The sequence below is a fragment of the Schistocerca piceifrons genome, chromosome 2, assembly GCF_021461385.2.
Source record: "Schistocerca piceifrons isolate TAMUIC-IGC-003096 chromosome 2, iqSchPice1.1, whole genome shotgun sequence".
Classification (NCBI taxonomy): Eukaryota; Metazoa; Arthropoda; class Insecta; order Orthoptera; family Acrididae; genus Schistocerca; species Schistocerca piceifrons.
Window position 1 is genome coordinate 36,485,874 of NC_060139.1, and position 144,179 is coordinate 36,630,052.

At 40.6% G+C, this 144,179-nt stretch overlaps 1 protein-coding gene across 1 annotated transcript; it reads right to left on the minus strand.

The window, feature by feature from the left end:
• Nucleotides 1–53,039: 53,039 nt before the first annotated feature.
• LOC124776964 (L-xylulose reductase-like) lies at nt 53,040–112,800 on the minus strand. The gene is made up of 5 exons (XM_047252203.1): nt 112,584–112,800; nt 63,973–64,222; nt 53,867–53,981; nt 53,553–53,763; nt 53,040–53,374 (listed from the first exon to the last, which is right to left on the minus strand). Exons 1-5 carry the CDS (start codon nt 112,633–112,635, stop codon nt 53,271–53,273), a joined length of 732 nt encoding a protein of 243 aa, XP_047108159.1. The 5' UTR covers nt 112,636–112,800; the 3' UTR covers nt 53,040–53,270.
• Between the last annotated feature and the right edge of the window lie 31,379 nt (nt 112,801–144,179).

Here is a 144,179-nt window from a genome sequence, read left to right on the forward strand (position 1 = left end):
GTGGGGAAATGGCATGGGAGATCTGTTAGTGGACTAGTTCTGGTGGATTGCAAAAGTCAGTGAAGGCCTTGGTGAAATCTTCAGCACACTGGGTAAAAGAGTTTTTGTCACTGCAGATACCCTGTTCCCTGGTGGCCAGTCAGTATGGGAGTAATTTTTATGGTGTAGAAGGGGTGGCAGCTGTTGAAATACAAGAACTGTTAGTGGCTGGTGGGTTTAATGTGGACAGAGGTGTGAATGGAGCCATCAGAGGGGAGGAGATCACTGTCCACTTAAGTGGCACACTGGATTGAATAGGTCCAGGTGAAGCAGGGAGGAGAGAATATGTTGAGGTTATGAAGGAATGAGGATAGGGTGCCTTGGCCCCGAGTCCAGATCATGAAGTTATCATCAATGAATCTGAACTATACCAGGGTTTGAGGTTTCAGGAGGTTATGAAAGTTTCCTTCAGATGGCCCATAAGCAGGTTGTAGCGAAATGCAGGAAGATCTGCAGCGGATAGGCACTTGGTGCAGGGAGTGGCAACTGACCCTTAACATAGACAAATGTAATGTATTGCGAATACATAGAAAGAAGGATCCTTTATTGTACGATTATATGATAGCGGAACAAACACTGGTAGCAGTTACTTCTGTAAAATATCTGGGAGTATACGTGCAGAACGATTTGAAGTGGAATGATCATATAAAATTAATTGTTGGTAAGGTGGGTACCAGGTTGAGATTCACTGGGAGAGTGCTTAGAAAATGTAAACCATCAACAAAGGAGGTGGCTTACAAAACACTCGTTCGACCTATACTTGAGTATTGCTCATCAGTGTGGGATCCGTACCAGATCGGTTTGATAGAGGAGATAGAGAAGATCCAAAGAAGAGCGGCACGTTTCGTCACAGGGTTATTTGGTAACCATGATAGCGTTACGGAGATGTTTAATAAACTCAAGTGGCAGACTCTGCAAGAGAGGCGCTCTGCATCGCGGTGTAGCTTGCTCGCCAGGTTTCGAGAGGGTGCGTTTCTGGATGAGGTATCGATTATATTGCTTCCCCCTACTTATACCTCCCCAGGAGATCACGAATGTAAAATTAGAGAGATTAGAGCGCGCACGGAGGCTTTCAGACAGTCGTTCTTCCCGCGAACCATACGCGACTGGAACAGGAAAGGGAGATAATGACAGTGGCACGTAAAGTGCCCTCCGCCACACACCGTTGGGTGGCTTGCGGAGTATAAATGTAGATGTAGATAGGAGTGTGCCATGCAGATGCATGTGGCTCTGGTGTGAATTTGTTTTTATACTGTCCCTTCAAAGGAGAAGTAGTTGTCTGTTAGGATAAAGTTAGTAATGTATATGAGGAATGAGGTAGTGGGTTCGAGTCTGCAGAATGTTGGGAAAGGTAGTGTTCAATAGCGGCATCACCATGGACATGAGGGGTGTTGGTGTATGGTGGCATCAACAGTGATGGTGAGGGATCCACAAGGTAAAGGGGTGGGGATGGTGGAGAGTCTGTCAAGGAAGTAGTTGGCATTTTTGATTGGGAGATAGATTTTGGGCAATTGCTTGAAGGTGTTGGTCAATGAGGGCGAAATTCTTTCAGTGGGGCCACAATAGCGAGCTACAGGAGCACTGAGTTTGTGGATTTTGGGGAGCATGTAGAAGGTGTGCGTGTGTGAAGTGTCATAGGGGTCAGGAGGGAAATGGATTCAAGGGAGAGGTTCTGAGAAGTGCCTCAGGCTTTCAGCAGGGATTGGAAGTTCTGTTGAACTTCTGAAATGGGATCACTCTGGCAGAGTTTATAGGTGGAGCAGTCAGTTAATTAGCATAGGCCTCCTGCCAGGTACTCATTGCAATTCATAATGACAGTGGTGGAACCTTTGTTTGCAGGCAGAATGATTAGAGTGTGTGTGTGTGTGTGTGAGATTTGTTTGCTTGTGTGAATGTTTTTATTTTTCTTTTCTGAAGAAGGCTTTGGCCATAAGCTAAATGTGTAGCTGTATTTTCAGTATGGCTTCCTGCAACACAGCAAGTAAGCCTTATTGTGAGAAAAAATCGATCCTTTTCCTAATATTGTCAATGTATATTGACATAGCTTTAATCACCCACACAGGAATGATGGGAAATATGCAACCTTGGGAGCTAACTATTAAGCACTGCCCAACACTGCAACAACACAGAATCAGTTTGACAGATTTAAATATGAGCAGATGAGTATAATCTACTACACTTTAGTGTATCCATACCTCACATATGGAATTGAAGTATGGGGATGTGCTGCTGCCAGGCATGTAAATAGGGTATTCATCCTACAAAAAAAGGCAGTTAGGATCATGTGTAAGCTTAGATATAATGAGTCTGCAAAGCAGTTTTCAAAATTAAGAAACTACTAACACTCCCATCACTATATATTTATAAAACTGTTCAGCTGATGCCAAAATACAAGCAGTAAAATGATCTAAATAGAGAAGTTCGCATGTACAATACTAGGAGGGATGATGATTATCACCTGGAAAGAAATAATACAAAAAGTGCAGACAAGAGCCCCTATTACATGAGGATCAAATTGTATAAAAAACTTCCAAAAAAATTAAAATGCTTAAGTGGAAGCTGATTTGAAATTGCCTTGAAGGAGTTCCTCAGCAATAAGTGTTTTTATAGTATTACGGAATTCCTCTCAGAGGAGTAGAATACTTTCATTTGTATAAATAGTATTTACATGTACCAAAAAAAAGGGCCATAATTTTTTATCTGTAGGCCTATTGTATATAATTGTTTCCCCACAATGTTATAAGGGGAAATGATTAATATGTAAACTATCCAAAACAATCCTTGTATTTGACCATGGAGTATAAATAAATAAATAAATAAATTGAACTTAAATAAAGAAAACAAGCAAGTTTGAGTGAGAATGCCATCGCATGTCATCTATGTGGCCAACATAGCATGTGCATGGGTCACTGATGAGGAAACGTGTGGCAGATACCAGGTGTGGAAGAGAGCATCTTGTGGGTTAGCACAAAGGCAACCACTCCCTCACCACACATGCTTGTTTGTTTATGACCATGCACAGTCTACAAAGCATGTTAATTTTAAAATACTATCATCATTTACTACTGTGTCTAAAAAAACAACAACTTAGGTGGGCTGTAGTGGGCAACATTCTTTGTGGCCTGTGAGCCATATGTTGGACAGCCCTGTATTAGCATTACACTACGTCCTGTCATGGAGCAGCATTTGTGATGTAATGATTTGTGCATAACAACATTTCTGAAATAGACTGGGCTGCCCAGAGCATTAACTGAATGCAATTGAACACCTTTGGTATGAGTTAGAACATCAACTTTGCTCCAGACCCAGCATCCAAAATAACTATTTTCTCCAGTTTTGGATCTTAAGGAAGAATGGGCTGCCATCCCTTCATAAACATTCAGACACTTCATTCAGTATCCTCAGCAGAGGTCAAGCAATCATAAAAATGAAGGGTGGACAGAAATATAAAATCGTGCATATTACAATATGAAAAAAATGTAGTGTTCTATGACTAGATTTTCAATGAAGCACAACTAGAATCAGTCAATTCAAAGATCTGGGAGTAGCAATTTACAAGGATGTGAAATGACATGATTACGTAGACAAAGTCATAAGTAAGGAAGATTCATTAGCAGCATGCTCAGAAAATATGGTCAGGTGTTTGATTGCGTTGATCACAAAATATTGCTCCAGAAGCTGGACCATTATGGAATACAGGGAGTAGCTCACAGTTGGTTCACCTCTTACTTTAGCAACAGACAGCAAAGGTCATTATTCACAATGTTGAGAATGGCTAAGATGTGGCGTCTGAGTGGGGTACAGTCAAGCGAGGGGTGCCCCAGGGATCAGTGTTGGGGCCACTCCTATTCCTTATTTATATAATGATATGCCCTCAAGTATTATGGGTAACTCTAAAGTATTTCTGTTTGCTGATGACATTAGCATGATAGCAAGAGGTGTCATGTGCAACATCAGCTCAGTTTCAAATAGTGCAGTTCATGACCTAAGTTCATGGCTTGTAGAAAATAAACTAATGCTAAATCACAGTAAGACTCAGTTTTTACAGTTTCTAACATACAATTCAACAAAACCTGATGTTTTAATTTCACAGAATTGGCATATGATTAGTGAAACTGAACAGTTTGAATTTCTAGGTGTTAAGATAAATAGTAAACTGTCATGGAAAGCCCACATACAGGATCTTGTTCAAAGACTTAATGCTGTCATTTTTACTATTTGAACGGTATCTGAGGTGAGACAAAAATTAGTCTACTTTGCTTATTTTCATTCGCTTATGTTGTATGGTATTATATTTTGGGGATAACTCTTCCCATTCTAAAAGGATATTATTGGCTCAGAAACAGGTGGTCCAGGCAATAAGTGGTGTAAGTTCACGAACCTCTTGTCGACCCCTATTCACTAGTCTGGGTATTTTGACATTGGCCTCTCAATATATATATTCCTTAGTGTCATTTCTTGTTACCAATATTAGCTTATTCCCAAGAATAAGCAGTTTTCACTCAGTTAATACTTGGCAGAAATGAAACCTGCATTTGGATTGGACTTTCTCAACTCTTGTGCAGAAAGGTGTGCAGTATACTGCTGCATCCATTTTCAGTAAGCTACCACTCGAATTCAAAAATCTTATCACTAATCCACATGCTATCAAATCGAAACTGAAGAGTTTCCTCATGGGTCACTCCTTCTATTCTGTCAACGAGTTCCTTGAAAAATTAAGCTGATTCTTGTTGTATTGTTGATTGTGTTTACTTAAACTTATGGACTGACTTTTTTGGGGTTCATAAACATTTTATTTTTATCTGTTACTACTTTTATGTTGTAATTTCATCTACTGACATGTTCCATGGCCTTGGAGGTTTGTTCCTCAATTTGGTCCTACGGAACTTGGTGTGTAAATAAATAAATAAAAATATGTAGGAGTCAAATTATTTGTGCATCCCATCTTAGAAAATTGCCCAAGTATGTGGGACCCATACCAAACTATGTTGTAACTACCCACACAAACATGAAAACTGACAAAGACTAAACATTTTAATGTGAACACAGTTCCAATATTCCATACAAGCCCAAAGTATGAAACCAGTCCAGGTCCCTAACATAAAACAATATGTCCCAAGAGTGGATTCAAGTCACTGCAAAGAAATACAATAGCAAAGTGAGAGAGACACTGGTCCACTCTGGGGTTGTACAAAGTTAGTTTGTAGATTTGTGTGTCGATGCGGTCTGGCCATCGGTGGCATACGCAGATCATGAGGCAGTGCTGTCTTCTGATGTTTGATTAAGCTACCATCTGGTGGCTGGCCTCATGCAGCCTAATGTTGGTAAGGGGAAGTTGACCAGCAACAGCTTATGTTGACATCTTGTGAGATGTTGTGGCGGCCACAGAGATGGCACTGGTACAAAATGAGTGGTAACGCTGTGGGTTACCACACTCCTCTCCATGTCGGGGGGGTGCGGGGTGGGGGGTGGGGGGGTGGCAAGCACACTCCTCCCTCACTCTGGGAGTTCCCATGTGGTATGCAAGACAGTGATGTCAATGCCTGCAGCACAGACAGAAGCTCCGTGTTTCTGGCAACCAGAGTGTATGGGTGGAAGTGGCCCCGGCAATGATGATGCCATTGTGGGCGGATGCCCTGCAGTGCAACACCAGCCATTGGGGGTGCCACCACCAGGACTGGTGCCATGTGAAAGTCCGGTTCCTCAGGAACAGGAGTGGGGTTGGGCTGGGGTGGATCCTGTGGTCCCCCAGGAGCTCTGCTCACTGAAGGACTTCATCCACCAACAGACTCTGTGGGGTACAGGAAAAGAAAGCATATAAGCAGCTGCATGTAATAAGGAGCATAGTACAGAAGGCCACACCAAGAAAAGAACAGGTGCTCCAAGAGGTTGTGCAGAGGAGAGAAAACCCAGTTCTGATAGGTGAGTTGGCTTGGAATGAGCATGCAGGGTGGTGGAATTTGGTTCTGCGGGCATAATATATTGTGACTGTGTGTTACCAGCCTGTCATTTGCTTGAAGCATGGAGATTTGCCGACCCTGCTGATCATAGATGACCACCAAAATCCAACACTTATGGTGACCAAAGGCACATGCTCCAGATGGGGGCCATGATGCATAGCATGGCCACTGAGGTGCACAAGAAAGGTGATATGCAGCACCATGCATGACTGCTGCTCATTAGCGACTCTGTCAAGCTCTTCTCACCAATAGGAGTGTGTAACAGGACGTCCTCCTCTAACATTAGTTTTCCTCAACAGTAGTTGTCAATACCAGTATTATTTTTCGAACTCTGGACAGGTCAATATTATCTCAGTTGCTTTTCTGAAAACTTTCAAATAATTTTATACACAGTATGTTATAGTTCAAGATAAAATTTATGAAAAGGAATTACATTTTAAAATATTTTCGTTTCGATGTTATAATCAATAAGTACTAATTCTGAAGGTACAGATAATTTTTTTTTTTAACGAACATTTAAATTACGAATTATTGGCACACTTAAAATTTCTATATTAATTACACAGTTCTGTACTGTTTATTTCTAGATTCATTTATGAAACAATAATCAAAATTAATTATGTAATGGAAACTAGTAGAAATTCATTTGTTAAGAAAAATTGTAAACCCTCTGGAATATTGTTATATCTACAGAGTATGAGAATCGTAAGCATGCCTCTGATGTGATCAGACGTATTTTTGTATTTTTATGTGTCAATGTGAAAAATCTAAATACTGTATAATATACTAACAATGTGCGAAAATATATTTATGTAAAAAAATACAGTGCAACAAAAATCTTCAAATTTATTTGGTTCAAACCAACCATGAGGAACTGATGTGAGACTTTCAGCTTCAAGAAACAGGCCCCTAGACAAGAAGAACTGGAGCCATCTCAACAAAACAAGTAAGTAAACTTCAAGTTTATTGTAATCTTCACTCCTCTCAAATTTTCATAAAAGACTTTGCTTATTACTTACTAGACATTGTTTAATGTGGACAATAGATGGAAGAACAAAGAAATGGGTAGATTACAAGTGTGGGCATCATCCGTAACTAATTAACTTATAATGTGGTTTTTTCTGTTGCAGAAACTGTTTTATTTCATAGATTTTTGAAATTTATATACGAATAAATTTTTTATAACATGGAGCAAAACTGAAGACTGCCCAGCAAATGATTTATACCAACAGTGATGATGTACTACCAATAATGATGGACCAAATCTAAAGAAAGTGAGGAGGACTTTACACCTACAACCAGGGACAGCAAAAAGGAAAGATAAGTATGTGGTGTTGATAGGTCATATCGACCATGATTAACACCATCTTTTGACTCTTATTGCTCTGCCAAGGCTCCATGTTACTTTTTAGTTCTGTTCTGTATCTCAAGCTGTGTACACATTTATGACTAACTACAACATATATCTCTGTGAATGTATGCTTTCCCGGCGTATACAGCTGGCGAAGAGTTCTCGGGCTTCCAGCCGGGTGGCGGTGTCTTCAAACTGCGACGTTTCGACGAGTGACATACTCATCATCTTCTGGCGAAGTCAGAAGACGATGAGTATGTCACTCGTCGGAACGTCGCAGTTTGAAGACACCGCCACCCGGCTGGAAGCCCGAGAACTCTTCGCCAACATATATCTCTATGTGGAATTTAATGGGGGTAGTTATTGCATTCAACCAATAATCATATCCCGTTCCCATACTGGTGGCCCCAAAGTTTCTATGTCCTCTGCAACTTCCACGCCAGGCTATGCGCATGACACCATGGCTACCTCACCAAATGATTTGTTCGAAGATTTGGAGGCCCAACTGCAACAACCAGGTCACTCCAATCCTTAGCCAACAGCCAGCTCTCCACTAATCAACAGTGGTTTGCGATCTCCAATCAAGTTAACCTCAAACTTTGTTGTTCTACAACGGTCGACTGCCACACTGTTAAATCAAACAATGGATTCAGGTTTCGTGTCACCGGACTGTGCACGCCAATATGTGAAATGTGAAGTGGATAATTTTCAGAATTGTGTAACTACTGATCAATCACGTAATGTTCAAAGTTTAGTTTCTTGTGTTTCTGCGTGTAAATTTAATATCTAATATCCACAGTTGTCGCGTTTTCATTTACATCGGAAAGTAAACCGATTTTGTGATGTATTAAAAGTTCCTAATCAGGGGCAAATTATTTAGTTTCACCTGAGTGCTTCGGTAGATAGGTTTTTGAATACCTGCTTATCACTAGACACAGTGCGTTTTTGTCGGGGTCTACAGTAGAGTTGCGCAGCACGTGCCAATAGTCCATTTATCTGCATAGTTTAGTTTTCCACAGCCTTTAGTATGGATTGTTGTGTGTGGATGCGAGCCGAGCTGGTGACACTTTGCTCTCAGCTTCAGGCTGCAGTGGCTTCGGTTACACAGCTTGAGGCTGCAGTGGATGGGCAACACTGTTGTGGGCTGGCCATAGGGATCCAACGGACGTCCAGCATGTCAGAGTCTTCCGATCAGTCCTCATCGGTGGCCAACCCAGTTACTGCTAGCACTGAGGCTGCCTCCTCACTTGTGGTCGAGTGGGAGGTCACCTCAGGGCGAATCAGGCAGCAAAAGACTTCCCAGACAGCTGCACATAAGACCTCCCTGGTTTGTCTGACAAACAGGTTCCAGGTGCTGTCTGTGGCTGACACTGTCGCTGAGCCAAATGCTGTCACCTGTCCTGTTTCAGAGGAAACCTCTCAGCCTGCAAGATCTGGGCAGTTGCAGAGGGTGGGATTATTAGTAGTTGGGAGCTCCAACGTTAGAGCGTTATGGGGCCCCTTAGGGACCTGACTGACAAAGAGGGTAAGAAATCCAATGTGCACTCCGTGTGCATACCGGGTGGAGTCATTCCAGATGTGGAAAGGGTCCTCCCAGATGCCATGAAGAGCACAGGGTGCAGCCAACTGCAGGTAGTGGCTCATGTCGGTACAAAGATGTGTGTCACTATGGATCAGAAGAGATTCTATCTGGTTTCGAGTGGCTAACAGAAGTGGTAGAGGCTGCCAGTCTTGCTTGCAAGATGAAAGCAGAGCTGACCATTTGCAGTATAGTTGACAGGACCAATTGCGGACCTCTTGTACAGAGCCGAGTGGAGGGTCTGAATCAGAGGCTCAAATGGTTCTGCAACCGTGTAGGCTGCAGATTCCTTGACTTGCGCCAAAGGGTGGTTGGGTTTCAGGTTCTGCTGAATAGGTCAAGTGTCTACTATACGCAGGAGGTGGCTACATGGGTAGCAGTGGCTGTGTTGCATGGACTGGGTGGTTTCTTAGGTTAGAGGATCTCAGGAAAACAAAACAAGGGATTCAGTCACAAAGGGTGCAGGCTGAACACAGGAAAAACGTAGATACAGGAACCATTGGTATAATAGTTGTAAATTGTTGTAGCTGTGTTGGGAAAGTACCAGAGCTCCAACTGCTAATAGAAAGTACTGATGCTCAAATCGTTATAGGCACTGAATGCTGGCTGGCTAAAGCTGGATATAAGCTCAGCCAAAATTTTTGCGAAGAACCTAACAGTGTTCCAAAAGGATAGGATAAACACGGTTGGCGGTGGCGTGTTTGTTGCTGTCAGAAGTAGTTTAACTTGTCGCAAAATTGAAGTAGATACTTTCTGTGAGTTAGTATGGGCATAGGTCATTGTTGGCAACTGGAATAAAATAATAATTGGATCCTTTTACTGACCTCACAATTCTGATGACACAGTTGCTGAAAAGTTCAAAGAAAACTTGAGTCTGATTTCAAACACGTATCCGACTCATGCGATAATAGTTGGTGGCGACTTTAATTTACCCTCAATATTTTGGCAAAAATACATATATAATTCCAGAGGTACACATAAAATATCATCCAAAATTGTGCTAAACGCTTTCTCTGATGATTATATCGAGCAGTTAGTTCATGAGCCCACGCGAATAGCAAACGGTTGTGAAAACACACTTGACCTCTTACCAACAAATAATCCTGAGTTAATAACCAATTCAGGGATTACTGAACACGAGGTTGTCCCAGCGAGATTGAATACTGTAATCCTCAAATCCTCGTAAAATAAGCGAAATATATACTTATTCAAAAAAGCAGATAAAAATTCACTTGACGCCTTCCTGAGAGACAATCTCCACACATTCAAAATTAATAATAAAAGTGTAGACCAGATGTGGCTTGAATTCAAAGAAATATTATTGGCAGCAGTTGAGTGATTTATACCAAATAAATTAACAAACGACGGAGCTGATCGTCCTTGGTACACAAAAAAGGTTAGAACACTGCTGCAGAAACAACGAAACAAACATGCCAAATTTAAACAGACGCAAAATCCCCAAGATTGGCGAGCTTTTACAGAAGCTTGAAATTTAGTGCGGACTTCAAAGCGAGATGCCTATAACAGTTTCCACAACAAAACTTTTTGTCTCGAAACCTGGCAGAAAATCCAAAGAGATTCTGGTCGTATGTGAAGTATGTTAGCGGCAAGAAACAATCAATGCCTTCTCTGCAAGATAGCAATGGAGATACTATCAAAGACAGTGCTGCCAAAGCACTGGATTTGTGATTTCCTGTCAAAGAGGTCACAGTTCATAGTAATTAATGGAAAGTCATTGAGTACAACAGAAGTGATTTATGGCGTTCCCGAAGGTAGTGTTATAGGCTCTTATCTGTTCCTTATCTATATAAACAATTTTGGAGACAATCTGAGCAGCCGTCTTCAGTTGTTTCCAGATGACACTGTCGTTTATTGACTAATAAAGTCATCAGAAGACCGAAACAAACTGCAAAATGATTTAGAAAAGGTATCTGAAAGGTGCAAAAAGTGGCAGTTGACCCTAAATAATGGAAAGTGTGAGGTCATCTGCATGAGTGCTAAAAGGAACTTGTTAATCTTTGGTTACACAATAAATCAGTCTAATCTAAAAGCCATAAATTCAACTAAATACCTAGGTATTACAATAACGAACAACTTAAATTGGAAGGAACACATAGAAAATGTTGTGGGGAAGGCTAACCAAAGACTGCATTTTATTGGCAGGACACTTAGAAAATGTAACAGACCTACTAAGGAGACTGCGTACACTATGCTTGTCCGTCCTGTATTAGAATACTGCTGCATGGTGTGGGATCCTTACCAGATAGGACTGATGGAGTACATCGAAAAAGTTCAAAGAAAGGCAGCACGTTTTGTATTATTGCGAAATATGGGAGAGAGTGTCACAGAAATGATACAGGATTTGGGCTGGACATCATTAAAAGAAAGGTGTTTTTCGTAGCGACAGAATCTTCTCACGAAATTCCAGTCACCAGCTTTCTCCTACAAATGCAAAAATATTTTGTTGACACTGACGTACATAGGGAGGAACAATCACCATGATAAAATAAGGGAAATTAGAGCTCGTACAGAAAGATACAGGTGTTCATTCTTTCCGTGCGCTGCACAAGATTGGAATAATAGAGAATTGTGAAGATGGTTCGATGAACCATGTACCAGGCACTTAAATGTGATTTGCAGAGTATCCATGTAGATGTAGATGTAGATCTACATTCTCACACGTACTTTGACTCTCAATGGACCACAACATCGGTTACAGTCATGCCATGTGCAACGCCACCATTTGTGCAAAACGCACACGCTATCAACCTATTCCAGTTTTGGCTCACTCACAAACTAACGATGGACATTTCGTGCACCAAATTCCCCTTGCTCACCCACCAGATCCATTGCTCAGTTTTTTGACCACATGGGCTCGAACACATCTTACGGCGCTTCGCCTCCAGGAACGTTTTACCGCAACAATGCGATTTTCAGCAAGTTTCACTGGTAATTTATTGTCCGACCACACGGTGTGTGTTCCTGATGTGCACAGAAAACTCACACTATTGTCCATGAAGTACCAATCCCCTCCCCACCCCCACCCCTCCACCAGCCATGCACGGGGGGCCCCAATTCCAACTGTTCAACTGTTCAGCTGCTTGCCTCTCCCACAGTTCCTTCTGTGTCTGCCACGCCGGCCTTCTGCATCATTCCCGAGGTGGAAAATTTCAAATCTGTACCTATAACCTCCAGTTCAGTTTACGGGACCACAACACATATTGCACAACTGCTCGTTCCCACGGTACCGACTGTGCCGGCGTCATGTTTTCGCGACACGTCAAGGACAATGCAACCCGCTGTTGCTCTGGACATGCTTACCAGTAACACACCTACGCCTATGGTGCCGGGCTGCTGTATGCCACCCCCCCTGCAACAGACCAGCAGGCCTTCCAAGAACACCGAAGCCACCTTTGTGTGTCCCCCACCCCCCCACACCCGGCCATCTGCCAAAGCTGCCCCCTTTGTACGAGGACAACCCCGTATCATGGTTTGTGCTTGTGGAGCATCCTCCATGATCACTTGGACTTAATTTGTGATCTACTCCTCTTGCCACCACCTAGAAGACAATATAGGACTGACTCGCCTGCTCACTACAAGAATTAATCATCAAGATCTTGTAAGAGGAGCACCTTGGGGACCAAACTCCATCACAAGTCTGGTGCCACCTTCGATTACTTGTGAGTGAACATACAATGCTGGACATTACTCTGTGGGCGGTATGGTCCACCAAGTTACCTAATGACCTACAGATTCACTTGTTCCCCCCAGGGGCTCAGCATTCATTTGCTGAGTACGGGCTTGGCGACCCCGGGGTCCTGAGCTGGGGACTGGTCAGCGCCACCAGTCTCCTGTCACCGTAAACCCCGGACATGCTTCAGCGACCACCGCATGGCGCAGCGGTGGAATGTTGTATGCTGCGGGGAATGGTAATCTTGGCTTGACCGCCTGGATTGCGAGGAAGGTAAACCTCTATAAAAACCCCTCAATCTTATGGTGTGCTGCGCGCCTATAAGATGCATGGCTGTTGGGGTGGAACAGTCGCAAGCGGGCAACCTCTGGGGCACCTGCCGCACCCCAGTTGTATAAGGCTTACTCAGGCACGCGGGGCTCTGTCTGAGCGGACCTTTAGTTCCCTAGCTGCTCGTGGGACCACAATGGACCCTTCGACCTCTACGTTTCCCCCTACCAGTGGATTGGGTGGGCCACTGATAGGAAAACACACCCAATCGAAAAAGCGACTTCGTGCTGCGAGTCCTCCAGCGCCTGATGTTACTAGAGATTTATCAGACTGTCGTAACAGAGCACATGCTGATATCCAGAATGTGTTTTTGATTGTCAAACGGAAGGAAGGTAGCTTTGAGAGAGTTTCTCCCTTTTACATCCACAAGGGTCTTGAGGGAATTGCAGGAACACTGAAATCTGTGAAGCGTCTGCGCAATGGGACTCTGTTAGTTGAAACTTCTAGTTCCCGTCAAGTCACTTCTCTTAGGAAAGCAACCTGTCTCGGAGAGTACGCTATCGAGACCGAGCTCCACTCCACTTTGAACTATAGTAAGGGTGTTGTGACATGTAGGGACTTGGTGGATATCCCCAAGGACGAGTTGAAATCTGAGTGGGCTGACGAAGGTATTGTCGACGTGCAGCATATTATGAAACGAGTCGATGGGGACCTAGTCAAATCCGACTCGTTTATTCTCACTTTCAATCGCCCGAGACTCCCAGAGCATGTTAAAGTGGGTTTCTTACGTTTGCCAGTACGGCCATATTTCCCCAACCCAATGCGCTGTTTTAAATGTCAGCGCTTTGGGCATACTACGTTGGGGTGCAATGGGATAGCCACTTGCGGTAAATATGGTCAGCCTGCCCATGAAGGAGCCGATTGTTCATCGCCTGTGAAGTGCGTGAATTGCTCTGGGAGTCACCCTGTCTGGAGCCGGGTCTGCCCCATCTATCTCGAGGAACGGAAGATACAGGAGATCAAAACATCTAAGCGCATCCCCTATGGTGAGGCCAAGAAGCTCTTTAAGGCCATGCAGCCTCCTGTGTTTACAACATCTTTCGCTTCCACTCTGCAGAAACCGGTACAGTTGGCCACTGTTGCTACACAAACGGAGGTTGCTAGTGTCACCACTAATACCTGCATTTGCCAGTGCACTTGTGCTGCTGCGGTTGTTTTGCAACCTGCAGCTCTCCCCACAACATCGGACAAGGCCGTGGTTGCTGACATTGGGGTACTTCCTGCACCTCCCCATATGGCACCTTCTGCCCAGGCGAGTAAAGCTCCAACTGTTGACAAGGTTCTGCATTCTAAGCCCCCCAAGACGAAGACGCCAAAGGTGAAGGTTTTGCCACCTGAGGAGACTAGTCACGGTCAGTCCGATGATGATGCCATCGTACTATCTGACATCTCCCTTGGGTCGCCATCGGAGCTGATGGACATTGATGTCGACCGGGGGCGATCTTCTCGCTCCAGCCCCAGGAATAAATCTCCGGCCAGTACGGGCTCTCCTCCAAAGCACAGGGGCAGGGTGAAAATTCAGCCACCCTGATCACTGGCTCCCATATTACAGTGGAACCTGAATGGGTTCAGGACGCATGTGGCCGAATTACAACTCCTTGTACGAGAGCGCCCCTTGTGCTTATGTCTCCAAGAGACACATTTCCGGGCCACTGATGCTCCTTCTTTACGGGGCTATACCGTGTATCGAAAAGATGATCTGATGGGGGAAAGGGCAAAGGGTGGTGTTGCGGTTTTTGTCCATGACATGCACCACTCATCTGAGCTCCCTCTCGTTACGGACTTGCAAGCAGTTGCAGTTGACCTTCTTGTGGGGCAGAGGCTCACAATCTGTTCCGTTTACTTACCGCCTCAGGACGCCATAGACTCTGAGGCTCTCACAGACCTTATTACCCAACTCCCCCGCCCATTTCTCCTTCTGGGGGACTTCAATGCTCATAATGTCTTATGGGGCTCTACGACTACTTGCCCCAGGGGTCGCATTCTGGAAAGCCTCATGGCATCCGAAGAACTGTGCATCCTCAACTCTGGTGCTCCCACTCATTTCTGTACTGCTTCTGGGTCGTCGTCAGCTATTGACCTTTCCTTTTGCTCTCCAGCACTCGCGGATTCTGCTCTGTGGGAGGTTGCCGCTGACCTCCATTCTAGTGACCACTTCCCCCTTTGGATTCGCCTCCTGGATGAGACTGTAGCATTACCAGTGCCACCCAGGTGGAACCTCTGCAGAGCTGACTGGACACTTTTCAGCGATTTAGCTGTTTTGGAACACCGTGCCAGCGTCCACGAATGGGTCGACCATGTTACAGCCGTGATCTCCCATGCTGCTGAATTGTCGATCCCACGGTCCTCAAGTCATCCCAAGAGGCGCCTTGTCCCTTGGTGGACCACTGAGTGCCGCTCAGCCATCCGAGACCGCCGTGCAGCTCTGCGCCGCTTCAAGTGCCGTCCCTCAGCTGACAATCTTGCGGCCTTTCGGGTGGCAAGGGCCAAGGCGCGGCGAGTGATTAAAGAGAGCAAACGACGGTCATGGCAATCGTTCTTGAACTCCATCTCCCGCTCCACTAGTTCAACAAAAGTGTGGGAAGCCATCAGGAGGATCTCCGGGAAACGCAGCCAACTACCTGTCACAGCATTGCTGCATCAGGGTAGTCTACTCACGGCGCCGAGAGACATTGCCCAGACACTGGCCACGTATTTTGCCGAATCTACTGCCACTATGAACTGTGATCCAGATTTCTGCCGCTACCGCACTGCTATCGAGAGGGATCACTTGGACTTCCGGTCTCCAAATTCTGAACCCTACAACTGCCCCTTCACAATGTGGGAACTGGATTCGGCGCTGTCTGTGGCTCATGATACTGCGCCAGGTGCTGATCAAATCCTGTACAGCATGCTGCAGCACTTGTTGCTGCCATCCAAGGAAGTACTCCTGAATTGTTTTAATATGATATGGTCATCCGGCACGTTCCCTGACTCGTGGAGGGAGGCGATTTTGGTTCCCCTCCTCAAACCGGGAAAGGACCGAATGCATCCCAGTAGTTATCGGAGTATTGCTTTGACGAGCTGTGTCGGGAAGACATTGGAACGCATGGTCAACCGTCGCCTGGTTTGGCTGCTCGAGACCAGGCCGCTCCTTAGCCACTCTCAGTGTGGCTTTCGGAGATGTCGTTCAACTATAGACAACTTGACCCTGCTTGAGGCGGTCATCCAGCAGGCCTTCTTACGTAACCAGCATTGTCTAGGTGTATTCTTTGACATTAATAAGGCGTATGACACTACTTGGCGCCGCCTTATCCTCAATCAACTCCATCAGTGGGGCTTTCGTGGCCATCTCCCCATCTTCATTCGGTCCTTTCTTTCCCGCCGCCTCTTTCGATATCGGGTTGGTAATGTGCTATCTGATTTGTACGTGCAGGAGAATGGTGTTCCTCAGGGAAGCGTGTTAAGTGTCACCCTCTTTGCCGTCGCCATTAACAGTATCACGTCCACAATCCGGAGTCCTGCCCAGTGCTCCTTGTTTGTGGACGATTTTGCTGTTTTCTGTTCTTCCTCCAGTCTTGTCACTGCTAGTCGGCAGCTGCAGCTTACGATAAAGCGATTAGAGGCATGGACTGCGAAGACGGGTTTTACCTTTTCTGCAGACAAATGTGTGTGTGTTCATTTTAATCGTTCTCGACGTGCTTTTACCTCCCCTGAATTGCGTCTGAGGGGCACCATTCTTCCTTTTAGAGACACTGTGAGGTTCCTGGGCCTCACTTTTGATTCCAAGTTGTCGTGGTTGCCGCACCTTAAAGACCTCAAGGTGCGGGCCCTGAAGGCGCTGAATATTTTGAAGTGTTTGAGCCATCGGTCCTGGGGAGCAGATCGGGCGCGTCTACTGCAGTTTTATAGGGCTTTCGTCCGGTCGCGTCTTGACTATGGATGCACTGTGTATGGGTCAGCGAGGCCTTCGTATCTGAAGATTCTTGACGCAGTACACCATGAGGGTATCAGGCTGGCCACTGGTGCCTTCCGTACCAGTCTCATCCCCAGCCTGTGTGCTGAGGCAGGGGAACCGCCGCTCGCCATCCGGCGGAAACTCCTCATGGTGCGACGGGTGTGTCAATTCCTTGCCTGTCCTCCCTCCCCTGCATACCCTACTGTTGCCCGACCCCCTATGGAACGTCTCTTTTCCAGTCGTCCAAGGGCAACGAGACCATTTGGGATTCGTGCCAAGCATTTGCTTGAGTCCCTTGGTGTGGAGCGTGTGGCACCCCAACTCCAGGGTTTTACCCGCCTGCCTCCCTGGTTGCTCCAGAGGCCCAGCGTCCTTTTAGACTTGTCAGAGTACCGGAGGAGCTGCACTCCTGCGTTTGTTTTTACCTCCTTATTTTACGATATTTTAAACCAGCATCCTGACCATGTACCAGTATTTACGGATGGCTCTAAACAGGGGGACTCTGTAGGTTGTGCTGTGGTTTTCCCTGATCGAGTCATCAAATTACGGCTTCCTGCAGCGTTTACCATCTTTGATGCCGAATTGTTTGCGATCTTGCGGGCATTGGAGCAGATGAGATGTGTTCCCAGTCTTAAGTTTCTCATCTGTTCTGACTCTCTGAGTGCCCTTCAGACCATGCAACACTTGTACCCAGCGGATACGGTAGTCCAGAACATCCATGATGCCCTACTCCACCTGCAACGGCAGGGGAAGGAGGTTTCTTTCTGCTGGGTGCCGGGGCACGTGGGTATTAGGGGAAACGAACTGGCGGATGTGGCTGCCAAAGATGCATGTTCCCTCCCTCACGTTGTTGAATGTGCCGTCCCCCTCCATGCTGTTACCTCCCTTTTGCGTTCTCGTGTTATGCGTCAATGGGAAGAGGAGTGGCTGGCAGTCGGTGAAAATAAGCTGCGTTTGGTCAAGGCCACCACGCGGCCATGGCGTACGTCCAACCAGTCATGCAGGCGGGATGAGGTTCTCCTCACCCGCCTCCGCATCGGGCACAGTCCCTTAACGCACGGTTTTTTACTCCGGCGGGAGGACCCACCAATCTGTAGTGCTTGTGGCGTCCAGATAACTGTCCGCCACATTTTACTTGACTGTCCTTTATTCTCTGACCAGAGGGCGGTGGTTTCCTTGCCACCGGATTTGCCCTCTATTTTGCAAGACGACGCAACGACTGTGGTTAAGGTCTTACGGTTTTGTGTCCTGTCAAATTTGTTGCCTCGGATTTTAGGGAGAGGATTTTAATGTGCTGCTGGGTGACTGGTTCACCCAGGTTTTAGGTAAGAGGTCCGCCAGTCACGATTACCTACTTGTTTCCCTTCAATTTCTGTTCTCTTTTCCTTGTGTTTCCTTTCCTTTTTAGTGCGTTTCTTCTCCTCTTGTTTTGCCTCTGTATGTGAGGATTTGTAACTGCGTCAGGTCTGTGTCTTTTAGCCGTTCTCCTTGTTCGCTGTCCGTCTTCGTCTCTTCTCCGCATGTGTTCCTGTTTCTATGCGTTTGGGCGCTGATGACCACGCTGTTTAGCGCCCGAAAACCTCAACCCACACACACACACACACGATTCACTTGTTACTGCACTCCTTTGAGTCAATCGGCTCTTGTCTTCACATCACAGACCATCTGTATGCACTGTTACAACAGCACCAACCAGCACACCACTCACCACTGGTTGGCACAACTGCTCTTGTTAACTGGCCGTCTGTGGGCAGAGGCAGACCTCACTCCACCTCCACACTGTCTACACCACCTGGCAGTATCCACTCACTCTCTTCTCCATCCAAGCACTCAAGAAAAACCCATGCACCCGTGCCAGTATACGTCCCGGAAAAAATCATTGAGGACAAGCCTCCTCCGCTGCCGCAGTCACCGCCGCCACCACCACATCTAGCTCATCCATATTGTTGGTACCACAAGATTTTCGGTGATGATGCCAAGAAGTGTCGATCAACTTGCCAGCACCCAAATGCCGACTGCAGGATCTAGAAGATGCCGAGTTCTGTGGGGAAGCTCAAGGGTGTCCTCATACATTGCACTCCGTCCACTCATCCACCCGGCAGAGTGGTCGTTTATAGGTGACCGACATTTTGTGTGGCTCTTCTTCCTAGTCAACACAGGCGCTGACGTGTCTATCAGACCCACGTTGTTGGTTCCTCCTGCCTTTTCACCATCGAGGTCACTTCTACGAGCTGTCAACGTATCAATGTTACAAACCTCAGGCTCTGTCAAAGTTATGGTGCACCTATCTCCTTCTCTGTGTTTTTCGTGGACTTTCTACATTGCCGACATCGATGAACCAATTCTCGGTATGGATTTTTTGTCACATTACAAACTCTCTCAGAACATGGTTCAGAGCTCAGTGCTACATCATGCCACTAACACTCAGATACTGTGCTCCCACACTTATGTTCCACGTTCTGTTTCTCTTGTGACATGTGAGTTAGTATGCAAGTGCTCTGCTCTCGCGGGCAACATTGTGACCTGCGTTACTAACCTGCTGTCAGAATACAACTCGACGGCACAACACTGCCGGGAAAATGACGAGCTGAAACAACGAATAGCACACACTTATAACGAGCTCATCGCCACTCATACCTTGCTGCTGAAACTGCAGTCCACCTAATCATGTTTCTTCAGCAGACACCAGCTCGGACACTCAGCAGGTTAGTCCAAAAACATTAATGGTGTGTGACATTTTGAGTCTGGTAGACATCGCACCCCCAACACACTCGCCACATTCAGTGTCATGTGTATCAAACAGTGCTTCTAATGACAGTCAAGTGCATGATACAAACATGCCCACCATGCAGGCAGCCACCCCACGTGTTGCTAAACATTCCCCCTCTCTTGTGTGTCAGCCACATGACTCGGAGGCCATCGCTGTTCCCCGCACGATGCCAATGCCTCTCTCGCCTGCGCCTGTTACCCAAGGCAAGGCTGACAACAGACAGTCGCTGTGTGTCCCAACCCACTCCATGCTGCACACACAGCCAACCTCTCCAAACAAGCACACGACGTGCCCACATAATAGGCACGTGACTTTTGTGCTGACTTTTCCCACTCACGCTAGCGGTTACGCCTTGTCGCACCCCACTCATCCAAAAACTTCACATCAGGACATTGCTCAGTCTCGTGTGCAGTTCTCAGTTTCCTCCGTCACTCACGGAACAACACACAAGATAGTTACCACTGCCGGACCTCCTATTAGGAACAAGGTTAGATGCCTCAACCTCACTAAGTTGTGCACGACCCAGCAGCAAATTAACAAACTTTTGGAGGCAGGTATCCTGCAACCGTCAGACAGCAACTGGTCTTCACTGATTCACTTCATCACCAAACATGACGGTTCTTTCTGAATGTGTGGTGACTACAGATGCTTAAATGCTCGTACCATCATGGACAATGACCCTGTGCCGAACATAAATGATTTTACTCGTATGTTATCAGGTGCCACAATCTTAAGTGTTATTGACTGTAAACATGCCTACCACCAGATTCCCGTAGCACCGAAAGACATTTCAAAGACAGCTATTATCATGCCGCTCGGTTTGTTCCAATACAACTTCATGCTGTTTGGCCTAAAAAACGCAGCACAAACATGGTAACATTCCATCGACTCAATCTTACAACATTTCAAGTTTTGCTTTACATATCTGGATGACATACTCATTTTCAGCAACTCGGCTGAAGAACATGAAAATCATTTATCCAAGGTCCTCCAGACCTTGAACTCCAACGGCATCGAGGTTAACTAGGACAAATTCCAATTGCGCCAGTCTTCTGTCGCATCGAGGGCCGTTCTTTCTTCATCTTTACTGATCACAAACCACTAGTGGACACTTTCTGCAACCATCCTGAGGTCCCACCCCCTCTTTGTTTCTGCCACTTTGATTTAGTCTCTCAATTCACAACAGATGTTCACTACAGCAAAGGCGCAGAAAACATTCCCGCAGATTTTTCTCGTGGATCAATACTGTCTCACACATCATTGACTTATCCAACCTGGCAAATCTCCAGGCCTCTGACGAGGAATCTCAAGCTCTCCTTGCTGATCCTCAAACATCTCTTGTGTTTACCAAAGCCAAGTTCCCCAGAATTTTGGACGAGGTGTGGTGTGATTCTTCTACCGGCACCCGGCAGCGGTTGCTCCCACCCACATCACACTGGCAAGCCTTTGACGCCTTGCATAACCTCACTCACCCTCGTGTCCATGCCACCACATGGCTCATATCCAAGCGTTTTGTTTGGAAAAATGTTAAACAGGACTGTCAGACCTGGGCACGCAGCTGCATCTCCTGTCAACGCAACAAAATCGGCTGCCAGACCTCTCCTCCACTAGGCAAGTTTCACATTCCGCAAGGAAGATATCGTCATATACATATCAACCTTATCAAACCACTACCACCGTCGGAGGATCACAGATACATCCTCTCCACAATCGACCACATGTCTCACTGGGTGGAAGCTATTCCTTTACCCAACAACCCCACTGAAACCATGGCCAACGGTTTCGTCTCCTCATGGATTCAACCAAGATCGGTAGTTTGAGTCTGTCCTGTTCACCATTTTATGTAACATCCACAGCATTTAAAAAATTCATACAACAGCCTACCACCCGCAAAGCAATGGGTTAGTTGAACAGTGGCACCGCACCCTCAAAACTGACCTCTAATACCAAGACTGCCTCTGGTCTGAGGCTCTTCCATGGGCGTTACTCAGTCTCCATTCGACCTTTAAACCAGACTTACAGGAAACCATCTCTGAATTCGTTTTCAAGGAGAACTCAGTCTTACCAGGGGAACTTATCCTGCCTCAAACAGGCGTCAATAGGCTGTATTTCATTAACACCATCTTTGGACTGTTATTGTTCTGCCGAGCCTCCATGTTAGTTTTTAGTTCTGTTCTGTATCTCAAGCTGTGTACATGTTTATGACTAACTATGAAATATATCTCTATGTGGAATTTAATGGGGATAGTTATTGCATTCGACCAATAATCGTATCCCATTCCCATAAGTACAAACTAACTGTGAAGTTAATTTATTTATCAACTCGTGAGCTTGTTAAAAAAATGAATATGGACAAAAGCAAAAGTGGGGTAGAAATTGTTGAAGCTGCAGGATCCAGTCAGGACATGTTAGAGCTGAGTGAAATCATAGACAGTGGAGAAACAGTAAAGACTGATGTTTTGCAGTTAATTTCGGCAAAAATAGAGAAAATGAAGACAGATACCAATAGCAAATTTAGCGCAGCTAATGATCAGTTAACTGAATTAAGAATAGATAATGATAGCAAAATTACTTCACTCTAAGGACAATTAAATGACTGGAAAACTGATAAACAATAGTAAAATCATCAGGGTTGATCAGATAGGTCAACTTAGTAACCAAATTTCAGAGTTAAAAAATGGGTTGTCAGAGGGGTTACAAAATGTGAATGATAATGTTGATGTTTTAGGAAATAAATTTATTGTTTGAGAAAATGAGATTGTAGCCGAGTCAGAAATACAATCAAAGAATGTTGATGACATCAGAGTTGAACAGAAGGCCATATTGGAAAAACTGTGTGAGCTGGGAGCTACCACCCAACAAAATGTTTCCAAAACCAAAAAAATTTAAATGTAGAAAACGATATACAAACAAATGTAACTCCTTTACATCACAAAATTTCAGCACTTCAGGAAAGTTGTATTAACAAAAATCTGTGTGCAAACAATAGTATTGCATGGTCCAACATTCCTATCGAAAGCTTTCCATGAGATAATTTACATACAGTGGATTTTCTGCACCACTGCAGAGATAGCTTTGTGTCAGGCATGAATGACTATCAAAAAATTAAATTTGTTAAAATATTTCTTGAAGGTGAAACTCTGTCATGGGTAAACTTAAACTTAAGTCAGTGGGAAACATATCAGAGTTTCGAGACAAGTTTTTTAAATAAATTTTTGTCAGAAGCAGAACAGGGGAGACTCAAAAGTGAATTTTTGAATGGTCATAATTATAGGAAAAGGGGTGGCACTTTGAAAGAGTTTTATGAGAACCAACTTAAAAAATTAGCACATCTTGACAAACCACTCAACAAAATGTCCTTGATTGATGCACTTAAAAGGAGATTGCTGGAAAGATTGCAATGGGATTTGGTACATGGACCTGACGATTGTATTGAACAGTTTTTGCAATATGTTGACAGGCTGGATGGGGAAGCAGAAAGAAGTATGTACCATAATAATAGGAATGATGGAAATCACAATGGGAGTAATCACAGAAACAGAAATAACAGTAACTTCCATCAGGGTCAAAGTGACAATAAGGAGAGAAATTTTGTGCAGTAGCAGGATAGTAACAATGGGAATAATTATGGGCATTTTAAAAGAAGAAACAATCACAGAAATAACTGCTCAGGAAACAGCGGTTTGCCTCAATGAAGGTCCACAGTTTTGGGGCAAGGAAACTTAACAAGCACACTTGCAATTAGACGGTAATAGCAGTGTTAATGATATGGGACATGTCTCTGAAATTGAACAGAAGTAATATCAGATTCCTGATTTATGTTTTGATCAAAAGTTTTGGAATACTATTTTTAATTGAGGTAATGTAAGTGCTAATCACAAACCAGAATGTGAGAGTAGTAAGAATTTTGGTGTAGTATGTACTAATGATTTCTTCTCTAGGATGGAAAACAGTGTTGTTGATGTATGTAAATCAGGTGATGACTGTATTGGATCTGAACTAGGTGGTATTTTTGATGTAGATGTGAATGAGAGCTTGAAGTAACCGAGGTTGGTAAGTCTGAGACTGGTGACTTATTGCAAATGAATGTAGGTGAGGTAAGTGATTTTTATGGAGAGAAGACTTGTATTGTCAGTGATGTTGTTGATGAAGTAATTTTGGAGGAATATGATGATGATGAGTATCGGGTATTTGTGGAGTTTAAGAATAATAGAGTTTCAGAGTAATTTGTAAATGATATATGTGATGTTGTAAGGACAAAAAGTCTGTTCCTAAAGACTGGAAAGTAACACAGGTCACACCAATATTCAAGGAAGGAAATAGGAGTAACCCATTGAATTACAGACCCAAATCACTGACCTCAATTTGCAGTAGGATTTTGGAGCATATACGGTACTCGAACATTATGAATCACCTTGAAGAAAATGACTTATTGATACATAACCAACACAGATTCAAAAAATATCATTCTTGTGTAATACAGCTAGCTCTTTATTCCCATGAAGTAATGAATGCTGTCAACAAGGGATCTCAGATCGATTCCATATGCCTAGATTTCCAGAAGTCTTTTGATACCGTTTCTCACAAGCGACTATTAATCAAATTGTATTCGTATGGAGTATCATCTCAGTTGTGTGACTGGATCTATGATTTCCTCTCAGAGAGGTCACAATTCGTAGTGATAGATGGTAAATCATCAAGTAGAACAGAAGTGATATCTGGTGTTCTGCGAGGTAGTGTCATAGACCCTCTGCTGTTCCTGATTTATATAAATGATCTAGGTGATAATCTGAGCAGCCCCTTAGATTGTTTGCAGATGATGCTGTAATTTACCATCTACTAAAATCATCAGATGATCAATTCCAATTACAAAATGATCTAGAGAGAATTTCTGTATGGTGCGAAAAGTGGCAATTATCACTAAACAAAGAAAAGTGCGAGGTCATCTACATGGGTACTAAAAGAAATCTGATAAATTTTGGGTATACGATAAATCAAAAAAATTTAAAGGCTGACAATTCAACTAAATACCTAAAAATTAAATTATGAGCAACTTAAATTGGAAAGTCCACACAGATAATATTGTGGGGAAGACGAAATAAAGACTCCACTTCGTTTCACTTGTCCGACCTCTGCTGGAATATTGCTGCATGGTGTGGGATCCTTACCAGGTAGTATTGATAGAGGACATCAAAAAAGTGGAAAGAAGGGCAGCTCGTTTTGTGTTGTTGCACAATACGGGAGAGGGTGTCACTGAAATGATACACGAGTTGGGGTGGCAGTCACTGAAACAAAGGTGGTTTTCTTTGCGGCGAGATTTAATTACAAAATTTCAATCACCAACTTTCTCTTCTGAATGCGAAAATATTTTTTTGACACTCACCTTCATAGGGAGAAATGATCATTATAATAAAATAAGAGAAATCAGAGCTCAAACGGAAAGAGTTAGGTGTTCCTTTTTCCCACACGCCATTCGAGAGTGGAATGGTAGAGAGGTGGTATGAAAATGGTTCGATGAACCCTCTGCCAGTCACTTAAGTGTGAAATGCAGAGTAACAATGTAAAAATAAAGGATCATGATATACCAGTCCAGTCAAAACAATTGATGATGAAATAGATAAAGGTGCTTTCTGAAATAAGTTAGCTGTGTTTAGTCAAAATTTGTATACCAATTGGTGGATTGAAGTGAAAGAGGATCTAAACAGGAAGTGTAATTTTGACAGTAATGTGTTTTGTGTTCCTTCTATAACAAGTGATGTTAGTTGTGCCATTGAATCTATTCATTGTGTTCAATCTTTACCTGAAAACATGAGTAATCAAAGTAATATTATGATACCTGTAAAGTTGATAAAACCTTGTGAAGAGCATATGGATGTAGCATTTGATGAAACTGAAAGTGATCTTGTGCATGAGATGTCTGACAACAGAGAGGATGATTCAGATTTTGGGTGTCCTTACATTAAAATTAAGACTGATCAGAGGGAAGTCAACTGTTTGATTGCTACAGGTAGTGTATTTTGTGGTGCACCTGAACAATTTAGGAACAAGATCAAGTATAGTAAGAATTTTGTAGAAATGCCTACAGTAGGTGTAAACATAAGAGGAGCTACAGGTAAGCAAAGCAAATTGGTAAAATCTCTGGTACTTTTAACTTTTAGTATAGAAGACAAGAGCTTTGAACATGAATGTTTAGAGATCCCTAGTCTGGAAGAAAATATAATTCTTGGTATGGATTCGATAATGAAAGTGGAGGCTTGTTTTGGATGGTGTGTTAAAGAACTGTTTATTTTGGAACCTAAGAATAATACTAATTTCTACATTTCAAACTGCGGGAAAAGTTGTTACTATCTGCAAAACATTGTGAACCAAGCTGAGTACCAGTTGTTTGATGATGATATAGATTTTGATGAGACTGAGGATCAGGATTTTTTAAGTGTAGTGGATTCCAGTGAGTGAAACTGCAACTCTTAATGACCAATAAAAGGAACAACTTAGGAATTTGTTACTGGAATTAAGAAATGTGTTGAGTGAAAGACCAGGGAAAATCCTTTGAGGAAGGTTACTTCCCTGATCTCTTGAAATATGCAGAAGTAAAAGCAATGTTTATAAAAGGTTCAAAAGATGATATGGGAAATTATCGCCCCATTTCTATACTCCCAGTCATATCAAAAATATTTGCAAAAAATGTTGCTTTACAGATACAAAGCTTCATCACACAGAATGATATCATTTCACATAACCAATTTTGCTTCCAACAGGGCAAAAACACAGTAGATGTGATAAATGAGTTTATTGAAAAAATTACTTCATCACTAGATAGGAAACCTAAGGTTCCAGGAATATTCTGTGATCTAACAAAAGCTTTAAACTCTGTAAACTATGCCCTGATGCTTTTCAAACTCAACAGGTCTGGAATAAGGGATATTGCTTTGAAATGGTTTGAATCATATCTCTTGGGGAGGAAACAAAGGGTAATCACATCAAATGCACCAGATTACTTCTCAGAGTGGAAAACTGTCACACAAGGTGTTCTTCAAGGCTCAATCCTTGGGCCCATTTTATTCCTGTTCTATGTAAATGACTTGCCTCTCAATATAAATACTCACTTAGCTTTGTTTGCAGATGATACTTCTGCCCTAATTGAAAATTCTGACAATATACCACAGAGTGTCATGAATATGTTAAGTAAATGTCTAAGTGGCTTAAGGCAAAACATTTCAAAAACCCACATGATGAGTTTTAAAACTAAACAGTCAAAAACTGAATAAATCTGTTCCACTCACAACAATTTAAAAATGGAAGAACTTGACTCAGGTTCCTGGGAATAAACCTAGACAGACCTTTGAGTTGGAATTCTCATACAGAATATCTAGTATATAAATTAAACAGTCTTGCATTTGAAATGCAAATTTTAGCCTGTGCCACTGATATGGCCACCAGGAAAATAGCATACTACAGCTATTTTTAATATGTTATTCGATATGGCATAATTTTTGGGGGAAACTCGGGAATTTCTACACAAATTTTAAAGATGCAAAAAAGCATCATTCGCAACATGTGCTCTGCACAGCCAGGGGCAGCATCTTGACCATTATTTAAAGACCTAAAAATATTAACTGTCTCCTCTTTATACATCTTTGAGAGAGTTCTTTTCCTATGCAGCAGAGCTGATCTATTTAAAAAAATCATTTTGAACACTCATACGATGCAAGACATAAAGAAAACTTTATGCTCACCTCTCATAGCTTAAAACTGCATGCTCAGACTCCTCAGTATATAGCCATGACAATTCACAACACAATAAAAGGGTGTGACATAATGAATATGAAGATAAATATTTTAAAAAGCAAGTTACATGATTTTCTAATTGAATGATGCTACTACTCTGTGGAAGATTTCATGAAGGACAAAGTGATACTTTGAGCTGGATCCCTAAAATGGAATAAAAATTTATGATAGTTATAGTAGATGTAAATACTGTAAGTTTGACAAATTTTAAGTAAGTAAATTCTCCACAAAGTATTATTGTAAATGTGGGAAAATTTCAAATAAGCAAATTGTAACCTTGACATGTCTCCTGTACATCAGACGTATGTTCTGAAACTGTGTGCATTATGAGATGAATAAAACACATTTCACAAGGGAAAAGCTATCAGTGCATGCTTTATCTTACAGATCCTCAACCTTTCTTTCTCAAGCCATATAGTATACTATTTCCAAAAAGGAAAGATGTTGAGAAAGAAATTCAGGAAATGGAAATGTGGGGAGTAATTGAGAGAACTAGAAGTGCTTACAATAATCCTTTTGTTGTGATAAGTAAGAGAAATGGTGGAGTGAGAAATGTTTTGGACTCTAGACATCTCAGTAAGTTTCTTTTCAGAGAGAATGACCATTCTGAGAACAAGGATGAGCTTTACACAATTTTATTATGTAAAATTCATGAATAGTTTGGACCTGAGATCTCTATTTCACCAGATTCCACTTGAAATTAATTCTAGAAAGTGTATTGCATTTTTGTACGGAGGTAAGCATTTTCAATACTGTGTTGTGCCATTTGGGATAAATGTATCTGTAGCTGAATTCATAAGAGCTCTGGATTCTATCTTCAGAAGTGAAGTGAATTCAGAATTAACCCTCAAGCAGGTGTGCTGATTTTTGTAACACTAGCGGGCAAGCAGCGCATATTGTACACATGTAGTCAACAGCTGTCATTATGCTACCAAAGGAAACATGTATGAGCTAAATCACAGTTTAATTTTAGTTTATTTAAACAACAATACAAGAAACTTCTATTACATCATTAATTTACAATTTGATTAAACAAATAAGAAACTTTCATATCATTATGTTGCTGCAGCTGACATATAAATCTATCCCAACACTTTTTTAAGCACATACTGAACAAAGACACTCTTTCATTGCTCTATATAAATACAAAGACTTTATATATTGAAGAAGTATCAGTTATCACAAAGTTCCTTCAATCTGCACAGTTAAATGTCTTGCCCATTTTCAGGAAATGCTTTACACCTCTCACATGTATGCACTGCTTTTACATGTACTTTGCAAACAAAGCTATAGAATGAGTTACACCTTATGATAGTATATGTGTGTCTCGCATGTCCACATGTCACATACTGACCTCTTTTCTTGGTGGTAGGCTTCTCAGTTCTTTCAAAAACATTGATCTTTGTATTTCATGAGGAAAGTTGCAATGTTGGCAGGAAGTGAAGGTGTTGTGACTCGCCGATCTTTGAACATGCCGCCACGCAGTTACACGCGTCCTGTACATGCGGCGCTGTCTGCCAGCCACGCAGCAGCAGCGCCACCTAAGCGGCCAGCCAGCCAGCGGCCGCTAGACTTGGACTCAGTTATGATTTGACTGTTAAAGTGTACACAGGTCTTACTCTGTTTACTTGATCTGTGACTTTCATGTATTGCATCTCCCTTGAAATATATTTGTTCACCTTGAAGTTATTAAATTGGCGACAAGGTAGTGATTTTTCTTTTCCATCGTTGGCCCACATGTTTCCATGGCTACATTAGAGCAACTATTGCAAGGTCACATAGAACAGCAAATGCTTCTCACAAATGCGATTCGTGATTTCATCGCGGCATCAAATGCAGGGCGTCTCTCATCATTGTCTCTACCTACTTTTCCTCCTTATGACGAGACGGCGGAAGACTGGTCTGATTATGAAAAACGTCTTCGACAGCACTTCTTGGCATTTCATGTCGCGGATGAACGAACATGTAAGTCTCTGTTCCTTTCATGGATTTCACCTCAAATGTATCGGTTGTTGTCGCAATTGGCTCCTTTGAAGGAACCTGCGTCTTTGTCCTTTGCTGAAATGTGCTCACATCTGTCTGTATATTTTCAAAAGCAAACGCATGTGGTAGCCTCTCGTGTTGCCTTTTATCATTGTCAAAAACAACCGAATCAATCCTATCACGCTTGGGCTGCTGAACTTCACGGCCTCTGTAGAAAGTGCCAATTCGTTACTGAAGTTCACAAAGAAGCCTACGCCGATTCCACGGTACGCGATGCTATTATCCGATCGGCGCCCGACAAAGAAGTTAGGCAATGTGCCCTTTAGTTGGCAAATCTGACTCTAGATGAAGTCCTATCCATCGCTCAGTCTTTTGAAATTTCCCACGGCACTGGAGCGCAAATAGAGGCATGGGGCAACGTCGGGGAAATACCACCTCTGTGCGATATTGACAAAGCGTGGGGCGTGTCCCCGCCAGCCGACGTGGCCACAGTACAGTCCCAAGCGCAGCCTCGGCCTAACCATAGACAAACCTCTAAGAAACTGCAGCAAAACCCACGGCAACTTCCTTCATGTCCGCGGTGTTTTACAAAACATTCACGAGAAGATTGTCCACAACATTGAGCCGTGTGTCACAAATGCAAAGAAAAGGCTCATGTGTCATCCGTCTGCAAATCCGACCGCATACTTGATGTTCCTGAACATGATGCTGATTCTGATTCTGTGTTGTCTGTCAATTGTACTTCTTCCCTTTCAGGGAAGATATTCCTCACTGTCCAAATACTTGGTCGAGATGTTCGCATGCAGGTGGATACTGGTTCTGCTGCCACTATCATCAATTCTCAGACGTATCTTCAGTTGGGTTCTCCAATCCTGTCAGCTGTCACTAGGCAATTACGGACTTACAATAAACAGAAGATTTCTCTCTTGGGACAATTTCATGCTGAGGTATCTGACAAATCTGTCGTTTGCACTGATCCCATCTTTGTGGTCGACCACAGTAACGCGGAGAATCTTTTTGGTTTTGATGCCTTTCGCATTTTTTGGTTCTCCATAGATGACTCTGTCAATATCATCTCTGATACTATTCCTTATGCTCCATTGGATTCCTCGTCGACGACATTTTCGTCCCTTTTTTCTCCTGGGTTAGGCCATGCAAACGACTTTGAAGCTCATATCATGCTCAAATCCACTGCTCAGCCTAAGTTTTCTCGGGCTCGGCCCATTCCTGTGGCCCTTCGTGATCAGGTCAAATGGAAGCTGGATCGCCTCACTGCTTCAGTGGTCTTGCTTCCTGTCACTTCCAGTGAGTGGTCCTCTCCTGTCATTGTTGTCGCTAAGCCGAATGGTGATATTCGTCTCTGTGGCGATTTCAAACCCACCGTAAATGCTCAATGCCTTATCGACACTTACCCTATGCCTCGACCTGACGAATTGTTCACTAAACTTGCTGGAGGCAAGCTGTCAGAAGCTTATCATCAACTTCCTCTCGACGCTGCTTCCCAGCAGTTTCTGGTCCTTAACATGCCTTTCGGCTTCTATCAATACCAATGATTGCCATTCAGGGTTGCCAGCACCCCTGCTCTCTTTCAGAAATTCTTGGAACATTTATTGCTCACTGTCCCTGGGTGTATAAATTACCAGGATGACATTGTTGTCACTGGCTCCACCACTGACGAACATCTTCAAAATCTCCGCACACTTTTTCATGTCTTACAGACTGCCGGTCTTAAGTGTAATCTTCAGAAATCAAAACTTTTTCAGGCATCTATCACGTACTTGGGGTTTCAACTCTCTCGGGATGGTATTCGACTGCTTCAGCAAACTGTCGCTGCGATCAATGCCCTTCCTTGCCCTAAATCTTTTAATGAACTGCAGGCCTTCTTGGGGAAAATAGCATACTATCATAAGTTATTATCGTCTGCTCCTTCGGGGGCTCAGCCATTGCATCCCCTGTTGCATAAAAACGTGCCTTTTCAGTGGTCTGCGTCATGCGATGTGGCTTTCCAGAAATTGAAGACTATGCTGAAACAGGCCCCGTGCCTGGCTACTTATCGACCTGGCCAACATCTTATTCTTGTCACGGACGCCTCTCAATACGAGGTCGGTGCAGTCCTCGCGCACCGTTTTTCTGATGGTTCTGAACAACCCATTGCTTATGCCTCCAAAACGCTCACGGATGCCCAACAAAAATATTCTCAAATTGAAAAAGAAGCTTTGGCCATTATTTATGCTCTTCATAAGTTTGGTGTTTTTCTCTATGGATCCAAATTTTATCTTGTTATGGATCACAAACCACTTGTTTCCTTGTTTCATCCATCAACGTCACTTCCCGACAAGGCTGCACACCGCCTCCAGCATTGGGCTCTTTCCTTGTCTCGTTTCAATTATGAGATTCATTTCTGGCCGACGGCTCAACATGCGAATGCTGATGCACTGTCTTGCCTTCCCATGGGTCCTGATCTGGCATTCGATAAGGACGAACTTTTGTGTTTCCACCTTGATGTTGCTGAGCAGCAGGTTGTGGACGGGCTCCCCATCATCGGGGACTGGCTGGCGGCTGCTATGGGTTCTCCCGGATTTTACGCTGTATTCAGAAGGGTTGGCCAGATCACCCGTCCACTAAGGCTTCTGATCCATTGTGGAACTATTGCGCTTTGCATTACCGCCTCACGGCTAGGGATGGTGATATCCTCCTTTCCACTGAAAATGCTTCGCCGCATGTTGTGGTACCTGCATCTATGCATGCTTCGGTCTTGTGCCTCCTTCACCCAGGACACGGGGGTGTCTCTCACACAAAATCTCTGGCACGCCGTCATGTGTACTGGCCCAGCATCGACTCTGAAATCACACACATGGTCACTGCCTGCAGCCCTTGTGCATCACAGGCCGCTGCCCCGAAGTCATCTTTGTCACTGTGGCCTTCGCCTGAGAAGCCCTGGGAGCGCATTCATGCTGACTTTGCGGGACCTTTTTTAGGTACTTATTGTCTTCTCGTTATTGATGCCTACTCTAACTTTCCTTTCATTGTCCGTTACATGTCGCCTACCACCGCAGCAACCTTCAATGCTCTAGCTTGCATTTTCTCTTTGGAAGGCCTTCCTTCTACTCTTGTTACTGATAATGGTCCGCAATTTGCCTCTTCCGATTATGCGGATTTTTGTGACCGTCACGGTGTCATGCATGTCATGGCCCTCCATTCCATCCACAGTCAAATGGTGAGGCTGAACGACTGGTCCACACATTTAAGGCTCAGATGAGGAAACTCCTGACTTCTTCTGCTGATGATGCACTTCTCCAATTTCTGGCTTCTTACCGTTTCACCTCCATGAGCGACCACAGCCTGACTGAGCTCTTACATGACCGACAGCCCCGCAAGCTACTTCATCGCTTGCGACCTTCCACCTCATGGCCGCAGGTGCCTTCACTTGGCCGGTTCACTGCTGACGACCTTGTATGGGTACGGGGATATGGCAGGCAGCTAAAATGGAGTCCTGGCCGCATCTTACGATACCATGGCCAACACCTGTATGAAATCCAGACAGACACGGGTGTTGCAGTGCATCATTCAGACCAGCTTCGGCCTCGTCTGCCGGCAATGCCTGTTCCGGATGCCGCTACGCCACCTTCGGCTCTACCTGACGCTTGGGATACTGGAATTTCTCATTACTCACAATGCAGTCCTCTCACCATCATATTGGTGCTAGCATAAGAACTGACGCCACCAGGAGGCGTGCCCATGCAGGAACCAGATGACCATCATCTGTCGGAGCAACTCTACTCGCCTCCTTCTCCTACGGACGCGGGCAAATCGCCCATGTCTCCTGTTATAACAACCGGACTTGCCACAATGGGCAGATTTGTGCACGGGGCCCCAGTAGATTCGACCCTTACATCTCCTGTCATCTCGATGCGTTATCATCGGGACACTTCCGTCCGTACAGGAAGTCTCCTCCTCGAGACTTTACCGCCAGTCAAACAACACCTATGGACGTTAGCAATCTACAGGCCACCTCCATCAAGACCTGTGCAAAAAATTCAAAGGGGGGGAAAAGTGTTGTGACTCGCTGATCTTCCAAAGTGCCGCCGCGCAATTACGCGCGTCCTCTACATGTGGCGCTGTCTGCCAGCCATGCACCAGCTGCGCCACACAAGTGACCAGCCAGCCAGCGGCTGCTAGACTTGGACTCAGTGCTGATTTGACTGTTACAGTGTACACACGTCTTACTCTGGTTACTTGATCTGTGACTTACAATGTACTGCATCTTCCTTGAAATATATTTGTTCAACTTGAAGTTATTACAGAAGGAATATTAGCTCTTTTCATTAGTTGAGGCTTCATAAGAGACAGTGCTAAATCTTTCAAGAAAATTCTTCTCTTATTTTTTTGTATTTGCCTCATTTGCATGAAAAATTATTTGAGCATTGATTCCTGCTATACCCAATAGAGCATAGAATACAACCAATGGCCATCTTGTCATCTGTGTGTTGGAATCCGCACCTCCCAGTTGATCGACTGTGTCAACTCCTCCTTTTGTTATATTGTAATCCAATACTATCTCTGGTTTGTATGTAACTTCATAAATGGTTCATAAATAATGGATAGTTGAAATTAATATAACTGCCTTCTTTTTGTTTCAGCATATGCGAAACTATAATCATATCATTCTGAAAACCAAATAAAGAGGAGTGGATAGCCCTACATTTCCCAGGTAAAAATTCTTGTGGGATCTTGCATTTGTTTTTCTCAATGTGCCTATGCATTTTAGTCACTTTTTCAATAGGGAGCTGGCTATGGAATAGCTAGTGTGCCAATTATCCATTGTAACATTTATTCCCAAGCCCTCAGTGTGAGTAATTAGCCTTCCTACAATATCTCAGGGACAATTAGAAACACCATATAGTCCTTTTCGATTGTTTTCCACAATATACTTTAGTATTAGACGTGAAGAATGTTTTAGCATCTGCTAAAACAAAAATCTTTATCCCATGCTTCACTGGTTTGTTCAGAATATTCTAAACAAAAGAACAGTGACCCCGGAAAGCTTGCAACTTTTTGACTACAGTCACAAATTGTCCTACACTATAAGCATTCTTGCAGTTCTCCAGAAAGGTATCCAATATTTGCCTTATTGCAGCAAGTTTATTAGTTACTCTTCTTTCTTGCCTTATACTCTTTGTCACCAAAAGGGATACATCATAAAAGGAACAGAAATCTTCTGTAGCTCATCACAGCTCTCGTAATCTCCATACCAGTACCATCTACTGTCCACAGGTCAATGACATTTATGTAGTTTACTTTCTTAGTCCTGATGAGATACAGCAATCTCAACAATGCCAAAATTTCACACCTTGTAGTTTCCTTAGCATCCATTTCTCTGGAATATTGTACACATTCTTTCTTAGATTGAATGTATATATCCATTACAATTATCAATCACTTCCAGGCTAAGTATTGCCCATAAAGCCTCTGTTTCACTTGTAACCCCTCTGGCAATGCAATATTTTCGCAATATTCTTTCTTTTTGTTTTTGAAGTCATAGCAGGACATATTTTATTCCATTTAAACGTTTTGTCCCTTTCAAGAAAAAGACCACCAGTGGAGAGTGGCTCTTCACAGTCATCATCTCAATCATGGACTTGATCAGAATCTGAATCGTGGTCACTTTATGTGATAAATTCCTCTTCTTCTACAGTGTCATCATCATTTTTGTTGTCTGGTACAGAGTTGAACTCTAGATCGTCACTGAGTAACCAATCAAGCTTGTTGTCTGTCAGCTTTGATCTTGCACTGCACAGTGATGTACCAGCTCATTACATGTTACCTTTGATTCGATTAAAAAGAAATGAAATGAAAGTGAAGGAAAAATTACTGACATGACTGGGCACATGGCATACTTTGTACACTAAGATGACACTTTCGCAGTTCATTTTAAATTACTGTAGCTCATGTGAACCTATGACAACACAACTTCTCACTGTGCTAGTTCAAAAAATAATGCAGGAACAGTTAAGGGCTTGCTATTGTAAAACAACAATGGAACTGTGCACGACAATGACATTTGTGGTTGGTGCACTTGATACACAGGTGCGCCCACTCAAGAGTTAGTTGTGTACGTTGATGACATTTTGGTCACTGAAAGGACTTGTGAACAACATTTGGATCTGTTAAGAGAAGTGTTTTCATAATTGGAATCTGGAGGTATGACTTTGAAAATAGGTAAGTCTAAACTGGGTGTGGAAGAAGTAAAATTTTTAGGACATGCTATATCTGAGAAAGGAATTGCAACTGATAAAGAGAAACTTGGCGCTATTGCTAATTTTCCTGCTACTCACAACAAAAAACAGTTTAAATCATTTTTTGGGTTAACTGGATTTGACAGAAAATTTTGTAGCAGCCAAGCTTTCAATGCTTCTTTCCTGTGTGAACTTTTGAAGAAGAGTACTGTTTGGGATTGGAATCAGGATACTTTTGATAAGATCAAAGGACATTTGTTTCATTGTCAGATATTGTTCAGACTGGATTTGTTTCTTCCTTTTTGTATTATGACATACAGTAGTGATGTTGTTTTGGGTGCTCATTTATTTGATGAGGTTGAAGTTGAAGGTGTTATTGAACACAGATCTCTTGCATTTACTAGCAGAGTATTGCAGGAACATGAGAAGACATACACTGTAACTGAGAAAGAACTTTTGGCTGTACATTGGGCATTCAACGAGTTTAAAAATTATTTGCTAGGTCACAAAGTCATCATCTATACTGATCACAAAGCATTATGTTATCTCCAGTTGTGTAAGCTGTACCATAACAGAATTATTGTTGGGCCATGTTTTTACAGCAGTTCAATTATAAATATAAATATATTAAGGATACAGACAATGTAGTTGGTGATGCTTTGTTTAGGCTACCTTTAGGGAGTGAATTATATAACAACTTTTGAGAAGGAGATAACAAGTTTAAAATTATGTACTTGAGAAGTGTGAAAGAGGAAAAAAAGATGTTGAAATTTTGCAAAGACATCCGCAGGTATAAAACTCATGATAAAAATTTGATATTGGCTAGGATCACGTTGGGTAAGGAAGGATGAGAAAAGATGGAACAATATTATAAGGCACACATGGATATTTTATTCAGGACACATAAGACTGACTCAGATGATTGGAGACTATGTTGGCCAGAACTGTGTATTGATACTTTAATTACTAATACATATGAGAATTTTGGGCATTGTGGAAAAACCAAATGTACACAAAAGATTCAGGAAAACATCTACTTTCATAACATAGGAAGGAGAGTCAAGAAGAAGAGTGCCAGCTGTGACAGAAGTCAAGGAGTCGAGGTAAGTAACCAAACAAATAGAGGCCAAATGCAAAACATCCTGCCTAATAGTATCCTAGATCTTGTGTCTGTGGATGTTTATCGACCTTCGCCTAAGTCTAAGAATGGATTTTGTTATATTTTCGTGGTGGTTGATGTATCTTCGAAGGTCATAAGGCTATTTCCTCTTAAGAAAGCTACCAGTAAGCAAACCATTTCTAAGTTTGAAAACACATATTTTCATGAGGTGGGTATTCCTAAAACAATTTTATGTAACAATAGTTCTCAGTTTACATCACACGCTTGGAAAGATTTTGTTGATCATGCAAAAATAAGGCATATTCCAACCTCTGTGTACCATCCATCGAGTAATCCTGCAGAAAGGTATATGAGATAAATTAGAAGACTGTTTAGAACATATTGTAGTAAGAATCATACCAGTTGGATAGATTATGTCAGTGATTTTGAGGATATTATGAACAGCTTACAACATTCTTAAACAGGTTTTTCAACATTTGAAATCATGTTTAATGGCAGAGCAACTAACTTTATTCCTGAGAATGTTGAGTTTCCATCATGTAAAATTCTGTCACTGCAAGAGAGAAGATTATGTCATGGAGATGATGAAAAAGCAGGGGGGAAGGAGAAAGCAGAGACATGATGGTAAAGGCAGATTTTCTAAGTTTGAGGTAGGAGATCTTGTGTTGGTGAATGCCAAAGAGAAACCTAAAGTGTTGAAATCTGAGATAAAGGAATTCTTCAGTATTTATATAGGACCATTCGAAATTCTTCAAAATCTGCATCCTAATGCAAAGACTTGTGTATCCTAAAGCTAAGAAGTTTTTTAGATCATGCAGTATTGCTGAACTGAAAGCTTACAGACATGATCCATAAGTATCATTTTTTTTTTAATTATGTAAAATGATGTGATTTCTAATGTAATGTCTTGTCTATTGACTGAGTTTAAGTCTATGCCACACTGTGTTTGCAGGTTCATACAACTATATAATTCTGTTATGTAATAGCTTTGTGCTTTGGATTTTGCATGTGACTAAGTGGGTAGATCATTTTACAATTTTGGAATCTGACAATGCCATTAAATATCTAATGATGTATTTTTAATTTTAGAATACTATTAGTGGTAAATATTATTATTGTTCCTGTGTACTCTGCAGAAAGTGATTTAATATAATTGTCATGAACTCTTTTGGGTAAAGTCCTGGGTGTTGTGGTAAACTGAGAAGAAGACTCGTTTCATTCATGTGTACTGTAAATATTAGGAATAGTATCCTAAAGTTTCATACATGCAAACCAAACAATTGTGTATGTTAAACACAGAATTCTTACATCAGTACATCATACCTCATTTTGTAGGCACTTGCCGGATGCTGTGTCAGTGCACTCCAACATGTCTTGTTTAAGTACATAATTTCTTCTAATCTACTGATTTCTAACAAGGGAACCTCTCCATCGCACCCCCCTGAGATTTAGTTATAAGTTGGCACAGTGAATAGGCCTTGAAAATCTGAACACAGATCAATCGAGAAAACAGGAAGAAGTTGTGTGGAACTATGGAAAAAAAAAAAAGCAAAATATACAAACTGATTAGTCCATGTGCAAGATAGGAAACATCAAGGGTGCTGTGAGCTCATGAGCGCCGTGGTCCTGTGGTTAGTGTGAACAGCTGCAGAACGAGAGGTCCTTGGTTCAAGTCTTCCCTCGAGTGAAAATTTTACTTTCCTTATTTTCGCAAAGTTATGATCTGTCCGTTCGCTCATTGACGTCTCTGTTCACTGTAATAAGTTTAGTGTCTTTGTTTTGTGGCCGCACCGCAAAACCGTGCGATTAGTAGACGAAAGGACGTGCCTCTCCAATGGGAACCGAAAACATTTGATCGCAAGGTCATAGGTTAACAGATTCCGCCACAGGAAAACACGTCCGATATATTCTATACGACACTGGTGACGGCATGTGCGTCACATGACAGGAATATGTTGTCGACCCACCTAACTTGCACACTTGGCGAATGGGTAAAAAGATTCTTCTACCTTGCACGGTTTAGGTTTTCTTGTGAATGTGATAATCACTCCGAAAAAAGTGATGAAAACGTAAGAGTTTGTCACATAAACTGCAACAAATGAATGCAACAGTTTCACAGTCACACAATTTTCCCTGTGCTCTGTTAAAACATATGTTTTTAATGTTTTCAAATTTTTCCGTGTGTAGAACGTCAAATCCTGCATATGTCCAAGCAAAACTGAACATGTCCTGGAATTTTGGAGAGCGAAGTTGATCGTGTGTGAATGCCTAAACTTTGATAATCATCTGAAAATAGAAAATTAAACTTTTCAATCGAGGGAAGACTTGAACCAAGGACCTCTCATTCCGCAGCTGCTCACGCTAATCACGGGACCACGGCGCTCATGAGCTCAGACTCTCCTTGCTGTTGCCTATCTTGCGCATGAACTACTCAGTTTGTATATTTTGCTTATTTTTTTCATAGTTCCACCCAACTTCTTCCTGTTTTCTCGATTGATCTGTGTTCAGTTTTTCAAGGCCTATCCACTGTGCCAACTTATAACCAAATCTGAGGGGGGTGTGATGGGGAGGTTCCCCTGTAAGTAAATGTTGCTTTGAGACATCCTTAATATACCTGTGTATATTACCTTACTAGTTCATGTTTCCTTTGCTGTTTATTAATGTACCATATATGTGAACACTTTTTAATCCATTCTGACGTTAACCCTGATTACTTATTTTTTCAAAATAGATACACAAAACATATGCCGTGTGATGTGAGGGAGGTATTAAACAGCATACAGCATACTTATTACACAAAACAATGTTTCAGGATTTGATGTGAAAGCTAAACAAGTATTTACCTATCCATTGGAGCATATGAAGAGAAATCTAGGGAAGAAAGTGAAAGATGTGGATGGATCCACTCCCACACTTTTGTATGGCTGGACTCTTGTTGAGCCAGTCAACTTACAAGAGATCTTAGGTGCTGGGTAATGTAGCCAAGCATCTGTCAACTTCATCAGTCTTGTGACTGAAATTAGTAAAATGTTAGCCAAGAAATCATCCTATATGAAAAATTCATGGAACTATTCGTTTAGAAAAGTAGTCACTGCTATGGAGAGTATTATTCCACATAAATATTTTTTTTTCAAGTAGGGTGATTAACTTCCCAAAACATTATGTAAATTTAAATAATGCTGTGGAAGGTTGATGTTCTATGACTAATGATTTGTTATGTTCAACACAGAAATGTGAAAACTTAAAAATTTCAATAGTACATTCTATGAACCATGTTGTAACTAATTACCAAAATCAGATAAAATTAGGCACTGTTTGGTTTGTAGTCATACATTTCAATGAACTTTCTTATCTCAACACTCAGTATGTATGTTTTATCAATGGTAAATGAATCTTCTAGGCTTCTATGCACTTAGGTTAGTGGAAGAAAGTGAAAGATGTGGATGGATCCACTCCCACACTTTTGTATGGCTGGACTCTTGTTGAGCCAGAGTATATAAGAACATGTTGACTCATGAAAAGAGAAAATAATGAAAAAAATATTACGACCTATGACTGAGATCATAAATCGAGTATAGACTGTATAATAAGATGTATACATTTCTGATTTCACACAGTGATTTTGGTCCTCAAACTACTCAATTATGCCATCATTCAAAGCTGTTTATAACTCTGATTACCTGTATTTATCCTGAGTAGCACATTATTGTACCTCACTGGAACTTGAGTTGTGCGTAAACTCATGCTTAACTCTGTTTTGGGTACCCCTGGTCATTGCGACTCTGTGTGTGTGTGTGTGTGTGTGTGTGTGTGTGTGTGTGTGTGTGTGTGTGTGTGTGTGTCCTGAAAAAGTGTGCAGCTATTGATTGAGGCTAGATGCTTCCTCTAATTATTATTTGCATACAATTGAACTTATTGATGCATGAATATGAACTGTACTCATTTTGTTGTGTCAAAACATTTCTGCTCGTGTGTACCTGGTGTGGTTTGGATTCATGGGTCTGTCCCCACATCGTAAGCATAGGTCCTAATATTTTTTTCATTATTTTCTCTTTGCATGAGTCAGCATGTTCTTATATACTCTGGTTTATGTGACTGACTGATTTCATGCTATATGCCTACTTGCGACCAAGTATATTCTTCTGGTCTGTACCCGTTGTTGAGAGTTTTTCGAGTCGGCTCATTTGTCATACACTTAGGCTCTGAATATTTTTTCTTCTCCTTTGATGATTTCGAAGGTGTGACATTAGAGATGTAAACTTGCAATTTGTAATTCTAGTAATTTACATTGCCTCTGCACTTATCTCTATAGTTTAGTGTTATCATGTTGTAGTTTTGACTTTGTATCATCTGTCTTGAGACAGAATGTTCCACAGACCTGAAAATATGAATGCCATGTCCTCATATATGTATAGATTATGACTTGTATAATAGGTATTTTTCTTATGTTTTCTGTCATATGTATCAGATACTTCCATATGCCTGTATTCTATCTTTTGGCATCCTTTTGTACACTGGCAAACCTTATAGTAGGTCACAAAATATTGTAAACACATTGTTTCCATATTATGTGAGGGGGATGTTGTAATGGGACATTCTCCTATAGCATTATTTTTCTTCAACAGTAGTTATCGATACCAGGACTATGTTTTGAGTTTTGGACAGGTCAGTATCATCTCAGCTGCTTTTCTGAAAACTTGCATATAATTTTATGCACAATATGTCATATATCAAGCTAAAATTTATGAAAAGGAATTACTTTATTTTTTGTGTTACAGTCGATAAGTACTAGCTCTGAATGTACAGTTAAAATTATGGTTTTTGGAATCATTCGAAATTATTTGACACACTTAACATTTCTGTAAGTAACTACGCAATCTAGAACTGTTTAATATGTTTATTTCTGGATTAATTTATGAAATAATAATTGAAATTAATAGAAATTCATTTCTCAAGAAAAATTGTGAACCCTTTGGAATACTGCAGAATGAAAGAGTAGTAAGCATGCCTCGGATGTGATTGGACGTATTTTTGTATTTTGGGTGAACAACGTAATTTCAGCTTTGGTAATATGAAAATTCAAAAGACTGTTTGATTTACTAAAATGTGACAAAATATATTAACATAACAACAAAAATTCTGCAACAACAATCTTCAAATTTATTTAGATCAATTCAACAATGAGGTCCTAAAATGTGAGAATTTCAGCTTCAAGAATCAGACCTCTAGACAAGAAGAACTGGAGCCAACTCTACATGAAAAGCTAATTAAACTAGAAAGTTTATTGTAATCTTTGCTCCTCTCAAATTTTTCATAAGAGGCTTTGCTTACTGTGGACAATAACTAGAATTAGGAATGAGGGGGAGATTACAAGGGTAATATGAGCTCAGGCAAAAAAATGTACCAAAAACACTTGCAAAGTTCATCAAGTTCCTGATAAGGCAATTAGTCAGAAAAGAGATCAATCGAATTGGTCACTGCGAAACCAAATGCCACGAAAGCATGCAAGCGAAACACGTTATCCATGAAGGACCTATCCATCACAAGAAAAGATAATGGGCTGATCACTGCCTTATACCCCCATCCATTGTAAATTGTCCAAGAATGGGGATATGTTATCTGTTGAAGTTTCGAAAATGATGTGTTGCTGGAGACAACATTGGTTCACTGAGGAGCATATATGTTTGGTAATTAATAAGAGATGCCTGTATCTATTTGCAGCTGAAGCAGCTTCCCATTGTTACCCACATTAATAAACAACTTATTAGAGCCTATTGCAAAGTTGTCACCTGCAGGGCTGACAAAACTTATGTCCTTCAGTTAGGGGCCGAGGGGCTGGCCCGACCAGACAGTGGTTGACATACTGCCACAATGTGTCCTTTCTTCTGACAGCGATGGCAGGAAGACCAATGCTTGGGACAGTCTGCCCAATCATGTTAAGAAAAACAAGCAGGCCATGATGGAAGGGGCTTGCGGGAAAAAGCCTGCAATGGAAGTATTTGTGCAGCACATTTTTTAAGGGTGTTTGAGGACATGCTTGTGCCTGCCATTGTCAAAATTGACAGTGGCCACATGTGCCCAGGAATCCAACTGGTGGTCTGTTGCACGAGAAACCTGAAACAATTGACCAATAGGGAGAACTGCTTCCAGGGAGGGATCTTCAAACTGAAATACCCACTGGCAGACTTCATCAGGAGCCATCCTAATGATAGCATCCTGAATCACAGTATCAGCACAAGACTCCTTATGTTGAGAGGAAACGAAGCAGCACATCTGTCAGAGACCCTACAAAACAACAGCTAAAGCACAATTCAATTGATGAGGTTATTTTCAGCACTGATAAAACTCCACCCTTGATGAAAGAAAATGAACATGCCAGTGATAATAAGATGACAGCAAGCAACACATCTTACCAAACGAGAGAAAAGGGAGCTCCTGAAGCAGGACAAACTTCCCTAATAGGTGATGCAAAGAGGGCAAATCCATGAGAGGAAAAGAGTGCTAACAGTATTGGTGCCCATTACCTTCAAGAGGATGAAATGGTGCCTTAAGTGCTTCTCTTATGCCTCTCAGTCCTCTGCAGACTCATGAAAGGTGGGGAAGGGCAATGGATGGGTTGGCAGTAGCTGTGGTTTTGCTACTCAGCACTCTGTCCAACATCACTGTGTGTTCATCATCCTGTTGCAATTCCAAATGCCGTTGGCTTTCCAGCTGCTGCTGCAGCAAGCTCTGAAGCACCAACTCTATGGATATGCTGGTTATCATTGACAAATTGGCAAGAAACATATGTGAAATGTGCAACTCTATCCTCATCACCACTTGTGTTGTAACTTCCCACACAAATATATTCCATAGAAGTTCACAGTACAAAGCCAGATTAAATCCACGATACAAAACATAATACATCGTATGAGCAAAGTCAAGTTACTACGACAAAATACAATAATGAAATGAGAGACTGCTCCATTGTGAGGTTGTATGAAATTAGTTTGTTGATTGGTGTGTTGATGTGGCACTGGCCAGCAGCTGCATGCAGTGGTCCCAAGGCCCTGCTATCTTCTGATGTTTGATCGTACAGTGACATCGCAAGTTATTACTGGATAACATTTATTGCAGTGAGATACCAAGATGTGGAGCCCGGTGAACATACAGGAGTCTGCAAACTTGTGTCTTAGCCATGACTCATAGCACAACTCTCATTACTAGCCAGCGTGAGAACGGGCTTCTGTGTCACTTAGAACTTCCGTATATTCACAGCCCCTACGAATTTAAATAAAACATACTAAACATTAACCGATTATGTTCAAACTTGGTATACTACTTTTTGTTATTCAGAAGAAGATCTCCTCCAAATTTCAAAGCTGTACATATAACAGTTTCAGAGATTCAGAAAATTACCTAAAACCCACTAAACTGCCACTCAGCGTGAAAAATTCAGTTAGGAATGATTACAGTTTGTCTTTTGTTACCATTTGAAATCATTCATAGAGTTCCCAATATATCAAATCAATTAGTTTGGATTTTTATTTTCAAAACTTTAATTATTCTTCAATTTTGTAGTATAAAAATTCAGAAAAAATTAGTATCGGTTTATGATGTTGTTATGTGAATAAATGAGAATGACTGAGAGTGTGTATGTGGGACATACGAAAAAATTCAATATTGTATTACGTACAACATTATGTAACTGGAACGTGGGAAAGATGTATTTTACCCACATTGCTGATGACATATGTCTAGGTGTGACTTTTGTAAGAAGGCAGCCATAATATCAGTTTAAAGTGCAATCGTTTTCTGAATTATTTTCAAGATTAATTTTATTTTCGTTTTGCTATATTAAACATTGTGTCAGTATTTGCATTTTGGAAGATGCAAATGTGTTTCTGAATAGTGACTGGCTTAGGCGAGTTTTGCCGCGAGAATGATCTTGAAGGATCATTCTGATTTGTAGGTCAGACTGACCAGCCAATCAGAATTCAGTAGTTCCCACGCACAACTAGTTAGATATGCTGTGAGTGACAGAGTTTCAAGAGAGTCACTTGCCAGATTTGGATGCACAAAGGTCATGTTACATGTCTCAGTGTTCATTACGTGTAAGGTGAAGAATTATTGAGTGCTGTGCACTTAAAATGAGTCGTAATGAAAGACTTGCAATTACAGACAGTTTGTTGAAATTTTGGAGTTTTTGGAGTGTTTTGTTGGAACGTTACGAGCATGTGAACTTTCAGCCGTTGTGAACATTCTGCGTGGCGTATTCTGTAATCATTTCTGGAGTATTTGGCAAGCAGTTTCTTTTGAAGAAACCCATTGAAAAGGACTGAATGTGAACCTCATTTATAGTAGCAGATATGTGAATGTGAGATCATGTCTTCAATCGGGTCCGACTTGTGTAAAATTCTGGCTGCTTTGCGTGTGAAGTTTGTTGTTTGACTGAGCATTAAGAATGATAGAACTGTTTTTCACTAAATGCAGACTTGGTAGAGCATATAACTCTTCTTATTCAGCAATAAACTTCACTAGTCTGAAAATTGTAGGAAGTTCATTTCAGTCAAATGCATCATATTACTGTACGAAATCCTGATAAATGAGAGATTGCAGGACCTGAAATACTGCTAGAGTCTACGCGGACTTTGCAGGATAGATATTAGGTGACGTCTTTTTTCAACACTGCTTTTTCATCGTCTAGTAAGTATCTATGCTTGCAGAGAAAAGGGACAGCGAGCGGACACCATGCTGAGGTAGGTGGACATTCAATGTTGAGCAGTACGACGAACGAAAAGTAATCATGGACAAGTTGAACAGTGACAGCTTGCAAAATACTGATATAACCTTGGTGGCAGCACCAGTACAAAATGACTTATAACACGGTGGGTTACCACAAGATTAGCAAAGGATATTGAACATATACCATATACAAAGAAAGGCAGCATAAACTATCACAGGTTTGTTTGAGTCATAACAGAGTATTCCAAAACTGCTGAAAAACTGTAATTGGTGGACTCTTGTTGAAGATAGAAACAGATTATCCTACAAAAGCCTACTTACAAAATTTCAAGAACCTGTATTAAGTGAAAAATCTGGAGCTATTCCTCAGTCCCCAAACTCTGACTAATTACAGCATGCACTGAGGCATTTAAGGAGTCATTCTTCCTGCCCTCCATATGGAATGGGTAGAAATACTAGCATGTGGTACCATGCTAAGTACCCTCTACCTGATAGTTCACAGAGGTCTGCAGAATATCTGATAGATATGGTAAGAAATTCTTCCTTGGAGATGATGTCACCAAAGCTTTCCCTGAGACGCATGGGATATTTAGCAAGATGATGTACCTTATCACTTGGCTGGAATAGCACAATAAATGCTTCAAAGTATTTTCCTTGCCTCTAAATGTCCTTTATGCTAACTTAATTGAACATATATGAAACAGCTTTGACTTTAATGTTTGCTATATGAATACTCCACTGTGTGTGCAACAGTAGCTGTGGGAAGTACTATAGACAGCATGGCTACTATTCTTTGGGCTGATCTATTAAGTGCATGAATGAGTCACTACCTGTACACTTTAATGCTGTAGGCCTATGCTATATACCCAGGAGGTAGCCATAATAAAATGACTCAATGAAATATATAAAAGTTGACAGCATGGGCAACTCTGAAGGGTTTTGAGTTTGATAACAACTACAGTTAGTCTCAAAATGTTTTATGAAACTAGTAATTTTTACTGCAGATTTTTGTCTTACATTAATAGAAATCTCATTTTGTATATTTGCTTTAGTTCTTATTGGGAATTAGCAACTTTTTAGCTCAACAGATTAAAATATAATCAGTGAGCTTAATTTAAAGTTACTTTTACTGCCCTGTAATATGTCACACCAGCCAAAATGCAGCCTGACTATGAAAGTTGTTCTTGAACACAGGATGAACAGGTTGATGTTCATAAGCAATGGAAATTGTCCTGACTACTGGCTAATGATGGGCAGCTGCTGCAGATTGATGTGCTGGAGAAGCTCCAAAGAGTCTTTTACCTATGATACTGGTACCAGAGGTACCCTCAAGTACTATCATCTCCTGTGAATCCTCTCTCCTATGCAGAAAGTACAGTACATCTCATTACTCATTCATTTGACTGTGAGAGGCTTGTCAATAGTAGACCTAGGTGTCCTGTACAGGAAGGACAGGACCAGGGAAGGCTCTAGGTGTTGTACTGATCCCCCTAACCAACAAGTCTGAGCTTCTCCCTTTCACTGAAACTGAGCCAATGGGACTTACGTCACCTGTTTTGAGGAAACCTGTTTTGTCCAGTGTCAGAAGGAGGCAGTTCAAATATATGGCAAATAATTGTACCACTTAGGGAAATGGCAGCAAGGGACAGGAAGGACACCATGTGCACTGTGGGCCTCATTCAACATGTTGGAGACGCTATTGCAACAGCCACTGGCGGAACAGGGTTCAACCAGCTGCAGACTGTGACGTGTGTTCTAACAAATGATGCCTATTGTTTGGGCTCTGAGACCATAGCAGTGACTGGTGCAGAGGATTGTGAGGACCAGCCTTGTGCATGGAGTTTCAGCGAATCTCACAATTTGCAGCATTGTACCCAGAACTGATCATTGCACTTTGGTTGTGGGTTAAGCGAAAGGAGTGAACCACAGACTTCTAAAGATCTGTGACAAGCTAGGCTATGACTTCCTGGACTTGTGCCATAGTGGTGAGAGCCGTAGGGTCCCCCTAAATATACCCGGTGGGCACTATACATCAGAGGCTGCTACTCAGGTAGCTGACTGTGTGTGGGGTTCACACAATTTTTTTTTTATTTTTTTTTATTAAGCAACTCTCCATTCAGTCCAGATAATGATAGCTGTAGGAAACCCAGAAGTTAATTGCCAAAGTATTTGCAACAAAGTGCTAGAGCTTGAAGGGCTCCTGAAAAGCAGCGATGCTCACATAATACTAGGTACAGAAGCTGATTGAAACATGAAATTAACAACAATCAAAATTTTGGGGGAATATTTAAGTGTATATTGAAAGGATAGGCAAATGGGAAATGGTGATGGTGTATTTTTCACAGCAGACAAGAAAGTCAACTCCACCAAGACAGAAATTGAACCTGTATGTGAGATTGTTTGGACAAGATGCAGTATTAAGTACGGGCATAATTGATAAGTGGATCCTTCTATCATCCACCGGACTCATCTCCTGATGTAACCAAAAACTTTAGAGAAACCTTCAGTTAATTTGTATGTTCCCCATCACACTGTAATCAATGGTGGAGACTTTAATCCTCCAACAATTAATTGGGAAAATTATGGTTTTGCTATTTGTCAGTGCGATAAGACATCCTGGGAAACATTACTAAATGCCTTCTCTGAAAACTACTAGAACAGACAGTTAAGAACCCCAATCGTGATGAAAATGTATTGGACCTAATGGCAACAAATAGACCTGACCTCTTTGAGGACGTCAACATTGAAACTGGTAACAGTGACCATGATGCGGTTGTGGCAGCAGTGGTTACCAAAGTCCAAAGAGCAATTAAAACAAACAGAAAGATATATATGTTCATTAAACTAGATAAAAAGTCAGTCATGTTGTATGTCAATGAGGAACTTGAAACAGGGCAGGAGCATGTAGAGGAACTATGGCTCAAATTTGAAAGAATAGTTGTGCATGCACTGGATCGATATGAACACAGTTCATACTGGGAGGGAACTTTGACAGTATACAGTCACTGTAAAGAAATGGAGATTACTGCATACTGGGTGTAAAACAAAGTGTAGAGCTATAGATAGAGAGAAGAGAGCAATGCCTGATCCCTTCAATGACTACTGCAGCATGATACTGTCAAATGATATTTTACAAAACCCACAGAAATTCTGGTCGTATGTAAAAGCTGTTAGTGGTGCCAAAGTTAGTATCCAGTCCCTAGCAAATGAGACAGGAACTAAAGTTGAGGGTAGCAAAGGAAAAGTTGAAATACTCAACTCCATTTCCAAATATTCCTCTACAAAGGAAAACCCAGGAGAATTGCCCCAATTTAATCCTCAAATCTCTGAACAGATGAATGAAATAAGCATTAGTCTCAATGGTGTTGAGTAACAGCTGAAATTGTACAAACTGAACAAAGCATCAATGGAATCCCTGTCAGATTCTGTAATGAATCTGCAGCTGAGTTATCCCCTCTTTTAACAACAATCTATCATAGATCCCCTGAACAAAAAACTGTGCTCAGTTCTTGGAAAGAAGCACAGGTCATATCTTTCTACAAGAAGGATGGTAGAAATGATCCACAAAACTATTGTCCAATATCCTTGTCACTGATTTGTTGCAAAATCTTAGAACATATTCTGAGCTCAAACATAATGAGGTATCTTGAACAGAATTACTTCTCCAGTTTCAACCAGCACAGATTTCGAAAACATTGATCATGTGAAACCCAAATCTCCCTTTTCTCACATGACATACTGAAAGCTTTGGATCAAGGCAGTCAGGCAGATACAGTATTTTTGATTTACAAAAAGCATTTGACTCAATACCATGTCTAGCCTGCCTGGCTGGCCGCATGGTTTAACGCGCTGCTTCCTGAGCGGGAAGGCAAGCCGGTCCCTGGCACAAATCCGCCTGGCAGATAAGCGTCGAGGTCTCGTGTGCCAGCCAGCCTGGAGATGGTTTTTAGGACATTTTTCATCCACCTCGGCGAATGCGGGCTGGTTCCCCATATTCCACCTCAGCTACACTGTGTCAGCAATTGCTACACAAACAACGTTTACATGTACACGTACAAAATAATTACTCTATCATGCAAACATTTGGGGTTACACTCATGTGGTATAAGACATTCCCAGGGGTGTCCACAGGTGGCCAAACCACACAATAACCCAGGGTTAAGTGTGAGGTGGTGGTGGGGTGAGTGGACTGCTGTGGCCTGCTGTTGGGTTGTGAGCCACTGAGTGCTAGGGCGGGAGAAAGCCTCTCCATCGTTTCTAGGTCCGTCTAATACAATACAATACAATACCACGCCTACACTTATTGTCAAAAGTACCACCATATGGGTTATTAAAAGAAATTTGTGACTGGATTGAGGATTTTGGTAGTGAGCATGCAGCATGTCATCCTGGATAGAGTGTCATTGTCAGATGTAGAAGTAACTTCAGGTGCACCCCAGGGAACTGCATTGGGACTCTTGCTGTTCATGTTGTATATTAATAACTTTGCAGACAATATTAATAGAAACCTCAGACTTCTTGTAGATGATGTAGTTATCTATAATGAAGCACTGTCTGAAAGAAGCTGCATAAATATTTAGTCAGATCTTGATAAGATTTCCCCAGAATATGATTCTGCACAGAAGGATGTGGAACTGGGCAAAGTAGGCAGTTCGAGCAGTGTGAAAACTTGTTTTAAGATAGAGTAAATATAAAGTATAAAATATTGTATTGACTATCTGACGCATAACTTTCTTTCCAATGAAGATGTAATTTTGTTGGAGTTTACTGTTATACAAGTAATGCACACATCACCTTTTCAACAGAAATTTAGGCATGCTGTTTTTTGTGTTTGTCAGTAGCTTATTCCCTCAAACCATACATTTAGTTGTGCTTTAGTTTTATTTACAGCTGCCTGTAATTGACTATGTGTGTTTCCTCCGGGAATTTTTGTCTAAAATTTTATTAATCTATTACACATTGCTTTTTCTAGCTTTTGCTAAAGAGTGATGATAAGGCAATTGGCCTATAGTTTTCTATATTTGATTTGTCTCCTTTCTTATGAGCAGACCACTTTAGAAATTTTGAGATAGCTTGTAAATGTGCCTGGAAGAACAGATGAATTGACTATACTTGCAACAGGCAGTGAGACGTTTGTAATACCAGTACATTGATTTATACTGTAATCTGAATACCATCATTCCTGATGACATTTTCTTAAAATTTGATGCAAGACAGATGATTTCATCCAGAATTGTTTTGCAAATGTTGACTTAAGAGAACCAAGAGTGCATTTTGTTTTACTCTTTGCTTCTACTATCTCTTTTGTCACTGATTATTAAATTATTTGCGACATCTACATAGTAACAATGGAAGAGATCTGCAGTACGTTGGGGATGAGTGGCGCTCTTGTTTTCATGGTTCAGAGTGATATTTTCCATTTTAGCAACATTTTATTTGCCTCCTTCTTTATTATTTTCCAAACTGATTGGCTTTTATTTGCTGATTCTGTTATGAATTTATCAATGGCCTTTCTTTTTCTCCTGGCACATCACTCTTCTATACAGTTGAATGTATTTCTGAATGTAACTGTCCAACAAAGTGGTATTTTTTCTGTATTTGAGCAATTCTCTTTTCCTTGCACTTGAGATTCTGATACCTGTCACTATCGATATTTTTTCTCTTTTTTTGGAACCTATTGAGAATTGAGGTTTTTTTCTGAATTACATAGTTCACTCACGTGAATGTGACCACCTGTTAAAAGCCAAAATAACCACCTTTTGCAGCGTGGACATGCAGTAAGAGAATCAGTGAGGTTCTGGAAGGTATGGACAGGGATGTGGAACCATGCAGACTCCAATGTTGTAGCCAGCTTCACTAGGTTTTTTGGTTGGTGCAAACAGTCCAATCAAGGTGGTCCCACAGATTCTCAATTGGGTTTAAATCTGGGGAGTTTGGTGGCCAGGGGACTGCAGGAAACTCATCCTGGTGCTCTTCGAGCAATACACGTACACTGCAACTGTATGACATGTTGCACTGTCCTGCTGTTAGAGGCCATCATGCCAAGGAAAAACGAAATGTGTGTAGGGGTGGACATGGTCTCCAAGGATAAATGCATACTTGTGCTGATCCACTGTGCCTTTTAGAATGATGAGATCACCCAATAAATGCCACAAAAATATTTCCCAGACCGTAGCAGTCCCTTCTTTGGCTTGGACCCTTTCCACACTTGTTGCAGGGTCATACATGCCAATAGCTATCTGTCTAATGGAGTTTAAAAGATGATTCATCTGCAAAGGCCACCTATCACTACTCAGTGGGCATCCAGTTGTGGCATGGCATGCAAATTCCAGCGTTTGTCAGTGGTGAACAGCAACCAGCATGAGTGCATGAACCAGGAGCCTGGTGCGGAGACCCACATGCAACCACGTTCACTGAATGGTAGTTAAGGAGACACTGTTGGTAGATCCTTGATTCACCTGGGCGGTCAGTTGTTCAGCAGGTGCACATCTATTCACCCCTACACATCTCCACAGCCGTCATTCACCCCTTTTGTCTATTGCCTGGCACAGAATAGTTTAACCACTGCTGCAAGTAAACAGTTTATGAATTTTTAGATTAGATTAGATTTACTTTCATTCCAATTGATCCGTAGTGAGGAGGTTCTCCAGGATGTGGAACATGTCAGAAAAACAACAATACATGACAAATATTTACAACTAAAACAAATATGCTAATGTACCATTCCACAGGTCCCAAGTGGAATGATCGTCATTTTTTAATGAACACTAAGAGTCATTTTACAAATACTATTGCACTGAATTTAAAATAAAAAAGTTTTTTATTTATTTATAAGGTAAGAAACATGTAATACAACTACTGTAATACTTATTTACAATGATGTCGTTTTGGAAATGCTTCCACCCTTGGCCCAAAAGCCAATGATCATGCTCTTTTGGACATCAGATAAATTGCTTTGTCTCTGCATTATGACAACAACAGCACTGTTTTCCGTGTCCACCTGCCATGATTTATATACTGTCCACTGCTAGTGATGTCACCTGCCATCTGTGAGTGGTTGTAGCATGTTGACATTAAACAAAGATAATGGTCGTATTAATGTGACTGGACCGTATATTTCCACTTTGTAATGATTCTTACTCTGATCCTTTATCATGTACCTATTTTGTTTCTCAAAAACTCTGTATTTAAACATAGAAAAATGACTTTGGTCATGAAGAAGATGGGATAAAAAGCTAATGCATCATATGTCATTATTCCTGTAATTCCATACTAAAATTTTATGATTTACACATTTAAAGACAGAGTAACAGGAATACTAATAAATTTCTAATTTTCTAAGTAAATATTTGATTCTGTGCTTTGCCTTTCACATTGTCTTAAATTATAATTTTACTGGTTATAATCTGCCAACAATCAACAGTGTCTTAAAGAGTCAGTATCAGAACCGCTTATAGTGATTTTCATGGTATTATGTTGGACTCATATGCTATAAGGTATAAAATTGTCATAAGAGTTTGAGGCATTAACATTGTTTTGTTCCAGGAGTGACTCCAAATTTTATTTGTCAGTACTGACAGCAACTGGAAAAACAAATATTTATCTGTTCCATGTATAACTGCAAATTTTCTCTTGTATTACTGATTTATATGCTAAATTAATATTATATATGAAATTCCAAATATCATTTTTCCTTTAGATAAAGTGTGAAGTTTTGGTTCTTCTGACACAGCTGTCATTTATAAGATAAATATAAACAGTGTTAGCATGCAAGGAATCCTCCATCAATAGGTACACATATTCCATTTATCATATCAGATTTACTGCTGAGCAGGAAGATTACAGCATTAACTACATCTTCAGGTTCTGAAACAAAAACAACACCACTAAGCAGCATTGTATTTTTTAGAGTACATGAGTTGCAACATGTTCTGTAATTTATTATTACATTCTGGAAAACTGTACATTTCTGTGGCTCTGCAAGTCATTTTAAAATTCTATTTTTATGTCATGGAATATGCTATTCAAGTAATAAAAGTCTTACCAGCAAACCTTCCCATAGGAATTTTGGATAGCATTGTTGCTGCCTTCTCGGGCTTTGACCAACCTATCTTCCCCATTTCAGTCATTACAACAGTTGGATTGACACAGTTGACTCTAATATTATGAGGTCCAAGCTCAAGAGCCATCACTTTAGAAAGCTGGTCTACAGCAGCCTTTGAAGCGCAATATATTGCATGGTCTGCTAGTGCAGCCTAAAATTAAAGATTCAGTAGTAAATTAAAAAGACAGTTACTTTTTCATTTTAGTTCTTGATCTACATTAAAAGAAAGGTAAACAATGTAATAGATTCACAACCTGTGAAGCTTGAGAGGATAAATTTACAATAGTTCCTCCTTTTCCTCTTTGAATCATACTTTCTGCAACAACCTGACTGACATTAAGCACTGCTTTAACATTAATAGCAAAGCTCCTGAAAATAAAATAAAAATTAAAAAAATACAAAAAATTTGAATTAATATGTAGTTGGATACAACTATGTTCCAATGGAAATAAAGTAACAAACAAGACAGGTCAAACACCTGAGAATAAGCAGCCCACAATGGCCCATATCATATGTAAGGGCAGTAGGATTGAACAAAAGAAAAGAGAAAAAAATTTGCTGATTTGTTTGTAGCATAAGATGAAAAACAGAAAGTAACTTCAAGTAAAATAAAGAAAATTTCTAAATAATTAGTCAAAGCTGAAGCTGTAAATGAAAGTATAGACAATACATTCAAAACACTATGCAAAATACTCAGTTTTGTTAGCTTCCCACTAACAATTTTTTTTTGTAATTTATGTTAATACATAAACTGTCGTGGTTGCAGAAATTATCTTATTACTTAAATTACTTAAAGTGCTTCAACACACTGCTTTCAGCTGCAAAATGAGCATCACATCAGAAATAAAAACTGAAATAAAGTCAGTCTAATAGAAGAGTGTATGTAATGGGAGAGCTGGAGAGAGAAAGAGAGAGAGCACGTTACAAATTTCTACAGTCTGCTGTTTTCCTCACTTTTGTAACAAACGAATTTAACATGTATGTGCCAGAGCTAAGTGTTTCTGGATTATTTGTGTACTAAAATTGCTCACTAACTTAATACAAATATCCAATTTGAAATGATGCAGCATCACTTCACAGCCAATCTTTTTGATTTTTGCTCCTAACTATGACAGGGACACAGTTCACATGTTAAACAGTGACCATCACTTCAACAGTTTGAATCCCAGTGATGGCTGAAGATTATAGTGGAACACATTCTATGGTTATTCATCAAATAACAAATACTTTCACATTTAATTTAACATACAATTCTGAGTAACAGAGGCAGAGGTTACACAATTTTCAACCCCAGCATTATTATGGACATAATTTTGGTAAAATTAAAGACATCATCACAAAAAACTTCCACTGAACAACAACAGAGTTATGTGGCTGGTGCAGGGTAGAGTGAAAATCCAAAAGATCCCTATAAAATTCATCAGAATGACTATTTCCTTTAACAGTGTTACTTTAAAGAGAGGGGTAATATAGCAATAGTTTTAAATAATTTCAAATGATGTTGCACAGAGTGTCATTTTCATATCACTGACAGATCAAACAACAACTTACACTGAATATGATACTTATGAAGCAGACACACATCTATGCACCTGGTTAATGAACATTAGAGTTAGTTTCTTCCCTAAAATCAGCTCAGTCTAGTAGTATTAATAATGCATATACTGGTGACACTGAAAAGCTAAAACAACAAAGGAGGGCTGATGTGCAAATTATGATTTTCATGGCACCGTAATGCAGTAAAACTTCTCACATTCCTCACTGCATTGTGTATCCTTCCATCTTCTGACACAGTTGACACATGCGCATACTGTGAATTTATGCTATAAAATACTAGAGAAGATTTCACTGCAAAATAGAAAAATGTTGCTGCCTTTCCAGTCTAGTTAGACATAATAAAAAAGCTTCACTACAACTACTACTTCATTTACAATGAATAAACATATGTCCTGAAGGACTGTCATCAAGATAGAGCACTATTTGTGTTAGAAATACTTAAAATGACCACAATCAATACCTTCACCATCAACAAGAGCCAATCTGTACCAAAAATAAGCTACACTGATGATACCCAAGAACACAAACTGTCTTTTGCTGTAAATTTTCTCTACAATAAAAAGGAGGAAGGGTGATTAATATTTTCATGTTAGAAATACTGAGGAGGCTGACGTGTTTTAAATTGCAATTCATATCTAACTGATAGAGCAGAAAAGTATGTACAAAACTAATCATATTACCAGGCACTGCAATCTTTCTGCCCTTAATCAGCTCTCTATTTGATAATACTGACTGAGTACACCGTTGATATTCAGTTTTGTATTTGTTTCCATAAAAAAATCCCCAGTGATGGCTGAAGATTATAGTGGAACACATTCTATTGTTAGTCCCAATTCATTTCAGTGATTTATACACAAAAATCCCTAGTAAATGGTTTAGCCGGTCATAGAGGTCAACTGCCAACAATATAATATGTCAAAACTACTGTGTGTGTGTTTTTACACTTTATACAATTTTGGCAGTAGTATCCTCTGAAATGCTCTCTCATACTCAGAATTATCAAAATTGTTTGATATTTAGGTATGCTGACTTTTTCTCATCCTTATATGGTTCATATGACTGACTGTCACTGGGCATTGTCCATTGTCTTATACACGTCTTCCCTCCAGCTTATCTCAGGCTTGCGGTACCCAGACAAGGCTCTGCTGGCAATGTCAAGGGGGAAGCGTGTGGTACAGACACTCAGGGATCAAGATGACGCTGATGCCAAGAAGATGCATCAATTGACATGATATGAGTAGATCTTCCCATAGCTTACTATTTTGCACTCAAGGCTGGGCCCCAGGTCTTAGTGAGTTGGAAACCACAGTTGTTAATTATCAGTTCAAGACATAGCACAACAAAGGGCTTTGAAAAGAGTCACTCCTGCCTCACCAACTGATGAACCTAGTCCTCACCACATAGACACATCTCCTCCACATCAGTGGTGTCATGACCCCTGCAGCGGTGGCACAAAGACTCAGGGCCACAGCTTGTGTCCTGATCAAAAAGTTTCCCCGTTCACCTTGCTTCCAGATATGCTAGGTACCACAGGCCCGAGATCGACAGTGGGAGAAAGGGGGTGCAGATGACAGAGTGGAAGACAATCAGTCAAAAAGATTGCAGAAAGACATCAACAAGACAGCTTGCTGAAACAAACAAACAAATACACACACACACACACACACACACACACACACACACACACACACACACACACACACAAACCTGGTTCTTGAAGGGATTGGGTACTAAAAATAAGTTGTTGGTAGCTCCTCTGCTATGATCTTCAGTTCTCACTGAGAACTTTTTTACAGAAACAAATTCAAAGCTGAACAACAACAGCTCTAGGTGTAGTTAACAAACACCATCAAACTGTAATCTGGTAAAAGTCAACATGATTTTAGAGGCTGAGACCTTAATATGTTCTGTAGAAACTTTACTACTCCATCACTTAGATATGAACTGCAGTTCAAAACACATTCTTTGAGCAAAAATTTGGAAAATGAAGTATGACCCTTAAATCACAAGAAATGTTAAGAAAAAAGGACCAAACTTTTGAAATAGACTGCCTGATGAAAACAGTAAAGCACCTAGAAGGAGAGTAACAAACAAAATGAAACTTGATGGGTTGAGAGGGTATACGATGTTATTTCAGTCAAATCTACAAAGAACTTGACAGTATGAGTCCACTTATCACTATGACGTTGCACTCCCTCTAGCCTGGAGGTACCCAATGGTTCAGTTGGGAAGGATGTCATAAAGCCATTGTATCCTTTCCTGAGGCAAGGTGGCCCACAACTGTTGGAACTGGTCCTTGATATCCCAGGTACAGGCACTGGAACACGTGAGATGCCGAGCTGGACCCACAAATATTCTGCTGGGGCATATGTGGGGATTTTTTCTTCTCACAGGAGTGCCTCAACATTGTGAAACAGTTCCTGCAGACATGTGGCATATGTGGGCAGATATTATCATGTTCAAAGGTGATATCATGATACTGTCGCATGAGAGGTAACACCTGAGGGTGCAGGATGTCTCTGACATACTGATGTGCTGACAGCATTCCCTCAATAAACATTGAAAGAATGGGACCTCTCCCCACGTTGCCACCATAATTGACAACAAAGGTCATATGGGGTAGTGTCAAAGCACAATTCATTACTGGACACAATGCAACATCAGTCATCAGCAATCCATGCTTCCCAGTCATGGTACCACTCCAAACACTGCCATTTGTGTTGTGGTATTAATGGCAGCCTATGCATGGGACAGTAATTCCCTAGTCTGGCTACTTCTAGGCTCCAATCAGTGGTGTGGGATAACGTAAAATGTTGCATAGACTCCATTACTTGTTCTTGGATGCAGTTGCAGAAGTAAAGTGGTTATGATGTCCTTGAAATCCTCCCTTGTGATGGTCAGACACAGTCAACCAGAACCTTGACAAGTATGCCTCCCCTTATTTTATCATACAGTCCAACATCAGGCCATTGTCACATCCAAATGCCCCACATGTCAAGATATAGCATGATTCAACCAACTGGCCAAATGGAAACCCACAATGGGGTCTCTTTCAAACTCTTGTAGGGTGCTGATAATGTTATCTTATGCAAGCACAGGGCCTCATTCATGTCCTTCAGAGTGGTTACTCAGCAACTGAGCTCCTTGTTTACCCCACTAGACCTGGTAACAACACTAAACATGAACAACACTAATACACTCTCATGTCTGTTCTACCTGTCACACAGAATTGCAACTCCAGTAATTTACATACTGGCAACCGTCTGTACATGAATGAAGTTCTACTGACATCTGACGCACTCTTTATAGCAAGTTTTAAGAACAGGGTGCTGTGTACCATATTTGATGCACTAAATTGTGTTCGAGTTGTAACAGTTGACATTAATATATGTACACAGTGTTAGGAAAAATTCTCAGTTAAGGGTTTGGAAAAACAAATCAGATGCATAAAGTTTCTCACAATGGAGAGATCAAGTTTACTGGAAAACTTTAACTGTTTAAAAAAGAATGCAGTGCACAGCATGGGGCACACTCAGTGCTATGAGAGTTTCAGCCATTTAAGTGAGAGTAATGCTGGCTGAAGTGACCCACAATCTGCATTACCTTCCACATCAAGCAATGATCACTATGTAGCGTATTGATCCAGTGTTTTGCAAAAATTGTTGATAAGGGCCCAATAGATTTCTGATGAAGTGGGCATCAGTCTGAAATCATGCCATGCAATTTTATTGACAAACATCACATTGAACAAGACAATGAACAATCCATCCCTTCAAATGTTGTATTAGGTGATGCCTGAAAATGCAAATTCCAAGAAATATTTCCAAAAAGCAGAATAATGAGGAAACACAGTGGGTTAGGAAGAGGTCTCACAACCAGAAGAAATTTGCACACACCGATCCATTATCAAGGTTTTAATGATTCTATTCTTTGATTGAAATGGCATTGTACAACAGAAGTTTGCACATTATATTGAGATCTAGAGTCCTTGCCACCTGAGTGATGTATGGTAAATGTTTCTTTATAAACATATTTAATGAGATTTTTATTATTGTTAATTCTTTATATTTCATGTTGAATAAGCACATATCAGAGTAATACGGTTTCATATATTTTGTTGGGAGCAGACCATCACTGCACCAAACATTGAAACACATTTAGCTGATGGTCAGCAATCTTTTTCTCATACCTTGTGGCTATCAGTATTTTATTGTACTTTTAAAATAAAGAAAAATTACATGAAAAAGTCCAAATTTAACGTTTGTAATAGGCAGTTTCAACTTGTATCTGATGCCAAAAAATTGTCTGTCCTATAACTTCCTGAAATGACAGCAACCCATTTGTTAATTATGACGTTATATATGGTATTGGAATATGTGAACATAAATATTTTACTGGGCAAGCGTTCATGTCAACTATTCAGTCTGAAGAATCTATTTTGTTTATTTTGGCTGATTTTCCACATTTTACCATAAGTTTTTAACAATGAATGAATAAAGAAAAGTATTTTACACAAACTGTCAAAATAACCTATTCCTCAACTTTTTGAAATAAATTTCCACAATTTGAATGTAAATTACTATTAATTTATTTCACACAATCATGATTTCAGCTTTATGGCCATTTTCAGGTGCAACTGAAAGGAAAAAGCACTATTGCTGAACTATTAATGTGGAAAGTTCTTCTTAAAAGACTTACAAGGTTGCAAAATGTTAAACGTTTATTTGAAAGAAAGCAAGAAAAGATCTGCAAGCAATGAATATCTTGATGATAACATAAACCAATTTAACAGTTGTATAAGTTATCTTAAGCACCGAGTAACAAAGTTCATGTCATGTTGCTGCTATAGCAATGGACAAAATAAATAAATAAAATGGTGTCAAATCAGAACTGATAACCTAATTCACTGAGCAAAATTGGATGCTAATAATGAAAATTCCTGGACAGAATCTGCAACTGCTGAGGAAATACACACAGTACATAAGATGTGGTCACATAACAACACAGCCTATCACTGCAACCTGCAGCCATTTAGTAAATGAAAAACAGTACAAAGGGTTTTGAAGAACTGGCAAGAAGCTGTGAATGAGAAGAGTCCTAAAATGTGTAAAAACTAATAACTGATGTTGCATTATGATATTTCTGATGTACAGTTATCTGGCAGAACATTGCACTTGTATACAACTCATCCACGCTGCTTCTCAACTTGAGCCCAGCATACTTCATTGGTTCCCAATATTCGAAACTACATTGAAAGGACATTGTTTCCACAGAGCAGAAGAGATTCAAGAAGATTTAACACTAGAATTTTAATACTACTGCTGCTACTACTACTAATATTACTACTACTGCTAATAATAATAATAAAATGAAATTGTGTGGGGGTTGGGAGTCATACAGGTCTCATTCCCCAATAGAAGAAACAATGAGTGATGTGTGTATTGTCACAAGATATTAAAGCTTCCACACTGCTACACTTCCTGTCTAAGAGAATGCAGGCAGGAAGATGTGTGTTAAAGAGTTTATGAGAATTTAAATGATTTTGTTTGTGTAATGCAGTATTATATAAAAATATATTTCATAAAAGTCTTTGTTTCTTTTGTTTCATCTAAAGAACACAAGCAATGCAACATGCCAATAACAGAATCTTCATTGTGCCCAATACTGATATTTTCTATAAGTAATGAAATATTTTAAAAATAATACACCGTGTGCTAAATAGGGAATCAGGCTGGTTATTTTACCTGGAAAATTCTGAAGTAACATGCCACATGTGGTTACAATTTCATCTGCTAGATCATGTTGAAGGCATAGATGTTTTAATCATGTCAATGACTCAGCCTGTGAATGCTTAGTAGCTGTGAAAGTAATGTGCAAGAAGTAGCAGACAAACATAGCATCATGGATCAAAGAGCTGTGATAAAATTTTACTGTAAATCACGAAAAACGGCATGAAAAGTTTACAAAGATATGCAACGTGTTTACAGAGATGATTGTCTCAGTTCTGCATAAGAGTTCCTCTGGTTTTCAGCATTTAAGAATAGAAAAGAAATCTTAGAAGATGAACCAAGTATTGGATGTCTTGCTTTGTTTGGACACGTGAAAATGTGGGAAAAGCCAAGGAAATTGTTGTCAGTGATAGGCAAATTTCCACGAGAATGTTTGAAGTGAAATGTGGCATCAGTAAGGAAATGACCAGGTCCATTTAGCGAAAGCTTTGCACAAGATAAAGATTTGGTGCTACAGTCACTGACAGAAGAGCGGAGAGAGCATCGAGCTGCATGCTGTGCCACTTTCATCTCTGTAATTGCTGAGGGTCCTAATCTGTTGAAACAAACTGTAACTGAGGATGAAAGTTGATTTTTCAGTTTGGCCACAGACAAAACACCAAATTATGGAATGGCACAGAACATCATCATCGAGACAGGAGAAGCTCGATTTGGAAAAATTATGCAAGACAATGTTAATAGTTTCTTTTTTTTTTCAATGTTTCTGGGATGACCCATTGTGAATTTCTCCTGGACAGTACTAGTTAGGAGTGATGCAATGCCTGATTGCTCACACGCTTCAGGTCAGGATGCGTCTGCCCAAAGCGAGAGTTGGGTTCTTCTGCATGCAAATGCACAGGCTCACTGTGCACTATCCATGAAACAGTTTTTAGCTTAAAAACAGATCTATGTGCTCAAACACCAATTCTAGTTGCTTGACTTGGCACCGCCAGACTTTATTCTATTTCCAAATATTACATGTGCTTCAAAAGAGGAACGTTTCAGTGGCATTGAGGGCATCCAACATGTTGTGTCCGACATGCTGAAGGAGGTACACAATTGGGACTTCCAGCGGTCTTTCAATAACTCATAGGATCAACGTAAATGTTGTGTGGAGATGCAAGGGTATTATTTTGAATTCATGCAACTGCAAGATTGAAAATAAAGTTCTTAGTCTGGGTGTGATGCTAGTTGTCTCATTAGTCATTTACTATTTGATACAATGTGTATCAGAATTCAATTGAAGTATGTCTAGCTAATATTGACTATTACAGAAAAGAAATAAATAAAAGCAAACATTTAATTTCTAAAATCTTCAATATCTAATTGCACCACATACAGTGAAGACAAAAAGGGCCAATAAATATATAAAAATAAATATTTTTAAATGGATAATATGTCCTAACTTCAGCAATATTACAATTTGTGTAATGGACTGTCTTTGTACACCAGTTAGTTACAGTTGAAAATGGGCTATGGGTTGCTTTCTATTCTCTACTTATATTGCAGATATCATACTTAACAGTATTCAAAAGCAATCTGTTTTGCTTGAATTAAAAGCAAATGTTAAGTACACTGATGCTACATAGTGGCATCTATAGGAACTGGTAGATACCTAGAAAATTGAATATTGTGCAACAGGGTAAAATTAATTATTTGTACTAAATTTTCAATCACATTAAAAAAGGTTTCTTTTCTGTAACTTAAATTTTTGTGGCTTTTTCATGTTCTATTCAGTCAGTTTATTTATTAACTGTGTTTTGCCTTCCCGAAACATGGCCTTTCCAGCAACAATGAGCTGATGGACTTCGTTAATGCTCACAGATACACTCATAATATAATCACTGAGCACAATTTGCAATATCAGGATGTGACAATCACAGGTTGTAGGTACCTAACACGCATGTAGTGCTATATCTACATGGCTATGCAGACAAAGAGCTTTTTGCAGGACACTGTGTCAGTGGTAAGCAGACTGATGACAGGGTATGAGAACATAAAAAACCACATGAAGCAGTATATCCTATATGCTAACAAGGAACCATTTAGGCAGATGGTGGAGATATCCTCATGTCTGAGATCTTTATACAGTATAAAATGGGGCCTGTCATATGTCTGCTACTGCCTCTTATCAGTGAACAACTCAGGTGTCTACTTTCCTATTAAGAGCATTGGTGTCTTCATCTACAGCAGTCTTGAGCAAGACAATGCATCAACACACCATGCCTGAATTGTGTCAGAATGGTTTGAGTGATACACCACACACATGGAGTGTTCGTGTGGGCTTCCTGGGCACCTGACTTTAATCCTACTAATGGTAACTGGAATTATGCTGACTGAGATAGGCAAAATTTGTACTCAGCTTCTCAAGTTGTGGGCGGCAGTTGAGCAGTCGTGGATCAGGCTGGCTCCACAACAGTTTCATTGCCTCATGGAGTCCATACAACACCACCTTACCTTGGTAACCAGGGAAATTTGGATTGCCACCCTCTACTAGGTATGTGTGTCTAATTTCATTGCTAAAGAGTCAAAATTATATTTCAAGTAACAAAATTAATATGTGGTAGGCACTTTTTGACAGTTCTGAAGTACAGTCACTTAAACTTCAAACCACACAGAAAATTTAAAGACAGTTAAATCTGAAACTCAGAGCATAATAACACCACTCAAATTTACAGAAAAATAATAATGTACTTACCAGTATGTACAAATCAAATAACTGAAAATCCAGGATGGAATGTAATAATATTGTACCAGTATGAAATTCATAGAACAGTTCTTAGCAAGCATAGGAAACAATAATATCTTATTATGAACTACCAAATTTCTTACATTTTTGTAACTGAACAACTAAAGTTAAAAAGAACTACATACTCTGATCAGTGTTCTGCGCTAATATTTAGTGAGTGTTACTTGATGTACAATCTTCTTTAAATGGAACACTGACTAATTCAACACATTTTTTATGGAAAGCATAAGGGATTAACATTAACAGTTGCAATTAATATATGAAAAATGTCAAATCATGAAATTACTTATCAAAATCTTCTGGTTTTGCCTTCAAGAATGGGTCCAGTAATGCAACAGCAGCATTATTTACTAAACAGTCAACTGGGCCAATCTTCCTCACCGCTTCCCGAGCCGTCTCCCAGTCTGATAGATCAACACACACTGGAGTCACATTTACTTCTTGACACAAAGTATCAAGATGCTTCTTTGTGCGAGACAAAGCAATAACTTCTGCTCCATAACGGACTAAAGCTTTTACAAGTTCTCTTCCTATACCTGTAAGAATAAAATATGACATGCTTCAAGTAATTGTTTACAAAGGAGCCTGGTTTTGTAATTAAATGTCTTCCTGAGTAGTGGAGTCTGTACTGATATGAAACTACGTGATTAGTACTCAAACCTGACCAAAGTGTGAAATGTGTATCAATTGATTATTAGAGTCACTTGCCCACTATAGGTACCTAAGGATTTCCTGAAAACATTTTGCCAGGAATGTATATGCTTGTTCAATTCATGTCAAATTGATACAATTTAACGCACAAATGGATTTCACATTTCAAAACAAAAATTGAGAAAACATACATACACTGAGGAGACAAAAGTCACAGGATAGCGATAGGCACAGATGGTGGCTAGAATCAAGTACACAATGTATAAAAGGGCAGTGCACTGTCAGCAGTGTTTTTTGTACTCAGGTGAATAATGTGAAATGGTTTCTGACATGATTAAGGCCACATAACGGGAATTAACAGTCTTTGAACACAGAATGGTAGTTGGAGCTAGACACATGGGACATTGCAGTTCAGAAATCGTTAGGGAATTCAATATTCCAGGATCCAAGTGTCAAGCGCATGCCAAGAATACCACACTTTAGGCAACACCTCTCACAATGGACAATGCAGTGGCCTACTGTCTTCACTTAACGATCTGTGTTTGCGTAGAGTTGTCAGTGTTAACAGACAAACAACACCAAAATAACCAGAGGAATCAATGTGGGATATGTGATGAATGTAACCGTTAGGACAGTGCAGCAAAATTTGACATTAATGGGCTATGACAACAGATGACTGATGCGAGTACCTTTGTTAACAGCAAAACATCGCCTGCAGTGCCTCTCCTGGTCTCATGACCACGTCAGTTGGACCCAACAAGATGGAAAACCACGATCGACTCAGATGAGTCCTCATTTCAGTTGGTAAGAGCTGTTAGTAGGATTCAAGTGTGGCACAGACACCACAAAGCCTGGACCCACATTGTCAACAAGGTGCTGAACAAGGTGATGATGGCCCCATAATGGTGTGGGCTGTTTTTACACAGAATTGCCTGGGTCCTCTGGTCCAACTGAATTGATCTTTGACTGGAAATGGTTATGTTCAACTACTTGGAGAACATTTGTAGTTATTCATGGATTTCATGTTCCAAGACCATGATAGAATTTTTATCGATGACAATGTGCCATGTCACCAGTGCACAACTGTTCGTGACTGGTTTGAAGAACAGTCTGAACAGTTTGAGCAAATGATTTGGCTACCCATACTGCCCAACATGAATCCAGTCAAACATTTATGAGACATAATCGAGAGGTCAAACTATGCACGAAATCCTGCACCGGCAATACTTCCGCTACTATGGAAGGCTACAGGGGCAACATGGCTAAATATTTCGGCACAGGACTTCCTGTGACTTGTTGAATCCATGCCATGTCAAGCTGCTGCACTACGCTAGGCAAAAGGAGCTCCAACACAATACTAGGAAGTATCCCATGACTTTTGTCACCTCATTATATGTACACATACTAAAAAATGACTGAGAATACTGTTTGAAAATGAAGTGAAAGGCAAATAATGAACAACAGACACAAAGAGAAAATGAACGTGGCAGATGATAATGTTGTAAGAATGTGCCTTTTGTGAAAGAGACCTAGTAGTCTGTCTTTTACTATGGTATTACATTCCACATGATGTTAAATGGTTGCTTACATGTGTATGAACTGTGATTTATTCATCTCATAACATACAAGTTTCAAATCATTTGATTTGATGTATAGGAGACATGACAAAATTTACAAAAAGAAACTTTGTTTTAAAACAGATACAAAAGTTTACATTACTTTACATACAGTTCTGAGATACTGCTACACAAATACATATAGCAGTTTCCAGCACACAAAAAAAGAAACTGTATAATTGGCTTGTTCAGATTGTGAAACTCTGCTCAATGACTTCTTCAATAGAATAGCACTTTCGCACAAGAAGAGTAAAGAGTAAGCTTTTCAGTGAACCAAGCTCCATATTAAATGTATTGCTGCCCTTTTATGGTACTGTAAGCTTTTAACCCTATATACTCTGGCATTTGGGCATAGAGGATCAAATATTGCAAAAGGAATTAAAAATTCTGTCTGTAGTGAGTGTTGTAGCTGTGGTTAAAATGGAAACAGTTTATTGTATGCTAATTTTTATACAAAAATAACACCTCATATATGTAAAGGGAGGGAATAGACAGTATTTTTTGATTTTTTTAACAGTGGTCAACAGGACATTCATTGTTTGGTAACACACATGTTCTTAATTATTTTATTTTTTAATACTATAGGTCTTGTAAGAATTGCTGAATTTCCCCGGAAAATTATGCCATAACAAATTAGTGATTCAAAGCAGCAGTGATAAACTATCTTACTGATGTCCATGTTTGTGACACCTAATGAAATACACACTGCAAATACTAAGCAGTTAAGTTTATTGGCAAAATTGTCAATGTGTACCTTCCAGTTTTAATTTTTATCACGATTTAGGATTTAGAACTTTACATGATACCATTCTGTGATATCCTGATCACAGCAAGTTACATTTATTTCACTATTTACTAATGATTTAGCTTCAAACTGCATCATTTTGGTTTTAGTCCATTTTGATGGAAACAAGATTCAAGTTTTTCTAAGTATTTCTGACACTTTCTGGAATTGCTTCAGGCAACTCAGTTTCAATCAGAACTGATTTATCATCAATAAATAAAACTGAATTAGCATCAGTAGCAAGTGGTAGGTCATTTGTGATATTCCCTGGGAAATTGTTTTCCAGTTTGAGGAGTAACTGCTTGAATTTGAAATTACAATCGCTTTTTGTTTCCTATCTGTGTCCCTGAGTCCGTATATTTGTAATTCATGGATAATAAAGGAGTTGTCACTGAATCAAATGCTGTTGTCAGGTCACAGAGTATTCCTATGACCACTTTTCCCCTTAACTAGTGTGTAACATATTTTTTGAGTAAATGCATTGATGGCATTTACAGTGCTTGGAATAGAAACTGGTGGAATAGAAACCAGTTTTTTTAAAAAAATATGCCATTTACAGCAAGAAATTTTTGAATTTGTTTTGCTACAATCTTTAAAACATTTTAGAGAAGACCAGTTGAAGAGAAACAGGGTGGCTGTAATAATTATAAACATTTGGAAGAAGAACTACTAGGATTCTTAAAGTATTTATTTGGCTCTATTCAAAAACATATTAGCAAAGCCAGCCCTTAAGGGGAGTTGGAATGCCGGAAAATGGAAAAAATTCACATTTTCAGTTTTTAACCTTATAACTTAATTTGAAATTTTCTGCTTAAAATGGTGCAAAATTTGTTAAGAAATTCCAATTGGAAGTATTTTTATTTAATTTTTCAAAATTACATGTGCGCCCAGCAAAGTTACCCATCTTGTGATTTGTACACATTTAAATCTTCGCATTTCCGAAAACATTACATATAGAAGGCTGTGGATTTCACTCTTCAGTTGTAGAATCTTTGATCCTTCCATAGGTACCATTGTTTTTACGACTAGCTGTGTTTATTGTTCAGTTTTTGATCTGTGAGTGTTTGTTTTGAGCCTCGAGTTTAGTTTGTCGCTCATTTGGAGTTTGTTATCTGTCTTGTTTTGACTTTCAGTGGTGAGTGCGTAGTTTCTACGATGCCTAGGAGTGCATCATTATTTAAAAAGCGAAAGTTTCGCGGTAATAGATTTACAAATAACGTTTGTTCAAGTGATTCTGCTTCAGCACCTGTTGATGCTGGTGAAAGTTCTGACGTTTGTACAGCTGAGATGTGTGAAGGAGACACGCCCACCAGTGCATCAAAAAAGAAGTTATCAAACTGTGCAAGTGAAATTACAGATGAAGCTTCTAATGAACAATATGTTTTAGTCGACTTTCCTGTTTTTACTGAGTTTATGAAGAAATGTTTGTGTTGTAATCTTTGTGGAGGTTCTTTTGATATGAACATAACAAAATCTATAGGACTTTCCTGCAAAATTGCTATAGTTTGTGCCAGTTGTGAAAATGAGACCTGTTTTTGGAGCTCTAAAACATGCAGTAGCAATTTGTTTGAGAGTAATATCAGGCTAATGTATGCAATGAGAGCAATTGGTAAAGGACATACTGCTGCTCAAACATTTTGTGCCATAATGAATCTTCCACCTCCACCTGCTAAAATTGACAATTACACTGAAGTGATAGGAGATGCTGTTCAGTCTGTAGCAGATTTATCAATGAAAGCTGCTGCCAGTGAAGCAAAATATATAAATGAAGGAAACCCAGATATCCCTGTTGCTTTTGATGGAACCTGGCAGAAAAGGGGTCACACATCCAAAAATGCTGTTGCTACTGTTACTAGTGTGGACAGCGGTAAAGTTTTGGACTATGAAGTGCTCACTAAACATTGTTACCATTGTGCATCTGGTAAGATAGAAGCAGCTCACATATGTAGCAAGAATTATGAAGGTACGAGTGGAGGCATGGAGGCTGCCGCTGCTGTGAAAATGTTTAGCAGATCAGAAAAAGAACGGGGAGTATTTTACACAAAATTCCTTGGAGATGGGGACTCCAAGGCATACAAAAGTGTTACAGAATCCATGCCATATGTCAATAAGACAATAACTAAACTAGAATGTGTCGGTCATGTTCAGAAACGAATGGGCACTCGTCTAAGGAAACTGAAACAGAATCTGAAGGACAAAATTTTGTCAGATGGTAAAACCATTAGAGGTCGCCTGTCAGATAAAATTATAAATGAATTACAACAATACTATGGTATGGCAATAAGAAATAATGCAAATAATTTGCAGGAAATGAGACAAGCTGTATGGGCCACATATTTACATCGATCATCAACTGATGATAATCCTCAACATTTTGCTTGTCCAGATGGTCCTCAGTCATGGTGCAATTATAGAAAATCTCAAGCTACTGGGGATCCTTATCACCATAAAAATTATATTCCATTGGCTGTTATGGAAGTAATTAAACCAATATATAGAGACTTGGGGCATCCTGATCTTCTGCGAAAATGTCTTCATGGTTGTACCCAGAATCAAAACGAGTCGTTCAACAACCTCATTTGGACTCGTGTACCTAAGAATGTATTTGTTGGGATAAAAACATTGAAATGGGGAGTCAGTGATGCTGTTATTTCATTCAATGATGGTCATATGGGTAGGCTAAAGGTCATGGCAAGGCTCGGCATTGCTCCTGGTATCAACACCATCAGAGGTCTTCAGCTTCTGGACAGCGTGCGAGTAAGGAAGGCTCAGTATGCAGCTGAATTTAATACAAAAAAAGCAAGGGCAGCAAGGAGAAGAAAGCTTCTAGGTGAAGAAGAAGAACTAGAAGATGACCCTGATTACTCTGCTGGACACTTTTGATAATAGAATAAAAGGTATTTGTGAATTTTCATAATAAATTACTTTAATCGCATTTTCTGGCATTTGACATTTTTAGTGTTACATGTACCTTTATCTCATAAACCACTCAACCAACAACATTCAAATTTTCAGAAATGCTGCAAAACAGTTCAAAGAAGCCACTGAACTAGAATCATGACAAGAACTGGCTTATTCTCTGAACTAGGGAAGTTTATGTTATACTTTTTCCAATAAAAAATGGCTTAATGGTAAAAAATTCATAAATACTATACCAACAAAAAGAAAACATTGGTTCTAGTTCAGTGGGCTCACAATATATGCTGAAAACCTCTGCCAGAATTTCAAAGTTCTGAAGATAATAGTTCCAAAGAAAAAGGTACACAAAGTTAGCAAATTTAACATTGGCGAGATAGGGCATTCCAACTCCCCTTAATTAATTCCAGAATAATTACCAGGTTTGTCAAAAGTATTGTTTGTATGAGTATATCTGTTAATTTCATTATTTAAAAAAACAGTATGGCCTAACCTTTGTGGTAGAAGGAACCGTTAAAAAGAAGGAATTCTTTGATGTATTCAGTTCATTGAATCAGTTATGTTTTAATTGTAATTTCTGTAACTTAAACATCAAACAATGTATAGTTTCAGTGCCTACTGTTGTGAGAATATATAAAGGACAGTCAGTCCATGGCCAATTTTGAGACGTGAAAAATGTATTGGTTAGATTAACAACAATGCACCAATGTAACAGAGGAATAAGTGTAACAAAAAAAAAAGAAAAAAAAATGTGTGTGAAATCTTATGGGACTTAACTGCTAAGGCCATCAGCCCCTAAGCTTATACACTACTTAAACTAAACCAAAGGACAAACACACACACCCATGCCCGAGGGAGGACTCGAACCTCCGCTGGGACCAGCTGCACGGTCCATGACTGGCGCGCCCTAGACTGCTCGGCTAATCCGATGCGGCTAAGTGTAACACAAATAGTCCATGTTTAAGAATAATTAATGACAATGTCTGTTTAATTTATTTGAAAAATAGTGTCACACATACCATACAATTCTGCAAGAATTGTGTGGTTAGGTTTTTACTAATCACAGATGTTCAACAGCAAACTATTGTAGCAGTATGTTGATGTTTCCTTCAACCCGTTAATGAAACTTATCAACATTTAAAATAGTGAACTGGCCATATAATTGTGTATATTGGATGGGTGGGGAGGGGGGTTGCAGGGGGTGGGGGGGTGGGGGGGTGTTTGTGAACAGTGAAAGTAAAGGACTGAAATTTAATAATTTTCAACTATATGGGGAAGTGCATCCACTGGATTTCAATCGGGAATTTAATGATTTGCCAGAAACATGGAATGACAAAGAGAAAATGTCATTTGCGAGAGGTTTTTTGAAAGCAAATACTTATGGATGAACAACTCAGGTAGCTGATGGTTGTACTTCAGGGCATATCTCTAAGAAAGCATTTTTAGATGAATATTGATACAAAGAGAAGCAGCAGAGGGTTTTGAGTGAATTTTGGGGACAAGATAAATTTGACTCTAGGAAGGGTACTGTGAAAGATTTCTGTCAGTTTTGGATAAGCACACTGAATTTTTCAGACAAACAGCTAGGTAGTGAATCAATAATTATGATGATGATGATGAAGTCCCATACTCCTTGAAAGAGTGTAGAGGAACGATGCGGGAGACCTACACAGCCGTACTAGGCAAGGTACTAGTGGAGGTGGTTTGTCATTGCCTTCCTTAGACCATAATGGGGATGAAAAATGATGATGATGAAGATGACACAACAACACCCAGTCATCTCGAGGCAGGTGAAAATCCCTGACCCCGCCGGGAATCGAACCCGGGACCCTGTGCTCGGGAAGCGAGAACACTACCATGATATTAGATTAGAAATTAAGTTGCGTAAGAAAGTTAGAGAATCACTTGTACCTGCCCCTAGGGGTAATATTAGTGATTTTTTGAACTATGTTGATAAGGTGGAGAGGGTGAAGCCCTCAGTGGAATTGTAGAAGGAATTTTGATGATAATAAGCAATCAAGGAGAAAGTTTCAGGTAAATAAGATGAACAGAACTAATTCTAGTAGATATTCAAGAAATTATCAGGTGGAGGGATAGCCAGAATGGGCAGGGAACAGGTAGGAGAAATTCAAGGAACAGAAATGGCGGAGAAGATGGTAATTCTGGATCAAAAGATTTAAAGTAGCAAGTAGGGGGTTCAACATTCTGTGTAGAATTCATTTATGTGGTGATAATGCTTACCCCAGCTGTCTGTCTCATTTTCCCTTTTTCCTGAGGCAGTCAAACTCTTCTCCCATCCTATCTGTAGTTTATAAGTGAATCAGAAACATTCTATCTTAGACTTTCATGTGATTTGAGTACAGCAGGACGCTTTAGTATAGTAACATTTTAGAACAGGTTTCTCCAGTGTTATCTGTATATATTATGTTGTGTTAGTGATAAGTAATGGAGTCATAAGAGGAGGGAAGAAAGGGCAATATAAAAAACAGCAGTGGTAGTTGGTAAAAATCTATGTGATACTGTGTTTATTCTGGTTTTATGAAATATGATGAAAGTAAACTGATGTCATGTTTAAATATTTCTGTAAAACAAAGAGGTAAGGTAAGCGGGAAATGAAAGGTGTCAACATATGTGGAGGAGAAGGTGCAGATTATCTGTAAACTATAATTAACATCTGAAGTAATCAGCTTATGTGTGAAATTAGTATAATCTGATGCAGCAGCAGAGGCAATGTGCTTTGATCTTGAATACTAGGTCTTAATATTAATTGCGGTATACTGGAAGTGTTTGTCATCAGTGCAGTCAGTATATGGAGATACTATCTACATGTAGAAGAGTGTCATGGTACAGCCTCTTCTAACATTAAGGAAATAAACCTTTAAACGTAGTTGCCTGGAGTAATGTGTGTGGAAAGAATAAGAAAGATTTGTATGTATATCAATCCTTCAGGCTAGAATCTCAAGCAATTTGATGGAATACAGTGACATAATAGTTTTTCTAAGTGATAATCTTGTCTGATCAGTAATGAGAGTTAAGTTTGCCTTAGCATAACGACCTGTTAGTGTGGAGTGTTTTTCAGTAGAATCAGTTTTACATTGGCTAAGTAGAGCAGATGTTTATTTATTAGATAATGAAGGAATAATGAATAATGTTAGGATGTTAATAGTTAGGGAGCCTGTCTCTGCAGTAGGGATATTTTTTGTGAACCCACTCCACTAGCTAAGAAGGTATGAAATGTAAGTAAAATAACTGTATACAAACAAATTTAGTATAACTATATCGATGATCTATTTTTTAACTAGGCAACCTTGGGTACTGTGTATATTGTGCAATTCATGACACTGCACCTGGGAATGAAAGCTTAACACAAAGGGCAATATTTTATTGAGGTACAAGTCATACAATGTGGCATTATCGGATCTATAGGTTATCTGAAAACTTCTATTTGTGTTGTGAGGAATTTGAGCTTTAAGTGGTAATAATGGAATGAAGAAAAGTAATTTTGCTGATTAACTGATAACTGCAGTGCTTGAGTAATGTGAATATTCTGACAAGTCAACTATTTGGTAACATTTTGGGAGGATTTAATTTTCTGTTGAATGAGAGTAGTACTCAGAGTTGAGTGGAGAAGTAGAGCAATGATTTGGTACAACTTCCATCCCTTAATTTTGATTTGAGTAGTAATTAAGTTATGTGATGGTGACTGTATTCTTTTTTCATAATATAATGTAATGTTTAGTAAATCTATGCTACTGCACAACTCAATTTTTTAATAGAGGTAATGTACATATTTTGGACATTAAGGTGATATTAGTCCATAAATGGTGTGAATTTCAAACCAGGGCTTGGCATTTTAGTGATTTTGCAAATGGAAAAGAAACCCAAATCTTTCAAGTTTAACCAGTCTGAGACAGACTTATGACCTAGAGTAATTTCTTATAGTGTAATGTGCACTTGATTTTAAATTTTTACTAGTCCCCACCTTTTGTACTATAGTCAATTTTAGTGCTAATAGTTGTGATGTTATGAGAACTGTGTAATGTCTTTATTTATGAAGTAATGACTATTATTTGCCATTAGTGTGAAAATTTTTTACGTTATACTTAGTTAGAAGTAAAAGTGAGTGGTCTAAAGTAGGGCCTTTTGTCTAATTTTTTCATGTACTGTGGCGGAGGAGAACCACCACCAAGGGAACTGATAGCAGTGCATTTCCTTACTAACTGCCACATGGACCTGTTGAAGTCATGGACGACTTGGTGAGAAAATGTGTTAAAACTCATTAAAAGTGTGAATATGCTTGTGAAAAACACTTAACATTGAAAGAGAGACATTTTCTGTCTGAAAATGAACTGCAAGGAGCAGTGCAATTTAACTCTTTGCAACCCATGATCATTTATTCTTTGAAGCCAGACAGGACTTGTATAAAGTGATATGTATCTTACAATGTAACCTTTGTTTATCCAAAAAGGGCATCACTTATGACGAAGATGCCCATTTTTATTAAAAATATAATTTGTGGATATTTTGTGCCAATGTACAGTACACTATATGTAAATATTTTCTACAGTGATTTTCATATGGTCAGTTTGAAAAACCTATGTACTGCAGTTTTTGATATGGAGATTTCTTATGTAACATTCCTTTGTGTGTAGAATGTTAAACCCATTTTCTGGGATCACTTGTGGTCATTGAATTGCCCAGTTAGCTATTTTCAATATCTGTCCAGTCAGTACAATGAGGGGGTAATGCGAAGAAGCATCTGGGATCATCTACGTCTACATCTATGTAATTACTCTGCTATTCACAATAAAGAACCTGGCAGAGGTTTCAATGAACCACCTTCAAGCTGCCTCTCTACCGTGCCACTCTCGAACGGTGCATGGGAAAAACAAGCACATATATTTTCCTGTGCAAGCCCTGATTTCTCTTAATTTATAGTGATGATCATTTCTCCCTATGTAGGTGGATGCCAACAGAATGTTCTGAGGTGACTGAAATTTCATGAGAAGATCCCGTCACAATGAAAAACGGCTTTGTTTTAATGACTGGCACTCCAATTCACATATCATGTCTGAGACACTATCTCCCCTATTTCGCGATAATACAAAATGAACTGCCCTTCTTTGAACTTTTTCGATGTCATCCGTCAGTCCCACTTGATGCATATCTTACACAACACGACAATACTCCAGAATAGGATGGACAAGTGTGGTGTAAGCAGTCTCTTTAGTATACCTGTTGCACCTTCTACGTGTTCTGCCAATGAATCATCATCTTTGGTTTGCTCTACCCACAACATTATCTATGTGATCTTTCCAGTTCAGGTTATTTGTAATCGTAATCCCTAAGTATTTAGTTGAATTTACAGCCTTCAGATTTATGTGACTTACCACATAATCAAAATTTAACAGATTTCTTTTAGTACTCATGTGAATAACTTCACACTTTCTTTATTCAGGGTCAATAGCCACTTTCCACACCATACGGATACCTTACCTAAATCATTTTGCAATTCATTTTGGTCATCTGAAACTTTACACGATGGTAAATGACAGCATCATCTGCAAACAATCTAAGAGAGCTCCTCTGATTGGCTCTTATGTCATTAATTTAAATCAGGAACAATAGAGGGCGTACAACACTTCCTTTGGAAATGCAGGATGTTGCTTCTGTTTTACTTGCAGACTTTCCGCCTATTACTACAACTGTGGCCATTCTGACAGGAAATCACAAATCCAGTCACACAATTGAGGTGATATTCAATAGGCATGCAGTTCGATTAGAAGATGCTTTTCAGGAACGGTGTCAAAAGCCTTTTGGAAATCTAAAAATATGGAATCAATTTGACAGCCCCTGTCGACAGCTCTCATTACTTATTGAGTATAAAGAGCTAGTTGCGATTCACAAGAACAATATTTTCTGAATCTATGCTGATTAAGTGCCAATAAATCATATTCATCAAGGTAAATTAAATGTTCAAACATTACTGCAAATTGACGTTACTGGTATGGGCCTGTAACTCAGCGGATTACTCGTATTTCCCTTTGTGGGTATTGGTGTGACTAGAGCAATTTTCCAGTCTTTATGTATGGATCTTTCTATGAGTGAGCGGCTGTATATAATTGGTACATATGGAGCTATTGTATCAGCATACTCTGAAAGGAACCTGACTGGTATACAATCTGGACTGGTGGCCTTGCCTTTCTTAAGTGATTTAACCTGTTTTGCTACACCAAAGATATCTACTTCCTAGTTACTCATATTGGCAGTTGTTCTTTATTGCAATATTTACTCCATCTTCTTCGGTGAAGGAGTTTTGGAAAACAGTGCTTTAGTAGCACTGCCATCAGTGACTTCACTGTTGTTATCGCGCAGTGAAGGTATTGACTGTGTCTTGCCAGTGGTGTGCTTTATGTATGACCAGAATCTCTTTGGATTTTCTGGCAGATTCTGAAACAGAGTTTCATTGATTATTAAATGCGTCCTGCGTTTAAGTACATGCTATATTTTGAACTTCTGCAAAACTTTGCCAATCTTGGGGATTTCTCGCTCTTTTAAATTTGGCATGCTTTTTTTGTTGCTTCTGCAACAGCGATCTGACCTACTTTGTGTACCATGGGGGATCAGTACCATTACTTATTAGTTGATATGGTCTATATCTCTCAATTGCTGTCGATACTACCTCTTTGAAATCATTCCACATCTTTTCTACACTTACATGATCAGATCAGAAGGAGTGGAGATCGTACCTTAAAAAGGCATTAAGAGTATTTTTATCAGCTTTTTCTAAATAGATGTACTTTGCATTTTATTTTGATGGTTGTGAGTGTTATCGTATTCAGCCTAGTAGCAACTGCCTTGTGGTCGCTAATCCCTGTATCTGTCATGATACTCCCTATTTGTCCAGGATAATTTCTTGCTAAGAGGTCAAGTATGCTTTCGCAACCATTTACTCTTTGAGTGGGCTCATGAACTAATTATTCAAAATAATTTTCTGAGAAAGCATTAAGTACAATTTTGGATGACATTTTGTGCCTGCCCCTGGCTTTAAACGTATAATTTTTCCAGCATATTGATGGTAGTTTGATGTCTCCACTAATTATAATTGGTTGAATGGGGCACCTATCTGAAATGGGACTCAAGTTTTCTTTAAATTGTTCAGTTACTATATCTTCTGAGGGGGGCAGGGGGGGGGGGGTCGGTAAAATGATCCAATTAATAGTTTAGTCCAATTCTCAATTATAACCTGTACTATTCCGCAGGAACTATCTACTTCAATTTCACTACAAGGTAAACTACGTCTGACAGCAATACATACTCCACTACCAACTGTATTTAATCTACCCTTTCTGAACACTGTTAGGACGTTTGAAAAAAATTCAGCTGAACTTATTTCCAGCTTTAGCCAGCTTTCTGTACCTATAACTATTTGAGATTCAATGCTTTCTATTAGGGCTTGCAGCTCTTGTTCTTTCTGAACACAGCTACGACAATTTACAACTACATTGCTACAACTACCGTACTGTGTTTTACTTGCCCCCAATTAATCGGAGCCCTTCCTGCGGTTTCCTGAGACCCTCTAACCTAAAAAACCACCCAACCCTTTCCATACAGTCCCCGCTACCCATGTAGCCATTTCCTGTGTGTAGTGGACTACTGTCCTATTAAGCGGAACCCGGAAACCCACCACCCGGCGGCGCAAGTCAAGGAATCTGCACCCTACATGGTCACAGAACTACCTGAACCTCTGATTCAGACCCTCCACTCGGCTCTGCACCAAAGTACCTCAGTCGGTTCTATTGATGATGCTGCAGATGGTGAGCTCCACCTTAATCTCGCAAGCAAGACTGCCAGTATTTACCATTTCTGCTAGTAGCCTGAAACCAGAGAGAATCTCCTCCGATCCAAAGTGACACATATCATTTGGTACTGATGTGAGCTACCACCTGCAGTTGGCTGCACCCTGTACTCTTCATGGCATCTGGAAGCACCCTTTCCACATCCGGAATGACTCCTCGCAGTATGCACATGGAGTGCACACTAGCTTCCTTCCTCTCCTTGGCAGCTATGTTCTTAAGGGGCCCCATTATGTGCCTAACGTTGGAGTTCCCAACTACCAGCAAAGCCACCCTCTGTGAATGCCCATGCCTTGCAGGCCAAGAAGCTTCCACTGGAACAGGGTGGATGACTGCACCTGTCTTAGATACTTTGTCAGCAAAGACAATGCCTGAAACCTGTTTGTCAAGTGGACCAGGAAGGCCCTACGATCGGCCCCTTGGAGAGTCTTTCACTCCCTGCCAGACTTTGGAATGTTCTCCCACTTGACCACGGGCAGCACAGGCAGCAGCTGGGGCACCCACAGCAGTGGACCGATAGGGGGACACGTGGGACGTGCTGACGTCTCTCGCATCCACACGTCCAATCCTCCCACAGTGAAGTCCCTTGGCAGCAGACTCATGTTGTGTGATGGAAGCCAACACCACCTGGAGCTGTGAGCAGAGGGTCATCAACTCAGCTCGCATCTGTACACAGTTCACATCCATTATTGAAGTCGCTTGTCCGCCCCCGGTAGCTGAATGGTCAGCATCACGGATTGTCAATCCTCTGCGCCCGGGTTTGATTCCCGGCTGGGTTGGGGAATTTTCTCTGCCCAGGGACTGGGTGTTGTTCTGTCCTCATCCTCATCCTATCATCCTCATCGACTGCAGGTTGCCAAAGTGGCGTCAAATTGAAAGACCGGCACCTGCTCAACAGCCTTCCCGACAGGGTGCCCTACCCATATGACTATATTAAAAAAACTGAAGCCGCTCCTGTTTGAAGCTCATAAAAATATGTAACAAACAAATGGTGCACTCAGCTTATTAGCAGCAGGAACTCAAGGAGCTCTCTCACTGATGGTCTATCTGACACTGAGTCACACTAATCAAAACAAACAAAAGCCTGTACGATACGAGGGCCGATACAAGTGTCAATAAAAATGGTGGTACTGTACACTACACTGTTATTAAAATAAAAGCTTGTGCCTAATAAACACTCTAACAAGCAAGACATTACAAAAATAATCTAGTAACTACACAGATGCCCGAAAATAAGTTGCTCCTGTTTGAAGCTCGTAAAAATATATAACAAACAAATGGTGTACTCGACTTATTAGCAGCAGGAACTCAAGATGCTCTCTCATTGACAATCTAATTCTTTACTTCCTCTCTTGTTTTGCCATATGCCTCCTTAAATTGATTTTATTTTCATTTTTGCCTAATTAATGTTAACATGCATGAGTATTATTTGCATTTCCATAAAAGAGAAAGGCTGGCCCTCAGTCATTAAGGAATATTGCACCAGATCTAATTTTGTGCTTAGTTTTGTGTATGTAATTAATTTACTAATTTATTTTGACCATTCCTAGTTAATATCTTTTGCTACAGATCATTATAGGGCGAAATCAGTAACTGTTTTGTGACTTTCCATAAAAGAGAAAGGCTGGCCCTCAGTCATTAAGGAATATTGCACCAGATCTAATTTTGTGCTTAGTTTTGTGTATGTAATTAATTTACTAATTTATTTTGACCATTCCTAGTTAATATCTTTTGCTACAGATCATTATAGGGCGAAATCAGTAACTGTTTTGTGACTTAGATTCTATTGTTGACTTACAAACAAATATAAATTCTGTACTAATTATAAACATTTGGAAGAAGAACTACTAGGATTCTTAAAGTACTTATTTGGCTCTATTCAAAAACATATTGGCAAAGCCAGCCCTTAATTAATTCCTGAATAATTACCATGTTTGTCAAAAGTATTGTTTTTATAACTATATATGTTAATTTCGTTGCTTAAACAAACAGTATGTCCTAACCTTTGTGGTAGAAGGAACTTTTAAAAAGAAGGAATTTTTTGATGTATTCAGTTAACTGGTCTGCCGCTTGTGGTCTCGCGGTAGCGTTCTCACTTCCCGAGCACAGGGTCCTGTGTTCGATTCCCGGCAGGGTCAGGGATTTTCACCTTCCTCAAGATGACAGGGTGTTGTTATGTCTCTTCATTATCATCATTAATCCCCATTACAGTCGGAGGAAGGCAATGGCAAACCACCTCCACTAGGACCTTGCCTAGTATGGTGGTGCGGGTTTCCCGCATCATTCCCCTACGCTCTGTGAAGGAGTATGGGACTTCATCATCAGTAGTTAATTGAATGAGTTATGTTTTAATTGTAATTTCTGTAACTTAAACATCAAACAATGTATAGTCTCAGTGCTTATTACTGTGAGAATATACAAAGGACCAATTTTTGGTCCCAAGACACACATACCGTACTATTCTGCAAGAATGGTGTGGTTAGGTTTTTACTGCTCATAGATGTTCAACAGCAAACTATTGTAGGAGTATGCTGATGTTGCCTACAACCTATTAATGAGGCTTATCAACATTTACCAATATTGAACTGGCCATGTAATTGTGTTATATTGGGAGGTTGTGAACAGTGAAAGTAAAGAACTGTGAAATGCAATTGTGCAACTGTTGGCTACATCATTTACAGTAGTCGGTGTTTAACTTCCAAACACCATTTTTTAGCCAGTATAACAATGCAGGATGCTGACGAGGACAGTCAATGAAGAAACAAAGTATGCGAACATTCACAATCTGAACAAGGTTTACTATAACACCATTTTCAATCATGCTTTTCAAAGTCTCTTGACTCTGACTTTGGCTCCTAATTTTGATTTAACAACTGACCACACCGCTTTTGTCTTATTTCTGTGTTTGAGGATGAACGAATTATTTGCCTTTTTTTAGCAGCCGCAACTTTCTTGAATACAGCTTTATAGCATTTAACATAAATAACAAAAATCAGGATTTTTGTTTGATGTTAAGCCATTGTGGAGTTCTCTTTTTGGCATTAGAAATTTTTATTCCAGGTGTAATTCATTTAAGTTTACTATTTACTTCCTTTTGCTATGATTTCGGATGAAAAGATTCATTAAGTAATATAAAAAACAGTTTTAGAATTAGTCATAGTTTATTGTCCTTGAACTGTAGTGGTCTAGATGCTGACTTACAATGCGTAGTTTACTGTGGAATAATTCCATATTACTTTCAATGAAATCCCTTGCTATCTATATTTCTGGAGGCTTCACTTTATCTCGTTTTGAGATCTGAATAAACAGATCTGAATTATGCTAAAGACCCAGTTCTATGCAGTACTTATTTGCATTGTCAAACTGGTATAATAATATAAACTGGTGTAATAACAGGTATTATCACTGCAGGTCACTGATCTCAAGTTTTCTCTAATGCCTTCAGCAAAGTTTAACTTGAAACCAAATTCCTGAATTAAGTCATGAAATTTTGTGGAATATGCTATCAGTCTGAAGTCTGCTGTAATAACAGCTTTCTTCATACTTTCTTTCTGAAACTTTTCTATGAGGTATTGAAATTTAGCTAAGAACAGTTAAGTTACATCACATCCACAAATTCTATGAATTGCTGTAATGAGTATTCAGATCACTTAACACCACAGAGCATCGCTCAAACACACTCTCTTCACCTGAATAATTAAATTTTTATCTTTCTTTATAACTTACTGAAGAATCAACATGAATGGAGGGCACTCCACGAGATATGTTTATCCTATAAAAGCTGCTAGCTACTTTAAACTTATTAACACATTCTAAGACAAAAAAAAAAAAAAAAAAAAAAAAAAAAGAAAACGACAGTGCATCATGAAGGAATTATCTGAATGGGAATGAAATCAGTAGATGTGACATTTGTTATATACAAACAAATGATCACAGTTGAATTGTGTATAGTGAGCATAATTTGTTCCAGAATCCTACTCATAGTGCGGAACACTTATAAAGAGATACAATTTATCCTATATAAATTAATGTGAAATAAGATAATGTGTTCCATGCAGAAAAAGTACTAAAAGTTTTATCTTATTCATGGCATTTATTCAAAGAAAATTATACACACAGTATTATGTACTTTATTATTCACGATACAGAACTAGTTCTTTTTTACTAGGAAGCTATCTACAGTTATTTGTCTCCTCAATGCTTCAACACTTGGTGAAAATATGACACAGCATTATCATCAAATAAACTTGTAGCACACATAGCACTGCTTCATTGAGGTTCCAATGTATATTGCAACTGATTGCCACACTTTCAGCATTTCTCTTATTGTGCCAGAAGATTGCTGCTTTGCTGTTACCTCCTCCTCCTCCACCGAACTACTCTCCACAGCTTCCTTCTGTGAAACACACTGCAATTCCACAAGCTCTTCAGTGGTCATTTCTTGGCTGTGATCTTCCACAAGCTCATCGATATCATTGTTTTTCATTTCTAATCCCATGCTCTTGGCCAAAGACATGATCTCATTGACTACAGGCTCCACAGGTACTGACTCAAATGCCTCAGAGTTACATTCGATAACACACTCTGCCCAAAGCTTCTCCCAAGCAGAAGTGAGACTTCTTCTCTTGATAACCCCTTCCCTTGCCTTTTCGATCGTCTTGATGCAGGCAACAATGTTGAAGTGATATTTCCAAAACTCCCTGAGAGTGAGATTGGTAGCTTCAGTCAACTCAAAGCAATGCTCAAAGAATGCTTTAGTGTAGAGCTTCTTAAAGTCAGAAATAATCTGCTGTCCATAGGCTGGAGACACAGTGGTATTGGGAGACAGAAATTGGATCTTGATGAATTGAAATTCTTCAAGGAGGTGGTCTTGTAGGCCTAGAGCAGGGGTGGGCAAGCGTTACGTGCGGCTCATGAGCTCACAGCGCTGCACGTGTGCTGCTCGCGTGCAATCGTCGAATGGGGCAGTGGCGACAGCCGGCAGGTTGCGGCAGTGTAGTACCAGGCTAAACTGTGGACGTTGATGCAAAGCGACCACTACGTTGTGAACATTGTATTTGAAGTACCGGAAAATGCAGAGTGAATCAAGGAAATGGAGAAGTGGAGGTTTTCTATCTTTTAAAAAGGAATGGGAGAATCAATTTTTCTTTGTACAAAAACGTGAAAATTCGAAATGTTTAATATGTGGCAGTATTCTCGCTGGTCAGCGGAAGTTTAGTACTGAACGCCATTATAATAAAATTCACAAGGACGAGTACAATTTATTGTCGGATTCTGAGCGGATGGGGAAATTGACTGAACTTAAGAAGAGCGTTATGACGATACTAGATGAATCTGTCGTAAGTTGCTGTTGTCACGAGAGATCTGCGACTTTCTTTCGTCGTGTCTCTCATCTAACTGATTTTACATTTTATGGAGCACTGTTTTCAATTTTTCAGGACGACAACAATGATAGCCCAGTGGTACGTGCAAGTTATAAGATTGTGCTTAATATAGCGAGAGCTGGAAAACCATTTGCTGAAGGTGAGTTTATAAAGGAGTGCATAAATGACGCTGCTGATTTACTTTGCCCACTGAATGCAAATCAGTTTCGAGCTATCACTCTTTCCCGGCGGACTGTAAGTCGTCGTATAAGTGCCATAGCAGGTGACATTTACTGTCAATTAAGGAGTGCAGTGAAGGAGTTTATTGCATTTTCTATTGCACTTGATGAGTCCACAGATATTTCAGACACCGCGCAATTAGTGATTTATGTCCACGGTGTGGACACTGCTCTGCACATAACAGAGGATTTTTTAGATATGATATCTTTAAAAAGCACGACCACCGGCGCAGACATCCTAAAAGCCGTTGAAGAAGCTGTCAATTTAGCTGGCTTAAACTGGGAACGTTTGGTGTCAGTGACAACAGACGGAGCACCTGCAATGAAAGGGGAACAAATGAGATTTGTTGGATTGCTCAGAAAAAAGCTACAACGTACAGAAGAATCATTGTACAGCATCCACTGTATTTTGCACCAAGAAGTACTCTGTGCAAAAGCAGCAAAACTGGGGGACGTCATCCAAGTGGTTATTCGGGCAGTTAATTGTTTGAGATGCCACGGGCTTACACATAGACAGTTTCACACATACTTAGCTGAAATTGGGGAAGAGTACGGTGACATACATTACCACAGTGAAGTCCGCTGGCTTAGCCGCGGTAATGTACTCAAAAGATTTTTTGAGCTGAGAATACCAATAAATCAGCTCTTAAAGGACAAAGGAAGGTACAACCCCAAGTTAGAAGATCCAGAATGGGTTGCCGCCCTTGCATTTTTAGTGGACATTACCGGACACATGAATGCACTGAACACAAGTTTACAAGGAGAAAATCAGCTAATTTGTGAAATGGCTGAAAAGGTGAAAGCTTTCACTAGCAAGCTTGATCTGTGGGAAAAAACAGCTCTCGTCAGGGAACACAGTTCATTTCCCTACTCTGTCTACTGTGCGAGAAAAGAATTGCAAAGAATATGTTTCCGTACTTAGTGCAATAAAAGAGTAATTTCTCAAGCGATTTGGGGATATATCATATTTATCCCCAGCCTTTGAATGGTTCTCGAGACCATTTGGTGTTTCTGTAGATGATATTCATCCCAATTTGCAAATGGAATTAATAGATCTACAGTGTAATTCACGTCTGACAGACAAGTTCCTTTTGGCAAGACGTGTAATAGACTTTTATCACGACTTTCCACAGCAAGAGTTTCCTCGTCTCCATCGTGAAGCCCCGAAGATAATGTCAGTGTTTGGCTCGACATAGGTTTGTGAGAGATTTTTTTTTCTGTTATGAAAATTGATAAGTCTTGGTTAAGAGCAAACATCAGTGATGAAAAGTTACGTAACTGTTTGCGTTTGTCTGTATGTAGAAATTTTGTTCCAAACACTCCACCTGTGATAATTAAATAAAATGTATCGTAGGTAAAAGGCACTCTTTCAAACCATGATTTCTTTCAAGCACTCCTACTAACCTTATTCCTTCACTCAGTAAAGTAAGCTAGGAAACAAACCACATTACAGAGGAAGGAGTGGAGAGATGGTATGGTGGGGAGGGAAGAGAAGCAGGTGGCTAGCTTGCCCCTGTGTGCACGCAGAACACCTGTTAACTGCACGCGTGCAAGTGCACCGCACACGTGCAGGATTCCTGTCCGCCCCTGGCCTAGAGAATGGGCAGAAACATTGTCCATAAGCAAGACAAGAAGTGGCAGATTCATCTCAAGCAAATATTTTTTCACCAAAGTATGACACACTTCATTGATCCAAAAAAAAAACAACACGTTTAACCTAAGCCTTGTTGTTGGACCTGCACATCATACTTAACCTGCTCTTCTGGACTTTACCCTTCTTGAAGGCTCATGGAGTTTCTGAATGGTAAACAACCAATGGTTCAATATTTTAAAATCACCGTTTGCATTAGCATAGAATAGCAGTGTGAGACAATCTTTCATTGGCTAGTGACTGGGCAATGCATTCTCCTCTGTTATTATACAGAGATGCCTTGCCATCTTTTTCCAGAATATACCTATATCATCACAACTGAGAACCTGTTGTGGCAGATAACCCTCAGAATCTATGAGCATCTTGAAGATACTGATGAAGTTCTCTGCTGCCTTTGTGTCGGAGCTGTCAGCTTCAAGCAGCCTCACAATGCTGTGGATACCAGTTCTTCCCTTAAACTTCTCGAACCACCCATGGCTTCCCTTAAAAACTTCTTCAGCCACTGATGATCCTAGTTGTTGTAACGGCGACTGGAACAGTTGTGGGGTTGAAGTGACGGAAAACGCGGCGGGACCCGCGGAGCGGACCGCGAACAAAATCACAATGGAGAGGACGGACACAACAAACGAAGGACATTACGACAACAGAGTCAAGAAAACCTAACTAGACAACCACGTCCACTCGTAAACAAAATACGAAAAAGTAAATACGCTGTCTAAGGCGAGGCGATGTGTCCAGAGACATACGCAATGTTAGACTGGCTGGCTGAGCGAGAGGCAGGCTCTTAAGTACTCTATCGAGGACGCCGCTATTGACCACTGCAACCACGTGTTCCACTGTGGCGCCCTCATGCTAAATACGGGCCAGGAGGCGCGCACCACCACAGCTTACAGCGCGATGGTGCAGAGACCTGTAGGGGTCTTCAACGTACATGACGTCTGGCGGGGATTCAAATTCTGCGGCGCGCAGTACCAGATCCCCCCCCCCCCCCCCCCCCCTGGAACTTGCACGTAGGGGCGGAAACGCCCCGGACGGTGCTGAGGTGGGCGACAGTGGGAAGAGGAGCCGGGCTCATCAAACACTATTGGTGGGGAGGAAGGGACGCCCGAGGTATCCATGACAGCCGATCCAGAGTGCAGGGCGGGGGAGGAAGCCGCCGATCCACCCACAGGCGGACAGGGCTGGTGGCAGGCCCTCGGGGAGATGGCAACCGGGGGCAGAGACAGTGACTCGAGGACCACCTCCGTACCTGAAGGAGGTAGGAAAGAGGCAGCAGCACGAGTCCCGTGGCGGCACGCGGACGGAGCTGATTATGATGGCGGCGCTCCAACCCTTCCGTCACATGCCGCCCATGGGCCGCAATGATTGTGGGGTGTCCAACCTGCCTTGCGCCCGTACTCACGGGCCCACACAGCCATGCCAATCAGCAAATGTAGCAGGGTCCGCGGCTGTCGCCCATGAAGGAGCACTGCCAGACTGCGTCCGTCAATTGGCGTAGTGTGATAGATGCTCAAAAACAGGGTGAGGGCCGACGTGGCCGGAGATGTGTCAACCGCCTTAGCCAACTATTGTTTATAACTGTGGACAAGCCTCTCTGCTGCGTCATTGGACGAAGGGTGGAAAGGGGGGCTATGGATATGTTTGATACCGTTGGCCTGACGGAAGTCATGGAAGGAGGACGCAGTGAACTGGGGACCATTATCGGAGACCAATGTCTGTGGCAGACCCTCGATGGCGAGAGCCTGGCCCAGGGCCATGAGTGTAGTCTCCGTGGTGTTGGATGCCATTCGGACAACATATGGGTATTTGGAGTAGGCATCAACAATGGGTAACCACATGGACCCCAAAACCAAACAGGCCCACAATCAATATGGATGCGATCCCAGGGCCAGTGGGGCACAGGCCAGGGTGCAAATGACTGAGGAGGACTCGACTGGTGATGCGCACAGACAGTGCACCCACGGACCAGGCGCTCAATATCGCCATCAATGCTGGGCCAATACACGTGCCGGTGAGCCAAGACTTTCATATGGGACATACCCCTGTGCCCGCGGTGTAACAAACCGAGCACCGGAAGCCGCAATTCTGGAGGGATGACCACCCGATGGGCATGCAACTCCGTGGCCAACAGAAGGACATCATCGACCACGGAGACAGGTGGGACAGGTGGCGCTAGGGGTTGAAATCAGACTGCATCCGACGAGTAACATAGGACGGCCACCTGTGGACCACATAGTTCAGAACCTGCTGCAAGAAAGGGTCGTGGCAGGTAGCCGCAGCAATGTAAGCACCCCTAAGAGGCAGACTGTCCAGCGCATCCCGGCGGGCGGAATCAATGTGAAAGCAGAGGACCTCCTGTCGGTCAAAGGCAGGATCGGGGCCTGCTGGGAGACGTGACAAAGCGTCCACATTAGCATGGTGGGCGGTGGGCTTATAACGGATGGTCTAAGCGTAATTATGTAAAAACAATGCTCAGCACTGGAGACGTTGAGCCGTCCACTCTGGAAGGTGAGAGTGGGGTCTGAAAAGTGTAACCAAGGGTTTATGGTCCATCAGGAGGGTGAACTTTGCCCCAAAGAGATAGGTGTAAAATTTTTGGACAGCAAACACGATTGCCAGAGCCTCCTTTTCAGTCTGGGAGTAGTTTCATTGTGCTGGGGTCAACGTCTTAAGGGTATAAGCGATGAGCTGTTTGGAGCCATCAGCATGCCGGTGCGCTAGGATGGCCCCAATGCCGTATGACGATGCATCAGTTGCCACAACCAAGGGGCGGTCTGGAGAAAAGGGAGTAAGGCAAGGGGTCACAGGCAAGAGTCCAGTCAAAAGGTACCCCTTTGTGATGCAAGTGATTGAAGGGTTGAGCAATGGAGGCAGCCTGGGGCAAGAACTTTAAGTAATAAGTAACCTTGCCCAAAAATACCTGGAGTTCAGATAAGTCTTTGGGATGAGGAAGGGCCTCAATGGCCGCAACATTATGACCCAAAAGGCGAATGCCATCTTTGCTAAGCCAGTGGCCTAAGTATTCCACCTCCGGTTGAAAAAAACAACACTTGTCCAGCCGACAGTGTAATCCAGCAGACTGCAGAGTGTGAAATAAGCCAATGAGGTTTTGCAAATGTTCCTGGCAGGAACGCCCGGTGACCAAGATGTCATCCAGATAATTCACACAGGCAGGGATAGGCTGTGTAAGCTGCTCCAGGAATCACTGGAAAATGGCCAGCGCCAAAGAGACATCAAAGGGAAGTTGGTTGTACTTATACAATCCGAAAGGCGTGTTGATAACTATGATGTTCTGAGACTCGGCATCCAAGGTCAACTGGTGGTATGCCTCAGCCAGGTCGATCTTGGAAAAATACTCTCCCCTGGCAAGCTTGGCAAGAAGGTCTTCCTGTGGGGGAATGTGGTAAGTGTCAACGAGGGACTGAACATTGACTGTAGTGCCGAAGTCCCCACACAGCCGAAGGGACCCATTGGGTTTCTGTATGACCACCAGTGGTGTCGCCCATGCACTGTAAGTTACAGGCTCCAGCACGCAGTGGCCTGGAGCCGTTCAAGTTCCTGCTTGACCGCTGGTCATAAGACCATCGGAAGGGGCCGGGGCCGGGCCCAGAAAAAGCGAGGCTGTGCATCCAGCTGTAGGGTGATGTGCGCCTGAAAGCCGGAAACACATCCGAGATCCGGTGCAAATGACGACGCAAAAGCGGAGCACAGATCGTCCAAGTCCTGAAAGGGAACAGCCGTGGAAACGAACTTAACTTCGTCAGAAATTGAAAATCCAAACAGTTGAAATGCATCCAGGCCAAAAATATTCTAAGCTGACGGATGGTCGACGACAAAGAAGGTAAGGTGTCGGGGAACACGCTTGTACATCGCCTGGATGATGAACTGCCCATGTAGGGGAATGGAACCGTCTCCGTAGGCGACCAAATGGCGAGAGGGAGGTGACAACACAGGAGAACCCAGCCGGGTATATGTTGCCACATTAATCAGGGAGACTGTGCCCCCAGTGTCGACCTGAAAACTGACATCCTCCGTGAAAATGTGGAGTGTGAGGAAAAGCTTCCGCACTGACGGGTCATCCTGTGGGACGATCGATTGCAGAGCATGGACTGTATCTTGAGGCCTCGGAGGGGCAGGAATGGAGCGAGTCGAGCGACTACGACAAACCGATCGGATGTGGCCCTCTTTGTTACACAGTGTGCACGTTTTCCAGTGGTGGGGAGAGTAAAGCACTGTGAGCAAGATGGAAGTGGGCTGCGCAACTGGCGACGAGGGGTGAACTAAGGCACCGATGCCATAGAGACGTCGGACAAAGAGGAGTCCTGATGGCACTGGCCTCTGTCGGCCGGGCCACGTCGACGTCGCGAGGGCGGAACTCACTGTGATGCCGCAATCGCCGCCACCTGTGGTCACGCCATAAGATGCTCGTTAGCTACTTGAGCAATTTCAAAGGAGTGGGCAATGCGGAGAATCTCTTCCAAGGAAGGGTTGTCAAGTTTCAATGCCGCAGTACGGACCTCGGGATCGGGAGCCAGCTGAACCACAACATCCTGGATCAGGAAGTCTGCATACGAAGCCTTACATCGCTGATTGGTGCACGTAAAATCGCATTGACGGCTGAGACCCTGCAAGTCCATGACCCAGGAACGATACGATTGACCACGCTGTTTATGGTACTGGTGGAACTCCAGCCGAGAGGCGACCACATGGTAGCGTTGAGAATAATAGTTTGTCAGGAAAAGGCAGATCTCGTGGAACGAGAGAGCCACAGGATCAGACAACAGTGCCAACTTGTGGAGAAGAAAGAACGTGTCTGGGGAGGCCCAAGACAAAAACAACGACCACTGCAAGAAGTCGACCATGACTTGAGAAGCCGTAAAATGTTGTTTCAGCTGATATAAGTAGGTTTCCCAGTCCTTGTTAGCGTCATTAAAGGGTGGAAATGACGGCGGACATGGGAAAGCATCAGACACCCAAGGACTCTGAAGCTGTTGTAACGCGTCCCAGGCATCGGCTTTGTCTGTTAGCAATTGCAGCGACTTTTGTAAGATATCTAACTGGAGCTGCTGTAGCTGCATGAGATGCTGCTGTTGCTCCAGCAGACAGACCAACTTCGCCTCCATACCAACAACAACCACCGTTTACCTTGTCGCCAAAATGTTATAACGGTGACTGGAACAGTCGCGGGGTTGACGTGACGGAAAATGCGGCGGGACCCGCAGAGCGGCCTGTGAACAACAACACAACGGAGAGGACAGACACGACCAATGAAGGACCTTACAACAACAACAAGAAGAACGAGACAACAGAGTCAAGACAACCTAACTAGACAACCATGTCCACTTGTAAACAAAACACGAAAGTAAATACGCTGTTTAAGGCGAGGCGATATGTCCAGAGACGTAGGCAATGTTAGGATGGCTGGCTGAGTGAGAGGCAGGCGCTTAAGTACTCTATCGAGGACGTCGCTATTGGCCGCTGCAACCACGTGTTCCACTGTGGCGCCCTCACGCTAAATGCGGGCCAGGAGGTGCACCCCACCACAGCTTACTAGAGATGGGCAAAACTGTTCTTTTCAGAGATCGGATCAGAACTGTTCACTCCCTGAAATGAACTAGCTCTTTTTCATGACTCACCATTCATTCACAATAGAAAATAAATGGAAGGCACATTGCCCTTTAAACTTGGTTTATTCCAGTACTATACCTGTATTTTGATCTTATTTGATCCTATTTTGAAGTAACACAGACAATGAGTAAGAAAGAATTTTGTATTGTTTATTGAAATTTCCACGATATGACAAAGTTTTTGATTATTGATTTATTTTGCACTATCGTGGTTTTTGGGTGATCGGAAAATGTTGTAACAATGTATTTGGCTATAATGTATTAAAATTTCATTTACCTCGTACAAATACATCGCAAGCCATATATTTTTAAAGTGAACGTTTCCTTCCGAAGACACCTAAAATCGCAAAATCCGTACTACAATAAGAAAAAAATATATAAATTTGACTGTAAGACCAAAGTGCTGCATATAGCCTTACGCAGAATAAAACAAGGAAAATATTGGTGTATCACATTTTGCGATATGATTATCGGTCCGCTCGTAATTAAAGCGTAAATTCAAGTGTCCAGAATAAAAAATCCTATAGTAAGAGGAGTCGTCAGGAACCTCATCTGATCAGTTTAAACAAATAAAAATAAAATAAAAACAAATGATGTATACATAACATAATTATGTAATATAGATACCGGTATTACTACAAAGAACAATATCCAGTATAGACGAACTCCGATGCAGAGGCGCTGAGTCAAGCAGGTCGAGCCGTGAGCTATATTACTGTGTGAGCTAAGACCGCAGAGACCAGAGTGACACCTGAGTTGCTTTGCTCAATGCTCTGGCTAGAGTCGAGAATGGTGGGGTGAGCGTTGAGCAAGCGAGTTCTGAGGTTGGGGGAAGCGGTGAACGGCCACCAGTCACCTGCTCCGAGACAAATCGTCCGTTCTCTTGCGAGCAGGTTGTTGCAAGTAGTTCTTATGTTCTCTGCTAGGAGGCTCTCTGTCCTGTTGCTCGCATCAACTGCCCAGAGGGCAGGACGTGCGACTGAAACGATCGCCGACGGAGTGCGACGCTAACAAGGGAACCTCCCCATCGTACCCCCCTCAGATTTAGATATAAGTTGGCACACTGGATACGCCTTGAAAAACTGAACACAGATCAATCGAGAAAACAGGAAGAAGTTGTGTGGAACTATGAAAAAATAAGCAAAATATACAAACTGAGTAGTCCATCCGCAAGATAGGCAACATCAAGGAGAGTGCAAGCTCAGGAGCGCCGTGGTCCCGTGGTTAGCGTGAGCAGCTACGGAACGAGAGATCCTTGGTTCAAGTGTTCCCTCAAGTGGGAAGTTTAATTTTTTATATAATGAACTTTGCTCTCCAAAATTCCAGGACATGTTCAGATTTGCTTGGACATGTGCAGGATTTGACGGTCTACACACGGAAAAATTTTAAAACGTTAAAAACATATGTTTTGACAAAGCTCAAGGAAAATTGTGCGACTGTGAAACTGTTGCATTTATTTGTTGCAGTTTATGTGACAAACTCTTATGTTTTCATCACTTTTTTGGGAGTGATTATCACATCCACAAGAAAACCTAAATCGGGCTAGGTAGAAGAATCTTTGTACCCATTCGCCAAGTGTACAAGTTAGGTGGGTCGACAACATATTCCTGTTATATGACGCACATGCCGTAACCAGTGTCATATAGAATATATCAGACGTGATTTCCTGTGGAGGAATCGGTTGACCTATGACATTGTGATCAAAGGTTTTCGGTTTCCATTGGAGAGGCACGTCCTTTCGTCTACTAATTGCACGGTTTTGCGGTGCGGTTGCAAAACACAGACACTAAACTTATTATGGTGAACAAGACGTCAATGAACGAATGGACAGATCATAACTTTGCGAAAATAAAAAAGTAAAATTTTCAGTTGAGGGAAGACATGAACCAAGGACCTCACGTTCCGCAGCTACTCACGCTAACCACGGGACCACGGCACTCCTGAGCTCACATTTTCCTGGATGTTGCATATCTTGTGCATGGACTACTCAGTTTGTATATTTTACTAATTTTTTTCATAGTTCCACACAACTTCTTCCTGTTTTCTCAATTGATCTGTGTTCAGTTTTTCAAGGCCTATCCACTGTGTCAACTTATAACTAAATCTGAGGAGGGTGCGATGGGGAGGTTCCCTTGTAAGTCAAGGTGCGCCAGACACTGCACACAGCAGAGGAAGCACAGAGACGGCACGGCATATGTGAAACACAAAATCCAATGGGGCACTGCACAATGTAGGCAGCCAAGGCAGAAGCAGGGCAGAGGCTGGCGCTGGCTCTCTCTCTCTCTCTCTCTCTCTGCTGTGGGAACCATTTGGAGCTACCATTCTTTTTTTCTGAATCACTGATTGTTCACTCCTTTGAAAGATTCAATCTATGAATCAGTTCAGGAGCTGATCCTCCATCTCTACAGCTTACGGCGCAATGGTGCAGCAACCTCTAGCAGTATTCGACGTCCATGACATCTGGCGGGGATTCAAATTCCATGGCGCACGGTACCAGACTAGTATCATCTTAACGAGGTTCGTGACAATCATTCTCACCTTCTCACAAATGATGTTCTCATTAATAGTATCACCTTGCAATTGCTTTTCATTTTTCCACATAAGAAGCAAACTTTTGACACTGTCCAGAATACAAAACCATTGTTTAGAAATTCTTGTCACTAACTTTGAAATATCTATCTCATCAATCTTGTCCTTGTTCTTGAGGATGGTGCAAATAGTTGATGTAGACCAATTGTATGTGCATGCTAAATCAGCAACGCTCACACCACGTTCGCGTTTTCAGTGATTTTACACTTTCAGAATGAGATTTTCACTCTGCAGTGGAGTGTGGGATGATATGAAACTTCCTGGTAGATTAAAAGTGTGTGCTGGACCGAGACTCGAACTGGGGACCTTTGCCTTTCGCAGGCAAGTGCTCTACCAACTGAGCTACCCAAGCACGACTCACAACCCACTCTCAAAACTCTGATTCCACCAGCATCTTGTCTCCTACCTTCCAAACTTCACAGAAGCTCTCCTGCATATATTGAAGAACTAGCTAGCACTCCTGGAAGAAAGGATATGGGGAAACATGGCTTAGCCACAGCCTGGGGGATGTTTCCAGAATGAGATTTTCACTCTGCAGCAGAATGTGCACTGATAGGAAACTTCCTGGTAGATTAAAACTGTGTGCCGGACTGAGACTCGAACTCGGGACCTTTCCTTTCGAGAGCAAGTGCTCTACCATCTGAGCTACCGAAGCACGACTCACGCCCGGTCCTCACAGCTTTACTTCTGCCAATATCTCGTCTCCTACCTTCCAAACTTTACAGAAGCTCTCCTGCGAACCTTGCAGAACTAGCACTCCTGAAAGAAAGGATACTGCAGAGACATGGCTTAGCCACAGCCTGGGGGATGTTTCCAGAATGAGATTTTCACTCTGCAGCAGAGTGTGCGCAGATATGAAACTTCCTGGCAGATTAAAACTGTGTACCGGACCAAGTCTTGGACTGAGGACCTTTGCCTTTCGCAGGCAACTGCTCTACCAACATAGCTCTAATTCCGCCAGTGAGGACGGGTCGTGAGTCGTGCTTGGGTAGTTCAGTTGGTAGAGCACTTGCCCATGAAAGGCAAAGGTCCCTAGCTCAAGTCTTGGTCCAGCACACAGTTTTAATCTGCCAGGAAGTTTCATTTTGCATTTCGTTTGTAAGGTCATTTTTTTCTCTTATGGTCATCTTCTTGCAGCTTTATCTTCGAGGACATTTCTACAAAGATTATTAAAATTTGCACACAAAAAAATACTGTGTGAACAAAAGTTTAAAAAATGTATGATCACCAGCTGCACTAAGGTGGTAGCAGAAAGAGCAGTAAGCCCAGACTACTGTGCCACTAAAGACATTGTTCATGTGCTGCTGCTGACAATGAGAGATGTTCATACTGTTAAACCTTTCCCATGTGGCGCATGAACAGCTGGTGACGTCATCACACTAAATTGTGGTCACTCATTATGCAAACCACTGCTCATTGAGTGAGTCAATTTTTTTTCAATTTCTTTTGCTTGTTATGTGAATAGTGCATTATGGGAGGTGCTCATTAAGTGAGGTTCCACTGTATAATGTCAGAAAAACTAGGTGATTTATTTAAGAGAAAGAGCTTCACAAATAGAACAAGTCACTGACATGTTAAGCCACCTTTGGCCCTTATGCAATCAGTTATTCAGCTTGGCATTGATTGATACAGTTGTTGGATTCCTCCTGAGGGATATCGTGATGGATTCTGTCCAATTCACGTGTCAGATCATCAAAATCCCAAGCTTGTTGGAGGCCCTACCCATAATGCTCCAAATGTTCTCAACTGGGAAGAGGTCTGACGACCTTGCTACAGGGTTTAGCAATCATGAAGACAAGCAACAGGAACTCTCATTGCATGCAGGCAGACATTATCTTGCTGAAATGTAATACCAAGATGGCGTGACACGAAGGGCAACAAAACAGGGTGTAGAATGTCATCAGTGTACCATTTTGCTGTAACTGTACCGCAGATGACAACCAAAGGGGTAATGCTATGAAATGAAATGGAACCCCAGACCATCACACCTGGTTGTTGGCTCGTATGGTGGACAACAGTCAGGTTGGTATCCACCACAGTTTGGAACATCTATAGGCATGCCTTCAGTCTGGAATCTCATTGACTGGAGTAGAATAGTCTTCAGTGATGAGGCCTGCTTTGAACTGAGCCCCAATGTCCAGAAAAGACATGTGTGGAGACACTCTGGACGGAGGTGGGATACCAACTTGACTGTCACCTGCTATATGGCCTGACAGCAAGATATGATGATCTGATTTGCCATTTCTTTTCATAACAGCACAGGTATGCAGTTCGGCAGCATAACTTCTACCATGCAAGTCACTGGACATTCATCATCTATAAACCGCTATCATACTTGATGTGATTCGTTTGTCCACACCAGGACTTCAGTATCAGATAAAACATGTAATCAGCAATGACTGGTTTTAAATTGTCCTCAAAACACATTTTGAAAATTGATCAATTTCCTGGTTTCTGCCTGAAACCACCTTTATATTAATTTTGTTTTGAAGTACCAGTGTCTTTAGCATGAAAATACTGATGCTGTTGCAAGACGAGACATTTAGCGGTATAATGAGGCACTTCTATGAGTAGACTGCATTGTAGCAGTCACAACATTCAAAGCACGCATCATTGACAATGAAAGTAAGTGTAACTGAAGTTGTAATGTAATTTTGAGTGTTTACTACTGTACTGATTTTATGAGTGGTTTTGAAATGAGACCACTGGGTCACTATGTAGTTTTTATGCAAAATTTACAAAATTTCAAGCCCTTTTTGCTAATTATTTTTGGCTATAATTTGCTTTAGGCATTATGAGTTCAATGATGTGGGATTATGTCTAGGAAAAATGTACACTTTCTTTCAAATATATCACACGAAATGATGAGTGGTTGTAAACTGTATATCCTAGTGGTTCCAAAATGAAACCACCCCCTTAAAACACCTGACTGTTTACTTTTTGCCAAAGTCTTCTTGTAGTTGTTGCTTACCATGACAATAAAGATCATTTTGTGAAAAGTTTTAAAATTATATTCTAAAGTGAAACCACCCACTTAAAAAAGCTAAGTGTTTACTTTTTGCCAACTTCTTCGTGTATCCATTGCTAACTATGATAATAATGGTTCCTTTTGAGAAAACTTTTAAAATTATTTTTTCATATTGTTGGGACTTTAAAGGGCCACACGACTGACTTCTTCTACATCCAGAGCATCAAATTAATTTTCAGTTTCTTAAAAGCACAATAAAATTTTTGGCAAAATTTTCCACATGTTGTCATGTAATATTGCACCTTGTAAGAATAGGTTATTTCATTCATTCTATCATTCTGACAAGGGTTTGTTTTTCTCCCATATGCACTAACGTGCACTAAATGCTCATCTTCACAGCAGTCTTACTCGGAGGTGTTTTCATACAACAAGGCCTAAATTTTTAATTCTTTACTAATCCAAGTAGTTTGAGAAGTTAATTGCCTACCTTGTGATTATTCCTTATTGGTTAACTTACCTTATTAATCCTATTCCTACCAATTTTGATGCAGGGAAAAAAAACTGCAGAATGCCTCTGGGAATCAGAGACAGGTCCTTCACTCCACAGCCAAATGACTTTCTCACTAAGCCAGTGGAACTTTCATTGGATACTGTTTACCTTAAGGATACACAAAGGCAACCATAAAAGTTTCTTTTCTTAATTTCTAGGAAAATGTGCATTTGCAGAAATCACATATGATGCTGAAAAATTCTGTTTTCAGTTATCTGTCAATCCCAGCAATTTTGAGTCAACTGCACATCATGAACTTTAGGGTTGATTGCCTCAAAATCAGGGGTGTTGAGGCTGTTGGGCCAAAATTTTAGGTTCATTTATTTTAGGTGGTATACAGGTGACCTATCAAATACAAGCTGAATTGGTTGCCCATGTCTGAGCCCTTCCCCTTGTTAGTAATTCGACCAATATAGCCAGAATTCTATTGGAGAGGGGTGGGTGGGGGTGGGGGTGGGGGTGGTGGTGGTGGTGGGGGGGGGGGGGGAGGAGGGGAGGTGGAATCATGTATGTGGTTCACCAAAGCTCAACTTTAGGTCCACTATTGTTCCTGATATCTACAGGGCGTCTGGGCTAGAGCTATACAAAAAACTTTTTTATATTTCAGTGTCTAGTAAGACTTATAGCTTTATTTGTTCAACACTGTACAAAGGACCTCAAACATTTTTACATGTGTTGGTACAGTTCCATGTGGGCACCATTTGCAGCTCAACAGAATATCAAAAGGAACTCCACTTTCCGCCACATGTACGTAAGCATGGAAGGTGTAGTGGCCCTACTGCAGCATAGATCTCAAATCTACCAGATCTTGAAACTTTGTTCTGTAAACAATGTCCTTGACAAACCCCCATGCACTGAAATCCAATGAAATCAGTTCAGGAAACCAAGAGGACCAGGCAAGAGGACCCCGTCCCCCTCCCATCCAACACTCAGTAAATATCTCACGGAGAAATGTGATGACAATCGATAGAGACTCTCTCCAAGATGTGATTCTCACCATTTCATGAACAGTACAAATGTTTACTGTGCAGCAGGCAGACATACTCCTGACAGTTAACATGTGGACGCCACAACAAAAGGTGCAGTGTGTGTTACAGTTAGTAGAATTAAAATCTGTAACATCTGTTCAGCAGCATGCAAAAAGAGAATGGAACATGGATCCTCTCACACACAAATCAATTTATCAGTGGGGCAGTACTCTCCAAGAAATGGGAAGTCAGATTTCAAATTCTGGAGAAGAGACACTCCTAAAGTGAATGTGTGGTTGGAATTACAGAAACATGGTGTGATTGGTCCATTTTTTAATGGACTCTACAGTGACAAGGCACACCTATCTTGACATGTTGGCTAACTACGCAGTCCCACAGATGCCTCCTGCGATCATTTTCCAACTGGATGGTGCCCCACATCTTGGAGAGTCTCTATCAATTGTGTATTTACCCAAGCATTTGTTTGTGTATACATCTAGCCTGGACAGCCTGTATAACCAATTTTCCCATTTAATATACAACAAGTAGAATTAGTCCTTTCTATATGTGACACTAGTATTGCAACATAATCCAAGCAGACATACAGCAACAGAAGACATGGTAAACAAGGTTCTTAAAAGCATCACTGTCTGGTTCTCTTTGAATGGTCTCACTCTCAATTTTAAAAAGACTCTACATATTCAGTTCTACATATCTTGAGGCACAATACCAATCATAGTGTAGCATACGAGTATAGTGAAGAAATAATAAATAGTGTGGAAACTTCAAAATACTTAGGTGTCCATACTGATGATACTTAAACTGGGAAAGGGACATTTTGGAACTCCTAAAACAACTCATCTGAGCCATATTTGTACTTAGAATCATTCCAAATCTAGGGGACAGACAATCAGTAAGTTCATGCATTTCGTATGTATTCATTCAGTCAATAATGTCATATGGAATAAATTTCTGGGGTAACTCTTGTTTAAGAAAGAAAGTCTTCACTGCTCAAGAATGTGCTCGAAGAATAACATGGGGTGCTCACCCACAATGATCTTATAAACATCTGTTTAAAGTGTAGGGCATTCTGATGACTACTTCAAGTATATTCATTCATTCATGATGTTTGATGTTAATAATCCACTGCTGTTCAAAATGAACAGCGATGTACAAAATTACGATCTTAGAAGAAAAAAGGACATTCATTATGACACACTAAGGTTGTTTTAGCACAAAAAGGCATGCCCAATGCTGCAACAAAAATTTTTGATCACTTACGCAGTGATATAAGATGTCAACAGGCAGCAAAGTTAAAACTTGAAAAATTAAAAAAGTTTATCCTTGACAACTCCTCCTATTCCATAAAAGAATTTATGTTATTGTAATGTGTAAAAATTGGTGGGTAGGAATTACTGACACATCTGCATTTCCTTTTTTTAAAAATAAAAAACATGTAAAAGATCAGCATGTAGTCATATTTACACAATATGTCAGTATGATGACTCACTGCACACTACAATTTAGCAAGCAAATGATCCATGGGACATGAAACTAACCAATCTCTTTGAGGTCTACGATAGTAGCAAGAAATATTACTATCTTTCTACTTGAAAAATTGATGTTGATACAGAAACTAGTATAATTTATACAGCTAGCAATGAAGGACTATGTACTGTACAGTGAGGACATCCCTACAAATCATTGCAGTGAAAACAATATTTTGGTGTCTTAAATAGTTCCAGTACTATTTTAAATGGACAGCTCAGCTGAATAACCCTGTACATATAGAAATTCTAGAGAATATTTTCAGGTTCTGAAACGGGATAAAAGAAGAAGGAATTAATGTTAACGTGGTTTTACCACCCTCATATTGCTTATGGCATCATGCTGTTTTATCACAAGTGCAAATAAATTTCAATAATAAATGGAAGGGTTTAATAAAGCATCTTTTAAAATAGTCTTGATAATTAATTACCATAAAACTAAGACAATGTGTCAGATAAAAATAATACAATGAAACAATATAAACAGTTGATATTCTTTAGTATTTACAGCAGCTGAAGTTATTAATCAAATAGAAGGCAAAACAAATAACAAGAAGACTAGAAGTGGTGGAGAGTTCTTTTGGTAAACTAAATAAATTTTTCTTACCAAATGAAAGCGCTGGCACGTCGACAGACACACAAACAAACACAAACATACACACAAAATTCAAGCTTTCGCAACAAACTGTTGCCTCATCAGGAAAGAGGGAAGGAGAGGGAAAGACGAAAGGATGTGGGTTTTAAGGGAGAGGGTAAGGAGTCATTCCAATCCCGGGAGCAGAAAGACTTACCTTAGGGGGAAAAAAGGACAGGTATACACTCGCACACACACTCATATCCATCCGCACATACACAGACACAAGCAGACATTTTTTTCGTCTTTCCCTCTCCTTCCCTCTTTCCTGATGAGGCAACAGTTTGTTGCGAAAGCTTGAATTTTGTAAGTATGTTTGTCTTTGTTTGTGTGTCTATCGACGTGCCAGCGCTTTCGTTTGGTAAGTCACATCATCTTTGTTTTTAGGTATATTTTTCCCATGTGGAATGTTTCCCTCTATTAATTCATAAATAAATTTTTCGATATACATAGTGTGTCTATGACTTAAATGAAAATATTACATTCTCACTTTATTAAAAGTCATGACTTACAACAGTTACCTGGGCTTTTAATCAAAAACCGCTCAAAATCTGGAATTACTAATACAGAAAAGGAAACAAATGAATTCAGGAACAAACTGCAGTGGAAGATGTAATTATGAGCATGTTGTTGTTGCTGTGGTCTTCAGTCCAGCGACTGGTTTGATGCAGCTCTCCATGCTACTCTATCCTGTGCAAGCTGCTTCATCTCCCAGTATATACTGCAGCTTACATCCTACTGAATCTGCTTAGTGTATTCATCTCTTGGTCTCCCCCTACGATTTTTACCCTCCACGCTGCCCTCCAATACTAAATTGGTGATCCCTTGATGCCTCAGAACATGCCCTACCAACCTATTCCTTCTTCTAGTCAAGTTGTGCCACAAATTTCTCTTCTCCCCAATTATACTCAATACCTCCTCGTTAGTTATGTGATCTACCCACCTAATCTTCAGCATTCTTCTGTAGCACCACGTTTCGAAAGCTGCTATTCTCTTCTTGTCCAGACTATTTATCGTCCATGTTTCACTTCCATACATGGCTACACTCCATACAAATACTTTCAGAAACGACTTCCTGACACTTAAATCTATACTTGATGTTAACAAATTTCTCTTCTTCAGAAACGCTTCCCTTGCCATTGCCGGTCTACATTTTATATCCTCTCTACTTCGAACATCATCAGTTATTTTGCTCCCCAAATAGCAAAACTCCTTTACTACTTTAAGTGTCTCATTTCCTAATCTAATTCCCTCAGCATCACCCGACTTAATTCAACTACATTCCATTATCCTTGTTTTGGTTTTGTTGCTGTTCATCTTATATCCTCCTTTCAAGACACTGTCCATTCCATTCATCTGCTCTTCCAGGTCCTTTGCTGTCTCTGACAGAATTACAATGTCATCGGCGAGCCTCAAAACTTTTATTTCTTTTGTTTCCTTTATTGCTTACTCAATATACAGATTGAATAACATCGGGGAGATGCTACAACCCTGTCTGACTCCCTTCTCGACCACTGCTTCCCTTTCATGCCCCTTGACCCTTATAACTGCCATCTGGTTTCTGTACAAACTGTAAATAGCCTTTCGCTCCCTGTATTTTACCCCTACCACCTTCAGAATTTGAAAGACAGTATTCCAGTCAACATTGCCAAAAGCTTTCTCTAAGTCTACAAATGCTACATATATGGGTTTGCCTTTCCTTAATCTACTTCCTAAGATAAGTCGTAGGTTCAGTACTGCCTCACGTGTTCCAACATTTCTATGGAATCCAAGCTGATCTTCCGCGAGGTCGTCTTCTACCAGTTTTTCCATTCATCTGTAAAGAATTCGTGTTAGTATTTTGCAGCCGTGGCTTATGAAACTGATAGTTTGGTAATTTTCACATCTGTCAACACCTGCTTTCTTTGGGATTGGAGTTGTTATATTCTTCTTGAAGTCTGAGGGTATTTCGCCTGTCTCATACATCTTGCTCACTAGATGGTAGAGTCTTGTTAGGCCTGGCTCCCCCAAGGCCGTCAGTAGTTCCAATGGAATGTTGTCTATTCCCGGGGCCTTGTTTCGACTTAGGTCTTTCAGTGCTCTGTCAAACTCGTCACGCAGTTATCATATCTCCCATTTCATCTTCGTGTACTTTCTCTTCCATTTCTATACTATTGTCCTCAAGAACATCGCCCTTGTATAGACCCTTTATATACTCCTTCCACCTTTCTCTTCTTTGCTTAGAACTGGGCTTCCATCAGAGCTCTTGATATTCATGCAAGTGGTTCTCTTTCTCCAAAGGTCTCTTTAATTTTTCTGTAGGCAGTATCTACCTTACCATTAGTGATATGTGCCTCTACATCCCTATATTTGTCGTCTAGCCATCCCTGCTTAGCCATTTTGCACTTCTTGTCGATATCATTTTTGAGAAGTTTGTATTCCTTTTTGCCTGCTTCATTTACTGCATTTTCGTATTTTCTCCTTTCATCAATTAAATTCAATATCTCTTCTGTTACCCAAGGATTTGTACTAGCCCTCGTCTTTTTACCTACTTGATCCTCTGCTACCTTCACTATTTCATCTCTCAAAGCTACCTATTCTTCTTCTACTGCATTTCTTTCCCCCATTCTTGTTAATCGTTCCCTAATGCTCTCCCTGAAGCTCTCTACAACCTCTGGTTCTTTCAGTTTATCCAGGTCCCATCTCCTCACATTCCCACCTTTTTGCAGTTTCTTCAGTTTTAATCTACAGACCACGTCTGCCCCTGGAAATGTCTTACAATTTAAAACCTGGTTCCTAAATCTCTGTCTCACCATTATATAATGTATCTGAGACCTTCCAGCATCTCCAGGCTTCTTCCATGTATACAACCTTCTTTTATGATTCCTGGGCCAAGTGTTAGCTATGATTAAGTTATGCTCTGTGCAAAATTCTACCAGGCGGCTTCCTCTTTCATTCCTTAGCCCCATTCCATATTCCCGTACTACATTTCCTCCTCTTCCTTTTCCTACTATCGAGTTCCAGACGCCCATGACTATTAAATTTTCGTCTCCCTTCACTATCTGAATAATTTCTTTTATCTCATCATCATACATTTCATCAATCTCTTCATCATCTGTGGAGTTAGTTGCGCATAATGAAAGTAAAATGAAGGTGTGTGGAAAATGTAACAAGACGCATTTTAATGCAAGAGGGTAGGCACATGTCGATGAAAAAATAACTTTAAAAATTCAAGGAATGAAGAACTTTTGTTATTTGTTGTCACTCTCATTCCACTGGAAACATCTTTTCTTCCTCAAAGCCACTCATCAAAATAATTTAGGAGTAGGTTTTCAAAATGCGAGAAGTCCACATATAAAAATTTTACTGGAGAGACCAAAAAATTAATATTGAGTAAAGCTTTATAATAATTAATAATTTCAATATGAGAAGTTATTAATTGTTCAGAATAAATAATGGGATAAGTAACGAAATCGTCCCTCTTTATTTAAATGCACAGCTGCTACTCAAATATTTCAAAACTGTGAACTCATTTTTGTACCAACCACAGAGCCTTTTTGTGTTCTGCACCAAACTGACTTAAGAAAAACCGAAGAAACTACTCTTTAACTTTTATTTTGCACAATAATAGATAATACAAAGCAATAAGATGACGTTTCCAACTGCAGTGTAAATAACAATCAAAGTTAATGATTTTGGTTTATAGGTAACATACTGTTTGTTTGGAAAATTTTCATTTATTTTCTGAGAACTCTTTCAAAATTTTAACCGGACAGTACATTTTTTAAACACTCTTTAAGCAAAACAACTAAAACTGTAATTAAACTTATTTTAATAATACATTTTTGTTTTTCAGAAGGAAGCTTTTTAATCCCCTCAAAGCATTTGATATCCAGTTCCTCATCCAAGCAATCACACTCTTCATCCTCAGATTGCTCCTCTACATTGTCTGCCAAATCATCTCTCTCAAGAAGTTGCACATTAAACTGCAGGCTTCCAGCCACTCCAGTTGCTGCTAAAGTGCTGGTTCAAAAGTCTGACAAGTCCACCCTGCCCTTTTTATTTTATTTATTTTGGGGGGGGGGGCAGAGGGGGGGGGGGGGCAGAGCGGATAAACTGACAACATTCGTATCAGATATGTTAACTGCTGCTATACCCCTTTTTAGCATGCTCATATAATTTTTCAATGCGTCATCCAAGATGTATGAAGTCTCCATTTTAAAAATAACATATGTTATTTTCCCCCCACAATTTCTTGTTCAATATTATTCACTTCATGTGTCTTATCCTCACTGGCTTCTTCAAATAATGGCAGTGGTCCTTAAAGTATAAAATATTCCACTCTATTTCTAGCTTTCGAAGATCCCCATTTTCTGATAAATATTATGATACTGCTGAGCAATTAATATTTCAACCTGTTTCTGAATACCCTCCTCCATTGTACAAAAAAAGGTGATCTGCAGACAAGTATGAACAACCATGAACTGGAAATATTGGGTGTAGTGGTTTACAGTCAGTCGGGGTACCTTTGTATCACTTTTCTTCAATTTTTTTAAAGATACTGGACACAAAATAATTTACACATCACAACAAACATCGTAACATTTTACATCTGTAGTTACTGAGTGCTTGGAAAAGTAAAAAGTACACTAATTATGCCCTATTGGAGAAAAATTTCTATTTTCATACTTGTACAAGGTTACGCTGTCATTTCGGGTAACTTTAGACCAGTCTTTCAAAAAAAAAAAACCATAGCATTTTCAAATGTCAAATTTTCTGGGTCAGTTTAGATCATGGTGGAAGAAAATCAGGTGTTAATAAGATGTAAAACCAAGCAGTCTTGATAATGTTGCAGGTTTACTGTGAAATATCAAGATATTTGTGTAGACCTCACATTGTTCAACTTGCAAAAACTGTCTTCATAGCCAATGAAAATAAAGCATAAGTGCAATCCTACGAGCTTGTAAGACAGCAGCCATTTGAAACAAAATTAGTAAGTGGTACAAAGATCCCCTGACTGCTATTAAGTTACCCTGATTGACTGTACTCCTGAATCTGGAGATTTTTTAGAAGCTACCAGAGTAGAGAATGAACTACTTAGGCATTTCTCTGCTATCCTTGACTGCCACTGGAAAATGATCTTATACTTTCACAGTGTATTCTTCATATCTACACTTACTTATAATCCCTATCGAGTCTGGAGCTACCTCACTTCATCCACTATTTCAGTATTATCCACCTCAATTTTCTTTTCACCATGTCCTTCTGCTGAAAAGTAGTCCCCAACATGTACAATTCCTTCCAAGTCGGTCATATTTCACATGAACTGCAAGCTAAAGTGAAAACACAATGGTACACAACAAAACTGTTGTACATGACAATGCATTGGCAGCAGCAATAAGCAGTATACAAGGAAACATTATTGTGAACTTTTGAAATGCTTCCTCTCTTGGCATCACAGATGTAATTTGACTTTAGGTACTGGTAACATTCCGACTTGGCAAAGTGGACCTACTGAAATTTGAACCAAATTTGCAGCTGGACATACTGTGTTTTCAACTAAAAACAACTTCGCGCTTGGTTCAGGTGGTTAAAAATTGTGTTTTGAATGAAAACAGCACCATAACTCAATGCAGCCAATCTTGTAGAGTAGAAATCCACTTCAAACTAATTTATGATCAAGAGTGGACTTAACACATTTTGAAATGTCACTCCCCATTTATATTTGTAACTGTGTACTACTGACCTCTTGGTACATTCCCTGTCGCTCAATTGTGGAAAATAAATCTCCTCTCAATGAAGTGTTCACTTGTGAAAAAAAGCAAGGCTACAGCATAGATGCTCATGAATTTTGCAGCTTTCATAGCTGAAGAAACAGTCTATATTTTGACTAATTTTCTGGCACACTGTCATCATGAAACTATTGGTCCTGCCTTACTGACAGACGGTTTTGATTGCGTTCATCTTGAGGTAGGCATTGCTATTCACGCCATCTGACAGTGTAGTGACACTTCTCCAACATTCTCTTTTTAATACGCCAGGATATCTAACTGTTACAACTGTGTCCCATCTCCCAACACCCACAACACATTTTTCTGTTCTGCTGAAGAGTGCAGCAATATAAACAGAGTTCATTGCCTGAACAATACTATTTACTGTGGAAGAAGCATCAATTTTGGAACTTTTGAGTTTTTTTGTACCTGAAGAAACAATGTGCCATTTATTCATATGTCAAGGGGAATAGTGAAGCTTCCTTACTTTTTTTAGTCAAATTCCATACAATGGTGTGGACAGCAGGTCTATTAGGCCAAGGATTATTTTTGTATTTAGTCATATGATACATTTTCCTTGTTATTTCTCATATTGCAATAACATTCTCTTCAGTGGTCAATAAATAAAGGTGATGTGTGAGGAAAGTTCGGCAGTTTCTGCAGAATCACTTGAGCAAAGACACAGTAACAAATAACAGAAAACAATCATGTGACTCTGAGTGCAGGCAGTGAATATAAAGGAGTTTCAGTTGAACTCTGCATAGGAGGCTCAATGTACATACTGATGAACAGCTAAGCCAGAACTGATAGAAGAAGCTTGATCTTTTTGCTGCAGTGCATATACAATTAGCTCTAAACATGTAAAAAAAGGAAGATATCATTTGTGCACTTGCCAAAGTCTCTACTGATTTAAAAGAAAATTGAAAACCTATCTTATTAGCAACTCCATCTACAAATCACTCAACCTTCTAGACCAACTACTGGGGGGATCCAGTCAAAATAAATGAAAAATTGGATTTGCCAATTTATGACCCAGATGCAAAAAAATCTGTGTCCTTCCTAAGAATGTCACATGTGTCTTCCCTGGTATTTCAGCAGATATTTGTAATTTTGTTTTTTCAGTGTGTCGCTGGAGTCAGTCCAAACAAATACTGATCATCATGTCTTTCATGTGACACCCAGCACCAATCTGTCTCTCATTATAAACAAATAATTTTTAAAATGGAATTTTATGTACCCATTCGATAGTCAACTGCAATACTTGTTTTATCAGTACTATTATGAGGAATAGTAATATGCAAAGAATAAACAGCAGAAACTCATGTGCTAGCCTGGCTGCTACTGCGGCAGTGACTCACATGTTGCCCAGGCCCACGTGGCATCGCTACTCAGTGGCCACTCAAGTACTAGATTAGAGATTAGATTAGATTAGTACTTGTTCCATAGATCATGGATACGACACTTTGTAATGATGTGAAACATGTCAGGTTAATAAAATGTGTCTATACAAGATATTACATTAGACAAAATATTACATCACACTCAATTATTATTATTATTATTATTTTGTGGGGTTGGGAAATTACCCACTTACTATATCCAAAAATTCATCTAATGAGTAGAAGGAGTTGCCATTAAGAAATTCTTTTAATTTCCTTTTAAATGCTGTATGGCTTTCTGTCAGACTTTTGGTGCTATTAGGTAAGTGACCAAAGACTTTTGTGGCAACATAATTTACCCCCTTCTGAGCCAAAGTTAGATTTAACCTTGAGTAGTGAAGGTCATCCTTTCTCCTAGTGTTGTAGCCATGTACACTGCTATTAATTTTGAATTCGTTCGGATTGTTAATAACAAATTTCATAAGTGAACATATATATTGTGAGGCTACAGTGAAGATTTCTAGCTCTTTAAATAAGTGTCTGCAGGATGATCTTGGATGAGCTCCAGTAATTATTCTGATTACACACTTTTGTGCAATGAACACACTTTTACTCAATTATGAGTTACCCCAGAATATGATGCCATACGAAAGCAGAGAATGAAAATAGGCGTGGTAAGCTAATGTACTCAGATGTATATCGCCAAAATTTGCACTTGCGACACCCTATTCTTGATTGTTCCCTTGTTTGAGAAATCACCAGTTTTTTGCATATTATGTGAACTGTTTATTTCAACTTTCTGCACTCTTCCAGTTAGGTATGATTTGAACCATTGGAGCACTGTCCCATTCATACCACAGTACTTGAGCTTATCTAGAAGTATTCCATGATGATGATCAAAAGCCTTTGATAGATCACAAAAAATTCCAACGGGTGACTTCCGGTTACTCAGAGCATTTAATATTTCATTGGTGAAAGTATGTATAGCATTTTCCGTTGAGAAACCCTTCTGGAAACCAAACTGACATTTTGTTAAAACTTTATTTTTACAAAGGTGTGAAGCTACTCTACAATACATTACTTTTTCAAGAATTTTGGATAAGGCAGTCTGAAGAGAGATTGGGAGGTAGTTATTGACATCAGATGTATCCCCTTTTTTATGCAGTGGTCTAACAATGGCATACTTCACTCTATCTGGGAAAATGCCCTGCTTCAGAGAGCTACTACATACGCGGCATGCGCGCGCGTGCCCCCCCCCCCCCCACACACACACACACACACACACACACACACACACACACACACAGACAGGCAGACAGAGAGAAAGTTTTATATGAAAAATCACTAAAATTATTATTCTGTGTGTAAGTGTGTGTGTGTGTGTGTTTTACGCAAACAGTGATAGACAAATAGTAGAAAAGGAAAAGGAGTACTTTTCCAGTAACAGCAACTTTTACATAAATTGTAACACACATTTATTCATAGCCTTCTTTAGCCAAAACAGTGAATTATCATTAATGACAGTGGACTGATAATATGTTGTGATCTCCAATCTGAAGAGTTGCAACAAGTAACTCTCTACACTAATCTATCCTATGTAAATTTCCTCATATCTGCGTAAATACTGCACCCTACATTCATCTGTACCTGCTTACTGTACTCAAATCTTGGTCTTCCAATCACACCACATTTCAGTCCAGTTACCAAAAGTGACGATTCCTCCGTGCCTCAGGATGTGCCATGTCAATCAATTTTAGACATGTTGTGTCATAAATTTCTTTTTTCCACAATTTAAGTTACTACTTCCCCATCCAATGCTCAGTCTATCCATCTGATCTTCAACTATCTTCTGTAACATCACATCTCAAAAGGTTATAACCTATCCTTGAATAGTTTACTGTCCACATTTCACTTCTGTACAAGTCTACACTCTTGACAAAAAATTTCAGAAAATACTTCCTCATACTTAAAATTTATATTCAGTGTTAATAGATAACTAGTTTTCAGCAAGGCTTTTCTTGCTACTGCCAGTCTGCATTTTATATTCTGTCTGCTTTGTCTATCAGCAGTTATTTTGCTGCCAATATTGCAACACTACTCTTCTACTATTAGTGTCTCAATTCCTAATTTAAATTTCTCAGCGTTACCTGGCTTAATTCATTTTTTATTTACATATTTAACCTTCCTTGGAAATTGTACAATGTAAAGATGTTGGATTATGTTCCACTGTCCTAGTTATACCTTTGTTGATATTCATCATATTACCTCTATTCCACAACTACCTGGCATATTGAAAATATTTGTCGGATTGAGACTCAAAACTCAGGACCTCTGCCTTTTGCAGACAAGTACTGAGCTACTCAAGCACAACTCACGACTCCTATACAGGTTGGTCCAGAAGGCCCAGGCTGAAGCATAAAAGCATGAGTTGTGGTTCAGTAGTTCAGTTGGTAGAGCACTTGCCCGTGAAAGACGTAGGTCCCAAGTTCAAGATTCGGTCTGCCACACAGTTTTAATATGGCAGGAAGTTTGGTATCAGTGCACACTTTGCTGCAGTGAAAAATTCATTCCGGGACTATCTATTCCTCTCAACTACTCTTCCAAGTCCCTTCCCACCTCTGACAGAATTCCAATGTCATAAGCAAGCCTCAATATTTTTATTTCTTTTCTCTGAACTTTAATTCCCTTTCAAATTTTTTCCTTTGTTTCCCTCACATCTTTCTCAAGGTACAGATTGAATAACCTTGGGAACACGCTACAAGCCCGTCTGACACTCTTCTCAATTACTGCTGCCTTTTCACATCCTTCAAATTCTTACAATTGCAGTCTGGATTCTGCACAGGCTGTGAATAACCTTTTGGGCCCTATATTTTAGATCTAGCACCTTTATAATTTCAAAGAGTGTAGTTCTGCCAACATTATCAGGAGCTTAATCTAAATCTACAGATTCTGCAAACATAGATTTGCCTTCTTTTAAATCATTTTTTGTGATAAGACACAGGGTTTTCTTCCCTTACAGTTTCCTAAATTTCTGCATATCCCAAAGTGGTCTGCCTGTTTTTCCATTCTTCTGTAAATAATTTGTGTCAGTATTCTGCAGCCATGACTTCACTGCTCGGTTTGTCAATATATACACTTGTCAGCAGCTGTTTTTTTTATTTTTATTGTTGTTATTATATGCTTCTTCAAGTCTGAGGTTATTTTACCTGTATGATATGTTTTGCACCTTTTGGAATATCAATAATTCTGAGGGAACATTGCCTACTCCAAAGGCCTCGTTTTGAGTAAGGTCTTTTAGTATTCTGTAAAATTGTTTTTGCAGTATCATATTTATTTATTTATTTATTCATAGATTATTTAGTAGAATAGTATCAGACATGTCATACCCATACAGAAACAATATATACAAAGAAAACATTAACAAAATAGGATAGTATAAGATGAGGCAAGGACAGGATTTCCCAAATCATCTTCATTTGCTTCCTCTTTCCTTTCTATAATATTGCATTCAGGTTCATATACCTGGTATTGCCCTTCTATACATGGTGTCCCAGGAGGAATGATAAATATTTGGGGATATGAGAAGGAAGATCATTTGAAGCAAAAAGGTCCAGTAAACATTGGGTCTGAAATGCATACCTCAGAAGCTATAAGGATTTGTGCAATTAAAAAAAAAAAAAAAAGACATGTTTCACAGTAGCAAAGACGAACAATTGTTCATAACTCTTAAGTTGTGCATTTTGGAGCCCATCTTCATTAGACTTTTTTGCTTTGAATGATTGTTCCTGTCATACCCCTGAATACAGACTATTCTGCCTGTGACACCCTGTATACCACTTCAACATTTCAGCTTTCCCTTCTGTACACAGCACTGGTTTACCATGTGACTTCTTGATATTCATAGATGTGCTCGTCTTTTCTCTGGAGGCCTCTTCAGTTTTCTCGTAGGCAAATTCTACCTTTCCCCCAGTCATACATACTTCTACAGCCTTGCACTAATCCTTTAGCCTCAGCTGCTTACACAGTTTCTACTTTCTGTCGATCTCATTTTTACATGTACTTCAGAAAGTTCCCTCTCATGGTCACTTCTCTATGTTAATGCGTAGTTTGACTTAGTAAGTCTTGAGAACATTTCTTATGGAGGAAAACAGTGGTCTGGCTAAAATGCTTTAAAAATGGTTAAGAAACAGTCTTGACTGCAATAAAATATTTATTTGCAATGGTTACTGGCTTTGTTCACAATGTGATCACCTTCAGAACATTTATACCACGATGGTAAGCAATGATGGTGATCGGAGCAGGTGTTGTGACTCAGCTGTTGATATTCATGGAATCACATCCGCTCCATTGACTGCCACCACCTACCATCATGGTATAATTGGTCTGAAAATGGTCACATTCTGGCGAAAACCAGTAACCATTGCAAATAAATATTTTCTTCTGGTCAAGATCGTTTTTAATCCATTTTTAAAGTACCTTGACTCGTTCCATTTACGCAAACAATCTCCTGTTAATATGAAACCCATGGAACATTATGTATGTATCAATAAATGAATCAATTTGCCCACATGTTCCACTCAACTGCTGCGTCACTATCTCACCAGAATCAAAACAATAAACCCATTAAACAGAACTGTACGGTATAACTAATGTTTAAATATCTTACTGTTAAGTGTTTTTCAGTTCTTGTCTCCATCTGTAGTCGTGTCCATGAGATATGGAAACCTTGAACATGAACAAAGCTAATGAATCATGTCTACGTTTAGAACTGTGATGACTTTGCAAATGTATATGTTACAGTAACGCTGTTGTACCTCTGCAAAAGTATATGTTACAGTAAGGCTATTGTACCTCTGTTTTCATGTTATCAGTACTATCAAATGCTTAATAACTGAATTTCAATGTGTGCCTTCTGTTATTCTACTTTTATACATCACATCTGGGATAATGGCACCAATTTAAATTCACATAAAAACAGAAGAATAAATGGTTTGCATTGCAAGTATACATGGTGATGGCAGCAACACAGAAAAATCTGTACTGAATATTGAGTTTCGTTATACCTATCTGATTTAGATTTCCTTCCAGAGTAGAAAATAAATATGAAACGAAAGATTATAAAATATATAAAGGTGTGGTGATATGGCATGTGGATTGGTCTCCTTTGAACTTCTTTTTCTCTCTGCATGGGCTGTATCTCTACCACCGTGTTAATTTTTCCTCTCTCTCTCTCTCTCGACAATGGGATTCAAAACACCTTCAATTGACTGGTACAGATAACTGATACATTTTGTATCTGGTAGCCTACCACATAGTTTTTCATAGTAATGGTTGCATAATTTGTTACATTTTCTTGTTTTAGTGGTTTACAAGTGTGAAATGATGTAGTAAATAATAGCTGAAAATTTGATTTGTGTGCAAGCTTTCTTAAACATGATTTATTCTGTATCTTAAAAACTAATAAGGTACGTAAATTAATTAATCCAAATCTATCAATAAATGATGATTGAGTGATGAAGTTTACATTGCATGGTATAATTAAAAGAAATTACGCTAAGGACAAATAAGATTTTTTGTACTGAAGCGACCATGTTTGTAACGCAGAGTAAGTTTTGAATGATCATAAAAAAATCATACTTTTTGGGACACAACGCACAATTTATCTTTTAACCAACCGACGCATCAGTCACTAAAACGCTTTATCTGGAACAGTTGAAGACAATGAATAAGGTACGCAAACAACGCGAGTTAATCATTAATGAACAGCAGCGTTAATTACTGAAATAACGTAGTTTCTACGTTTACAAACCTTGTCCAGCCCCAGTTACAAGCACGCGCTTATTTTGAAAGCTGATATCCATTATGGGCTATTGCTAGAAAATACGTTTGAACAAGCTGGGACTTATTCCTAACTACTGAGTAGCAATGGTTGTATCGCTAATGAAGTGAAGGTCAGTTTCGTCGTCAACATTGTTTTAACACATCTAAGGCTGCATCTGTGTGTCGAATAATAATTATGTAAGAGGTCTCGACCTCGCATGATATATCGCGTGCCGACCTCAAAGCTTGTCATATACACTGCGCGACTGCGAGTCGAAAAACTAAGTCGCGCGAAGTACAATTTGGCGCGCTTACGTAAAGTTGATATCTTATCATCTGTTTTTCCCCCGCTCGGCATCCATTGATTTTCTGGAAATAACAGCTACTGACGCAAACATACAAGTTTCAATGAGTTTTTCATGATTCTAACATTTAGAAAGAACTCCTGCTACAAGTTACACACAAATTAAGGCATCTGAATGATGAACACATATTCATTATTCCATAACGTATATAGCCTACGTACAACAGTGCAACCTAGTATGGTTTGTCACGTGTGCACGATGTGGTTTTGTATGTATAGTCCTGCAAAGAAATTATTTCATAATGTTAAAAATTACTGCTGCGCTGTTCATTCATCCCCCAATACAATTGAACATTTGGATTTTATACAATTGTAGCTTTAGTATTCTCGTTCAAAAAATACTTCACCCCCGAATTTCAGTGTCTTTTAATGTGAATAAACGAGCATTTTTTTACTATTTTCGAAGGTTACAAATACTGTGCACAACATATTTCTCAGTAAATCTGCGTTTGTGATTTAGTTACCTGTAGGCCTACATGTGTTACATGTAGCATGATACATAGTTTTTCCTTACAATAGGGTCGCATATTGTCTACATTTATAATAAATTACTAACGCGTTTTCGAGCTTGTTAGGAGAAATCTCAAAAATTTCAGGAAACTACTATCTTTTTTTCCTACATTTTTCTTTTGCTGTTAACAGAAATCTCGGTTTGTGCACAAATTGACTAACTTCGTAAGGGGAATCAGGGCTAAAGCTTTTAGCTTAACAGGTCCAAAAATTAAAACAGTATCAACAAACTTATTTTAAAGTTATTTGTTCACTTCTTCTGTAAAAAATTTACACCAGCCACAATGCAGCCCCATTTGAACACTGTTTCTGAACAAAGGATGAGGGAGTTGACATTTGTAAGCAGGTGGAAATTGTCCAGACTACTGTCAGATAATTGGTAGTTGCTGTAAGTGAGTGTGTTGGGAAGCCTTCTGAGAGTCATGTACCAAAGCTGAGGGTCATGTACCAAAGGTACTGGAACCTTAAGTGCTATCCTCTCCTATGGATACTGTCTTCTGTACGGTAAGTACGGTATCTATCGCTACTCATTCACTTGGTTGTTAGTGGTGCGTCAGTGGTAGGACTATGTGCCCTGTTCAGGGGTGACAGAGACCAGGAAAACTGGAGGTGTTACACCCATCCTCCAAACCAACAAGCTCAAGGTGCTAATTCCCACTGAAACTGAACCTGAGCAAATGAGTTCACTGCAACTTACTATGTCTTGTGTTTAGAGGAGGCAAATGCAAAAGAGTGTTAATCATTGGCAGCTGAAAGACATAGTGAATAAAGGTACCCTCCTATGGGAATGGCAGCAAGTGTCGGGAAGAAACACGAGGTGCATTCATTGTGTACACTTGGGAGCCTCACTCAACATATTGAAGAGGCTATCCTGTCAGCCATTTAAGGAAGAGGGTACATCCAACTGCAGATTTTAGTGCACTTTGGAACAAACTATGCCTGTCATCTGAGCTCTGAAGTCATATTTGGATCATTCCACAGAAGTTGAGAAGACCAGCCTTGCTCACAGAGTATCAACAAAGCTCATAATCTGCAGCATTGTCCACAGAACTGATCTTAGTTCCTTGTTCTGACTTGAGTGGAAGGATTGAAGCAGAAACCCCACCCCCTGCCACCAGTGCTTGAAAAACTGTAGAGACTACAGCTAGCATGAATGGCACATTGTGCCTCAGCTTTCATCTGCTCTCCCCGAGGACTTTGGGAGAGGTTACCAATACATGTCCATGGCAGGCCGTTGGAGTGGGGATGTGGCTGGGCCATTTCAGAACATGATGAGCATGGAAGATGGGAGCAAGAAGTAGAGACTGCAGAAATATTGGTAGGAATCTCGGCCAGCTGGGTGCCATTGTCCTGCCACCACCTGTCTGCGCAATAGCCTAGTGCAGCAAGAACAATCGGGTACTTGTATGGGATCAATCTGTCAGCATTGATCTTTAAAGGAGGAATATTACTGGGGGGTAGGAGAGTATGACTAATGCAGTGCATGTGTTGCCAGATGTAGAGTGGAGGGGGGCATGGCTGCAGCACATTGCTGCTGTGCTGTACGCTGCCTTTGCAGATGATGAAAGTGTTTGTTCCTTTTGGTATTATTTCCTGTGGGCTGAAATATGGAGAAGTAAGAGCCACAGGTACAGCAACTTCATGCAGCCAAACATGTGATGAGTTTTCAAATCTTTGAAAATGAAAGGATGACACTGTCTGTGGCGTTGGAGATTATGTGACTGATGTTCTTGTATGACCAACTCAAGTTTTTGAAGAAAACCTTTGTGGTAACAGGATGGCAGAGCTGTAGGGAGTGTTGATGTAATAAAGTCACCAGGAACATGCACTGTTCCCTGAATATCAGTTGAGCAAGACAAATCATCCTTTACAGCTGTCTGCAGGCTGAGTGTAGTCCATGGCAATGAATTAATACAAGCACCTTTGTTGCACGTGAGAACAGATTTCAGGGAGCACTCCATGTGCTCCACCATGCTGTTACTGGCAGGGTGATACCTTGGGGTATAAATATAATGACCACCATAAAGGTAAATTTGGTTGTTGAACAGAGAACCCTCAAACTGATGACCGAAGTCCTTGATGATTGTAAGAGGAATTCTATGATGGGAAAACCAGGCACCCACAAGTGCTTTGGCAATTGATTCAGTGGTGATATCTGCAATTGGTGATGGTCTCTGGCCATCTGGTATAGTGGTCAATGATAGCAAGTAAGTAACTGTGACCATCAATACAAGGTAACAGGCCAATGAGATCGGATGGATGTGTGCAAAACGTACCACTGGGAGAAGAAAATACTGAATAGTTGCATTCACATGCCATGAAACTATGTTTTTCTGGCACAAGACACTGGAGTACTCCCACGCACACCTGTCTTTTTTAACACAAAGCCAGATCACCTTGCTTGACACATGTTTCAATGTGGCTTTGATGCTAGTGTGTAACAATTTGTGAATGGCATTAAAGACCTTATGGCGAAGTTTTTGCTGGATTAAAGACCTTGGATAGCTGCTGCAGCATGTAACAGGACATCCTCCTCTGACATTACTTTTTCTCAACACTAGTTGTCGATACCAGTATAATTTTTCAAAATCTGGACAGGTCTATACTATCTCTGTTGCTTTTCTGAAAACTTTAATGTAATTTGATACACAGTATATTATATTTCAAGCTAAAATTTATGAAAAGAATTAATTTATAAAATATCTTACTTTTGATGATATAATCCATAGGTACTAGTTCTGAATGTACAGTTAAAATTATTTTTTTTAGAAACATTTGAAATTATGAATTTTTTGCACACTTACAATTTCTATTATTAATTACAGATAGGCACAACAAAAAGACTTTCACAATTAAAGCTTTCAGCCAATGGCTTTGGTCAACTACAGACACATATGTGCGTGTGCGACACACACACACACACACACACACACATGTGCAAAAGCAACTCACACACACGACTGCAGTCTCAGTTATCTGAAACCACACTGTGAGCAGCAACACCAGTGCATGATGGGAGTGGCGACTGGGTGGTGGTAAGGAGGAGGCCGGGGTGTGAAGGGGGGGGGCAGGGATAGTATGGTGGGGGTGGTGGACAGTGAAATGCTGCACGTTAGATGGTGGGCAGGGGGGAGGTGGGGGGAATAAAAAGACTGGGTGTGACGGGTGTGTAGTGCTGGAATGGGAACAGGGAAGGGGCTGGATGGGTGAGGACAGATTCCGCCTATCTTTAGCCCTCACCAACATAGTCTTGCAAAACCATATCAACCAAGCCCAAACATCTTTGCAGTACCTTCTTTCCATTTGCAAAATTCTTCTGCTATGCAATCCCAAATTCCTGGAACCCATAACACACATTGAAACTTTTGCCCTGTCGGAACTTGAGCAACATGCACAATGCCATCTCAAAAAGCTTTCCATCCTGCTCACCTCCTACTCCTGTCTCGGAGTACCACTGTCCACCACCTCTACAACAACCTCCAAACCTCCCCCAAGTCCGCTCACAGCTGACAAACCCTGTCTCGTAGACCTCCTACACTTACCTCGCCTCCTAAACTCCCTCCCACTACCTCACAGAATCCAGAACCCAAACAGACCCACAACACAGTCATGAACCTTCCTCCAGAAGCCTTAGCCCCACAGAAATATCAGTCCTTTCCAAAGGCCTCACCTTTTGCCCCACTCCCAAATTCAATCATGCAAAACTTGTTAAAGACCTTTTCTCCTTCTCCCGGTCCCTACAGTGGAAACACTTCTTTGCCACCAACCCTACCAATCAGACTCAACCAAAGACCAATAGTGAACCTTGCATCGCTCAGTTCACTCCCCCATCCAACCATGATCCACTCCCACTGCCCCCAAACCATCCCCTGTTAACTTTCCAGAATTTCTTAACCTCGAAACTTGCCTCACCATCATTCCACAAATCCCTCAACATGCGGACTAACCTTACATCCGCAGAAAGAACCACAGCCCACCATCTAAAAACTGAACCTTTCCTTATAATCCTAACTGTGGACTAGGGCTCCACCACCGTTGTTTTGAACTGGAAGGGTTACCTGGAGGAAGGACTCCACCAGCTGTCAGATTCTTCCACCTACAAACCTTGCCACAGTGACCCCATTCCAGTACCCCAGCAGGATCTCCAGTCACTATTCAAAACCTTAGACCCATCCCAGAACCTCTCCCCAGAGTCCATCTCTCTACTCAACCCTGCCACACCTCAAACTGCTACCTTCGACATGCTTCCTGAAGTCCATAAACCTAACCACCCAGGATGCCCTGTTGTGGCCAGGTGCTGTGCCCCACTAAGAGAATCCCTGCTCTTGTAGACCAACACCTTCAACCTATTACCCAGAACAAAAGATACCAACTATTTCCTCCATCGACTCTCCACAGTTCCCGTCCCTCTACCACATGGTGCCCTGCTCATCACTGTTGATGCCACCTCCCTGTACACTAAGATTTCTAATGCCCATGGCCTTACCGATATTGAACTCTACCTTTCCCAATCCCCAAAGGATTCCAAACCAATGAACTCCTTCCTAGTCGCCATGACCAACTATATCCTCACCCACAATTACTTCTCCTTTGAAGGCATTACCTACAAACAAATCTGGGGTATGGCTATGGGCACCTGCATGGCACCTTCCTATGCCATCCTATTCATGGGCCATCTAGAGGAATCTTTCCTAAAAACCCAGAATCCTAAACACCTCACCTGGTTCAGATTCATTGATGACATCTTTGCTATCTGGATCAAAGGTGAGAACACCCGATCCACATTCCTCCAGAATCTCAACATCTTCTCGCCCATTTGCTTCACCTGGTCCTATTCAACCCAATAAGCCACATTCGTAGATGTTGACCTCCTCCTCGGAGATGGCTACATGAATACTTCCATTCATATCAAACCTACTAACCACTAGCAACACTTCCACATTGACAGCTGCCACCCATTTCATCCAAGAAGTCCCTTCTGTACAGCCTAGCCACCCATGGTCGTCGCATCTGCAGTGATGAGCAGTCCCTCTTGAAATATACTGATGGCCTCACTGAAGCCTTCACTGACCATAATTATCCACCCAACTGTGTACGAAAACAAATGTCCTGTGCCTTATCTTTCCAGTCTCCCACCACCTCCCACTGTCCGGCCACAGAGGAGCATTCCCCTCACAACTCAGTACCACCCAGGACTGGAACAACGGAATAACATTCTCTGCCAGGGTTTCGATTACCTCTCGCCGTGCCCTGAAATGAGAAATGTCCTGCCCACTATCCTTCCCACCCTATCCACAGTAGTATTTGACTGTCCAGCAAACCTCCACATTATACTCGTCCATCCTTACAGAACCCCTGCTCCCAGTCCCTTACCTCATGGCTCATACTTAGGTACAAGACCTGTCCCATACCTCGTCCCACTACCACCTACTCCAGTCCGGTCACAAACATCACCTATCCCATCAAAGGCAGGGCTACCTGTGAAACCAGGCATGTGGTCTACAAACTTAGCTGCAACCACTGTGCTGTATTCTATGTAGGCATGACAACCAACAAACTGTCTGTGCACATGAACGGCCACTGACAAACAGTGACCAAGAAACTAATGGACCACCCTGTTGTTGAATATGCTGCCAAACATGATACTGTTCATTTCAATGACTGCTTCACAGCCTGTGCCATATGGATTCTTCCCACCAACACCAGCTTTTCTGAACTGTGCAGTTGGGAACTTTCCCTGCAATAAGTCCTATGTTCCCGTAACCCTCCTGGCCTCAACCTTTGTTAGTCACTGTCCTCACCCATCCAGCCCCTTCCCTGTTCCCATCCCAGCACTACATAGCCGTCATTCCACCACCACACCCACTCTTTTTATTTCTTTCCTCTTCTGCTACTTCCCCCCCACCCCTACCCCCACTCCCCACCTCTCCCCTGCCCTTTTTCTAACCTGCAGCACTTCACTGTCTGTTACCCCCACCATAATATCCCTCCCCGTCCCCGCCCCAGCCTCTTCACTACCCCCACCCAGTCGCCATTCCCATCATGCACTGGTGCTGCTGCTTGCCGTGTGGTTTCAGTTGTCTGAGACTGCAGTCGAGTGTGTGAATTGCTTTTGCATGAGAGTGTATTGTATTGTATTTTTTATTGGTCCTGTTGTCTGCAGAGCAACTTATGCATAAGACATTGGACAAGTCAAGTTATAAATATACAGGCTGAAAGTCATTCCAAGGCATACATATTTAAGGTTACAATAATACACTTTACATGTAAGTATTTATATAACACATTTCATAAATTTAAATATTCTTCAATGGAGTAAAAGCAGTGATGCTGTAAATATGACTTTAGAGATTTTCCAAATGTATTGACCTCTGTGATAGCTTTTATGTTTTCAGGAAGTTTGTTATAAAGCTTAACTCCCATGTGAAAAGTACCTTTTTGGCACAGTGCTGTGTGTGTGTGTGTGTGTGTGTGTGTGTGTGTGTGTGTGTGCGCGTGTGTGTGTGTGTGTGTGCGCGTGTGTGTCTATTGTTGACGAAGGCCAATGGCTGAAAGCTTTAATTGTAAAAGTCTTTTTGTTGTGCCTATCTGCAACTCAGCATCTCCACTATATGGTGAGTAGCAACTTTCCTTCTCATAATATTGTTACATTACATCCTGGATTTTCTGTTGTTTGCTATTATTAATTACACAATTTATGGAATATTAATTGAAATTAATAATGTAATGAAAACTAGTAGAAATTCATTTGTTAAGAAAACTTGCAAACCCTTTCGAATATTGTTATTTCCACAGTGTGTGGGAGTAGTAAGCTTTCCCCTGATGTGATCAGACGTATTTTTGTATAATAGGTGCAAACAATGTAATTTCAAGTTTGTTAATGTGAACAATCAAAATACTGTTTGATAAACTAAAATGTGAGAAATTGGTGGAAAATATATTTACATAAAAAATTCTGCAACAACAATCTGCCAGTTTATTTAGTTCAAACCAAACATGAGGACCTGGTGTCAGATTTTCAGCTTCAAGAATTAGACCCCCAGACAAGAAGAACTGGAGCCATCTCAACATGACAAGCTAAATAAACTTGAAAGTTTATCATAATCTTCACTCCTCTCAAATCTTCATAAAGACTTTGCTTATTAATTACTTAGACTGGCCATTTTTTAATGTGGACAGTAAATGGAAGAAGGAAGGAGGGGGGAGATTACAAGTGTGGGCATTGTCTGTGATTAATTGACTAATAATGATGTTTTGTCTGTTGCAGAAATTGTTTTATTTCATTGATTTTTGAAATTTATGTATAAATAAACTTTCAATCACATGAAGCAAAACTGAAGGCTGCCCAACAAAGGATCTTCGTACCAACAGTGACGTTACACTACCAATAATGATGGAGCAGACCTAATGAAAGTGAAGAGGACTTTACAACTACAACCAGGAACATCAAAAAGGAAAGATAAGACAAACTATTTGTGAAGTTAATTTGTTTGTGGATTTGTGTGCTTGTTAAAAAAAATGAATAGGCATGATAGCAAAACTGAGGTAGAAATGGAAGCTGCAGGATCCATTCAGGACATGTTTGAGCCAAGTGAAATCATAGACAGTAAAGAAACAGTTAAGAATGATGTTTTGCAGTTAATTTTGGCAAAAATAGAGAAAATGAAGACAAATACCAATAGCAAATTTAGTGCAGTTAATGACCTGTTATCTGAAATATGAACAGATAACAATAGCAATTTTAGTGCAGTTAATGAAAGGGCAAATGATTTGCAAACTTCACTACAAGGACAATTAAATTACTTGAAAACTGCAAACAGTAGTAAAATGGACAGGGTTCAAGCTTAGGTCTTCTTAGTAATCAAGTCTCAGAGTTAAAGAATGGGTTGTCAGAGGGGTTAAAAAGTGTGTATGAAAAAGTTGATGTTTCAGAAAATAAATTTATTGTTTTAGAAAATGAGTTTGTAGATGAGCAACTGAAGCAATTAAAGGATGTTGATTATGTCAGAGTTGAAAAGGTGGCCGTAGCAGAAAAATTTTGTAGGCTGGGAGCTACCACCCAACAAAATGTCGCCAATTTAAACCAAAAAATTTTAAATGGAGAAAAGAATTTGCAAACTGATATAACTGTTTTAGATCAAAAAATTTCAGCAGGTAAGGAAAGTTGTATTAACAAAAATCTGTGTGCAAACAATGGTATTGCATGGTCCAACACTCATTTCAAAAGTTTTCTGTCAGATAATTTACAACCAGTGGATTTTCTGCACATTTGCGGAGATAGCTTTGTGTCAGGCATGAATGACAATCAAAAAATTAAATTTGTTAAAAGATTTCTTGAAGATGAAGCTGTGTCATGGATAAATTTAAATTTAAGTCAGTGGGAAACATATCAGAGTTCCAAGAAAAGTTTTTTAAATAAATTTTGGTTGGAAGCAGAACAGGGGAAAATCAAAAGTGAGTTCTTGAATGGTACTAATTATAGGAATAGGGATGGCACTTCAAAAGAGTTTTGTAAGAACCAACTTAAAAAATGAGCACATCTTGACAAAGCATTGGACAAACTGACTTTGACTGATGCACTTAAAAGGAGATTACCAGGAAGATTGCAGTGGGATTTGGTACATGGACCTGACGATTGTCTTGAACAGTTTTTACACTATGTTGACAGGCAGGATAGGGCAGTAGAAAGAAGTATGTACCATAGTAATAGGAATGATAGAAATTGCAGTGGGAGCAATCACAGAAACAGATATAATGGTAACTTCCATCAGGATCAAAGTGACAATTGTTGTTGTTGTGGTCTTCAGTCCTGAGACTGGTTTGATGCAGCTCTCCATGCTACTCTATACTTGATGTTAACAAATTTCTCTTCTTCAGAAACGATTTCCTTGCCATTGCCAGTCTACATTTTATATCCTCTCTACTTTGACCATCATCAGTTATTTTACTCCCTAAATAGCAAAACTCCTTTACTACTTTAAGTGTCTCATTTCCTAATCTAATCCCCTCAGCATCACCCGATTTAATTTGTCTACATTCCATTATCCTCGTTTTGCTTTTGTTGATGTTCATCTTATATCCTCCTTTCAAGACACTGTCCATTCCGTTCAACTGCTCTTCCAAGTCCTTTGCTGTCTCTGACAGAATTACAATGTCATTGGCGAACCTCAAAGTTTTTACTTCTTCTCCATGAATTTTAATACCTACTCTGAATTTTTGTTTTGTTTCCTTTACTGCTTGCTCAATATACAGATTGAATAACATTGGGGAGAGGCTACAACCCTGTCTCACTCCTTTCCCAAACACTGCTTCCCTTTCATGCCCCTCGACTCTTATAACTGCCATCTGGTTTCTGTACAAATTGTAAATAGCCTTTCGCTCCCTGTATTTTACCCCTGCCGCCTTCAGAATTTGAAAGAGAGTATTCCAGTTAACGTTGTCAAAAGCTTTCTCTAAGTCTACAAATGCTAGAAACGTAGGTTTGTCTTTTCTTAATCTTTCTTCTAAGATAAGTCGTTAGGTTAGTATTGCCTCACGTGTTCCAACATTTCTACGGAATCCAAACTGATCTTCCCCGAGGTCCGCTTCTACCAGTTTCTCCATTCGTCTGTAGAGAATTCGCGGTAGTATTTTGCAGCTGTGACTTATTAAACTGATAGTTTGGTAATTTTCACATCTGTCAACACCTACTTTCTTTGGGATTGGAATTATTATATTCTTCTTGAAGTCTGTGGGTATTTCGCCTGTCTCATACATCTTGCTCACCAGATGGTAGAGTTTTGTCATGACTGGCTCTCCCGAGGCCATCAGTAGTTCTAATGGAATGTTGTCTACTCCCGGGGCCTTGTTTCGACTCAGGTCTTTCAGTGCTCTGTCAAACTCTTCACGTAGTATCTTATCTCCCATTTCGTCTTCATCTACATCCTCTTCCATTTCCATAATATTGTCCTCAAGTACATTGCCCTTGTCTAAACCCTCTATATACTCCTTCCACCTTTCTGCCTTCCCTTCTTTGCTTAGAACTGGATTGCCATCTGAGCTCTTGATATTCATACAAGTGGTTCTCTTCTCTCCAAAGGTCTCTTTAATTTTCCTGTAGGCAGTATCTATCTTACCCCTAGTGAGACAAGCCTCTACATCCTTACATTTGTCCTCTAGCTATCCCTGCTTAGCCATTTTGCACTTCCTGTCGATCTCATTTTTGAGACGTTTGTATTACTTTTTGCCTGCTTCATTTACTGCATTTTTATATTTTCTCCTTTCAACAATTAAATTCAATATTTCTTCTGTTACCCAAGGATTTCTATTAGCCCTCGTCTTTTTACCTACTTGATCCTCTGCTGCCTTCACTACTTCATCCCTCAGAGCTACCCATTCTTCTTCTACTGTATTTCTTTCCCCCATTCCTGTCAATTGTTCCCTTATGCTCTCCCTGAAACTCTGTACAACCTCTGGTTCTTTCAGTTTATCCAGGTCCCATCTCCTTAAATTCCCGCCTTTTTGCAGTTTCTTCAGTTTCAATCTGCAGTTCATAACCAATAGATTGTGGTCAGAGTCCACATCTGCCCCTGGAAATGTCTTACAATTTAAAACCTGGTTCCTAAATCTCTGTCTTACCATTATGTAATCTATCTGATACCTTTTAGTATCTCCAGGATTCTTCCAGGTATACAACCTTCTTTCATGATTCTTGAACCAAGTGTTAGCTATGAATAAGTTATGCTCTGTGCAAAATTCTACAAGGCGGCTTCCTCTTTCATTTCTTCCCCCCCAATCCATATTCACCTACTATGTTTCCTTCTCTCCCTTTTCCTACTGACGAATTCCAGTCACCCATGACTATTAAATTTTCGTCTCCCTTCACTACCTGAATAATTTCTTTTATCTCGTCATACATTTCATCAATTTCTTCATCATCTGCAGAGCTAGTTGGCATATAAACTTGTACTACTGTAGTAGGCATGGGCTTTGTGTCTATCTTGGCCACAATAATGCGTTCACTGTGCTGTTTGTAGTAGCTAACCCGCACTCCTATTTTTTTATTCATTATTAAACCTACTCCTGCATTACCCCTATTTGATTTTGTATTTATAACCCTGTAATCACCTGACCAAAAGTCTTGTTCCTCCTGCCACCAAACTTCACTAATTCCCACTATATCTAACTTTAACCTATCCATTCCCTTTTTAAATTTTCTAACCTACCTGCCCGATTAAGGGATCTGACATTCCACACTCCGATCCGTAGAATGCCAGTTTTCTTTCTCCTGATAACGACGTCCTCTTGAGTAGTCCCCGCCCGGAGATCCGAATGGGGGACTATTTTACCTCCGAAATATTTTACCCAAGAGGACGCCATCATCATTTAATCATACAGTAAAGCTGCATCCACACATATACATGATAGATAAACTCCAGTGTGTGGATGGATATGTGTGTGTGTGCGAGTGTATACCCGTCCTTTTTTCCTTTTTTTCCCCCCCCTAAGGTAAGTCTTTCCGCTCCCGGGATTGGAATGACTCCTTACCCTCTCCCTTAAAACCCACATCCTTTCGTCTTTCCCTCTCCTTCCCTCTTTCCTGATGAGGCAACAGTTTGTTGCGAAAGCTTGAATTTTGTGTTTATGTTTGTGTTTGTTTGTGTGTCTGTCGACCTGCCAGCACTTTCATTTGGTAAGTCACATCATCTTTGTTTTTAGATATATTTTTCCTACGTGGAATGTTTCCCTTTATTATAACCATATCAATTATATATTTTCATGTACATGGATTTTAAACCGTAATGTTTATTGACAAGTCCTATGTCATTTTGATGATGTACTACAAGGATGCTAATAAACTGAATTGAATTGAATTGAAGAGATCATAGGTGCTGGGTAATTTACTCAAGCACCTGTCAACTACATCAGTCTTGTGACTGAAATTTGTAAATTGTTAGCCAAGAAATTATCCCATATGCAAAATTCTACATCTACATCCATATTCCACAAGCCACCTGATAGTGTGTGGTGGAGGGTACTTTGAGTACCTCTATCATTTCTCCCTCCTATTCCAGTCTCGTATTGTTCGTGGAAAGAAAGATTGTCGGTATGCCTCTGTGTGGGCTCTAATCCCTCTGATTTTATCCTCATGATCTCTTCGTGAGATATACGTAGGAGGGAGCAATATACTGCTTGACTCCTCAGTGAAGGTATGTTCTCGAAACTTCAACAAAAGCCTGTACCGAGCATCTCTCCTGCATAGCCTTCCACTGGAGTTTATCTATCATCTCCGTAATGCTTTTGCAATTACTAATTGATCCTGTAACGAAGTGCTCTGCTCTCCGTTGGATCTTCTCTATCTTTTCTATCAACCCTATCTGGTACAGATCCCACACTGGTGAGCAATATTCAAGCAGTGGGCAAACAAGTGTACTGTAACCTACTTCCTTTGTTTTCGGATTGCATCTCCTTAGGATTCTTCCAATGAATCTCAGTCTGGCATTTGCTTTATCGACGATCAACTTTATATGATCATTCCATTTTAAATCACTCCTAATACCTACTCCCAGATAATTTATGGAATTAACTGCTTCCAGTTGCTGACCTGCTACATTGTAGCTAAATGATAAAGGATCTTTCTTTCTTTCTATGTATTTGCAGCACATTACACTTGTCTACATTGAGATTCAATTGCCATTCCCTGCATCATGCGTCAATTCGTTGCAGATCCTCCTGCATTTCAGTACAATTTTCCATTGTTACAACCTCTCGATATACAACAGCATCATCTGCAAAAAGCCTCAGTGAACTTCCGATGTTATCCACAAGGTCATTTATGTATACTGTGAATAGCAATGGTCCTGCGACACTCCCTTGCGGCACACATGAAATCACTCTTACTTCGGAAGACTTCTCTCCATTGAGAATGACATGCTGCGTTCTGTTAACTAGGAACTCTTCAATCCAATCACACAATTGGTCTGATAGTTCATATGCTCTTGCTTTGTTCATTAAACGACTGTGGGGAACTGTATCGAACGCCTTGCGAAAGTCAAGAAACACGGCGACTACCTGGGAACCTGTGTCTATGGCCCTCTGAGTCTCGTGGACGAACAGCGCAAGCTGGGTTTCATATGATCGTCTTTTTTGAAACCCATGCTGATTCCTACAGAGTAGATTTATAGTCTCCAGAAAAGTCATTATACTCGAACATAATACATGTTCCAAAATACTACAACTGATCGACGTTAGAGATATAGGTCTATAGTTCTGCACATCTGTTTGATGTCCCTTCTTGAAAACGGGGATGACCTGTGCCCTTTTCCAATCCTTTGGAATGCTACGCTCTTCTAGAGACCTACGGTACACTGCTGCAAGGTGGGGGGCAAGTTCCTTCATGTACTCTGTGTAAAATCGAACTGGTATCCCATCAGGTCCAGCGGCCTTTCCTCTTTTGAGCAATTCTAATTGTTTTTCTATCCCTCTGTCATCTATTTCGATATCTACCATTTTGTCATCTGTGCGACAATATAGGTAAGGAACTACAGTGCAGTCTTCCTCTGTGAAACAGCTTTGGAAAAAAGACATTTAGTATTTCGCCCTTTAGTCTGTCATCCTCTGTTTCAGTACCATTTTGATCACAGAGTGTCTGGACAATTTGTTTTGATCCACCTACCGCTTTGACATAAGACCAAAATTTCTTAGGGTTTTCTGCCAAGTCCGTACATAGAACTTTACTTTCGAATTCACTGAACGCCTCTCCGATAGCCCTCCTCACACTACATTTCGCTTCGTGTAATTTTTGTTTGTCTACAAGGCTTTGGCGATGTTTATGTTTGCTGTTAAGTTCCCTTTGCTTCCACAGCAGTTTTCTGACTCAGTTGTTGTACAACGGTGGCTCTTTTCCATCTCTTATGATCTCGCTTGGCACACTCATCTAATGCATATTGTACGACGGTTTTGAACTTTGTCTACTGATCCTCAACACTATTTGTACTTCAGACAAAACTTTTGTGTTGAGCTGTCAAGTACTCTGAAATCTGCTTTTTGTCACTTTTGCTAAACAAAAAAATCTTCCTACCTTTTTTAATATTTCTATTTACGGCTGAAATCATTGATGCAGTAACCACTTTATGATCGATGATTCCCTGTTCTGCGTTAACTTTTTCAAATAGTTCGGGTCTGTTTGTCACCAGAAAGTCTAATATGTTATCGCCATGAGTCGGTTCTCTGTTTAATGCTCAAGGTAGTTTTCAGATAATGCACTTAAAGAAATTTCACTGGGTTCTTTGTCCCTGCCACTCGTTATAAACGTTTGAGTCTCCCAGTCTATATTTGGTGAATTAAAATCTCCACCCAGAACTATAACATGGTTGGGAAATCTACTCGAAATATTTTCCAAATTTTCCTTCAGGTGCTCTGCCACAACAGCTGCTGAGCCAGGGGGGCCTATAGAGACATCCAATTACCATGTTTGAGCCTGCTTTAACCGAGACCTTCACCCAAATTATTTCACATTTCGGATCTCCGTAAATTTCCTTCGATACTATTCCACTTTTTATCACTATAAACATGCCTCCCCCTTCACTGTCCAGCCTGTCTCTGCAATATACATTCCAATCTGAGTTTAGAATTTCATTACTGTTTACATCTTGTTTCAGCCAGCTTTCTGTCCCTAGTACTATGTGGGCATTGTGACCATTTGTTAATGAGAGCAGTTCTGGGACCTTTCTATAGACGCTCCTGCAGTTTACTATTACCACCTTAATATTGTTATTCCCTGTTGCGTTTTGCCTACTACTACCTTGTCGCGTCTCAGGAGGCGTCTTATCGGGCCTAGGGAGGGAATTCTCTAACCTAAAAAACCCACATTTGCACTCCACACGTACTCCGCTACCCTTGTAGCCACTTCCTGTGTGTAGTGCAAGCCTGACCTATTTGGGGGGACCCTATATTTCTCCACCCAATAGCAGAGGTCGAGAAACTTGTACCCCAGATCTCTGCAGAATCATCTGAGCCTCTGGTTTAAGCCTTCCACTCGGCTCCAAACCAGAGGACTGCGATTGGTTCTGGGAACAATACTACAAATAGTTAGCTCAGATTCCACCCCGCGAGCGAGGCTTCCCGCCTTCACCAATTCCGCCAACCGCCTGTACGAACTGAGGATGACCTCTGAACCCAGACGGCAGGAGTCATTGGTGCCGACATGAGCAACAATTTGCAGTCTGGTGCACTCAGTGCTCTCTATCGCCGCCGGCAGCGCCTCCTCCACACCACGGATGAGACCCCCCGGCAAGCAGACAGAGTGAACACTGGCCTTCTTCCCCAACCTTTCTGCTATTTCCCTAAGGGGCTCCACCACCCGCCTAATGTGGAGCTCCCGAACACTAATAAACCCCTCCCCCCGTGTGCCTGCTCAGACCTTGCTGAAGGAGCGGCCACATGTCCACTCACAGGCAGAGTGGGCGATGCCACATGGCCAGCCTCCACATTGACCCTCCGCCTCATGCGCTGCGAACGCCGCTGAATCCGCCGCTCCCCTTGGGGAGAGGGTGGCCCAACCGCGCCCGGTACCCACGAAGATGTCTTGACAGCAGGGACCATGGGTGAAGCACGTAACACCCGGGGTGTACCATGCGATGCACCAGACTCCCCACTGCAACTACACTCCGAGGCAGCAGCCTGAAGACGGCTGACCGCGGCCATCAACACATTCAGCTGTTCGCGAACAGTGGCCAGCTCCTCCTGCGTATATATTTTTCAAGTAGGGAGCTCAACTTCCCAATGCATTAAGTAACATTAATTCTTGTTTGACTTGGGTATAATGGTCTGGAAAGTTGATGTTCCATGACTGATGGTTTGTTATGCTCAAGACAGAAATGTGATAGCTTAAAAAGTTTAGGAGTATTTTCTATGAACCATGTTGTAAATAATTATCAATATATGATAATATTAACCACTGTTAGGTTAGTAGCCATATATTTCAATGAATTTTTGTATCTCAACACTCAGTATGTATTTTTTAAATCAAATGTAAATGAATCTTCTAGGTTTCTACATTTGTATGTTAGTTTGTGTAAACAATTAGCAAATAATGGGAAATCATTTATGTTAGTGATAATAAATTGTGTATAGACTGTGTAACAAGATGTATACGTTTCTGATTTCACATACTGATTTTGGTCCTCATGCTACTCAGTTATGTCATACTCAAGCTATTATTAATGACTCAGATTACCTGTATTTATCCTGAGTACTGCATTATAGTATCTCTTGGAACTTTAGTTGTGTGCAAACTCATGCTTAACTCTGTTTTGGGTACCCCTAGTCATCACTACTCTCTCTCTCTCTCTCTCTCTCTCTCTCTCTCTCTCTCTCTCTCTCTCTCACACACACACACACACACACTCACTCTGTGTGTGGGGGGGGGGGGTTGCGCGCGCGCGCTTGTGTGCACGTGTGCGCGCGCTCAAGGAGAGTGTGCAACTATTGGTTGAGGCTAGGTGGTTCCTCCAATTATTCCTTACATATGATTGAATTTATTGATGTGTGAATATGAACTTTATTCATTCTGTTGTGTTGAAACATTTCTGCTGGTGTGTACCCGGTGTGAAGCTGTAAGCATAGGCCCTAATATTTTTTCATTGTTTTCTCTTTTTATGAGTCAACATATCCTTACATACTCTGACTTATGGGGTTGATTGATTTTGTGCTATACTCCTACTTGTGATTGTGTATATTTTTCTGGTCAGTACCCGTCATTGTGAGTTTCTTGAGTTGGCTCACTCATCATACACTTAGGCTCTGAAATTTTTCTTTTCTTTTGATTATTTTGAAGGTGTGAATTTATAGGTGTAAACTTGCAATTTGTGATTCTAGTACTTTACATTGCCTCTGCACTTATTTCTATAGTTTAGTGTTGTAATGTTGTAGTTTCAGCTTTGTATCATTTGGCTTGGGGCAGAATATTCCACAGATCTAAAAATTTGAGTGCCATGTCCTCATATATGTATAGATTATGACTTGTATAGTAGATATTTTTCTTACGTTTTCTGTAATATGTTAAGATTTTGGTTTTGGGATCATTGTAACTATGTTCTGTAACACACCAATCTGTACCCATATTGCACTGAAAATGTACTTGCTTCTTTTGTTGCAGATTTGAAACAGTGTTTCTGGCATGACTTCATCCTTAATTTACAGCCTGTTACTCACACTCATAGAGATCATTCAGTCTTAAGTATATTCATGAATGAGACCTATAAACTGGTGTAATCAATATTCTTGTAGTTAATATGTTATGTATCAGATAATTCTATATATCTGAATTCTACTTTATGATGGTTAATATGCTTACACTTGTGGAATTTACTATGTTTGTAGGAACAATATTTCACTTTTGTATCATGTTCATTCATATTAAGTTATTATGGTAACAATTTTTATAATATTTTATTATTCATTTTTACATGACATTAACAGACACTTAAACCTCGTACATTGCAGTGCTGAAAGAGATTTAAAGATTATACTAATTAGACAGTTCCATGCGAAGCTAGATATGTTAGGGCAACTTCATGTGAATTTTGTCAATAATTTTGGAAATTGTCACCATATGTTAATTTTGCCATGTCACTACTCAGGTTTCACACTTATTTGGACCATAGACAAATTGTAAGCAAGAAGGACTTTGTTGTAATCAGAAATTAGTCATATGGTATGTATTTCCTTGTATGCCTTTTGCAGTTTTTTCTAATCTGACCTATACTTATGTTCATAGTGAAGTGATGATCATACAACATAAAATGTTCTTGTAATTTTGGAATTTAACTTTGACAATTTGAATTCTATCTTTTGGCATCATTTTGTACACCGTTTAGGAAACCTTATAGTAGATCACAAAATATTATAAACACATTGTTTCCATATTATGTGAAAGGGCTGATGTAATAGGACATCATCCTCTAGCAGCACGTTTCCTCAACAGTAGTTGTTGATACCAGCATTATTTTTCAAAATTTGGACAGGTTAGTATTATCTCAGTTGCTTTTCTGAAAACTTTCATATAATTTTATACACAATATGTTATATTTCAAGCTAAACTATATGAAAAGGAATTATTTTATAGAATATATTTATTTTTAATGTTTGATGTTATAACTGATAAGCTCTAGTTCTCTATGCAGAATTAAAAATATTTTTTTTAGAAACATTTGAAAATGCGAATTATTTGCACACTTAAAATTTCAATTATTAATTACACAATCTTGAACTGTTTGCTATCTTTATTTCTGGATCATTTTATGAAATAATAATCGAAATTAATAATAATTATAGTAGGAATTCATTTGTTAAGAAAAATTGTAAACCTTTTCAAATATTGTTATTTCCACAGAGAGTGGGAGTCATAAGTTTGGGCGTATTTTTGTATAATTGGTGCAAACAATGTCATTTCAGCTTTTTTAATGTGAAAAATCAAAATACAGTATGATATACTAAAATATGAGAAATTGGTGGAAAGTATATTTACATAAAAAATTCTGCAACAACAGTCTTCCAGTTTATTTTGTTCAAACCAACTGTGAGGATCTGATGTCAGATTTTCGACTTCAAGAATCAGACTCCTAGACAAGAAGAACTGGAGCCATCTCAACATGACAAGCTAAGTAATCTTGAAAGTTTATCGTAATCTTCACTCCTCTCAAATCTTCATAAAGACTGTGCTTATTAATTACTTGGACTGAGCAGTGTTTAATGTGGACAATAGATAGAAGAAGGAAGGAGGGGGAAGATTACAAGTTGTCACACCATGCATCATTTGTAGATCCATCAACCGGCTCTAAGTCAAGCTAAATGATAAAGATGTGCCATTAGGGATGAACTATCGTATGAATGCATCCGTCAGTTGGTCATCTGCAATTTTAACACAATCCACCATTGTTACACTGGTGATATTCCTGGAAGGACAATCTGTAATGGTGTTGTCCATGCTCTTGCTGCAATGCATGTCTGCAGTAGACTAAGCTACGTTCATCATGCACTGACTTGCCATAAGAAGTTCAGTTGGCCACAGTAAAACAGAAGCTGGTGGTCAGTGGTCTGTAAACACAGCAAAATATTGAGCCTCCAAAATCGGACAGAAATGTTTGATAGCCTGATACACAGCAAGTAGTTCCCTATCTATAGTGCTACTTTAGTTTGCACCTCTGTAAGACACCCAGAAAAAATGCATGTGGTTGCTAAGCTCCATTTATTTTTTTCTGTAGGGCTGCACCCAGTGCAACCTATCTGGCATTGACAAAAGTCCAACAGAGGTGCCAGGTTTTGGACGTGTGTGCAGTGTTGGATTGACCGGTGCTGTCTTCATATGTTCAAATGCATTTGATGATTTCACAGATCTTACAATTTTTGTGTTACTTGAAGTATCTTTACCAGAGAGAAGCAGACCAAGAGATCACTGCACAACTGCAATGTGCAGTAAACGACTGGTAAAAATTTACCATGCCAATAAAGCATGCAAGGTGTGTATTAGAGTGTGGAATATTCTGAATAGCTAAAATCGTATCACATAGTGGTGCCAGTCCAGTGGAGGAGACCTTTATCCCTGGAAAGAGTTCTCCATTTTTGCAAACACACTTCTCTGTATTAATGGGGATTCCAAAGTCCTCAAAGCATTGGAAGAGTTGGCGCAAATCAAATTTGTTGCAAGAATCTAGAAAAGGTCATATATCATCAAGATAGCAAAAAACAAATTGGAGATCATGTGACAACTATGCAAAAATGTCTTCCATGCCTGCACAGCATTGTGTAAACCATACAGCATAAAACTGTAATGAGATAGTCTAAATAGCATTATAATGGCCATTTCCTTTATATATTCCTTGGCCATTGGGGTCTGTGAGAACACTTTTGCACAATCAAGGACACTGAAAACAGATGCCCCACTAATAGTTCAGCTAAAGTCACCTATGTTAGGTTAGTGGACAGCGATCCATTGCATAAGCATTAAATGCTCTGTACTCACCACTTAATCTGCATGTACTATATTTCTTTTTCACCATAAGGAGTGGAGAGGCCCAATCACTGCCTGAGGTAGACATGATGCCTCCAGATAACATTTTATTCATCTCCCTCTGTGAGCAATGAATTTATCCAGAGACATGCGCAACAGAAACAGCCTTCCTGAGTGAGGTTTCGATATGATGCTACTTGGTCTGGCAGAGCTGTTTTGCTCTGAGTGGGCCCATAAGTGCAGGGAATTCATTCAACAACTGTGTGGAAAGAGTATTATTGCAAAAGGTCTAGCTTCATGCATGTCACACAGGGCTGCTGTTGCATTTGTTGAGGTGTCAGTTTCATGGATCAGAAGTAAGTCCCGTGGAAATCTTTGTGTGGGCTGTGACGAGCACCATGCACTGGTCGCAAACTGGCGTGAGTGCTGGGACCAGTAAAAGTTATTGATTTTAGTACTTAGCAAGCAGCCATTCCTTAGGTCTGACATCACTCTGAAAAGTTCCAGAAAATTACCTCCTAAGGTAAGGGTGCTGACATCAGTGATGATGAACTCCAAGTAGGACAGGAGCGTAATGATATCTCCCATTAATGAGGTGAATTATTGTGTACATTGTTTGCTGCCATCAAGATATGATAAGTAGCTGTTATCAGCTCAGAACACAAATGCCTTCGGGAAACCCAATCTCAGAACCCGAATTGACCTAAGAATTGCATCCTGTATTTCTGTCTTTAATAAACAACCTGTTGGAATTTCTGAGTGCTGCTACTGTAATATGAGAGCACTGTATACTGTGAATGTTTGTGTATTTATTAAGCTTCCCACTAGGAAAATTGCATGACACTGCACATTTTCAAGCTTTGTGTCAAAACTTTTGATGGAACCAGCACCAAGTAGTCTTTTTTTGTGCAGCATTGAACCATAGACATTGCCGTTGGTGGGGAGGCTTGCGTCCCTCAATGATACAGATAGCTGTACCGTAGGTGCAACCACAACGGAGGGGTATCTGTTGAGAGGCCAGACAAACATGTGGTTCCTGAAGAGGGGCAGCAGCCTTTTCAGTAGTTGCCGGCGTAACAGTCTGGATGATTGTCTGACCTGGCCTTGTAACACTAACCAAAACGGCCTTGCTGTGCTGGTACTGTGAACGGCTGAAAGCAAGGGGAAACTACAGCCGTAATTTTTCCCAAGGGCATGTAGCTTTACTGTATGATTAAATGATGATGGTGTCCTCTTGGGTAAAATAGTCCATCATTTGGATCTCCAGGTGGGAACTACTCAAGAGGACGTCATTATCATGAGAAAGAAAACTAGCATTCTATAGATCAGAGCGTGGAATGTCAGATCCCTTAATCGGGCATGTAGGTTAGAAAATTTAAAAAGGGAAATGGATAGGTTAAAGTTAGATATAGTGGGAATCAGTGAAGTTCGGTGGCAGGAGGAACAAGACTTTTGGTCAGGTGAATACAGGGTTATAAGTACAAAATCAAAAAGGGGTAATGCAGGAGTAGTTTTAATAATGAATAAAAAAATACGAGTGCGGGTAACCTACTACAAACAGCATAGTGAACACATTATTGTGGCCAAGATAGACATGAAGCCCATGCCTACTACAGTAGTACAAGTTTATATGCCAACTAGCTCTGCAGATGATGAAGAAATTGATGAAATGTATGATGAGATAAAATAAATTATTCAGATAGTGAAGGTAGACGAAAATTTAATAGTCATGGGTGACTGGAATTCGACAGTAGGAAAAGGAAGAGAAAGAAACATAGTAGGTGAATATGGATGGGGGCTAAGAAATGCAAGAGGAAGCCGCCTGGTAGAATTTTCCTCAGAGCATAACTTAATCATAGCTAACACTTGGTTCAAGAATCATGAAAGAAGGTTGTATACATGGAAGAGTGCTGGAGATACTAGAAGGTTTCAGATAGATCATATAATGGTAAGACAGAGATTTAGGAACGAGATTTTAAATTGTAAGACATTTCCAGGGGCAGATGTGGACTCTGACCATAACCTATTAGTTATGAACTGTAGATTAAAACTGAAGAAACTGCCAAAAGGTGGGAATTTAAGGTGATGAGACCTGGATAAACTGAAAGAACCAGAGGTTGTACAAGGTTTCAGGGACAGCATAAGGGAACAATTGACAGGAATGGGGTAAAGAAATACAGTAGAAGAAGAATGGGTAGCTCTGAGGGATGAAGTAGTGAAGGCAGCAGAGGATCAAGTAGGTAAAAAGACGAGGACTAGTAGAAATCCTTGGGTAACAGAAGAGATACTGAATTTAATTGATGAAAGAAGAAAGTACAAAAATGCAGTAAGTGAAACAGGCAAAAAGAAATACAAACGTCTCAAAAATGAGATCGACAGGAAGTGCAAAATGGCTAAGCAGGGATAGCTAGAGGACAACTGTAAGGATGTAGAGGCTTATCACACGAGGGGTAGGATAGATACTGCCTACAGGAAAATTAAAGAGACCTTTGGAGAAAAGAGAACCACTTGCATGAATATCAAGAGCTCAGATGGAAACCCAGTTCTAAGCAAAGAAGGGAAAGAGAAAGATGGAAGGAGTATATAGAGGGTCTATACAAGGGCGATGTTCTTGAGGACGATATTATGGAAATGGAAGAGGAGGTAGATGAAATGGGAGATATGATACTGCGTGAAGAGTTTGACAGAGCACTGAAAGACTTAAGTCGAAACAAGGCCCCGGGAGTAGACAACATTCCATTAGAACTACTGACAGCCTTGGGAGAGCCAGTCCTGACAAAACTCTACCATCTGGTGAGCAAAATGTATGAGACAGGCGAAATTCCCTCAAACTTCAAGAAGAATATAATAATTCCAACCCCAAAGAAAGCAGGTGTTGACAGATGTGAAAATTACTGAACTATCAGTTTAATAAGTCACAGCTGCAAAATACTAACGTGAATTCTTTACAGACGAATGGAAAAACTGGTAGAAACCGACCTCGGGGAAGATCAGTTTGGATTCCGTAGAAATGTTGGAACATGTGCAGCAATACTGACCCTATGACTTATCTTAGAAGAAAGATTAAGGAAAGGCAAACCTACGTAGACTTACAAAAAGCTTTTGACAATGTTGACTGGAATACTCTCTTTCAAATTCTAAAGGTGGCAGGGGTAAAATACAGGGAGCGAAAGGCTATTTACAATTTGTACAGAAACCAGATGGCAGTTATAAGAGTCGAGGGACATGAAAAGGAAGCAGTGGTTGGGAAGGGAGTGAGACAGGGTTGTAGCCTCTCCCCGATGCTATTCAATCTGTATATTGAGCAAGCAGTAAAGGAAACAAAAGAAAAGTTCGGAGTAGGTATTAAAATCCATGGAGAAGAAATAAAAACTTTGAGGTTTGCTGATGACATTGTAATTCTGTCAGAGACAGCAAAGGACTTGGAAGAGCAGTTGAACGGAATGGACAGTGTCTTGAAAGGAGGGTATAAGATGAACATCAACAAAAACAAAACAAGGATAATGGAATGTAGTTGAATTAAGTCGGGTGATTCTGAGGGAATTAGATTAGGAAATGAGACACTTAAAGAAGTAAAGGAGTTTTGCTATTTGGGGAGCAAAATAACTGATGATGGTCGAAGTAGAGAGGATATTAAATGTAGACTGGCAATGGGAAGGAAAGCGTTTCTGAAGAAGAGAAATTTGTTAACATCGAGTATAGATTTAAGTGTCAGGAAGTCATTTCTGAAAGTATTTGTATGGAGTGTAGTCATGTATGGAAGTGAAACATGGACGATAAATAGTTTAGACAAGAAGAGAATAGAAGCTTTCGAAATGTGGTGCTACAGAAGAATGCTGAAGATTAGACGGGTAGATAACATAACTAATGAGGAGGTATTGAATAGAACTGGGGAGAAGAGGAGTTTGTGGCACAACTTGACCAGAAGAAGGGATCGGTTGGTAGGACATGTTCTGAGGCATCAAGGGATCACCAATTTAGTACTGGAGGGCAGCGTGGAGGGTAATAATCGTAGAGGGAGACCCAGAGATGAATACACTAAGCAGATTCAGAAGGATGTAGGCTGCAGTAGGTACTGGGAGATGAAGAAGCTTGCACGGGATAGAGTAGCATGGAGAGCAGCATCAAAACAGTCTCAGAACTGAAGACCACAACAACAACATTTGCTTCATCATTAGAGTCTGGTTCTATTACACATGAGATTTGCTGGCAGGTGCAAACCTGCATGATAAATTGTATGAACCAGTGTCAGTAGCATTGACTGATGTTGGCATACGTGGTTCAAGGCTGGTATAATCAGCACTCAATATCTGTGTCCTGCGACCACTCACAGAAAATGAAGAAACATCATCATGAAAATCGTCTTCGAAGTAGTCAGCTATAATGTCAGTCTTCTTTGCCAAAGCCACATTAGTGTCCACTGCCAACACAGGGCATAATCTGGATGGAAGTTTGTTAAGCAACTTGTGACATAATGCAGTTTCTGTTAGGAGAGATTTACTTGTAAATGAGCACAATTCCCATAAAACTTCTAAAGGTTTCAGCTGCATGTAAGGCTGAGGTGAAAGCAAGCTGTTTAAAAGTTGTACATCTGTCACACAGGCATATGGCTGTTCATGTAGTACATCCTCATTGTTGTTTATGTCATCATTGTCTAACTGTGCCAGTACTAAAAACCCATATCTGTTGAAATTGAGATTTGTGAAAAATCACTTCTCCTTCAAGAAACCACAATTTACAACTTGTTGATTAGAATGGCAGGAGTTTCACATTATCTACATTCGATGCTAATCCAATTTGGTATGAGAACTCGATTGTATGTTTGATGCAGGACAAAGTGTCATTAAAGGAGTATCCATTGTCTATGATGACAAAAATGCTGACTCCATTTGTAATTATTCTGCGTGAAATAGTTAGAAAGTCACCAATGCGGTATTCATTTTTTGGTGTTTGTAGAACCTGCACAAGATTCCACACCCGCAATCCATGCCCACAGTTCTACAGGCTGGCCAGCAGCTTGTAGAGCAAGGCCGCGCCATCTTCCCTCTCAGTCATATGTTGATTCAGACAGATTCAGGTAGTAATAATCTGTTGTGTTTGTTATTATCTGTGTGTTCTTGTAGTCAGAACACATTGGTGAAGAGTAGGGTTATTTTTCACTTGTTTCATTGTATGGTTGCTTTTTGCATTTGGTTGTGACATTTTACTTCTCGTGACATGGAAGCTCTGCTTCAATTATTGGTGCAACAACAGATAGAACTTCACCTGGTCATGCGACAGGCTATTCTGGCATTGCTCTCTCCCCCTTCATCTCTGGCTATGTTTTCTTCACCGTTCACACCGTTTGACGAGTTGGCAGAAGATTGGCAAGGTTTTGGTTCTCTCACGGCAACTTCGTCAACAGGTGGACACCGACATGGCCGTATCCCTTCTTAATACTCAAACAAATTCAGACCTCACAACTCCTCTGCTGTTGCTAGGAAACAGGCATCTATGCTGATCTGGTAAACAATAAATCCACTTGCTTGGTTAATTCACAGCTGACATTACCTGTAGTCAGTAACTTGGCCTATTACCTTTATTGTTGTTCACAATGCTAGTTCAGCAAACCTGCCAATGTACCCTACCAATCTCGGTGCTCTGAATTTCAGGATGCCTTTGTGGAATGCCTAAGGTGTGCCACAGACTTTAAAGTGCACATAACAATGGAGCAATCTGCTCGTCCTAGATTTTTTCATGCCTAGCAGATTCCAGTAGGACTCTGCTCAAAAGTCAAAGTGGAGCTGGACCAGCTCACATCTCTCAGATTTGTGGTTCCCATTTCCTCCAGTGAATGGGCCTCATGCCTTATTATCATGATGAAACCCTTTGGTAAACTGTGACTTCGTGGTGACTTTAAAGTCACCCTGAATTCAGTGTGTGGGGTTGACACATAACCATTGCCATGTCAGGGAGAGCTGTTCGCATGTTTAGCAGAATGTCAATTCTTTCTCTAAACTTGGTTTTTCTGAAGCATTTCACCAGTTACCCTTGGATAAGAAGTCCATGTGTTTCGTGGTTCTTAATATGCCTTTCAAAGTATGTCAGTACCGATGATTAATGTTTGGTGTGGAATGTGCCCCGCAATTTTTCAGTGCTGTCTGTAACAGGTCACGTCCACTATCCCACACTGTTTCAACTATCTGGATGACATTTTCATTACAGGGCGTGACATACAAGCAACCACCAGCACAATCAACGGGCCCTTTTTGAAAAACTTTGGGCCATGGGTCTGTGTTGCGATCTAGAGAAGTCTTCATTTTTCCAACCCTCTTTTGATTATCTGGGCCATGCCATCTCACAGCAGGGTGTCCAACCAATAATGTGGCTGGGATTTTCTCAAAGGGAGGGTCTGACTGGTACACAATCTGCTTTTGGGAGGGCATCATAAAAATAGTATTTAGTCTATAAAATTAAGCAAGAAAAGATTTTCTTGAAAACTATAACACACATTCTATATGAGAAATACCCAAATGCACAAAAAAACAATTGTTTATTTGGCAACATGATTTTGCCATTTGGGCCACTGGTGATAGACTTTTGAGGAAATTTTTTAAAGAAATGCAACCATTGGTGTATGGGCGACATTTTTGTTGATCAACAAATTTTCAGGCAACACAGGCAAGTACAAGTCCATTTTTATGCACTGACTTTAATTTAATGCTATTTTTAATTACGTTTACTGCTCCACTGCCCTGTGAAATACTGAAATATTGCAATCCCAATGTTCTACCAGTCTCCAAATGTTGACTCCAGTGCTAATATTAATCTGTTGTAGATAGGTAATTAGACTATTATGGTGGTGCATACAAGTTTTTGACTTCCATAACACTAATGAACAAATCAAAATTGGTTTTTCTCTTTGTTCTTGTTAAAAATCCACAATCAGGGACTATCATAACAGCAGACAATACAAAAACAATAAACGACAGCACTTACATTAAAATCAACTGCAAGTAACAACTGAACTGATACATAAGTAAATAAGTTGAGCTCAAGTAATGCTAATAATGTATAGTAGTTTGCCTTGGCTAAAGTAGGGGTGGGTGATAGCAGATAGTGCTATGGATATAATAATTGTTTGCTTACTATCGATAGTGCGTAACACTTTTTCATCAAATGACTGAAAATGAAAATATCTTTCAATTTCACTACATGACAACTAGATCATGTAAAATTTCATTTAGATGATTTTTTTGAAAGGGGGGGGGGGGGGGGAGGTGGCAGACCATCCGGACCTCCGCTTTGGCTACTTCCTTGATCCAAACCCTGAAGGTTTTGGTCAAGCCCATAATGGATCTGCCATGTCACTTATCGTTGCATGACCTTCAGGCTTTCCTGGGTAAAACTGCCTATTACTACTGGTTCATTCCTGTGGTGTGTGCCATTGCATGCCTTCTCTATCTTCTGTGCAATGGTACTTTTTTCGTCTGATCTCCAATGTGTCACTGGCTTTGCTACACTGAAGAAAAGCCTCTGGTCAGCACCATGTCTAGCTACTTTTGATTCTAACAAATCATTCGTTTTGGCCACAGATGCCTCTCAGTATGGTGTGAGGGCAGTCCTCACCCATCGGAAGACAAATGGCTCAGAGCAGCCACTGGTGTTTACACCCAAAACTTTCAGTCTGGCACAGGTCCACTACTCTTAGGTGGAGAGGGAGGTTCTGGTCATTGTGTATGCAGTCACCAAATTTCATGTGTTCTCAAATGGCACCAAATTCCATCTCATTATGGACCTTAAGCCATTAGTTTCATTATTCAGTCCATTCACCCTGGTCCATAATAAGCCAGCGCACACAGGTTGCACTGGAGGGCCTTCTTCCTCTCCAGATACCACTATGACATCCATTTTTGACCCACTGGACGCCACGCAGCAGTGGGTGCCTTATCCAGGCTGCCCATTGATCCGAATTGAGAGGAGTTCATGTGTTTTCATTTGGATTTCACCTCTCACCAAGTGATCGATGGCTTTCTGATTGCTAGTACCTGGGTTTCCAAGTTCACAGCATCTGACCCCTAAGCACAAAGAGGTTGTCTGCCTCGTACAGAAGGGTTGGTCATCTCGTCTGCAAGTCTGCACTACTTTGTTTTGAACCATCATCCATCGGTCTTAAATGGGGTACTCCTCCTCTTCTCTATGTATTATGTAGCTCCTAGATTGGTCATTCCTGGGAGTTTGCAGTCAGAGGTCTTGCAGTTGTTGCATGAAGGTTCCTATGATGTTTATGAAACCAAGGTCTTGGCTCACAGATGTGTACTGGCCCAGCATTGACTGGGAGCTGGAGCATGTCGTTGCTGTGTATCCACAGTGCGCAAGTCAACAGGTGGCTCCCAAGGCTTCATTTTCCCCACGGTCTCCAGCAACCCATCTCTGGGAACGCATCCATGCCAATTTTTCAGGTCCATTTCTGGGTAAGTTTTGACCAATTGTCATTGATGCATTTCCACGTTTTCTATACACTGTCGAGTGCTCCTAAGCCACAAGCGAAGTTACTATTCAGGCTCTTTCCAAATTTTTTCCTGTGGACAGTCTGGTTATTCTTTTTTCTAACAACGGAACTCAGTTCCTGTCCCAGGGATATTGTGATTTCTGCATGCAGTTGGGTATTTGCCATGTTTGTTCCCCTCCCTTTCAACCTCAGTCTAACGGTTGGGCTGAGCACATGGGTCTCACCTTTGAAACCCAAGTGGAAAAGGATCTGCAGTTCTTTCCTCCAGGAGAAGATATTACTGTTGTTTCTGATGACCTACTGTGTGACTCCTACGGTTTGCATATCCCTGCTAAGCTTCTCTGTTGATACTAGCTGTGGATGCTGCTGCACCTTCTCTATCTGGTTTCCCCATCCACTATTGTGTTCCACGGTACCACCCTTTTCACCAGGGATGGCAGTCTCGGTGCACGGTTTTGGTCTCCACCACCGCTGGTTGCTGCACCCATCGTGCATCAGAATGGCTGCCATGTTTACAGTCTGAATGGGAGACTGGGAGTTCCAGCAGCTCTGAGTCTGGATGGGTACACACACTCACTTACCTTGGCCACACCACCATCTTCTCTGGTGCCTCAGTTGCTGAGTGCCACCTATACACTGGTGTTCCAGCCTCATTTCTTGCCCATGTCAGTGCCGCCTAATGAACCTATGACACCACAGCCTCCAGTAGCAGATCTGTTGCTCCTCCAGCTCATGGACATGGACTTCACCAGTTTGATGTCTCCTGCATGGCCTCTGTCTGTGGTGGAGTCACCTCCACCTTCCCCACCACTACCTTCCCAACTACCACTGGACATCGCCATGGATCCTAGCTTGGTCTGCTCGTTGCCAGTCCTGTTGTCTCACACTCCCACAGGGGGTGTCATGGCACTCCTCATGCCAGCCACTTTTGCCCAAATTCCAAGGTCTCTGCCAACTAGGAATTGCTCCTCCATCTCACTTCCAAGGCCTCCATGGATGTGGACACCATTTCCACTCACGGCCACCTGCATCTTGTCCTGGGAATCAGCGATGCTCCACTCCCGAGGTGGGAAGGGTGTAGTGACCCATGTAAGATTCCACACCTGCAATATGGGCACGCAGCTGTATGGCATACCACAGTAGCCATAAATGGTAGCACCAGCAGAGCCTTCCACTCTTGGATGCAAATGAAGCCTCTCTGTACTCTACCAGCCAGCCCGGCCAACGTCGCACTCAGTCATATGTAGACTTTCAGCCTGTGTGTCTCAGACTAGTAGTGCCACCATTCAACGGCAATTGTTTTCCTGTACACGTATTCAGGAAGCAATAAAATGTTGTGTTTGCTATTATCCACATGTTCTTGCAGTCAGAACATTGTTATCCTAATGGTGAACGATGAAACAGTATATGATAACACATAACCAAAATTTATTCAAAAATACACTTTGAGAGAGACACTGGTAGCATAGTCACATAACAAACACAAAAGATAAAAGGTACTAGAGACGTAAAGATATAACTTTGCACCACACTGCAATGGCACCCCAATCAGTTAATCTCGTGGATGCCATAAAGTCATTCCTCCTGTACTCTATACGTGAATGGAAAAGGAACAAACTGCAATAACTGGTACAATGGGAAGTACTCTCTGCTATGCACTTCACAGTGTTTGCAGAATAAGGATGTAGACATGGATTCACAGCACACAGTATCCACACAATCAGATGATCACAATAATGTGCGAAATATTGAGCTTAGAAAGAAGACGTGATGCTGGTACTACCCTTTACAAAGCCTTGGTGTCAGACTTACCATGAAAATTGAACAATATAGTGTGAAAGTGTCTTGTGACATGACACAGGTGTTTTATAATGATATGATTGTCACATTTCTCACTAAATTTCTAATCTATGTAACATAAGTAATTTTCCGTAGTATAGAACATGTTGTTTAACAAGAACTTTTTAATTATCTTTTTGAATAACCATTTAGACCAGAATGTCTAAAAATAAGACACTCATTCTTTGAACATAGCAAAAGATTTGTAAATTAAAGATTACTAAATCAAAATAACAGTGAAAATATGATAAGGGAACTAAAAGGTCACTAAAATGGAACATGCACAGTATGTTGGAAAACAGTAACCCTTACATCAGACTAAGGCTGTGGCGCCGATGAAATCTACACCAACATTGGTATGCATTCATCTTTGGACTCTAAGCATTATCTT

Excerpts from the sequence above, each read along its gene's own strand:
- LOC124776964 (XM_047252203.1), bottom strand. The coding sequence starts at position 112,635 with ATGGATATCAGCTTTCAAAATAAGCGCGTGCTTGTAACTGGGGCTGGA. Across the intron at positions 64,223-112,583 it reads TGTAACTGGGGCTGGACAAG|GTATAGGAAGAGAACTTGTA; the intron begins GTTTGTAAACGT and ends TTATTCTTACAG. Across the intron at positions 53,982-63,972 it reads AAACCAGAAGATTTTGATAA|GAGCTTTGCTATTAATGTTA; the intron begins GTAATTTCATGA and ends TTTTATTTTCAG.